Raw genomic sequence first — 101,588 nt, forward strand, 5'->3', positions numbered from 1 at the left:
CAGGGCTCTCTGAGCTGTGTGCTCAGAGCGGGCTTCCACGCCGACCCCCGGTTCCTGGCTGCTCGTGGGGGCCGCCTCTCTGCTGCATGTGGCCCACGACACCTGCGGCACTTGCGGCATCGCTCCCTCACTCGCGGTCGCGTGGCCGGGGACCCCGAGACAGGGATGGGGTCTGTGATAAGGCACGCACTCCCAAGGGGTTTGGGCACATCCAGCACGGGCACCTCCGCCGGCACAGCTGCAGTCACGCGCTCCTGGGATGGCGGCCGCGCAGTCTCAGCCACAGGATTACGGCCATCCTCTGCTCTAGGGGTAATGGGACCATATAAATGCTCCTCAAGAGCTTCGCTGATTACAAGGGATGCACAGAGAGGTTCTATCACTAGTGCATGTTTTGTTTGATCCCTTATCTCATCCCAGATCTTGTACCAAAAACACCCGTGATTAATTCCAGTAATTCCAGGAGGATTAATATCAAAAAGTAATCTCGAGAAATAGAAATTTTTGAAAAGCCAGTTAAAAAAATGTTCTAGATCTCCCAGAACAAATATTTTCTTGTTTTGTCGTTCAAGGATTCCTTTAACTTCTAGATACATTTATTTCTGTGACTCAGAGCCACATTTCCCATGATTCTTCCATAGTCCAGAGAGAATATCCAAACCAAGGTGAGGAGAGAGAGCTAGAGTGGTTTTTACTCACGAATTTTCTGTCCTTAGGGATTGGGGATTGTTCTGTTCGCAATTCTCCACCATTTGTTACAGTATGGATACTGCAACACGCGTATCAAACAACGAGGCCCGTGGAAAAGAAATATCTATGGTCAGATTCTTGATAGATGTTTCAGAGATGTTTATTTCTCCAGCCACATGGCCGAGATCTGCCAAGGAACTGAGGCAGTCACGGGACCTGAGGGTCCTTCCCCGCACAGGGGAACACAAAACAACCAACGGGGAACGAGGCTGAGCAGGGGCAGGGAAATCCCGTGCCTCCCCCAGGGTCCCTCTCCCAGGACCCCACAGAAGGGGGAGAAGGGCCCCAAGAGTCTGAGACCAAGGGACACAGGTTGGGATCCGAGGGCTTTGCCTTATGCCTCGTGTATTAGTGACACAGAGCTCTGTTTCATGACTCAGCTGCTTGGGGGGCTTAAGATGTTGTGGAGAGAATGTTAGAACGTTGTGTGTGTTATTTTCCTTGTGGCTGCCAATTGCTTCAGTAGGCTTATGTATCACAATTCACACCTGGAGAATTCTACCCTGGGGAAGATGGAACATGTTGATCATGAGGTATCCTGTTCAGACACACTGCAATGGATAGTGAGGTGGGATATTTCACATCAACTTCTAAGAAGTTCCAGTCCTACAAAGGGAACAGAGGATTTGTTTGCTGTCTAGGTAGCTCATGGCCTTGAGGCCTGCAGCAGAAACAAGACTTTCTCACTTAAACCTTTTTGCAGAAAATGACCTTTTCCACCAGAGGGAGCTGAGACTCTTATTTTCGGGGAGTGTTGGCGCTCTGGTGTTTTTACAGCTTCCAATAGTTTCCAACAATTATACCAACTCTAGAATGAGTTTTCATTAGAATGAAAATCTGTATGGTTTTTAACAAGTTACACCCTTGCTGTTGGGTGTATTTAAAATATTTAAGTGTCACTCAAACATTTAAAACAGTATTCTAAAGCTCATTTAAAACAATCAGAAAGCTGCCTCAGGCTGAAGCTCAGCATGGTGTGTTGTGGGCTTGCTGTTACAGCACAAGCAGAATTTCATGAGTTCAGTATTTTCCACTAACTCTGCTGAATCGTGTTTAAGCATGTGGCTGACAGCCATGGAGCTAAATCCCTGAGCAGGCTCTTTGGAGAGTGAGTTTATCAGGCCTCTAGCTTAAAAAAATAGCAACTGGATTTGGAAAGACAAATGTGATCTAATATCCAGTCACTTTTAGAGAGTACATGCAACTCACTTTCTTTACAAAGCAAGTTCTGAGGAACAGATCAATTGGGAAACTTCATTTCACAGTCCTTCTTTGTGCACTCCAGAAAGAGCTGTGTTCTGGCACTTTGAGTGACACCAGTTCAGCAAACATTTCAATTAGTAAAACAAAAACGTGTTACCTCCTATACACATTCTTCTGTCAGAATGACTATACTAAACAAGTGTGTGCACTTCCTTTGAGGCACCTGAAAGTGATTAAAAATCCATTTCAAATTAAGAACAAATGTTCATTTCCTTGCTTGCCCCTGCTGCTCACAGTCATCGCACAGTCCCTGCTGTTGGTCCCAACTGTTCCTAACATGGGAACTAGGTCACAATTTACAAAACTCATTTGCATCATAATATATGAATCTGAAACTCTTGCAGTTCATTCTGTGATCTGATTGAGCCTGTGGTAGAGGCCTAAGGCTATATTTAAATTTCTGGGTTTAATATTATCTGGCAAGTAGGCCTTTATATGAAATTGCGATCCTTACCCACTCTGGAGTATGGTTTATAACAGAATGAAAGGAAATCGCTCTTTTTATAGTGAAATAAGACTACAACCAAGTGTTGCCAGTGCTTGCAGCAGAAAGCTGCATGACTTGCTGCTATTTCTGAGCAGCAATTCCTGAGGACTGTGTGAGACCAGCACAAGCTGGAGCCACTAAGGAATTGTTACGTAGCTTTTGATATTTGTGTGTAAAGTTCACTCTGTGTCTTGGAGGCTGTGGGTTTCTGTGTCTAGAGAACCCAGGAGTGCTATGTCAAGAGAACCCAGCCAGGGCACTTAAATCAGTGTAACTGCGTAAGTACAGTGCTTTACTCAGACTTAAAATTCTTGCAAAATCTTGATAAACCCAGTGCTGAATTAAAACCAGCCAAGTTAAAACTTTTGTCCTTAAAAGTATTATTTGTATGCCACTGTATCAACATTGCTTTATTATTGGTTAACTGACAGGTCATATTATAGTTTCCATAGCCTAGTCTATGAAAATTTATTTGAAACTTAATCCCAGAAAAATAACTGAATCACTTCCCTTTAAGTTTATGTGGAAAGCTTGTTGCTGTGGATTTTTTTAGTAAGAGACACAAACATTGCATTTAGGGAATAGCACCAAAGGAATGTGAAACACCCAGAGGAAGTTTGTTTTCAGATCTGACTTTCAGAGGTCACAGTCTCAGGGAATGGTCAGTTTTGGAAGGCTTGTGATTGGGCTGTGGCCTAGACACTCTGGATGATTTGTTTGTTTGCAATCATGCTGGTGGTTCTTGGTCAGTCTGTACCACAGTGACAAGTACAGCTTTGAATGCTGCAGAAAATTAAAACTCAGCCTGGTGCCTGCTCCAGCTTCAGGTTTTCCTCCAACTCCTTTGGCAGGCATTTGCAGAATGGGAGAGGTGACCCTGCCTGTGTGTCTGGGTTGGCTCTGTCCTTAGTCTTGCTTTTCTGTTCCTGCATGACCCATGTGCCCCTCTGAGCATTTTCTCATAAGCTGGTGTGAGCCACAGACCGGCTGTGAAAGTGCAGGGTTGTAGGTGGACACTGGCCAGGACAAAGGACAGGAGGAAGCCTGAGCAAGGCTGTGACTGTGCATAAGGGGGTGGTGTGTGATAGGCTGTGTAATACTGAAATACAGACTTGATGTTAGTATTGATTGCAGCTGCTGTGGAAAGCCATGTTTGCTTTCTGGTAGTAATTTGTAGTAACTTGTAGAGTAGACAACTCTAGAGTTTGCCAACTCTAACTATACTTGCCTGGATAGTAGTAAACTGTAATGAATAAGAGAAAATAGGTAATAAATCCTCTGTGCCTTTGTGCACGACAGAGTCAGGCATACTGCTAACAGTCGCAATCTTTGCATGCTCACAAGCCAAGTAATCCTTCTGGGTTGTGGCATTAATTGATGTCAGAATTGTGGATCTGTGATAAACAGGTCATGGATACTTGGGAGAAGGCAGTAGAAAAGCAGCGAAAATGGTAAGACACTTGTGGAAAACCCCTCTGTGGAACAGGGATAAGGTGTCTGAGAATTGGTTGAATTTGGAAAGGCTGCAAGCTGAGTTTCAGAGGTGACAGGACACTCAAATCCAAAGCAGAGAATGGCAAGGCCCCCTTCGTCGGGCTTCTCACAGAGGTGTCAGCTGTGGGTGCTTTGTTCAGCATTGCTAGGCCGGAACTGGAAGCTTTGCAGCAAGCTAAGGATGCAGATGTGTGAAGCCTTTGAATCCCATTGTTTTGTTGCAAACCAATTAGTTAAAAACTAACCTCAGGCGTCTGGATGTATGGCAGCTGCAGCAAAAGCCTACATGCCTGGTCTCAGAGCAGGATCATTGAAAATACACATACTGAAAATGGAAAAGGAGGAAGGGGCTTTGATTCTGGCAATGAGTCTTCCTCCCCCTCTTTGTTGCCCAAGCTTTATCCAGATAACATAGCCTCCTTGTACCCTGACATTAAAACTTCCTGGGGGCTCCTCCTGGAGAGGAAGGCTCCCCCCTGCCACCCAGGGTCACAATTACTTCTAGGAATTTTCATGGCAAGCAGCTAAGGGAGTTGTCCATGCAGGACAGCAAAAAAGCCCCATGAGGACTGGGTGGGATGGTTGGTACCTGCTGGGGGCTGGAACAGTGATCCTTTGTCAGGCTGAGGCCAGACAGATATTCCTGAGAGGAAGAATATTTCTCCTAAACACTGATGCAGAGGCCGGGGTGAAAACCTTCTCCCTGTTATCATCGATAATAAATGCTGCTAGAAAAATGCTGGGACTGTGGGGCTGTCTCCCTCCCCCTCCCTCTAGCGCTCTTGATGGATTTTCTGGCTGGACAATGAGACTGACTGCTCAGGATGTCCTTAAGGGACAGAGACAACATCCTGGGACATGATGGCTGTGCCAGCAACAGCAGCAGGGGAACTAAAATTCTTGCAAAATGCAGCATCCAGAGGGACCAAAAAAAGCCTGCCCTTAATGTTATGGCATGAAAGCTGGCACTGAAACACCATGGTGGCCCAAGGGCTGGAAAACTGACAATCCTTGTGGGGAGGCAGCAAGGACAGGGAAGCACTCCCAAAGGGAAGGTCAGGTCAGGGTCATCCAGAGGCTTAAGGGAGCTCAGAGCAATAAGAATAAGGGACAAAATGCTTGAAATGCTGAAATTAATTGATCTGACACAAAATGGCCCCCTGCAAACAGGAGCGACATCTGGAATGGAGACACTTATGGGATCTCCTGCAAGGAACAGGACTCACAGCAGGCTGACTAAAGGAGATGCCCATGTTTATCTTGCAAAGACTGTGGGGTAGGCAAGATGGGGTGGCACTAGCAGATTGCAGGCAGGGAAGGAGCCACCTTCCCTCCTCAGGAAGCTGCAGAGCACAATGAGGTCTTGCCTCAGCCTCCTTTTCTCTAAACTAGATAAACCTAGAGTCTTCTGGGTGCATTCAAGGACCTTAACATCCTTCTTAAATTGTGGGGCCCAGCACTTCACACAGTACTGATTCAATTGTATTTAATCCTCATTACTGAAATCCCTTCTTACTAATGCTTGCAACTCAAACTACATAGTTAAACCACCTTTATAACGAACACAGAGATTTCTGCATTCTCATTAACTACTGTCCCCTGTTCTTTAACAGATAGATATTCCTCTCAGCATCCATGGGCTTCCTCCACTCCTCCAGATGTTGTACTGATTTGGCAAGTTGGCATGAAGTGAAACAATATCATGAGCATTTGTCTTTTTTGTAACTGTTACATTATGCACACCATATCTTTTAATTACATTATTGCTTGTTCCTTATTTCAAGGATGGAATAGTGATCACTTCAATTTATGAATTTAATTTCTCAAGCAGGCAACAAATTGGATTGTTGGCATTGTTTACACCACCCCTGATCATTAGAAGCCAAATTTTGAGGCCCAGGACAACCTGTCTCTGAAACATCTTGGGGTCAACCTAATTTGGCATACTTTCTCCCCAGTACACCAAATTATCAACAACAACCTTTAAAGTGCATTCATTCATATGTTGAGGCCCCATGGTGCATTATGATGGCCCAGGACATAGATTCAATCTGGGTGAGGAAGACAAGCAACTGTAATTACACAATGTTACAATCACACCCAAGCATGGTTTCAGTGTAAATGGGACAGAGCACAAGCTTGTATTGATTCTGGAAACCTCATGGACCTGAAATAATGAATCAGCAATTACAGACAAAGGAGGTTTTAATGGACTCTGGCATCTCACATGGAATGTTAATAACATGAATTGTCAAAGATACTGTAATCTCACCGGTCCTAATTCTACATGCTCCTGTCTGTAGAGTTGGCTTAATACTAATGATAATTGGGACATATAAGACCCAAGCAACACAATTGGCTGTATAGATCATAACCTCTCTTGGGCACTCTGATTATAACAAAATTGATTTTTGTTTTTAATCCATGTTTTTCTAATTCATTCTACAAACATGACAGACTCTGGGTGAAGCTGGTGGCCAACTTTTTAACCCATGCTTTTGTGGCACTAAGAGTACCACCACAGAAGATAGACACTCGTAACACAGCACATCTTGCTTCTTAGGCATTTCCATCTCAAGTTCTGACTTTCAACTTTCAACACAACCATTACCGTGTAGGTGATCAGGGCAGAGTGTTTAACCCTGTACTAACAGGTCCATGAGGTTTCCAGAATCAATACAAGCTTGTGTTCTGTCCCATTTACATAATCATTTATTGACTGTGCCAGATGAAAACAGAAGTCAGCAGCACCTATTGGCTGCTCCAAGTGCTGGTATCCTATGCCTGGTTATATCTCTGTGGTATAAAAAGGACTTACTTTTTACCCCAAATAGAGCCTCTTTCTCTGATGCATCCCAGTGTGCACAAATCTTTGCTCCCCATCATATTTCCTTGGTGGAGCAGACCCTCACTGGGAATGCCAGGTTGACTCCAGGCTCCGTGATGTGGAGTGAGTTGACCTTGGCTGGGTGCCAGGTGTCCACTGAGCGGCTCTATTGCTCCTCTTCCCAGTGGAACACAGGAGAGAATAAGATGGAAAACAACTCGTAGGTCGAGATAAGGCAGTTTACTAAAGCAAAAGAAGACAAGTGGAAGTTTGTGTGTGATAAGCAAAGGGAAAAGTTAATCTCTACTTCCCATCTGCAAGCGATGTTCAGACACTTCACGGGAAGCAGGGAAGTGTAGTGGTTGCTCCAGAAGGCAAACATTGTAGAGTAACAAATGCACCCCATTCCTCTTCCCCCCCTTAGCTTTTATATCTGAGCTGATGCCATACGGTATGGAATATCACACTGGTGAATTTGGGTCAGCTGGCCTGGTTGTGTGCCCTCCCAGGATCTTGCCTGTTCCCAGCCCCTTGATGGGGACACAAATGTCACAGGAACAGGTTGGTTCAGCAGTAGCCAAAACACTGGTGTGTTACCAGCACCTTTCCAGCTCCCACTGCAAAGCACAGCACTGTGAGAGCTGCTAAGGGAAAATGAACTCTATCTCAGTCAGACCCAATGCATTGTCCACCCCTTATTCCATACCATTTGCATCATACTCAGATCCCACACAATTTATATATCTCCCAACTGTTCCATTGTATTTATTTCTCATTACTGGAATGCCTTCTTGCCCACACATTCAACTTGAGCTACATCCTTTAACCATCTCTATACCAAATATACATTTGCATTAACCACTATCCCTCGTTCTTTCAAAGATAGATATTATTTTCCCATTTCATGGGCTTCCTCCATCCCTCCATATCCTTGACTTGGGCTCCATTCCATCAGGATGAGTAGTCAGGACAGGAGAAGTAGCACACTTGATCGTTGGGCACCGACACCAGCCTGGCTCGGGTTGTCATTGCATTCTCCTTGCTCCTCGTAAAATTCACTCTTCATCAGTTCATGTCACTCCTGCTACTTTATTTCCTGCAACATATAACTCACACCACAGATTATTTTTCCCCCACGCTTAAATCTCCTTGAGGCACACACCATGTCTCCCCATCCTTCTGCATTCTCCACCAAGTACACCCAGGTCCTTGGGCAAAGACAATCCCACAAATGGGCTTGCCTTTTCCCATGGAAGGAGAAATCCACACCGACTTCCCCAGCCACTTCCTTATGTGTAGTGCAGGGACCTTATCTCCTCCCACAGTGTGTAGGGGTTTAGCTTGGGCAGGACCAGGGCGGTTACCAGATCCCTAGCTGACCAGCCAAGTGGCTTCTGCCAAATTTGCTTCCCAGTGCTTCCATGGCCCCATTACCTTACACTCTTTACATAGTTTTCAGCAGTCTGTGTCACCTTTCAATCTTCCCAGAGGCATGTGAGTAATAAAGCAATGTGATATATCCACTCAATGCCATGTTTCTTTGCCCAAGAGTTTATGAGGTTATTTTAAAAGTGAGCCCCATTGTCTGATTCAATTCTCTCTGTAGTATTGTGTTGCTACAAAATCTGTCCCTCAAGGTTTGGGATCTCAAGGTGTCCCAAGCAGTGGCAATGGTTTACAGGGGATGTTTCTAGCCAGCCAGTTGTTGCCTTTGCCATGATGAGGTTGTAGCTGTTGCCTTGGTATGTTCATGGCAATGGCTCAATATAGTCAATTTGCCAGGCCTCACCATACTGGAACCCAGCCACCACCCTCTCTTCCAAGGAGACTCCACTTGTGTGGCTTGTTTGATTGCAGCACATGCTTCACATTCATGTATAATCTGTGTGGCACCACTTGGCTGCCTTTGACTCCAGCTCATATTGGAGTTCCAACATGTCTGGTACAGCAGCACTCACAAGTGGTGTGACTTCATTCAGGCCCAGGCAGTCCACTGTCAGCCTCCATTCCCCATGAGACTTTCACACTGGCTATATGGGGATGTTAAAGGGTGAGCAGGTCCTGCTGATCACTCTTTGGCTCTCCAAGGACTAATTAGTTCATGGATGGGGGTTACAGAGTCTCAGCTGGTGCAATACTGCTGCCGGTGCACAGTCCTGGTAGCAATTGGTACTTGCTGGTCTTCAATCTGCAGCAATCCTACGATGAAGGGATCTTCTGAGAGGCCAGGCAGGGTGGATAACTGTTTGATCTTCTCTGTGTTCACTGTAGCTACACTAAAAGCCCACTGATATCCTTTTGGATCCTTGAAGTACCTACTTGATGCCAAGGATACAAGGGGCCTCTGAGCCAGTCACAGTGGGGTGCTTTTCCCACTTGTCCACTGTTAAGCTCATACACAGAAAACTCCTGGCATCCCCCTGTCACTCCAAAGATCCAGATGGATTCTGCACTCTTGTGCCTTGATGGCATCAGTGTACACTGTGCACCGGTATCTACTAAAGCCTTACACTTCTGTGGATCTGATGTGCCAGGCCATTGAATCCACACAGTCCAGTATACCCGGTCATTCCTTTCCTCCTCCTGGCTGGAGGCAGGGACCTTCTATTCCTGTTCCTGGTCAGAGTATTCACTGTCTGACCTTTGTGATGCCAGATCAGAAGTCCCCTCACCAGGGTGAAAGGAAGTGATTTTAGTTCTTTTATGTCTGGGAAATCGCTGATTGCCGTCTTGTCTCTCTGTAGCAACTACACTGGCAGTCTTTTTGGGTGACCCTTTAACAGCTTTCTTCCCTCTCAGTTCACGGACACGGGCTTCCAGCTTAAAGGTGGGTTCGCCGACCCATTCCCTCATGTCCTCCCCCTGGTCACGCAGAAAGAACCAGAGTTCACCACGGGGCCTGCGCTTGGGGCTTCCCTTCCCTCTGACGGGGGAAGGAGAGGACCGATCTCTTGGGCTGCCCCTAAAAGCTGGGCTGCTGGCTTGTAGGGATGAGGAAGTGCCCAGAGTTTCTTCTACATTTCGGAGCCAGGAGGATGCCATCTCTACGGTTGGTGTATCCATTTGTGGGTGGTACCATGATACTAAGCTGCTGGAATATGATGCAGGGGCACTTTGAACCACCTTCCTCCACATGGCCATGGTGCAAGAGGCATCCTCTGGATCTTCAGGGACCCTGTCACTTTTTAGATCCCTATAGACCATTTCCAGCACTGCTAATTCTCTCAAGTACTGGATACCTTCGTCTGCAGTGGTCCACTTCCCTGGGGAGTTCACAAGATCTTCCTTAAATGGGTATCTTGCCCTCACACTTGAAAGGAGCCGTCTCCAGAGGCTGCAAATTGCTCCTTCTTTTCCAATTCCTCTTTCAATTTCCCGATCTTTAGCAAGGGATCCCAGCTGTTGGGCTTCATGACCTTCTAACTGCTGTCTGCCAGCCCCATTGTCCCAGCATCGCAGCAGCCAGGCAGAAATCGGCTCACCTGGCTGGCGGCTGTAATCTTTTCGCAAGTCTCGAAGTTCTGATGAGGTCAGGGACCGAGTAACTTCAGTTTCCTGTTTGATTTGCCTCCTTCCTTTTGATTTCTTTGTTGAAGGATCTGCTTCTTGATCTAACCCCTCCTTTCCTACTGTTACTTCCCTTTCTTCTTCTTCTTCCTCTTCTTCTTCCTCCCATACTAATCGATGGTAAGGGTGTGTAACTTGCCTTGTCCATTTTTTTGCTTTCACTTCTGGGGCAATTACTGCAGCTGCTGTGGTTTGAGTCCCTGACTCGGCCATAGTGTCCTCAAGTGCAGTTTGTGTTCCTGCCTCAACTACAGTCCTCTGAGAGTACTGAACAGTGGCTCGGTAGGCACAGGCCAAGCCCCAGTAGAGGGCGAGAAGCTGCTGGTTTTCAGTGGGGTGGGCAAGGCACCCTTCTATCAGTTGATGGGTCAGTTTGTCAGGGTTGATTACCTGTTCAGGTGTAAAGTCCCAGGCAATGGGAGGTGATAACCGCCCTAGGAACCTGCCCAAATCCTTCCATGCACCCTGCCACCCAGGAACTGGATGCCTCGGGGCATCTTTCAATATCTCCTCACCTAAAGTTTGTTTTCTCCTACCCTGGGATGATGACAGATTCCATGAACTCCATAGCATGCCAACAGTATTAGCTAATACTATTAACAGTGTTAAACGGCTTACATAAGGATGGGCAAAGACCATGGGAGCCTGCATTATAAAAGCATTCACATCCATCACCAGCCCCAGAAGATAGCTCCCCCCACACAACAAGGCCATCAGTGTAAGAGCAAAGCACAGAGCCCTTGTTTTTGTTAACATGTTCCCAAACTCAGCAAAATAGAGATAAGCAGTGCAGCTGACAAACTCCGTGTCCTGCACAAGAGCTTGCTACTCTATAACTATGATTTACTTTTTACTACAGCATGCAATATAGATATAGATATACATATATATAACTGCCTTTATCTCACCCCACGTTTGGGTACCAAAAAGGATGTGTGTTGACCTTAGCTGGGCACCCAGTGCCCACCAAGCCACTCTATCGCTCCCCTTCCCAGCAGGACACAGGAGAGAATAAGCTGGAAAACAACTCGTAGGTTGAGATAAGGCACTTTACTAAAGCGACAATAAAGACAAGCAAAAGTTTGCACACACATAAGCAAAGGGAAAAATTAATCTTTACTTCCCATCAGTGAGCGATGTTCAGGCACTTCCCGGGAAGCAGGGCTTCAGCACACATAGTGGTTGCTCCAGAAGGCAAACATTGTAGAGTAATGAATGCCTCCCTCTTCCTCCTCCCTCCCTTAGCTTTCACATCTGAGCTGATGTCACACAGTATGGAATACCTCTTTGGTTAATTTGGATCAGCTGGCCTGGTTGTGTGCCCTCCCAGGATCTTGCCCATTCCCAGCCCCTTGATGGGAGGGGAATGTAAGAGGAACAGGTTGGCTCAGCAGTAGCCAAAACAGTGGTGTGTTATCTACACCTTTCCAGCTCCCAATGCAAAGCACAGCGCTGTGAGGGCTGCTAAGGGAAAATGAACTCTATCTCAGTCAGACCCAATGCATTGTTCGAGTGAGATTTCACCCACTGTCAGCTGGCCCCACTTCTGGAATGGGTTTGATGAGCACTTGGTACTGGTAACATTTTATATAACATTTTATATAACATTTTATATATGTATGTGCACATATAGACACACACACATATATACACAGTGACATATATATATACACACACATATATATAAGCATGCATATGATCATTTAGGTTGAAAAACACCTTCAGAATCATAGAGTATATATTTTTAGTCTGTGCTGCCATCCAATAACCCTTGGAACTGAATGCACAAGAGAAGGGTTGCTGCCTTTCTGAGCACATTGTCTGTTGTTCAAATACCTCTAAAGTTAACCATGACCTCGTCACTCCAAGAAAGAAAGGTTTAGATTAGAATAATAAAAACATAGAATCATTTAGGGTGGAGAAAATCCTTATGGCTATTGAATCCCAGCATTACGCCAGCACTGACAAGTCCCCCACTAAACCACATCCCAAAGTGCTACACCTACTTGCCTTTTAAACACCTCCAGGTTTGTTGACTCCACCACTTCCCTGGGCACCCTGTTCCAATGCTTGACAACCCTTTCAGTGCAGAATTTTTTCCTGATATCTAAGCTAAACCTCCCCTGGTGCAACTTGAAGCCATTTCCTCTTGTCCTAAATAATAATAACTGGTAAGTATTTTTGCTGCTTTACTAGTGGTAATTTTATAGTGACTTGTAAAATTGAAATATAGACTTGCTACTAATATTCAGTACTGCTAATAGTGATTTCTGCTGCTGTTGAAATATGTACTTGCTTGAGCTGCTTTTGGCTGGGATAGAGTTAATTTTTTTCACAGCAGCTAGCACAATTGGGATTTTTGCTGGAAACTGTGTTGATAATACAGAGATGTTTTACTTGCAGCTGAGCAGAGCTTACACAGATTCAAGGCCTTTTCTGCTCCTCCCCCCACCCCACCAGCGAGGATGCTGGGGGTGCACAAGGAGTTGGGAGGGGACATAGCCAGGACAGCTGACCCCAACTGACCTCAGGGATATCCCAGAGCAGATGGCATCATGCTCAGCACAGAGAACCAGGGGAAGAAGAAGGAAGGGGGGGTATGGTCGGAGTCATGGCGTTTGTCTTCCCAAGTCACCGTTAGGCATGAAGGAGCCCAGTTTTCCTGGGACTGGCTGAACACCTGCCAGCCAGGCTCTGAAAGAATGAACTCCTTGTTTTGCTTTGCTTACGTGCAGCTGTGGCTTTACTAATGGAACTGTGTTTATCTCGACCCACGTTTTCTCAGTTTTTTACTCTTCCAATTCTCTCCCCTATCCCACCGTGGCAGAGTGAGAGAGTGGCTGTGTGGGGCTGAGTTGTCAGCTGGTGTTAAACCATGACAGCCTTAGAGTAGTTATTTGTAGCAGAGATATACTTGTTTTGCTAATCATCAGTATGTTTGCCTTGATAGTGGTGACTTGTAGTAAAATGCAATAAAGTAATTTAGGCAATAAAGCCTCCATGTCCTTGTGCATGACAGGGTCCTGCAAACCCGTGGTTGCAGGCTTTGCCCATACACAGACTGGGTGATCCCAGGTCGTTTGGACAAGTTTCTGACAGGCTGCATCCAGTGGACACCATCATAAGCTAGCAGGCATGCATAAAGAGACAGGATGAAATAAACTCCTGTGTCTCTGCTGTACTGTTTTGACTTTTGCAGGCTGGCAGTGGAGAGGAGAACAGCATTCAATTCCAGTTCGTGTGTTCAGATATGGAGATGGTGCTGGCCTACAGCAGCCAGGAGATGCTGCTGGGCTGCACATGCAGTGAGTTACCTCCCTGTGGTATTTCCTGCAGGCAGCTTAGTGATCCTTTTCTCAACACTGTAGCTCCTTGACTTTCCACTTGGCTGGAGAAACACAAGGTTAAATAAGTTCAAGAGTGTGGAGCATTCATCTTCCAGAGCCTGGGCTTTGCCTTCAGCTGTTGAGCACCTTCTTAGTGCACCATAAAGGGCAGTGAGGATGCAGGAGAGCATGCCTCACTCAGGCTTTGTAACAGGGAAGGGTTTCACTGCATCTCCACAATTAACAAAACAAATAATGCTGCCATTGGCCTTGACTTTTCCCAAGGAATGATGTGCTCTCCTCCCCCAGACCAGCAGCACAGGGAAAAGGCACTGGCAAGCGCCAGCAGCCCTGCAGCAGCAGCAGCCATCAGCTGTGGCTGGGGAAACAGGAGGAGATGATGTTGCAAGGGCATCCGGATTCCAGCTTGGCTAGACGAGCACTGACGTTTTTCCATCACATTTGACCCGTTGATGCCTTCTGCTGGAGTTTTCATTCAGGAATGCTAGCTGTGGTCAGGCTGCATGTATTTACAGACACAAATAAACTGCTGCTGACTGAAATACACCACTCCCATGACTGTGCTTGGCACTACCCTTGCAAGGGTAAGGGCAGATCTGCTTACACAGCAACACAAAGCCTTAGCAGCGCTTCCTTACTTTTTTTAAAGATGTATCCTTGGGGAGAAGCTAAATTTGGGGGGCTGCTCTGCACTGCCTGGCACAGCACCACAGGCAGCATCAACCCTATTCCCTTCTTTTTGTATACTGGCTTAGCCTGGCCTGTGGCACCCTTCCCTTGCTTACTTGGTCCCACATTGCTCCCTGCCTACTCTGCAGACCAGTCTGCTTTACAGCTGAGTCTCCCAGTGCAGGGGAAGGAGGGCACTTGCAGTCCCATCCCCAAGCCTTTTCTCTGCTTTTTCCACTCTCTCTGCCCAAACCACCCCTTAGCAATGAGTCAAATCTTGGCTCCCTACAACTGCCTGGATTGCCCAGTCTCTCAGCCCTAACCCAGTGTTGTGGGAAATGCCACAGCACAAAGGTAATCTGCAAGAGTGCAAGGGAAAGGGTGGCAGGGGGGCACTGCCTGTGCCTCTCCTTTCAGAGTGCAGAGGGGTGGATTTGTTTTTAAACTGCTTGGTCCCTCACAAATTAACTGAAGCAGAACTGTATTCACAGCATTTGCTGCTTTGGGTGGCAAAGCTGGTTTAAAGCATTCCTGCCCTTCCTTTCCCTCCACTTTCCTTCCTGCTCCCCCTTTCCGTGCCTGGGGCAGTATGACTTGCGTGAGGCAGCCACGTGAACCAAGCTAAAAGTTGCTCTGTCTCCTTGTGATGATTATTTTCTGCTTTCTACTTTTTCTTTTGTGACAGTGATGAAATCTGTCTTGCCATCTTGGCATGAGGCAGTGGGTTGGTCACAAACCCCAAATTTGCCCCATGGATGCTCCTTCCCAGGTGGCAGGGTTAGTCCCAGGTATTCAAAATGCAATTTTCTCAGCCTGCAAACTTTAGCCTGGATTTCACTATTGTGTAGGAGACGTGGAGCTCTGAAGAGCTGCCCCTGTGCAGTACTCAGGCCTGTCCTGCTGCTTGTGGTGCTGCAGGGAAGAGGTGGCACAGCCTCCAGCCCACCCACGGTGGGTTACATGAAGGCAGCATTTAACCAGAGCCTACCCCTGCACTTGTTTTCAGGATGGATGTATGCACCCTCCTCCCCTGCTAGGGCAGATTTAGTGGAATCAAGTGGGAAGACAGGGTATAGATTTCATTTGCTTGAGGTTTTGAGGCTTTTACCCCACCTCATCAGCACCGATGCTGCCAATGCGCCACTTGCTGCCCCCCTAAAAATCCCAGTTCCGAGATATTTTTAGTATGGTCTGCTGCATTTCTTCAGTGCTGCTTTTAGGAGAAGGGGGGGCCATAAAATTCTTAAAGGAGAGCTGTTTATACTGAACAAATAAGAGCTTCTGTTTATAGAGGCAAAAACACATTAAAAAAAAAAATCCGGAAGGATGGGCCCATGGCCCTTTTCCAATGAGAAGAGCAAGTCCAAACAATGAACACCATTTGTTTTTGCTTTTCCCTGGCAAGCTTCCTTCAACTGACTATTGCATGATCTGTTCGGGGCGAAGAGACAAGAAAAAAAGAAATTTGAAAAAAAGAAGGAAAAAAAAAATCCAGGCAGTAGCAATTGCTCCAGCTTCTCTCTCCTGTGGCGGCTGCAGCCCTGTCTGTGTGGGTTTAAAGCTGCAGCTGTCAGCAGGGTAACCCAAACCCCAGCTCCAGAGGAAAACAGACAGGGCTGTGGGAATAGTTTGGGGGGGAAAAAGAAAAAAATCAAAAAAACCAAAGCAAAATGTATGTTCTGAAGCAACAACACTGGGTTCGATCCAGCTCCCTTTCCAGCCAAAGCTCAGGGCTCCCCTGCTTTTCTGGCTGGGCTCCACTGGACCCCACAGCAACAGTCCTCTGGTAAAAAGTCTGAGGTCTGGAGGAGCTGCTGTGTGCTCCCAGCTGCCTTCCTGCAGGCACGCGGGCCAGACACCTACATGCACACCCTAAGGAATGGGTGTTTAATTTCGTTTCCTCAGCCTAAACTCCCCTTTCCTTGTGTTCCCACCAGTTTCCCATCTGTTTAACACCCCTGTCTCAGAGCAGGAGCTCCTCGAGGCACTCCCTGCCCTGGGTCAACACCAGTACATTAAATCAACACAACGTCTGTGGCAGTCCCTGCAGCTCCAGCTCCTAGTTTTATAGCCATGCATTGACTGATAAGGCTCTATTAATAAATCCATCAGGCAGCACCACTCCTGCTTGCAGGAGGAGCAAGCCCCAGTTTTGATAGGGGGCTCAGCAAAGAAACAATGAACTCACAGCATCATATATGCACAACTGTTTTATTTTGGGGTTTATATAAAAAAAATTCCTAAAGACTGCAGAACTTTTTAATCCTAATTTCTTACACATATGGTTCCAAGACCCTGTTTTTAAGCTAATTCCCCCCTAACAACTTGTGATGGCGTGGGTTCCCCTGATTTTTTACCTAGTCACCTTTTCTAATGGGATATGTCTAAAGCTGCAATATGGCACTTGGTTGACTTAGTTGGCAGGTTTAATACAACTGGAAAGCTGGGGTATGGAGATGCACACGGCTCAGAGTCCATCAACACAGGCAGGGACCCTGCCCTCATGTCTGTGCCTCCAGAATGAACCAGACCTTTCTCCTTACTGTGCAAATAACAGGCTTTGGTCATCGACCAGTCCTGTCGTAAGGGATTCTCGCCCCTGAAGAGAATCCCATCTTCAAGTGGGGAAGCAGCCCGGCCAGTCAAGCAATTGTCCACGGCAGTGCCAGGCACTGAGACCCCTTCAGTCAACTGTACCGTTGTAAGACTTGTTGAGCTTGTTGAACGTGAACTCTACGTTATGCGTGGAAATAGGCTTTCGGTAGAGAGGATTGGATGCCTTTGGAGAAAGGAGCAGACAAAAAGAACAAAAATGAGGAACAAAGTCTGTGTCATGGTAAAAACGTGCCAATTAGTTTGGTGACAGCACTGTGTTTGGCTTTGAGTGAACTGAGCATTCAGTCCAAAAGCAGTGTTGTTTATCCAGGGTTGTTTATCCATCAGACCCACCTTCCATCCTGCCTGCAGGCAGAGGCACTGCCCTCAAACACTGAGGACCCCCACTCAAAGCCTCCCAGAAGGGCTACCTCACAGACCTGACCAATTTGGCTGCCACAGTCTCCCCTACCTCCTTCAGCCTCCAGCTCTGCTGGAAATAGATGATGGAGCCAAAGGCTGGGTATAGTTTTGCAGAGCATTTATAACTTGCCAAGGAGAAGGCAGTGCGACATGCCGGACCCTGAAGGCACCACAGGGCATGGACACCTGCATCCCTCGTGCCTGCCACCCTTCTCCCTCACTGCAGAGCTGTTGGCATCGCAACAGCCCCCCCATACACCAGCAGCACCCCTGCCCCAGGCTCACCATTTCATATCTGGCCCGGGAACGTTCGCTCTGGAATCGGTCGAACTCCCGCCTGTCGTGGATGGTGACGAGCAGCTTCCAGAGAGCCAGCAGGATGATCCCGATCAGCACCACGCTGCCAATCACTGCCAGCACGATCGTCACGGCGCTGGGGGCTGAGCTGCAGGCTGGCAATGAGGGAGAAAAGGTAATTAGCTGTGGTGTGAGTGTATCCTGGATCGGGATACAGGGATGTAAAGAACTGGACTGCAGCCACTGAGCAATTGACCCCAGGGCAGGGCTAGCAGCAGTGGCTAAATTTAAAAAAGCAACAGTCCCCTCTGAAATCAAACTGATATTTTTTTTTTTTTTTTTAATTAAATACATTCCTGGCTAGAGGCAGGTCAAAGGGACACTTCTCATGGATGTCACCAGAGCTGGGATGTCACGTAGTGCTTCAGGAGAAGAGTAGGGCTGCAGTGCCCCTGTCCAACAGTGACGCAGGGTTTTAATGCCAGGTGACCCACGTGGGACACAGAGCGTTAAGGTGCCTCTGGCAAAAGCCAGCTCAGCTTCTCCCACACGGAGACAGGTGATCACTAAGGACTTTAAATAAGGACATTAACTGTTAGCTAGTCAACTGGTCTTTCAATTAAGTGCAAGCTGCAGCACAAATGAAATAAAACATTATTCTCAGTCTTTCCCATATTGCCCTGTGACTCAGACAACCAGAGCAGATCACAAGAAGCTACTGCTGGATGCTCGCCAGCTTGTCCTGCAACACCACAAGAGGTTTTCTTTGAGCAAGTGCACTGCATGTGATTAAAATAATGCTGGGAAGCACAGCTGTCTGCACAGCCTGGGGAGGGGAGCAAAGACACCCAGCCCTTACACTGCCTGGGTCAGAGCTCTTTGGCAACATGGAAATCCTTAGGTGGTGAAGGTCTTTCCCAACATCCTGACTTAACCAGCAGCCACACCAGGTGTCCCCTTCCGATGTTTTTGCTCCCAGGGGCTGTATCTCCAAATCAAGCATGCTTTTTGCTACTTAAATAGGCTCCATTTAATTCAGCCCCCTAAAGGCTCTTCAGCCACTTGCTGGCAATGCTGATGGCTCAGGTGCAAGTTTCAATCTCAGAGCTCTTTTTTAGTAAGTTGGGAGCATTTGGAGCTGGGTTTCATCACTGTAAACCACTTCAGTTTAAATCACCCTGGATCTGCTCACACATGCAACCAGCCTTTCTGCAACCCACCAGGCTCCCCAGCAGCCCATCACCTCTCCTGAGGCAGCCAGTGCTGTCAAAAAAGAAACCCAAGGGAGGGCCAACCTGGCTCTTTGAGGACGGTGAGGTTGGATTTCCCACTGGGAAGCTCCAAGTAAGTGAACTTCATGACACAGTTGTTCACCGGGTAGGCGCAGAGGATCGCGTTCGGGTCATCTGTTTCTGGAACCAGATGTAAGAGTCACAGGATTTTGTATAAGTTTTTATACATTAAAAAAAAAAAATCCTAAATATTGCAGAACTTTTGTATCCTATTTTTTCAAAGAAATGCTTCCAACACCCTCTATTTTTTAACATAATTCCCCCCAACAACTTGCAATGGTGTGGGTTCCCTGATTTTGAACTAGTCACCCTGTCTAACAGGCCATGTCTAAAGCTGCAATACAGCACTTGGTTGATTTAGTTGGCAGGTTTCATACTAGGAATTAGCACAGCTCTCCCCTGCAAGATAAGCAGAGCTTTCCAGGGATGCCTGGGAGCAGAGGAATGGGGAGTAAGTCTGGAAAGCAGCACAGTTTGATCCCAACTCATACAAATTGTAGCTGAGCAGTGTCCAGATTTACTGCTTGAGAAAATGTGGCACTTGGCAAACATCCCATAGCAAACGGACTCAACCTCACACACACACACACACACACACACACATTCTTCCTTCATGTAAGTCTTCTTTGGCAATAAATGCTGTTTTCTTCTTAATCTGCTAAATTTCTTGAAGAGTGGAAGGTGAAGGGAAAGCAAGGGGCACCGACTCAGACGGGGCCAGCAGCAGCAGCAGCTCATGGCCAGCTCGTGCTCCAGCTGTACTGAATAGATCCAGCTCCGGAAACGGCTGAGAAGTTTGTTTTTAAAGAGTGAGATAGAAAAGAAAAATGGGAAAAGGAGGAGGGAGGGAGGGAGGAAGAAGGGAGGAGTTGGTTGCAAGGATGATGTGTAGATGTGGGAGTTGCAAAAAATGAGAGGGCTTTATTCCCAGGGCCATGTGGGCGCTGTGTGTTTGTGTCTGACACACCACAGCACCAGACAGGACCTGGTCACTGTAAGGTGCTGCCTGAGGAAGGCTGCTTCATAGAAGCAACTTAAGATTGAGCAAAGCCATCACCTGAAGTTTGCAGATCTAGCTTCAGGGGTGATTTCAGCAGAGCCACTGCCCGGCACAGCCACAGCTCGTCGGATGCCCCTGTTGCAGGGACAGTGACAGGAGGCAGATGGGGAAGCATCTCTGGCTGTGACAGTAGCACAGCTCTGCAGTCCTGCAAGGGCTGAGAGCTTCATGGGAGAGGAATTTGGGGACCCAGTGCTATTGGCTGGCAAAGACATGCATGACCTTGTCTTAGGCACCTGGAAAGAGCTTTCCACAGCTCTCGTATCCATGCCTGTCTGTCATGCTGAAAAATGATCGCATTAATGAGCAAGGCTACACCAGCCCCTTAGCTCTCTCCTGTCTGTTTATTTTTCCTTTCCATGCCTTTGACCTGCATCCAGTTAAAAGATTAATACCCTCCATTTCAACAGCTGAGCTCAGATGCAGCTGCCCCTCTGGTGAGTCCTGACGTGTTCCTGGGGTGGACAAACCTCAGCTGTTCCTACCCCGGGACAGGAAAACTTGCTCTATGCACACAGTGGTAGCAAAGCATGGGCTGGGAATGTGCTGATTGTTACAAAGCAAAGTACTAATTAGATTAGTATAGATAACACTTCCATGTTTCTTGACTAATGCTCTTTCAAGTTGAGCAGCAAATCTTAGTTCCCATAGGTCTAGCTGCTTTCACTCCCATCCTTGCACCATTATTTCGGTAAAAGACACAGTGATGAAAGTCTGAATAGTTATGGTTTCTGTGATCTTCATGGTTTCAGAGATCACATGTCTACAGAGAGAGGTGCGAGGGCCCCACTGAGCTTTCAGGTCCACTGATGTGTGCTGCTGCCAGGTGCAGCTCGGAGTGGGACCTGTCATGCTCCCTCTGGAACTGTCAGGAATGCAAATGTAATACTTCAGAACCCAAGGAGATCCTGCAGAGTCCAAAGCAAGTCATACAAGCCTCCCATGAGGCAGCATTCTGGCTCGTGGGTCCAGTGATAGATGCCTTGCTCTACAAAGCTTTGAAACACTGGCTGCTTCATATCCAGGGTCAAAAGGCAGTTGGGATATTCAAGACTGTGTTCATTGCAATTCAGTGTTTAAGAAGGTCCCATCCTCCTCTGCCAGGACAATACAGACCTGTGTATTCTGTGACAAGTATCAGCATTCTGCCTTTCAGCAGGGACTGTAATATGAGCTAAATTATACAAAAGCACTTGAAAACAAGGATTTGGCCAAGTCCACCTGTGAAGAAGTCCATAGTCCACAAGAACTTTCTTTAGGAATATTTTGCTTTACTTCTTTCTCCAGCAGCCCAGATCTCCAAGTCACAGAGTGCCTTGAGCTCAGCACTATGTGCAATCTGACTGCAATAGTTCAACAGAAGCATAAGCATAATTCCCAAAAATGTCTTAAAGCAGAAATCTGGCTGTTTTTTTCTCTAAAAGCCATGCAAGGGGCTGACAAACCACAGCCCAGCCTCATCTTCCAGGGAGCTGACAGAACAAAATCTGGCTTTGGCATAGTGCATTAAGGAGGCAGGAGGGATGAGTTTTGATTCCCAGTATTTGCTGACCAGCCAGGCATTAGAAAGGAACTTTGCGCGATTTGAACTTCCAAACCTCTCGGTGTGGGCTGGTGCAGGTGCACTCCCTGCTAAACTGCAGGGTGAATGGAGAGAACAAGAGCAAGTGTCCCAAAGGGAAAGGTAGGAAACTCCACTGGTCATAATTAAAAGCTGGACACTGGATGTGAGAGGAGTCAATGGGAAAAACATCACCTGCAGGCAGCTTAGGAGGAAGGGAGTGAAAGGCTGAGCAAGGTGCAGCACTCCCACCTCTATAAACTACAAGAAGAGAAGGAAATGCCAGAGGCAGACAGTAATTGATCTCTGTTTGATCTCCATGCCTCCCTCCAAGGGGTATTGCTAAGGCCAAGCTCAGGATTGTGATTAAATCTGTCACAAGTCTGGATCCCTTCTACTCCCCTAAATAGCAACCAGGGACTCCCAGGACATATCATGAAAAGAGCAGGGAGAAAGTCATCTGCTGAGAGATGCACATGTGGGGTGACCTCTAGAAGAGAGCACAAAGGGCAGGAGATTGCCAGGGGGACTTGTAGCAGTCAGTTCCACCAAAGCAGAACTCGTTGTTTTCAAAACAGCTTTGCTTTCTCTTACAAGCTCACTTCTTCCAAGGTGAAACCTCAGAAGATTAGAAAATGCCTTTTTTGGGGTGCTACTTTGTCCTTTTGCACTCTCTCACAATTCATCTCATCTGTCTCATGTGACCTCATCCCACTTTCTTTGTTCCCTGCACTGGCAGCAGTGGTTAGATGTGGTAAGATGTTACTTAAAATCAAAGAGATTTTTACTTCAGTATGGATGATAGCCCGGAGAGAGCGTCACACATACCATACATACACATATACCCACTACCTACCCACATACATTTCTAAATACCAGGTGTTCCCTGAAGCTTTCTTTACAGGTATGTCTTAGTCTGGTTAAGAAGAGTTCAATGCCACAGTCACTGGCTCCCACCACCTGCAGTCCTGCTGCTGCCAACTTACCAAGAACATCCACAGTGGTGATGATCTCATCCTTGCAGTGCTTTTGGCAGGTTTGGTTATCAGCCAGTCTTCCTGAGTTAAACAGCTTGCATTCAATACAATCCCTGCAGGAACACACACAGAGAGGAAGATTAAGCACGCGTCAGAAACTGCATGAATATAGGGGTTCAGCCCTTGGAAAGGGACTCCCTGGGTGCTGGTCTGGGGGCAGCACATCTGCACCACACAGAAAGAGCAGCTTCAGGCCAAGCATCTCCATCACAAGGATGGATTTATTCTAGGATTCAATGAAGGTGCAAAGCAGCTGGTAGGTTTGGGGTGTATTTGTCCCTTGGATGTCAGGAGCTGCACATCAGCTACTGCAAAATCCATCCTGCCTGAAATCAAGGCAGGCAGTCCTGCTGCTCTGTGCTAGTCTGAGGCTGATGCCTGGGGCACCTCCATCGCTGTGAGGCAGACAGTGATTCCAGTCCTCCCCTCCTCTGCAGCTCAAAGCTCTCTCCACCCAGACATCTGCAGCTCAGAGTGCAGCAAAACTGGGGTCACCAGCCTTTCCTGCAGAGTGAGACAGCACTGGAAATGAACAGGGACATGAATCTCTGTGAGCACTTGGGCAGCAACACTTGTTGCTGCTCTACCTGGGATACTGTCAGGTTGCTTAGCATGGGCTCCTAGCAGCAATAGGCTTGCCTGGGGCTGACCACACATTTAACAAAGCAAGAGTAATTCCTTAGCTGAAAAGTCTCCCAGGAACCAAAGAGCTGCTGTTCCCACCAGCAAGAAACCCCTCCTGAACTGCCTGAGTACCTTTTAGTGCTACAGACACCTGGGCAGGTGGGACACTTCTCACAGGTCTCTCCGAAAGCCCCTGGCTCGGTGCACTGGCACTTCCCGCAGACACAGGCGCCCCGGCCGCTGCACATCTGCCCATCACTGGAAACACAGCTGTCCATCTCGGTGGAGCAGTTGCAGTTGTCCCCGATGTACCCGGCGTGGCACTTGCACTCCCCGCAGTGACACTCCCCATGACCTGAAAGCGAGAGCAGGGGAGAGGTGTCAGCAGAATTTGGGGCCACCGATGGGTGCTGTGGCTGGGAGGGACCAGCAGCCCAGCAGGAAGAGCTGCCAGAGAGACCTCACTTGGCAGAGCAACAAAGAGATGCTGATGGGAAACACCTAAATATCAAATTAATATCTACATTTAGCAGCAAAAAATACCTACTCACTGATCTTCCAGCTTCCCTCTGTAGTCGCTCAAGACAAATGGGCACCTCCCCTTTCCTAGTTTTGTATGAAATAATCTCTTCTTTCTCTGTCTACATCAAGAGATATTAAGAAGGGAATGAAGTAGTGCTTCCTTGCTGGTTTCGAGCCCAGAGTTTAACAGCAAAAAGCCTAGCAGGTCACCCACTTCATAAAGTATTTCCTTCCCTTTCTTCTTAACAGTTTTACTTAAGAAGTTCTCTTAAAACCTCTTAAAAAGTATGTCAACAAGCACCATTTCCTGTGTCCAAACAGGACCTCTGTGTCCCAGCCAGAGCCATGAAGGTTGCTGGGACCAGCTGAGCACCCCCAGGGAGTAGCTCAGGGCAGCTCACAGCAGAGATGGATGAAGAAACCAATCCAGTAAGGGCTCTCCTCCACTGAAGCATCCCCTTGGAGCTATGGGGTTTAGTGAAGGGCTGAGAAAATCAACAGGCTCCAAGGCTGTCAGTGACAGTAAGTGGAGTGGCTGTCCACTGAGCAGCTGGTTTCAGAGAGGCATCCATCTGCTGGAGACTGCTCGAATTCTTCCTTGGTCAGTCCCTAGGAGAAGGGATGCCTTTGCAGGCATAGTTTATAGAGCTGAAGGGTTTGTATACAAGGCTCATCAGCAACCTAATTACAGCTCAGCTTTTCCACTGGAAAGAGCCTCGAGTGCCCCAGACATGATAAATTATATACACACTCCTTTCATCGACACAAACCCGCTGATCTCCCTGCCTCTCCCACCGTGCCAAGATAACCAGAGGCTGTGGACTGCCAAGCTATATCCCTTGCCAAAAGTCATGGGAGCACCTTCTCTTTCACTAGGCATCTCGTATGTCCCAGCACATCACAAGCTGTCCTTCTACAGCCTCTTCTGCACTCCCATCATTTGCTTTGGATCCAGCCTGCATATTCAAACATTACCAGACAAAGGAGATTATGTTTACAAGATCTCTAGAGGTTACCTCCTTCTGTGCCTACATCTGATGGAGATTAAAACCCCTTGCTCTGCTCACCTTCACAATGACAGCCTTGCCCTTTCCCCAGACAGAAAGCTCTGGGTTTGAGCCCATGGACTCAGCTACGTCCACAACTGCTGCTGCTTGGGGGTCTCCCAGGACCACCACTTCCCAAGCAAACTAAATGGGGTGTCTGGCTTTTATTCACAATTAGTTCAGGTGATTGGGCTCTCACACACAGCAGGTTTGGTGCCTCCATGGCAATGCATGTGTCCACATTAGCTATGAACTATGATTTTCCTAAATGGCACTGTTTCAAGGAATCCAAAGCAGCTAGCAATTCGTAAATGTTCTCAGGCTTGAATTTGAACTGTGAGGGCCAAAAGAAGCAAGCTGATGGCATTCATATCACCTCTCAGTTCTCCTAAGACACCACAGAATGCAGCACAAGATGTGACTCCAGAGGAAATCTGTCTCTGGACCATAAAATGGTTCCGTTTTTAAAGGCATCAGAACTAGGTCCTAGGATGCTAGAAAGACTGCACATCCCTCCCAGCCCCTGGCAGGCTGGACATGGAGCCTGGAATTACTGTCCTGGGGAAGGGAAATGGCCATTTTCAAATAATGCATCCTATTAAACCACTGTGATTGGAAACTTAAGAAACAGTATCTTAAAGAATGTGGTTTTGTTTATTGAAGGGGATGAAGAAAAAGCCGTTCTGTATGAGGCTGACTAAGTGTGGGGTGTGAGCTTAAAATGTCAAAACATGTTATCATGTGTTTCCTGCCTCGGCCACACTGGCTCAGTGTGCAAGAAGTCACTGGCTGAAGCTCACTATGGCCAATGTGCAAAGAGCAGGAATTTCCATCTTGACCTTTAACGGCAAAGATGTCACAATCTTCACTGCTTCCATCAGCCTGAAAGAGTGGCCACTCCTGCAAGCACCATGAGCTACCCTTCTGGTGCCCTCCATCTCCCACACAGCCTGAAGACTGGAGAAACTCAGTGAATGGGGAACATTTAGTTTCCATATGGGCACGACAAGAGTCGTTCCACTTCTCAGTGTCCACCTGGAGCACTGGAGATGGGAATCCACTCCATCCTCTTGCTTGGGAGACAAACTGAGAAGAGCCCCAAGACAATGTGGTAACGAGGCTTTTGGTAACAGTGACCCAGAGCTGTGGTTTGCAGAGTGTTACCCAGCACTCACATTTTACAGAAAACTGTGCTGCCTCTTCCCAGTGCCAACTCTCCCATGGTCACACACAGTGCTCATGTGGCTAAGCAGTCTCTGTGCCATCGTGCCTGCAGGACGCCTTCCACCCCTGCACCCAGGATGAGCCTAGTTTCACTTCCCAGTTTCATTTCCAGGGCAATGCGTCCTCAAGGAGGGTGTGTTTCAAGACACCTCTGCAGCAGCAGCAGTCTCGTGGTGGAGGATATCACCCTGGACTTTAACCCGCTTGGACCCTTTGAGTTTGCACATCCTCTGTTAAAGCTGGTTTGTGAAGCCAAAATACATTAATTATGCTCTCCAAACATAATAAGAGATGTTTTCTTCTGTTTCCATCCTTGAAATGAGACAAGCTTAGAAGTTTAAAAGATCAAGATCTAACTAGGAAATGAAATGCTCCCTCTAAATTTGATAACATACTTTCCAGCCAGCTCTTGACCTTAGGAGGGGCTAACACAAAACACATGTCAGGGAGGCTGCAGGAACCCGCTGGGAGGGTGTGCAGCGGAAAGCAATGCTTTTGTGGGAGGAGAGCAGTCCCCAGACTGAGCTTGACTAGTCTGGGATCCACCAGGGCAGGATGCTCTGCTGCTTGGAGACACCTTCTTCCCAAGGAGGTCACCACAGTGGCCAGAGACTCACAGCTGGTACTTCCATGTCTCTCCCCATCCCAAAACACATCCCCATCCCACGCTGTGCCCCAGCTGTGCTGCACATCTCACTGTCACTCAGACAGCTTTTGGCAAGACATCCAACCATCCTCATTTCACCCCAGCTGCCTCTGCCTCTCCCCGCCAGCTGCCCCCCAGGATGGCAGCCACAGGCCAAATCCTCCCTGCCCTCAGCCTGGCACCACACAAACCCAGCTTGGCAGCCCTGTACCAGCGCTCTTCTCCTTATTCCCAAGCAGGGTCATTCCCGAATCGGGATAGCAGCTTCTGGCAGAAGCTTCCAGCCTCTGACCCTGATTTCACCCGAGTCTTCCTGACAGCAGGCTGTGACCCTGCTCAGCAGGACAGCCCCTCCACAGTAACTGTGTGCCTTTTAGGAACTGCACCAAGAGGTCTGAAACTCAGTGCACTAAAAGCTCTGTCACTAGGGCTTTTCATAGAAGGTGGTTTTCCTAAAGACTCCTACTTCTGGGCACCACAGAGTTATGCAAAAAATACCAGCTTTCTTTTGAAAGAAAAAACATGATCCCAGCTTTTATGGAGAGGTAGAAAATTTTGAAAACAAGCCTTCTGCAACACTCCTTTTTCCCCCATCGTCTAGAACATTAAACTGATGTGCCTAACATACAAGAAAAACAAATCCTGATTTTTAAGCCAGTTTAGTGGTTTCTGAGCACTCAGAAGGAGAAAGATCATACCGTATTTTGCTCCCATTAAATCAAGCCACTTATTTTTGTGCCTCTGTGCTCACATCCAGACTTTGGGTCAGGACCTCCAAAAGGCTGTGCTTTTGTCATTTTTGGTTATTTGAACAACTAGTCTGAAACAGAAAAAAACCCATAGGAAAAACAACTAAGAGAAATAAGTTATGGCAAGCAATTTCCAGATTCTCCAGTGCTGTCCCTTTAACAAGCCCTGGCTGCTGTGCCCATCACCCAGAGAGCCCCAGCGCAGAAGCCACACTTTGTTTGTACTCCCAAGGGGTGGAAGCATCAAAAACATCTGCTTATGGGAGAAGTCAAACCCTACTGACAGAGGGCACTGCTTGAGCATCAGTTTTGTACCAGGCCAGCCAATCTCTCAGAAGAAGCACTCAACCTCTGGGGTAGAGGCTCTGTGAACAGCACATTTTGAGTGGGAGGAAGAAGGGCAGCAGAAAAGGCTTTGAACACCTGGAAAACATAGGGCTTTTCGTTTGGGAAAGGGCTCAGGTAGACACAGTGCCTGCTTAGGCAAATAAATCATCACCTTCTCTACTGACTTCTTTCCATGGCTCAAAGCAGCCAGCATTGCACATCAAGAGGCCAGGCAAGGCCAGGCCAAGCCAGGCAGCCTGCCCATGGCACAGCTCAGGCCCATGGCCAGCACCCAGATGGTCAGCACCCGCAGGGATTCGGGGAGAGCTCAGGAAATTTTAAACAGCAGGGATGGGTTTAGGATTCAGCCCCTGGGTCATGTCAGTCCAGCAGGGAAAAGAAGGCTGGAAGGTTGGCAGCAGCACCCCCAACCCCTGGAGCCCCCTGACAACAACCTCCTTGTGCTAAGGAGGCTACTACATAAACACAGACAGACAAATGTCAAGGGTCCAAGGTTTCTGTGAAACCTGGAATTCATCCAGCTGCCTCCACTCACACCAGGAGAGAGCTTCCCACACTCATTTATCCACAATGCAATACTGAAACAGCAAAACAAACACTAAGAGGTTAGTAAGAAGTAAATAGTGTTTTTCTGAATGTTGTTTACGCCACACACCATGGATCTGTGCATCTTCCCATTGCAGTGGATATTTATATCCTGAAGCACATGGTTTTAACCAAGATTTCAGTCCCAGCACTGGCTGAGCTCACCAATCATCAAAAATAGCACTGGAGATGCAGACTAATGAAACCAAAGGTGAAGGAATAAATGCAGGCTCAAGCTGCTAATTCAGCCATGGATACCACAAGCCCCATCACCAGCTGGACATGACTGCCAGCATTCCCCACAGTGCAGCACTGCCATTACAAAAACCCCCCTCAGCACCCCAGCTTCTCACTCACTTGGGAATTTCTGGGTTCAGTGAGAACTGGGCAAGGAAGACATGGTTTTGGAAACTGCTGTCTCATGAAGGCAGCCGAAAGCTATCCGGGGCAGGCGTATTTCCTGTGGTAGCCCTGGCCAGCCTTTCCTCATTTTCCTTCTCTCTGCTAAAGAAATGGAGCTGAAATGCAACCACGAGATACAGCTGATGATCCATCAGAAAGCCAAAATAGGCAGTGAGAAGTCATTTCCTGAAAGAGATCTAAAGCTGCCTTTCTTAAAATAAAGTCTTCCTTTTTTTTCCTTTTTTTTTTCCAAGTAAGCTCAGCACTCCACAAATCCTTGACTTCTACTTACATTAGCTCCTCAGCCAAGCCTGCCACATGTGGCCTTTTGGATGGAGATCCAGAGCTGGGAACTGGAGCTTTCAGGTCCCTCTGCCAACTCTGTTACTGATGCAGGGAGAGCTATGGGGCAAGGGCTGGTGCCAGATCCTCCCAGAGGTACAGGGTTTCATCCTGAGTGGGGGCTGCTGGGATGGATGTGCTGGTTTCCTTTGAGCCATGGGCCCAAATACCATCCCACCACTCTGGGCATGTGCTCATCCTTGGCTTTGTGCCCCCCTAAGCACCTGACATGGAAGGCACTGCAGGAACTGCCAACAATTCATACTATTCCTTAAGCCAGATCAGAAGGGGGGTGTGTGTGAATCCTCTGGGGGTTTTGCCCCTACTGTGTCTCCCTCCAAATCTCTAACTCCAAAAGGGCCACTTTTCCTATTGACCTCCATCTCTTCACATGCAGATGTTCATTGGGTCTCCCACAGGACACAGCAACACCTCTCTCACAGCAGTGCTCCTCTCTTCAGCCAGCTCTCCAGCCCCTCACAGACTTGCTCACAGATGAAACCCCCTTAAATGCAGACCTCTCCATTTGTTTCTTTTCTCCCCAAAAAACCCGACAAATAAAACCGCTTGGAAAAAAAAAAAATCATTCTCCACTTGGCTCTCCTAGTCCTGCCCAGATACCACCAACACCCATGGGTGCAGAGCCAGGAGCTTCTCCCCCACTTACACACTTCTTGGCCCGTCTCTGCCCAGATCTGTTTATACAACTCTGCACTTCAGCTTTAGTCACTGTGAAGGCTCTGGAAGATTTGGAAACACGAGGGGACATATGGCAACCACACAGCTGCTGAAAGGCAGAGAAAGGGCTTGAGAAAAGCTATAGGGCTGCAACCCTTCCACCAACATACGGTGCCTCCAGGAAGGAGAAGCTTCATCCTCCTGCTCTGACGCCTGAGCAGACTCCTACCAGCTCCTACCATTCCAAAAAAACTCCAGATATGTTCTTAAAATAAAACTCGGCTCCAGAAACAAAGCTGCATGATCCCAAATCCCTAAACTCCAGGGACAAATTCTATGGTTCAGGTCCATCCTTCAAAAAAAAACCCAGTTTAATTCCCATCCTGCTGAAGCCCAAATGGCTTGAATGTCCTTTCTGCTGGACCTTGTTGAGAGGAGTGGGCTCTGGAGTAGAGACATTCTTTCTCTGCAAAATGCAGTGCCGTGGGAGCCTTGCCCAGTTCTGTGTTTGGATGCAAACACATCATTTGGTGCAAGTTTGCCAAAGGTCCATGGTCTTGGAACAGACTTCTCCCTTCACAAAGTACCTGGAAAAAGTCAGAATATCACTCAAAATAAGACCAAAAAAAAAAAAAAAAAAGGAGAAAGAATGAACACACAGGCTGTGCTGCACTTCCCTTTCAGGTCAATTGCTTAAGCTCAATTTTTTAAACAAAACTGAGCAAAGTTCACAGGTTGTCAGTGCATGTCAACAAGAAACACAGAGACCCAGAATTCCACTCACCTGATGAACTGAGGCTTTCATCTGCCTTTAAACCCCAAATACAACATTCATTTCCAAATGTGCATTTCTGTCAATGACTATCACCAGACAGACGAAATTCAGACACCAAACTCACCGAGATGCTGGCCAGTAGAGCATTTAAAGTAAGTTTGTTCTAAGACAATCTAAGCTTTATTTTCTGAGTTTATCTTGGCAGGGTTTTTTTTGGAGCTTTCTATGGGGTTCCTGGCCTTGGGAGGGGGCAGCTGCACAGGACAGGGGCTTTGGGTACGTGCATGAATCTTCAGATGACACCTCTGGTTGCAACCCACACGCTGTGCCTCTTTAAGAGCAGAGCCCCAAGAACAGAGCTGTGGCTCCCATAAAGACGTCAAAGACATCACTTCTGTATTCTTTATTTCTGCCCAGGCATTTAATGCCTCATTAGCATGCATTAACACTTGCTAAAGGTCCGCTCAGGGACAAGGAGAAACCGCAGTGAAAAGAGGCAGGAACAGCAGCGCTCTGTGCGGGTTGGTCCTCAAGGAGCTGCTGCCAGATTTGGGGAGAGCTGCAAGGCTTGGACAGCAATGAGAGCCTGGGCAGGGAGAAAGGAGGGGTAACAAAGGGCAGCTTTGCCTTTTCGTGCCAGGAATAGAGACTCTGGGAGAGCAGTACTCGATACACTGGGGAGAGAATGTCCAACTCAGTTGCTGTTTCAGTGAAAAGCCAACACAATCCCTTGGTGTGAGCAAGGTGGGGCAGGCAGGGTATGCCTACTGCCAGGGAACGCTGAGGAACATGAGGAACAAACACACCACTGAGCACAAACACAAATGGAATCATCATTTGTGTTCCTGTGTGAAATCCATGCAAAGATCATCGAGTATCTCGAGTTGGAAGGGACCTGTAAGGACCACGGAGTCCAACTCTGCAATAACCAATAATATTTAACAGGCAACAATGTAATGCTAATGCCTGTTGGTGGAATACCAAATACTGCATTTAATTGCTGTGAAAGAAATCTAGAGGAGCATATCCATGGCACACAGAGCATTCCAGCTAACAACCATCCACTTGCACTGACCTGCAGCCACCTCTGACCTGAAGCACAGCACGGGGGTCGTTAGCAGTGCAATTAGAGGGGGAACCAGGCATTTTTACATTGCAGCTACAAGCACTGGCCATGCTTTCACAGGTCACAGCCAGCAGACAAGAGATCACCCCATGCTGTTTGTCCCAGCCCAGAGGCCATTTGAACTCTGGGATCTTAGGCTTTTTGAACAGGCACGGAGCAGGATGGGGAGGCACACACTCTCGGAGGACAGTGGCACATGACTCAGTATTAAATTGAAAAGAGAAGAGAAACCAGGGGAAAAAATAAATTTGGAGAGGAAGAAGAAGAAGAAGAGATTGGGGAAGGATGGAAATGATGCCCCAGGAGGAAGTGGTCTCAGGAGCCACCCAAGGACTGGAAATGTGAGTAAACACATGCACTGAGTCAGCCCCATGCTTCTCCAAAAGGCCACTGACGATCTGTGTGCCAGACTTCATGAAGATGAAATTTGGAATGCAAACACCTCCCACAAGGGTCTCAGACCCTCTCTGCATTGGGACTATGAGCCACAGCTCCTGGAGATGGGCACACCCAGAACACCATGGGAAACCCTGCTGAATTTGGTCCTGGATGATGCTCAGGAACGCTTTGCCTACAAGGAAAAATCAAACACTTCTACAGAGGAATGCTACTGCCAGCCAGCCACTCACACAACTCAGGGGTGGAACCCCTCTCCAGCCTTTCAAATCATCTGGGAGCTCAGGGCGGGGTGTCCCTGCTCCCCATCACAGAAGGTGCCACGCTGGTGCAGGGTTCGATGCAAGCACAGAGGACTGCAGGCTGCCCACAGCACGTAAGCACGTCCCACACACGTCCCTGTAGTTTCTGCTCCTCTTCATGCTGTGTCAAGAGCAGACTTTCTCAATGACACTCCACACTAAAGGCTGAGAGGTTTCAAGTGTTGCTCTCAGAGCTCACTGCTGTCTGGCAAAGCACGGCCAGACCCAAGGCACCACGGAAAGCAGCCTGGGATGACCCCAGGGCTCAGACACCAGCTCTTGTTGCCAGAATGAGGCCTAAAAGCCAACATCCCACGTGTCAGCAGCAGCAGGCGCCTCTGCAGTTCTTTCCTCACCTGTGGAAATATTTTCTAAATCACTGCTTGAGCAGTCACGTTCTGCTGCTCCAAAACATTGAAACAGCATGGCAGCCCCATGCTCTACAGGAGGGCAAGCAGGAATGCAGGCATGCCAACAGTTGGCCTCAGAATAGATCCAGTTTATGGAAACACACATTAAAAAAAAAAAAAAAAAGGCGTTTTTCCTGGTTTGGGACTTAGACATCATGCAGCCAAATTACACTGGACACACAGCCAAACAGCATCTGCAGGGAGCTTTTAAGCAGGGCAAGAGTGGCATCAGTCCAAGCTGGATGAAGGTGGATTCAGTTGACTGCTCTTCCCCACCACAGTCCTCAGCCCTGCCTGCTCCAGCTGACCTGGTCCTTCCATTCTTTTTAGGCTGACCCACTGGATGGGAATAAATGGAGCTGACCTAAACCTTCCACTTCTTTACACCAATCCACATGATGAGAGTTAGTAGAACAGTTTAACCCCAGAAAAGGTAGAGGACAGCAGAGGTGCCCTATTTGATTTGTTTCTTATTAAATGTTTGTAGTCTATTCTTACTGGAGCCAAACTGTTTCACAGGTGGAGGGGGGATGTAAGCTGGAGAGGGGATGCCCACCCAGTAGTGATGCCAGGCACAGGTGCTCTGGCCTCAGTTCCTCACTGCTATGGGACACAGCAAGTCAGAGGTTTATTTTTCCTTCTTATTCAGGGGGATTATTTTGTTTTATCCATTTATTCTCTGGCACGCAGACATCTCAGGACAGGACCTTTGGCTGAGCAGTTCCTGCAGGTGATAAAAGCAAAGGCCAAATGGGAATGCAGCAAGCAGAAAGGTTTTTAGGAAGCTTGAGGATAAACATGCAGTCTGACTGAGTCTTGACCACATCGTAAAAGAGAGATGCTACAGCAGTGCCATCTCTTTGTTGTTTGTTCTGGCCCATGGCTATTCAGTGGCACTGTAGGCAAGAGACCTCAAGGTGTCTGAAACCAAGTTTGTGGGCTGCCAAGGAGCCATGGGCACCCCCTGCCCCACACAGTGTGACAACATACACATACTGCTTTGTCTTCTAGCCCAGACTCAGCTTGTCCCTAGCTCCCTGTCCCCTACCCTGCTCTTTGGTGGGAAAAGGGGGATTCGCAGTGCTACAACGCCCTGGTGATATAGGGTTTGTGTCAGAGGACTTTACTTGGTTTTGCTCACCCCAAACCACCCTCCCATGCCCTGCACCCTGACAGCACCCGCAGCCACTGACCCCCGAGCCCCCAACCTGCTGCTAATGACTGGGACTACTCACAAAGCAACTGGTACTGTGAGGTTACAGCACAGTGACCCGAGCTGACACTTCATCCTCTGTCACCAAAATAAGCCTCAAATATGCTGGTAGATGTGTGCTCTCCATCCTCCTCCCATGTGGGAAGCAGAGAGGGATTGACCTGCGGGGCAGCCGCCCCAGAGACGGAGCTGCATCTCCCTGCAGCTGCCGGGCTCACAGCTGCACTAGCACTTAGCAACAGCCAAAGGATTATTTTTAACTTCCATATTTATATGGTCCTTTTGTCTCTCCCCTTCAGGTTCTCTTTTACTAGGCAGTGCTCAGAAAAACCTACAGATAACAAGATTTGACGTGACTTAAAAGAAAACATTGCAAATGTGGTTTAGGCTCTGTTCCCTCTCCTCTTTCTGCCACAGGCCACCCTCTTCCCTTCTGGCAGGGGTACATTTGTCACAAGCCACCCCACCCACAGCACAGCCACAGGCAATGGGCACAAAAGAAGCTCTCCTTCCTCCCCAAACCACACTCAGAGGTTGATAAATCAAATACTATCAATTTCTTTCTTAACAGCAGCTTCTGGTAAAAGTTTAGGCATTAGGAATGAAGAGAATTAAGACCAAAAAAAATGTTGATGTGTGTCTGAAAGAGGTGGATCACCTTTATTCTCACATCTGAGCTTTCAGATGCGCACCAGCTATTACGACCCAGGACAGTAGTTTTATTCACCACTGGGCAGGTGAATAGTAACTACAAAAGTATGTGAGGAAGAAAGCCTATTTCCATAAAATGTGTCCATGGGCACAGTGATTTGTACAGTAACAAACCCCATCTAAAACCCCAGGGTGGAGATACCAGCTGGGGAATCAAACCCAAGTGCTACTCTCAAAGCATGGGGCTCTAATGCAGGACAAGAAACTGGGGCACTGGCCCTGAGCCATCATCCCACTGGCTCCCCTCAACCACAGCGCTGTTAAATGTGCTACAGACAGGGGACAGCAAAAACAAATTGCAAAAGCACAAGTGAGATTTCTAACATGAGGCTGTGTTAAAACAAAAAACCAAACCAACCAAATAAAAAAGCCTTATCTTCTTGGACCTTCATACAGGCTAAAGCCTCCCTGAGCTTCCCCATTTACTGAAACCAAGAGAGGAAGCATTCAGAAGTAAATACTGAGGACTTGTATGAACTCAGCAGTTTTTGAAGTGGTTTCTGCAGGGCAGCTGGAGTTGCATCACACGTCAGCTTGGCTATTCTCTGCAAAATAAACCCTCGATTTTCAATGAGCTGTCTCTTCCCACATCCCATCTCAGAAGTGATTCTGGCACTTGCATGTACTTGCAGGTTTGACACCCGATGCTTTATTGCTGACCCGAGTTTTCTGTGTCACTGGAAGCCCTGTGCTGGCAAGGGAGGCCAGACCAGCTCCTGTGCTCTGAGGCACCATCGCCGTGCTCTGCTTTAGCCAGCCACGACCTTTAGTCACCTTAACCAGCTCAGATGCTCACAGCTGCTTACAAGCTAGAGAGACGTTGAAGGGCTTCATTTACAGATGCAAAGCTGTTTATAAATCTGATTTATTGTCTAATTCTAGAAAAAATTAAGATGAGACACCACAAAAGACCCGATCCCCCAAAGCTGGACCATCATCAGTAGCTGCCATGTTGCTCAGGCAGTATGGATTTTTGGGATGAGATCTTTTGTGTTTTAGGGGGAGGAATGCCTGCAGCATGACGAATGCTCTTCCATAATTAGAGATGTGCCTGTGCATAACCAGAACCCTGGGCTGAAGAGCATACAAGTGACACCCACACAGGGAGCTGGGGAACAATGGTGGTGGGTAAGGGGAAATTTCTTTAGAGACCCATATGATGCCGTATTACTCTGCGTCTCCCCATCCAAGAAAATATAGGTCTGGAGCAACTGAAGCTAATGAAGCTTGGCCTCCAACGAGCCAGTCTCTCTTCATTAGAGGCAAATGTGTGATGCCCTTACTGGGGCCTCTCCTCCCTCCTGCCACCTAGTTTTATGGGACCTTCAGGAATGCAATTAGGGCAGAGATGTTTCCTCCTTTGTCAAACTGCTTGGCAGGCAGCCAAGGAGTTCAAAGGCCTGTGGGCTGTGCAGCCAGCTGCCCCTTCCCCAGCCCAGCTGCAGGCAGGAGGGCTTTCAGCCCCTCTCTCACAGCCACCCACATTTCAGAGTAGAGGAAACAGAGTGATGTGCCGAAGATCTCCGTGCAAAAAGGCACCCTCTCCACTCAAAATAAAACTGGGAGTAAAGCATTTGAGGGTTTGGGAAGCAACTGCCTGCTTTGTCAGAGCACAGTGCTGAAGATAACCCAGCTGCATTTCTTTCAGAAGAACAGAATGCCCGTGCAACCCATCCCCTATGGCCCTTCCAGAAGCTGGATTAATGGTTTGAAACAGCTACTCTGGAGCTCTTAACTGGACTTGGGGAGCAGCAGAACAAATGCCACTTATTAGTGACATTGACTAGGAGTTGGATGCAACTTGAATCAGCATTTACTCCATGTTATAAATTACTCCCTTTTCCCACCTGCCTCACAGATGCAAGCGCATTAAACCTCCCACTAACAGGAATTAAATTCTTGCTGCTTCTTTACATTCTCTCTCACCCAAAATCTGCTTCTCCACTTCATAGGGGGGACTACAAAAGGACTGGAGCCATGGGCAGCACTGTCTGCAGGCATCTCTCCTCTCAAATGCTGAAAAAATGAGGCTCCAATATTTATAAACGGATCCAGGAATGAAAATGCTTTTTCCTAGCCAAAGGACCAAATGCCAAGAGACAAGAAACCAGTCCATTTCAGAGTATTCCACCATGACTTTTGCTGGGAATACAGGATGCCTGAGCATAATATGCCACCCATCCCTGTGCCATGGCAGTGACTCAATGGGGACAGCTTTGCTACAGATCATAAAAGGAAGAAATGTCTGAGCTGGTGACGGGCTCATGGGGCCTCTGAGCTGAGGCATGCCATAAACCACAGCCACATAGGTCCAAAGCAGTTTGCCTGAGTGGATTTTTACTTCTCAGCTCAGAAAACTGTGCTTTCCTCCTGGTGCTCCCCAAAACCTCAGCTCAGGCTAGACTGGCTGTTTTCTCCCTGGCTCTGTCTGGGATGGGCACTCCGAGGTTCATGGTATCATCTTGTTCAACAGCTGGGGCAGGTGCAAATGCATTTGCTGGGGGACACCACAGCCTGTGTGCTAAATCTGAGGTGGGGTTCCACTGCTCAAAGTAGAGTCAGTCATAAGAAATGCACTGAGAGGCAGTAACTGCCTTCTACACAACGGGAGGATTCAAGAGTAAATAAAACCCTTGACAGCAGTGATGAGATTCCCTCATGGATCCAAGCCAAGAAACTCCCAAGCAAGGACAGACAGTAATCTGCAGCGAAATGACAGCTCCCTACATGCCACTTTTTTGGTTTGTGCTTTAGCTAAAACTGTTGGTCTCCCCCTACACTGGGATTCAGCCTGTGAGAGTGCTGGGCACAGAGATGTCAGAGCCTTTTAGGGACAGACATTGCGCCCAGGAAAAGACAGAGTGAGGGCAGGGTGTCATTTCATCCCCTAGCAAGAACAAAACCGGCAACCAGCCACTGTAGCAACTGCCCTGGCAATCAACCTGCTCCCAAGGCATCAGCCAAACTCTTCTGGATGCCAAATCTACATGTGCTGGTGGACAGATGGTTAATGCTGAGCTAAACACCTAAGAAGGCCCCACTTGTAGGGGGCAGAGAGCTTGGTCTGCTGGAAGCCCCAGGGATGTTTGTGTGGCAGAGGGCTGTTTGTTAGGGGCAGCTTTGGGCATAGCCCTGCCAAGCAAGCTTGTGGTGGGCTGGTACCAAGCCTCTTGGCCTGACAAAACCACCTCAAAATGTTGTGTCACTGGCATAGTGCTTGCTACAATTCAGATTCAGCACCATAACTGCTGGAATTTAAGAAAAAAAAGTAAAAGCCAAAAAACCACCCCACACAGCCATGCCAGACTCCACCCCATCCCTCGAGCAAAGAGCCTGCTCGGCCTCAGCCTATCCTTTGTTTTCTTTCATAGCTATGGACTATGAAAGAAATTATTATCATGGTCCTAAAAAAGGACTTTTAAATTAATTTTAGAAACTTCAGCAAATCCCAAACCAGCTATGCTGCTCCCCCCAGCACCAGACACCCTCCACAGGGACAGAAGCAAGCAGGTGCTACAGAAGATAGACAACTTGCTTTCCAGTGGAGCAGCAGAGCTCTGACCCTCCTGCTGAACGGGAAATTTGAGCAGAGGTGTGTCCTTCTCTTGCAGCAACTGCTACACCAGGAACTTACAACCTCTCTTTATAGCATTCTGCCCTGCTTGCTTTTAAATATACTGCTTTTGGGTGGGATGATGCTATCAAAGCAGTGTGGTCTTCTGGAGAAACCCCAGGCAGTACTGCTCCTAATTACTTCACAGTTGAGTTTCATTTTCCCCCCCATCTACTTTCAAACACCTTTTTCTTGCTTGCTCACCCATCTTTCCACTCTTGCATCAGCAGGGAGAGCCCCACAGACCCCCCAGTCTGGGCAGTCACTGTCAGGGTGGGACTGGCCTTTCCCATTGCTCTGCAGCAGGAAGCTCCAGGGCAATTCCAAACCTCGAGTATTGCCTGCCTCATCTTCAGCAGTGACAAAATCACTAGCCAGGCTACAGGAAAATTAACACAAACATCCTCTATCCGCCTAAAAACACAATCTGCCTCCAACAGCCAGAAACTTGCAACCAAAGCTTACTGCCCAGCTCCGAAACATGCAGGGCAAGATAAACAGCAGCAGAAAAAAACCATCACTTCCCTGGAGAAAACATAAAAAGTAACTATTTTTTCCAAGCTTACACTTGTTTGGAATTTTTGTCCAAGGTTTTCAGCTACGGAAATATTTTACTTGCTTGAAAGCAGGCAAATTTTAAAGAATAACCCTTTGCCCTGATCCAACTGAGGGAATTATGTCTGAGGGCTAATCCAGGCAATTATGTTCAAGGTAAATTATTTGACCTTGGACTGATGAGGTTTTAAAACCATTTTAGCAAACACAGCTAAATAACTCTTCTACCTTTGTTTAAGCAAAGCTGACTGGCTACAACTTTCCCAGTGAATGACTTGCTTTCCCAGTGGGAAGAACAATCCATACATAAAACAGCTTTAGGAATCTTTAAAACAGCTTTTCTCTAATAAGTAACAGCCTGAAACACAACCCTTCCTTTCACCTGTGACATGCCAGGGGATTACACCAAATACTTCATCTTTAAAAGAAGATTGTTTCTGCCTAGGCAGGGAAGGACGGCACACATAGCAAAAATCCAACCTATGAACACATCAAAAAGTCTTAGAGGATTCAAGCCTGCACTGGTTTAATCTTTCCTAAGGAAACACATCAATGTGCAAGAGATGTGCATAGTTACATCAAAATAACACCACCAAAGCCAAGACTCTGCTCATCTTCGTGGGACCCAGGCAGCAGACAAGCCTGCAGGGAGAGAGCCTTTCACTCCAATGCCGGAAACCCAGTTCTGACGAGGACAGTGCAATTTTTGCTCTTTACTGTAGATGTCTTTAACTCTCTCCCTCCTTTTTCCCACAAGGAAAAGAAAGGGAGCACAAACTCCTCCAGAAAGAGGGCAGATCCCCTGCACACTCCAGCCCAGCAACCTTCCCCATCTCGGGGCGCTTTCCCCACTGCCACGACGCGGAGGGCACAAGGGAGGCAAGGCTCCTACCTGAGCAGAGGACTCCCTTGTACCTGGCGCAGGAGAAGTCGTCGCACTCGCAGAAGGGCCCGTAGATGTTGCCGAACTCGCTCTCGTAGCAGAGGCACTGGTTGCAGCTGCACTCCCCTCGCCCGCTGCACAGGGGCTTGCCCTCGGCCTCGCGGCACAGCGCGTGGTGCAAGACCCCGCTGGCCCCCTCCTCGCACTCGCAGCGGGCCCCCAGGTAGCCGGGGTCGCACTCGCAGAGCCCGCAGGCGTAGGTCCCGTTGCCGCTGCATTTGCCGCTGGCCGGCGCGGCGTGGCCGGTGCAGCCACACAGGCAGCTGTAGGTCACAGCCACCTCCAGAGTGTCCCGAAAGCCGGCCGGCTTGATGGTGAAGGTGTGGGATGTGTCCTCGGCGGGGCAGCTCCGCGCCTCCACGGCCACCTCGAAGGACACCTGGAGGGCAGGTGGAGATGTAAGGTAACAGGTGTGGCCCCAGAGCAGCTCTCAAGGGTGCTCCCCAGAAGGGAAGAGCAAATGTCCTGGGGAGAGTCCATGGAGCAATTCTACGGAACAGGGCCCAGCTCAGAGCATCAGAGCTTCATTCCCAGGGGTGCAAAAAACCCCCAAACAATTGCACGTCCAGCAAGGGCAGCTGCAGCTCAATGCACCAACATCTGCCAGTCCCATGAGGGGTTGGGCATCCTTAGCATTTTAAAACTCTCTGTTGTCAGCCATTCACAGCAATTTTCCCCATCAGGAAAATATAATATTGGTTTCTGTGAAGTGGGAAGGAACCTGCCTATTCCCATGAAATAAACAGGGCAAAACTCTAGCAAGCAGCCCAGTTTTCATGTTATTAAAACCAGAAAACTCTCTCAAAACAAGCACTATCAAAGACCTAACCAGCACAGCAAAGGGCCTGAGGTGCCTAAAAGATCATGGATTTAGGAGGTTTTATGGGACTCCTGATTTGCATGTGGAAATGTGTATCAGCTCCACAGTCCCAAGCTTTTGGCATGCTGCTCACAGGCCATTTTTAATGTACGCTTCTATCAAGCCTGGCTCAGAAGGGTTACACACATCATTAAATGGTTATACATCACACCCCTGCTTGTTTTATGTTGCTAAAATCCAGTGTCAGGGATTTTCTCCTTGAGAAAACTAAGACCATACTTTGGTTGCTTGCTTGGCCCCTGATTTAATTCTACTCTTTGTTAGGGCTGGCCAGCACTGCCCAGAGCTGCCAGTTAGCAAGGAGGATTAACCTTATTCCAAGGAAATGAGACCCTTTCCTAGGCCTCAGGAAGGAATGCTTTCTCACTGGGGACATTTGGGGGTCACCTCAAGCTCTCACTGCCTTCACTGTCCCACATGTTAAGAGGTGATGTGCAGACGAAGGCACAGCAGCCACCCCCAGTGGCAGAGCTGCACCCCCAGGAAACCTCCCTTGACCCCCTCCCATTCCCAAGGCCTGAAGCAATTAGGATAGAAGCTCAAATTACAGAGGAGAAGGAGATCAGAAAGCAAGCTATGGGGATCAGGGTAATCCTGCTCCCTTTCACCCGCTGACACCCACAGCCCCAGGACTAAACCCTGCCAGATTAGGGTCCAGTGCCAGCATTATCCTCTTTGTGGAAACTTTCTTAGCAGGAGTCAAATCTCAAGACACGTGGAAGCAATGGGGCAGAAAGGAGCTGAAAAGAGGGGGTGGAGGGACATGACTCCCAGGACCCTGTGGCAGCTCTGCCTGTGCAGGCACCTCAACACTCAGGGTGCCCCTAAAACAGAGCGGTGCCAGTGCCGCCTCCCTGCTGCACTCGCTGCCAGATCCTTTATGGCACAAGCTGCAGCAGCTGGAGCAATCCCCCTGCTCCTGCCGAAGTTGGGAGTCCAGGATCAACCACCAGATTGACTCTGCTTCCTTGGGGGTTCAGGTTTTGCTGTAGGAACAAGGAGCTACAGGGATTGCTTATACCCACCTATCCAAGACCCAGTAAATGCAGTTAAAAAAGCACGGCCACCTCCCTTTTTAACACCTCACATGATCCTTATTTGGCAGGGTAAAACTCCAGCTACTGTTGACTCTTTCAAACTATTTTTATATGCCACAGCACTGAGAGCTCTGGTATGTTTGCAGAGTCACTCTTCTCAAATAAGGCAGTCAGGCTGCTAATGGAACCCACACCCATTGCCTCAGACAGCAAAAGTCGGAATAAAGGGAGGAGGTTCCCTGCTGGCCTGAGCCCTGCAGCCCAGCAACCTATTTATCTGCACCAATACTCAATCTCAACAAGCAAAGCTTAGCTTCTCTGCTTTTTAAAAAGCACAGGATGGATTATGCCATGTTAACATTTATTTCAGTCTGCACTGCCATCCAATAACCCTAGGAACTGAACACAGGAGAGTTGCTGCCCACGGAATTTCACAGGTGAGAGTGTGATGTGAATATCTGGGATTAAAGGAAAAAAGCCCATTTTTGACTATTGCATCCTGCTGCCTGATCAGGACCTTTAGCTCAGTGCAGTAGACAAGATGCCTGTATTCCCTTTCCTCACAGTTCAGCTTGGACTGACCTGCACCACGCAGAATTACTTCTAGCAGAGCCATTCTCTGTGGGTTTCTATATTATCATAAGGAAAGCAGAGGAAAGTGAGCAAAACTGTGTTTTATTGCCCAGGAACAGATTGAAAGGCAGACTCACCGTATCTCCAATTTTGAGATCCCCACACTTCCTGAGCCCAGGATAGGACAGCCCGTCCTGGCACGTGGCAGTGAAGGTCAAGCCAATGTCCTCAGGGCTGTCCCAGACTGTGAGCTCCACCTTGGACCGAATACTCTGGAAACACAATGGGAAAGCAAACCATCAAGCTCCCAAAGACAGATGGGTTTCTTCTGCTTTACTCTCTTCTCCTGGTGTTTCCAGAGGGTGGGTAGGACATCTCTGCACCTACATGAAAAATAATCAACCCTGCACACACATTGACATTTGAGTTTGATTTAACCAGCCCAGAAGACTTCTGATGATCACAACTAGATTCACAGGGAGCTGCCTACCACCCCTGCAGGTGGCTTATGCCCTCTAGGATGGGTGTGATGGACACAGCAGCCAGTACTGGAAACCTATGGATGCACAAGAAAAAGAAGAGAACATTCTCAAGTGCAAACGGAAAATCTCTGAATTGAAGGTCAGAGCTTTGTGTGCACATTTGCACCTCCTCCTCCCCATAAACCTGAGCAAAGTGCACAGCCTGATTCTCCACTGGCAGCTGTCCTACAATGTCTGTTGTGCAGCACAGAGAAGATGTGAAACTGCACTAACTCTGTCCTGCTTTCTTCATTTTACCCAACTGGTCAGAAAAATGTATTCTGCCTCTTAGAAGAAAAAGCTGAACAAAAAGCACCCTTTCATAAGTGTCAGCTGGAAACAGCACCACAGGAAAAAATAAATGAGAAATCCCTTTCTTTGAAAACACTTTTCAAAGTGAAGAGCATTTTCCATCTGTGAGGTTTTGGTGTGCTTCAACCCCCTTTCTTCTGCTTCTCATCTCCCTGCCCTGCTGCATACACAGACTTTTAAAGTCACAACAAAATGAAGTTTATAAATATTAATTCAGAATGACATTGTTTTGTTTAATTCTTCCAATGGCTGGAACAGATTTTTATACCAGCGGTGTCCAAAAACGACAAAGTTTTTCAAAATGGAGCTTTTTGTACAAATATGCTTATTATCCAAAGCCAACTTCCAGCTCCATCCCTCTTCCCCTTGTCCCCAGCCCTCACCAAAGAGGCCAGATTAAGGAAAAGTCCTAAATCAGACCTCTTGCCGGTACATGTGATGACAAAAGCAGGGTTCACATGCCAGCAAAGAGCCAACACTTTTAGAAATGGACAGGAAATAAACGAGTTTTGGCTGGGTGAATCGAAACAGTCCTTGAGGAAAGAAAGGAACAATTTCCCATCTCTCTACTGTAACAGAGAAGCCGTTCATGGGGTAGCAACTGGGACCATCCATCACCTGTGAGCTGAACACTGCGTGTGCCCATAAGTCTATGGATACTGCTCTGCCCCAAATCATCCCGTAGAAATTAGCTGCCACACCGATAAGCTCTCCTGTCTTCTTTCCCAGAGTATCCCATCTGGGGCATGGCAGAAAACAGGACACCAGGCCAGGCCTCAGTATGACCTTGCACAGGCTCATCCTGTGTTCCTGCACAGACACCAAATCCCCTTATTAGCTCTCTATAGTCATGCTGTTACCCTAAATGCAGTGCCATTATTGTTAGCCTCTTTGCAGTGTTACACACCAGTGTCTTCTGACAGCACCACAGCCACCACGGAAGGCAACTGCTGCTGGCAACAAGAAACACTCCCAAGACCTGCCTGGATTTGGTTTAGGAATGTGCTTCTTAAACCAACATCCCATTTGCTCTCTTCAGTCCAAACCCAGCCCAGTGTCTGGACATGGCCTCCTATGAGCTTTTCCGTCTCCCAGGTATGTTGAGATTTGGGGGAAGGGCAGGGAGAAAGTAGTCCCTAATCTCTTTTGCTTCACACCTGGTGGGATGAGGGCAAGGGGACAGCATGCTGGGCAGAAGAAAAGGGAGATGGAAGATGAAGAGATGGGGAAAAGCAATCTTGAGCAAGTCTGGTGTGTGCATCGGTAGAGGGAAGCAGATGAGAGAGGACCAGAGATGGACAAAACACTGAAGGGGAAAGACTGAGGCCATGCCCACAACACCAGCCACTGCCACCCTGCAGGAGAGGACAGTCCCTGTTGCAGATGAAGGATTTCTCCATGCTCAGACTTTCCTTTACACAGGGACTAAAAAAAGGTTCACTCCCACTTGGGAAACAGAATTTTAGCTGTCTCCCTCAGTGAGAATTTCCTCCGTCACTTCAGGAAAAAAACAAAGCTACCAAGAGGAGACGGGCTGGGCGGGTGCCAGGTTTCCGGTGGCCCCAGGCTGACCGTGGCACAGGCGGGAGCTGTCAGCTCCTGGCAGCACTCCCAGGGGTCCCAGCCCATACCCACCACCCAGCTGAACAGGCAAGAAACTAACCCCAGTCTCAGCAGTCGGTCATCCCACAGAGCTCATTCCATGGGGCACCTTGGTCTAAGCACCCAAGTGGTTTCCAGCCAGCTGTGCTGGAAAGCTCACAAGCAAAGAGAAGGAGGGAGCAGTGGGGCAGCTACAGGATTCCTAGTGGTTTTTATCAGCTTGTATTGATCTGCAAAGGCTTGAGGGGTGGTGAAATGGAGGCAGGGATGCATATTACAGCTGCAAAAACAAGGCAAAGGAGGTTTCCACGTGATGGCACATGCAAACTCAACATGGAATAAACATTCACTTCTTTCTCCCCAGCCAAGCATCTCGGCCACAAGAACCTCCTTCCGCAAGGGGACAAACTGGGACAACTGGGCTTTTGATTAGCAGTATCTCCTGGGCCTCATTAGCAGCATTAGCTGTTCATTGCCTTCCTGAGAGGGTGAAGCTTCGGGAAGCACTCTTCCCAAGGGCATAACTAAATGCTGCTTTAACTGCAGGGAGCTGGGGGAAGGAAAGAAGAACTTTACAGGTCATGCAAAGCACAGCACAATCCTGCATGGACTCTGGATGTGTAAACTCCTCCAAAGCAGTCCTTATTGACTCCCTGCACTAATGAACATAGTACCAAGAAGAGCTTGCAGCCATTGAAAGCTGTGTCCACAGGTCTCATGCATGAACAACCCTACATGACCTGTTAAGGGGTCAGATCTCCACCAACACTCAACAATACCCTTGCAGGATCATGAAGACCTGACCCATAAGAATTTGGGGAGAAGTCAACACAAATGTTGACCCTAACTATCCTATGATCTTGCAATTTAGCTGCTTCTAATTGATCTGCTCCCTTGATCTCCGTGGAGCTGGATGACATCAGGTCAGCAGTACCACCCCAGGTCCCTTGCTGTCCTCCTCACTGTGGCAGGGCAGGCTGCACTGGCAATGCCACACAGGCAGCTCCTTTGGGAGCGTGGTGATGCTCATAGGATGCTGAAAACCACCGTAGGCTGCTCAGAGAGCAACACAAGGATGTGACCTTATCTGGACCTGGTCCCATCCTTGGGAGGCCTCTGAACATCAGATAACAAAGAAATAATCTATTTTACCTACTGGTAGGGTGCTCTGAGAGAGACCTGTTTTAGATGGGGGCTGTGTTTTGCGGGTAATTCTGCACACGAGAGACATGAGGTGAAATTCCTGCTCTTAGGTATCCATGCTTCTTCTCCTCCTCACACACCTTGTTTCCCTCCCCAGGGTGGACATCCCAGCTCCAGCAGAGTGGAGAGGAGTGGGGAGGGAAGCGGCCAAGCCAGGTGGAGCTCGCCGGGGGGGGAGCTGAGCTGGCCAAGCTCTTAGCACTCCTCACTTCAGCAGCTGTGGTATTAAAATGCACTTACATTGTAGGCTTTGACGATCAGCTCAATGATATTCTTGGAATCTTTGTGCAAAATCTCCACTGTTGTTCCAGGAATCAAAGTGGTAAAGTTCTTAAAAAAAAAAAAAAGAAGAAAAATTAAAATGTTGAGGTGCAGAGAGGAAAGCAGAAGATGAGGAGGGATTGACCCCATGCCAGGGACACAGGGCACACACACTGCCCCCTCACCCAGTGGTGTACATGGTATGGTTTGGCTCCCATTGATGTGGAGCTTTCAAAAGTAAAGCATTGCTAATGAGGCATGTCAAATATTAAACAAAGCTCGTGGCCACGGGACAGGGACAAACAGACCTGGTTCTGCTGCTGAAGGGGGCAAGACCCAGCTGCTGTGCACTGCAGGGAGGGAGGAGTAGCTGTCCCGACTTCCCTCACAACCCTGAGCATCCCCAGGAGAGGGGGTGGAGAATAAGCTCAGCCCTCCCACTCCCCATGGGTGAACAGCAGCATCCAGACCACAGCAAGATGGCTGCTTGTTGTTCCTGCTTGAGCCTCGAGGGCCTTGGCAGAGGTTCCTGAAAGCAACCCCGCCTGAACCACCACCCCTGCATCCGCAGAGCAGCAAAAACCCCGCAGCTCTAGACACAGGTTGGTCATTGTGCCTTGGGTCAGCTTTCCTTTTGGAGGGGTGAGCAGGAATGGCAGGACAGTTCAAATGGTGTGTGGCACATCAGGGCCCTGGACTCGGTGATGGAAAAACACAGCTGGGCAGGAACGCTGTGCATGATTAGGTAATGGGATTAAGTCACTGCAGAATGGGCTGAGCAGGTTTCTGCTCTCTGGCACGCTGCACGCGCTGGCAGCCATCCGAACCTCCAGATTGACATGGAGTCTATTTTAGGTCTTCACATGCTCACTAACACATATATATCTGTTTGCTCTAAGAAGCTTTAGTGCTTTCTGCTGAAAGGACTAGCAGGGCTGAGCCTTGCCTGCCTGCACTGGGCAGCCTGTGGCCGCATGCATGCACCCTTATCACTGCACACACATGTTTACCACTGCATACACACGTTTGCAGCTGCCTCCACTCCCCAGGGCCTTAAGAGGTGTTTCAATCTCCCCCCAGCCCAGGCAACTCAGCAGCACTTACCTTGTACAGGATGTAATGACTTTTTGTAACAGCGAAAATCAGGTGGATGTTGTTTTCAGCAAGTTTCTCCCCAAGAAGTGCCAGGGAAGGATAATCCTAGGGGGGGGGAAAAGGGCAGAAAGACTGGTGGGTAACATGGAAACAAAGACTAATTTCATTGCTCTTCTCTTCCCAACAGCAAAATTCATTCCAGATGCATGGCGTGTTTTGTTGTGGGATGAAGTCCCTGATGTACCAGCACAATCCCAACTGAAATAGTAGAAATCTGTTAAATATTTCTAGTGCACTCTTCACTAGAATACATGACTGACAACACCACTAGCCACAGCAACACCCAAAACACTGGGTTTATTTCTTCCCCCTTCTACTTTGCCATCAGCAGATGCATATGTGCTAAATGGCTGCTACCTCGAGGGGTGCAAGGCAGGGAGATCTAGAACTGCAGAAGTGGAAATATATCATTTTTTTTCTCCCAAAGCAGAAACATCCATTGCCTGTTCTTTCTGCATACTGGGACCATAAAGAGATTACAATAAGCTCTTAATTCTGCAGATTTCCCAGGCAGAGAGGATGGCAGGGAGACACTGCTCTAGCAACAAAACAACGAACCATTGCTCAGTTTCAAGAGACCTGCTTGAGTTTAAAACTCCTGCCTGCTTCTGAAGTGCTGTCCTTGGAAAAAAACTTCTCATTTACTTGCAGACTGGAGGGCTGATTGAGAGCCTCTAAGATTCAAACATAGAAACACCAAGGCAGTATCCCCCCATGCCAGCTCCCCAGCATAAACTCCACATAACGGAGCCAGTTCAGGGACTGTGCTCCCTTACATATACGTCCACTTGCAAGGATTGCACAGGGGGTTCCACTGCAGAGCCCAGCTTCTGACCTTAACACAGCCACCCAGATTCCCCTTCCCTTACAGGGTGACATTCAGGAACAAAAATCATAACTAGTGTATGTGATCTGCTGAATAAAGCACCATTCTGCAGAAGGATGTGACAATGAGGTGGCAGGCAAGTGCTCATTCATCCCAGAAGTTTCCTCCCCTGAATTAAATTTTTTTAAAGGGCTAGTTTGCCTGTTTATTACTAAGACTCATGTTAGTGTTGTGCTCAAAGGCTGTGAATAAGAGGAGCATCCTGTTGTACTTGCTAGTGTAGCCACATCAAGGTAGATACAGCCTCCTCAGGAAGAGGAAATTGGAGAAGCTGGATTAAACCAGGCACTGCATTTGCCAAAAGCTGCTGGAGTGGGGGTTGGCTGGTCTCCAGAGAGGTCCACCAGCCCCCAAGGTCTCCAAGGGCTGGGCCCCGTGCCCCGCTCACCAGCTGGCTGGACGCGCTGTACTCGTTGGCTTCATTCAGGTGGCACTGGCCATCGTGGGGCTGCACCAGCCCCCCCAGCTTCCCATCCAGGGCTATGTGGGGCACGTCGTCAGTGGTGAAGACCAGCAGATGAGACGCCTCCTTCCGCCAGCCGATCTTCTCCTGGGAGAAAGCAAACCCTGTGAGACAGCGGCCTGCCCCTGCCAAGCCCACGCTTCACCCCTCACCCTGCACATGGTCCCAGCCACGTGCCTGGCCAGCAGCAGACCCATTAGCATTAATTAGGAGAGTACCATGCTCCTGTCTACCCATCCCTGGTAAGCAAACAAAATGTCAGGAGCCCATCCAGCATTTCCCAGCATCTCCTTCCAACACGCTTACTTTAAAAGGCACGAGGAGGTATGCGGACTGTCCACCAGACCTTCTCTACTCAGATCCAAGAGTAAGAATTTCAGCTGCTTTTACAGCCAAAGGAGATCTGCCAACTTCCTCCACACACATTTAATCTAACCTTGTTTCCTCAGCTCTGTGGAGCAGCCAAGGCAACAGCAAGAGCTGCAACATCCTCACTCAGCATTTTTATTACACTGTTTCTGAGCTGTGATGGACAAAGCAAGGTCCCTGCCTGAGGGGACTGGCTTTGGTGCACCCACATTCATGCCCAGGCAGTCTGCCCTGATCCCCTTCTGCACACATCTCCTGGAAGCCATGGTGCCTCTGTTATTTCATTGTACACCTCTACACATGCCCCGAACAGCTCCAGCCCCCTGCACCACAACCCAGGAGGGCAGGGGTGCACACAGCCAGAGCAGAACAGGGACCTTTGGCACTGGGCACTAATCCCACACAACTCCTATGCACAGTGCTGCTCTAAGAAACTTCTGCCTATTTAAAAACAGGGTAGTGTCAAGACATGCTGTAGAGGTCCCTATGAAAGCACTGAGGTATCAAGCACAGCACATGAAGTGTCCTCTGCACCCTCCTTGGTCCCTCTGTGCAAGGACCAGACATTATGGACTGTCTTTGCATGAAGAGAGACACAGGAACAGATTTTTTTCAACTAAAGGGGTAAGATCTAGATTATAAACATTTCCCTCCCATGGAGCTTCCCCAAGTTATCATCAGCCAGAGAAGCAGGTCTGTAACAGTGCCTGTAACAGCGTATTGAAGCACTTTGTTGCAATGGAAGTGGAAGGAAACAGAGGTGCCCAAAGGAAAGTTTTGCAAACCACAGTGCTGCAGCAAACCTGCTCTGCTCAGTGACTGCTCCTGCTGCCAGGTCACTGCCAAACTGAGTGGGCTGGAGTCTTGCTGCTGACCATGGCAGGGAGATCCTGCCGTGGCACGGACTGGAGCCAGAAAGCTCCATTGCCTGGAGCTTCCCCTTGGGCTGGTCACGCTGCCCGTCTGCCGGCAAAGACACGGCCCCATGCCTTCCCTGCCCACACACTTCCAGCATCCCTCTCCCTCCAGACCCTGGCTCAGAGCACCACCACACAAATCCTTAGGGAAAGCACAAGGGAAAAGCTAGTAGAAGGTCACTGATGGGAACATGGTGCAGATGGAGATACACAACTCCTCCAGAGCTCCTGCTCAGCTTATTTAGCAAAACCCAAACTCTGCCCTGTTTACAGGAAGGTGCTGGCCCTGCCTATGAAAAGCACTGGCGTGGGCAGGGCAGAGCAGGGCAGAGCAGGCAGAAGGGTGCAGAATCATGTCTGCCAGCGCAATTTTCACCTCCAAATGTGAGTCATAGCCCAAAGCCTGCTGATTTTTCCGATAAATATAATTCTTGCCTCAGGGACACTATTCCAGAGTAGATTCCTTTTTCCTCCTTATTCCAGAAGGTTTCTTTAATGACGTTTTAAAGACCCCATGATGCATATAAGGCCATAGGAAGAAATCTTTGGCAACACACATCCTTTACCATGCACCGGCACGTTACAGTCCAGCTCAGGAAGCAATGAGGATTTTTTGCTCTGGGAAGCACGATTCATTCCACTGAAGTTACCCCACTGGACAACAGGCTAAAACTTCATGCCAAAATGTAACTTCTTAAGATCTTAACTCAAAAGTGATTACAGCTCTAATAATGCAAGAGGCAGTTTTCAGTCTACTTGGCCACCGGACAGAAGCCCATCCAGTTCACTTTTCTTTGAGTGTCCAAAGCTGATTTCTTTTTAAATTATTAAGGCCAAGAAACTCCCAAAGAGATCAGAAGGATTAATCTGAGTTTCATTTCCTTAGAAATGTGCTGCAGACAAAGAAAAGGAGCTGCATTCAAGCAGCAGTTACGCAGTCACTTCAGGGGTGCTGGTGCTGGTCACCTGCCTGCTAAGCCCACCTTTAAATCACAGGTTAAGCATTCCTCTGCAGACAAACTCTCCATGCCTCCGACACAATTTCCCACATCAACAACATCAAAACTGCTGTGGCTGCTCAGTTCAGGAACTCACTCCCACAAAGCAATGAGCACCCACAGTTTCAGTGCCAATATCCAGGCACCAAAAGCATGTGACGCCTCAGAGCATGGAACCAGGTGCCTTGGATGGGCTGGCTGAGCCAATGCTGATCCCACACTAAAAAAGCTGTAGACCTACAAAAAAAGCCCCCCAAGGAGGCTGGCATGCCAAGGAGCATCTCACACTGCCTCTGCCAGCAGCTTCCAGGCACTGGAAAATACAGCTCTTCAGCATGCAGTTTCCACTGAGAAACCCAGAGCAGCACTCTGCTCCACTTAAAGCAAATAACCAAAGAGAAATTCATTTATTTTTATTGGACTGGGATTGTTGAACAAAAAACCCTGCACTGATGCCTACCCCCTCATCTGGTTTTTGATCCGTATGGGTAAGAAGGATTTTTAAAGCAGAGGTGGGACTGGACCCAAAGCAGAGTAACATGTTTCCACAGGGAAACTGGGGATGCAACGGATCCTGCCCCTACTCCCACAACCAGCTGCAGTTGCCTTCTGTATCCCGAAAAAACAGCTTCTCACTCCATACACCCAGCAGTGGCTGGCAAAACTGCCACAGCTGCCTCAGCACAGCTCTCCAAATACTATTGAAAAGGCTGCAAAGCCTGTATTTCCATGCCTGAATAAATATCTACATTTATACTTCGGGCACTGAATAAAATCCATTCAATTGCCAACACTCAGTTGCCAGGAGCCCCCCCTGGATTCATCAATTTGTCAAAAGCCTCACCAGTTTCTCACGTGCAGACCTTTTTGGAAGCAAGAAACAGATACAGGTGCAAGGCAAGTATGCCTTAGGGATCAAAAGTCAAAACCTCCTTCACTTGGTACTGCTCTGAAAGGCACCCCAGTGTCTCCCAGATGCCTTGGCTATCTCCATATACCAGTGTCTAGCAAGCACGAATCAAAACCATTCCAAAAGATGCTTTATTTTCCAATCTAGCATTATCTCCTCACTGCATCTTAGCGTGTAAGATCTGAAACTTACACATGCCACCAAGCCATATGAGGCTTGCACTTAGAGAATGGCAAAAAACCAAAACACTGCAAATGGAAAATGTAATTATGGAAGGCTGATTAATATTCCTGGGTTACTATTTTAGCATCAGAATAAAGGCTTGTTGTCTCTGGCTCTTTCATTGCCTCCAGAATAACATTTACCATATCTTTATCTTTCAGAAAGGAGCCAAACTCTGGGCCTGCTCCTTAGTCTGTATTAGCTGTACAAAGTTTCTCCACTCCTTGGGTTGAAAAGCAGGCCAAAAAATGACTCGAGTGCTACAGAGCCCGTAGGCAGCTCATGCAGCAGAAATGCTTGCTATGCATTACAGTGTAAAAACACCTAGTCAATGCACAAGGTATTGTTTCTGACACTTCAGAAGGGGAGAAGAAGACCTTGTTTAGACACCATGGCTTGGAGACAGTGAGGCTCTGCTATGCCATGACCAGCTCTCCCAGGGACAACACCCTTGATGCTCAGCACAAAGTACTTCATGGGCAACACACTACATGTCCCCAAGGCAGGGGACTTTCAAAGGTGATAACTATCCTGGAAAAAGCTGGAGCATGCCAGTGAGATGCAACAGGGTACCACAGCAGTGATGAGGAAACCCACCTCAGAGGTCATCAAGGTACCCATATGCTGCTCTCCTTGCATGGGGGGGAATAGTTCCTGAGTTAACAGAAACTACTCTCTGTTTCTGGGGGTTTCATCCCCATGATACTCCATTAGACACTGCAGGATGCAAAACTCCATGCAAAGAACATCCTCATCAGCAAGCTGCACTTCACTGCCACCCCAGATGTCTGCATCCCTCATCCATCTCAGTGGCCTTGAGCCTCACCACAACCCACGGCCGCCAACCAGTCTGGGCCATCACTTGGGGACCACAAGGGAAATTAAGCAATAAGTTCCCATTTTGACTATGGGACCAAACATCCTAATGTCAATCAGCTGACCTGAAATTCTGGCTTTTTTAACTCAGTCTTTGCTGCTCATGGCTATGATCAGAGGCAGCTGCTCTGGGACTGCCAAGGCAGCACAGGTCACGGTACAGCCGGTTCTCCTGCTTTGCACACGAGTCCCATGGACTTCCTTTCCCCCACCCAAGCTCCAGTAATTAATTAACTGCTGTGGCTGCAGAAACTCGCTGTCATGACCTGCCACATCATGCCAACAGTCATGCATGTGCACATGGTCACCTTTGCTCACCCTTCCTAGAGGGTGCCCATTCCTGAATTTAGATGGTACCAGCATCTAAATTAATCTTCTAAATTTAGAAGGGACCAGGTTGTGCATTCAAGAAGGACAGTTAAAGATTTTGGTCCTTACAACAGTCTGAGACTGGCACAAATATACAGGAAATATCTTGCAGGTCTCCTGCCTTCCACCAACACTTCAGAAACGAGCCCTTGTGATACACACTGAAGTACTGCTGCACCATAGGGGAATATTGTCCTGTTTTTGCAATAACATGGTGGAAGGGACTGCAAAAACCCACATGGTGAATGGCACAACTGAGTCACCATCCTGAGCCATCCCTGCTCCAACCATGGGAGCCACCTCTCCAAAACTGAGAAGCACTTTATACCCAGACAATTACTGGGAGCAGCACTGTAGTTGTGCCAACAACAATATCCGTGGGAAGATGACTGTTGGGTGGCATCAGATCCAATGGGGCAGGTTCAGCCCTGCCAAGACCATGAAAGCACAGCGAAGGCACCCAGGCAAGGAAAGATCTGGTTTCCCACATGCCTGCATCCCATCACTCCCACAGACCATGCCTATCTCCTGGCTCCCATAATTCAGACCCAGAAGAAAACATGCCCAACCAAAAGGATTTTCAGCAAGGCTGAAGCAAAGCCAACTGCAGCAACAGGGGAAACAGCAAACGGAGCCTTTCCTGGTGAGCAGGGAAGCTCAGACTCATGTCAGAGTGGAGCAAACACTTTAATTCATGACAAACTGGTGCAACCCAGCTACTTGCTCCAGAAAGATCTTCAGGCAAGCATCTCCAACAACCCTAAGGACATGGTTAACATGGCACCAAGCTAATGAACTCTGCTCCAGTTCTGCTGACAAAGAGGGAGAGCAGGCTATCAGCACCTAGAGGTGAGATCATTCCCCCACACACAAAGAAGGAAAGTATGAGCAGTAGGAACCAGCTCCAAGCCTCAACATGGGTCAACAGGCTGCAGGATGTGTTTGACACAGCCTTGAGAAACACAGTGAGCTGACATGCAGTGCTGCTGCACATAAGTGGATGTGAATCTTAAAGGATTCTGTCCCAGGTGCTCAGCACCAAAAGTCTAGCTGTGTAATGAAATCTCAGCCCTAAATTTGCATTTGCAAAAGCTCCAATTTTATCCCTTTAAACTAGATAAAGCATTAACCTTCTTTCCTTTGCCTGTTTATCTACAAAAGCACATGAAAACAAAACCCTCTACTTTTCAAAGCATTTTTCAGTTTCTCCAAGAAAAATTTAGTAGTTACTTCCAAGAAATGGCAAACTGAAGCTTTGCCTTGGTTCAAGAACAGAGCAGAAGAAACCCCCTCCTCCTCCTCTTTCACTCTGCTTTAAACCCCCAGAAATCAGAGCAGCTCACCTTGCACACAGCAGCCTGCAAAATGGCATCGAAGCCACCCTCTGGAGCATCTCGGTTGCGGGAAACTTTCTGTTTCCGGACTTCTTCATTGAAACGGTCAACTTTATCCGTCAGGGACAGGAGGTGGCGGAAGCCAAAGGATGGGACACAGCTGGGGAACAGCTTGTAGCTGCAGGAAGAACAGAGGAGTGGTCAGCTGGGAGGAACCACACCCACAGCCAAGAGCTGCAGAAGCTCACGGCTCTACCCGGTTGGTCTTCAAAATTCTGTTCAGAGGGTTGAAATATTTTCACAATGCTTCGTATTTTGGACACTTCAATTTCTGGCTATTTCTCTGCAGAACCCTACAGCAGAGCCTGTGGTTTTTTGTTTCCCCTCAGGGGCTTTCAGAAGCCGAAGTTTCCAGAGATCCCACCAGGACTGGACACCTCTTTCCAAACACGGTGTGAGTGGAGACACCGAGCACCAGCACACCCTGGGCCATGCAGCTCTGCAGTTTCAGCACTCAAAGTGGTTTTCACACCGGGAATCTGCAGCCAATGATGTGATCCACTGATAGAGAGGCTGCGCTTTGGCAGATCCACCCTTCCCAGCAGCCCAGGAGGGCCATGGGAGCCATGTCCCACACCTGCAGAACCAGTGGGCTGGTGTCAAAGGGCAGGAGCATCCCTGCCAAGACCTACCTTTCCCCTCTTCTGCAGTATGGATTTTCACTGTGTCATCCCATTTTCTTGCCAGTACGAGCCACCCTACACCCACTGCACATCACCAGGCACCTGGCAACTGCCCAGTACGAGACGCAGTAATAATCAACACCAGCTCATGCTTCCTCCCACTCTCCCTGCAAGCTGGTGAGCAAATACCATCTCTGCTTCCCAGGATGCCACCAGAGCAGAAGGGTAGGAGGGGCACCCTAAGGCAGAGAAATGTTTTGGCAGGCTACCAGGAAACCTTTTTTTTTCCATACAAAACCATGAGAAGGCAGTTTTGGTGCTCACCTGGAGAGCTCAGCAGAGCAGCTCCTGTGGCGTGGGAAATCAGTGAGTGTGTGCAGGGGAGAGGGACAGGAAGGGTTAAGAAGAACTGTGTTTATAAAGGAGTTGGCCTGGCACTAATTCACTCTTATCTTCAAACATATAACCCAGAGTACAATTAAAAGCCTCTGCTGACACAGCCCACTATGAGTAAGTTGCAAGAGGCTTTTTACACAAAAGAGTATTCAGGATTCACCATCACTGAGAACGCAAACCCCTCACAAGGAACCCCAGACCAGGGATTTCCATCCATGCAGCCACACACACACCTAACCATGGGGCAGGTCTCACTGCCCTGGGCTTGGCTGGCAATTAGAGCCATCCCTTTTGATCCGTGATCCATGTCCAGACTTGCAGCCCGCTCGCACCCAGGGAAAGGCAAGGAGTTTGATGTGCCTGAAACCCCTGCACTGCAGGGTCTCAGCAAGCTGCTCTTAGCCCATCAGGATGCCCAGTCAGGAGCAGGGGTGATGGAGGAGACACAAGGGAAACAGGGCTGCACCCCACCCAGACCTGCAAGTCAGTCACTGCCACGAGGAAGAGAAGGGGAGAGTCTGGACCAGGGGCAAAAAGCATCCACTGCAGCTTGTGTTTACTTCCAGCTTTTCTTAGATGGTTTGTTTTGACACCAGAAATAGCTGCCAACAAAACCAGGCCTGACAACCCACCTCCCTGCACCAGTGAGCCACATGGCAGCAGCCAGAGCCCCCTCTCAGAGCAGGCTGGGGAAGGAGATTCCATCAGAGAGCAGGGAGCTAGCATCCCTGGTTTGGATGAAGAGGAGACCCATGGCAACTGGAAGGGAACACCTACCAAATGAGCTGCCATGGGCAATCCTTCCTAAATGTTTTCCCAAGACCAGGCTGGCTTAAGGTAACCCATAGAAAGAAAGCAACCACCTGGGTAAAGCCAAAAGAACATGCAGATAGCCTGATCATGGTGGGAAAACTGAGGTGACAGCTCTGGATGTTCTTGATAAAAGGTCATCACAAGTTTCAGATATGCCTTGTTGCTGAGTTGTCCAGTTCCATCCTCTCCTCCTTTTGCATCCATCTCCTCCTGCATGTTTCACTCTGTTTCACTTGGCCAAAGCCATGTCACTCCAATCAAATCACATCCCAGCCGAACAAATTTTCCAAGATTTCTCCAGCTGGAGCCTGTTCCCAGCCTAAGGGTAACATGAGCAGGTGTCACGAGACTGAGGATGACAGAGATGAGTGAGAGGACCCTTCAGAGGCTATGCCAAATTTCTGGGAGAAGCACTATGAAGAGTGTGGTGTGCAACACCATTGTGGCAGAGCCACTTTCCTGGCTCAGTGTGGTCACCTTCACCTCATGATTAAAGCAAGAGTTTTCAGTGTTAAAATTTATGTGACTTTCCACTCTGGACAGAACTGGTGAAAAGAGAATTCAGATAATTTTTGTCTGGTCAGCATGCAATGTGCAGTGAGATGCCAGTGCTTGGTCAGTGCCAAAAGCTGGCCTAGAAACTCACAGCTGATGCAAGCTCTCTTTATCTGCCTCTCATACTTAGAGCATGAACAGAGCTTGGCATCCATGCATGAGGTGATGTTACACTGTAAGTATCCACAAATGGCTCAAATAAAAGGGTTATCCTCACTGCCCTTACATGACTAGGAAGCATCCACTGATGGATGAGGTGAAGATGGCGACAACAAAGGTGTCAGTGGTGACACTCTCCCAGGGGGGCACTTGCTGCTGTATCCATCCTTTAATTCCAACACCCAAACCTGTCTGAGCCTGGATACTCTTCCCTACATCCAATTTCACTCTGGCAAAATCCTCAATTCAATGCACTTGATCCCAACTCTGGTGTTTAAAAGGCAAACAAAAAGATGCTTGCAAAGACGAGCAAAAAAAAAGGAAATAAAGGGACGAAGGCTCTGATATCACCACAAAGTAAACCACATCATTTGTGTCTTTTGTAACTGTCAGTTTGCCTTCCTTCCACAGCAATAAAGATGAAAAAACCTGCCTGCCACCTTCAAAACACTCTACAAGAACTGATTAATCAGCACAATAGGCCATCACAAATCTCAGTTCCTCCAAATACTTTTGTTGAGAAGGATTTACATTGCCTTGGTCTCCTTATCTGTAAAATGCAGACAAAAAGCTTAATTGATTTACTCAACGCCAAACTGTGACTCAGAGCTAGGATCAGAAAAAAGGAATTTCTGGCTCTGGCTCCTTTTCCTCAAAGACTGTAAAAAAGTCTGCTATGTCTGCATCCTTTTCAGGTACTTCAAAATAGCTTCAGGCTCCCTGGTACAACAGTTTCTCATGTCTAGATGCACAGATCTCCCAACAGCCAAAGCAAAATTAGAAGCTGTCCTATTCTGAATTGCTCAAGTATCACAGCGACAGCCATGGCATCATCATTCCCAAAAGCCAGGGCCGAGGTGTGGTTCATTATTAAAAGCAAAAGGGCACTTGAAGACTGCAGCCAGCCTCTGTGCACACACAGGGCTTGCCCCTTCAGGGTGCACGCACCACTTACCCAATGCAGGGATTGTTTTGGTATCTTGGTGCTGTGTAGGAGAAAGGAGAAATGTTCTTGTCCACGAAAGAGCCAAACCCCAGGCGGAAATTGCTCGTGAGCTTTCGCATCTCTTCGGCCAGCTTGGTCCCCAGATTGCGGATATTGTCCAGGTCGTCGTTCATAGACAGCGAGAGATCCATCAGGTAGTAGAGGTCCACGGGATAGTCCTCCACCTGCCGCACCTGGACTCGGAACGAGGTCTGGTCACCTGCACACACACAAGGGTTGAGCACGGTGAAAAGGAAACTCCCAGCACACATACAAATCCAGACCACACGCTTTTTTTTTTCCCCCCCTGCAGAGCAGACAGGTCACTTTTCAAAAGAAGAGGGTGAGGGGAATAAGCTTTTCCAAATACACCCCTTAGGAGACAAACAGGAAAACAGGTATTGACTTTGGGTCCTCTAAGCTATGTAGTGTACTGGCTGGCACAAAAAAGACATGGAGTGCGTGTCTCTGTTTCAGCTCTTTGGAGGTGTGGGAAAGGGTCTCTCCATCTCATCTTAGAGAACATCTAAGGGAGGGACACATGAGAAACACTGTTGCCCTGGGCTGTGTGCAGTCCAGGGATGTTTTCCTAGAAAATGGGAAAGAAAAGCAGAGTGAACCTTAAATGGCTACTTCATGGACTACTGAAAACACTGCCCACACTTACTTGGGTACATTCTCAAAGGAAACCAGGAGCAGTCCAAGAAGTCCTGCATAGAAGAGAGGAGGTGGAGTAGGAGAAGGAAGAGGATCAAGAGAAAAGAGCCAACACAAGGTGAATGCAAGATGTCCTCTGAGCTGTGCAGGGAAGTCAAGGTGAAGCAGACACAGAAGAAACATCTTTGAAAAGGAGCTCCCCCCAAAAAAAGAGCTGGAGAAATCAGGGCAAAAGGGAAGTGAACTGGGAAAAAAAAGTTATTAGGGTCACCCAGGGAAGCACTGAGGCAGAGGTAAAACTTCCTGAAGTGAAGAACACAAGGGAAGGAGCTGACAGGGCTGAGTCACAGGCTGTGCAGATGTGAAGAGAAGCAGAGGAAAGTCTGTCTCTGACCTTCCCCTTTGCCAGACTGATTTCACTAGAAATCTGGAAGGGGTGCCAGGGAAGGCCACCACAGGCAATGCCTATGCCTCAAAAAAGCTGAAGTGGCTTCAAAGTGAACTTACCAACTTCATACCATATGGCCCGCAGTGGAGCCAGACAGCAGGTAGCAAAAGTTTGCCTTTCACTTTGCTAAGAGGGGGTCTAAATAAAACCCCAAACCCCAACCTCAAAAGCCAGGCTGGTTTGGAGATCTCATGTTCCCAGCTGCCACCTTGGCCCCTTTTCCCGTTCAGTGGGGTCTCAGCCCCAGGGAATTGGATCCTTTCAAAACCAAGATCCCACTGCTGCCCTCTCCAAGCCCTTCATGGCCAAGGCTGAACTTGGGGCAGTGGCAGGTTCTGCAAAACACTTGTGGCTGCCCCTCTTCTTCCCCAGAAATGAAACTCACATTTTTTACTGTTGTGAAAACATTTCCCTAACCACTTTGTTGTTCTCCGCCTTGTGCACAGCAGCACAGCTGCTCCCACTTACTTCCAGCCCAGCAGCAACAGCATCCCAAAACTGCCATGCTGGCATTGCACAGCACCATGCCTGGCACCTGGGGTAGGCTGCAGGGAGCTAGGGCTCAAACAACACCCTCCTTCTCTTTAAGCATTTCCCTGCAGCCTGCTACAACCCCACCTGGAAAAGGCAGGGCTGCAGGAGGCACCCTGGGCAAACACACACATGTAGATACTGCCCAGCTGTAGGAAGCAGGAAGCTCATGCCATAAATATTCCTCCTTATTCTCCCCAGCTTTCTTGCCCAGCAGGAGTTGGACTTTACCAGCACAGGACTGGGATGTGGAGTGCAGCAGGTGCTCCAGGTGGGCCTCACATTGTACCTGGCATGAATTTTAGGGGGAAACAAAGAACATAACTCGTGTAGCACAAAACCTGTTAGCACTGATTGAGGGTAAAAGACTGTGATTGCAAGCTTGACTTAAATTTGGTGCTGCAAAAATGTGTTTAAATCTGGGAAAATTCATTCCCATGCCCCTGTTTTTCATTCCTACCTATTTTTCCCACTGGAAAAGGGAATGTGTCCTCTGTATTTTGCAATATTTTCATGTCCAAAACACCGTTCTTCCTGCCAGAGAAGGTATTTGGAATGCTGTGATCAAACGTGCTTCTCTTAATAATTATGAATTTATTAGTCCCTGAGAAGCACCAAAACCAACAGGATCCTGTGGCTGGTTCTTCTTTCATTCCTAACTGCACAAACCAATTATGTCAGAGAAAATATCACTAATGTATGTAGATGTAAGTGCAAAAGAATTTATTATTCTCTGTGGACAGCATTACTCTCACACTTCTAGGGATAATCCAGCCCCCTCCTTCCTCATGTACTGTCGCCACCATCCTCTCCTTAGAGCTTTTACTGAAAAGTCTTAAACTCAGGGCTTAGTTCAGAAATTTTTCTTGGATACTATCACGCAGAGGCAGTGCAGAAACTGGAAAAATTGATTTTGGTCAATTTAAGAACATAAACTCGACAATCATGCTTATCCAGCTTATTCCTGCTTGGTAAGGCTTATGGCTTGATGGGCAACACAGCCTGCATCTATTCATTTTTTAAGTCCTTTTACACTATTTCTATTTCATTTAACTAGGCCACTGCTTTATAGCTGGACTCAAGATTAAAAAGCAATATTATAAAAACTAAATGCTCAATCCAAAAGCTACCCTGTAAGGACATCAGTTTAAGGCCTTTGGAGTTTAGCTGAGGACACAGATTTGGGGATGTGACTTCTGCCACAGGATGATGAGATCAAACTGCCTGGGTGGCAACAGCAAACAATTGACAATCCACTCCCTTCTGCTTCTGCTTAGCGGTCTAAGAATAAAAGATCACCATTGCCACAGAGCGCTGCATGAATCCATCTTTGAAATAGTACACCCCTCAAGCCCAAAATTAAATCAACATTGTCTCCTTTTTGTCTTGGGTTCACAGGGTGAAACCCATTCTCCCAAGCTCAAGGATTAATAGATAATTTAAACTGGGGCTGCTAATACAAGGGTTTAGGAAGTCATCAGCCCAGAGGTGAAGTGCTGCCCAACAACAGAAAGAGAGCAAAAACGGGAGATATTATTACAAACATCTAGGTTTGTCCCTCCTCCTGCAATGACTCTGATGCTCTGCAAGAGGAGCACAGGGAGGGGAGTTCACTGGCTCAGCATGGGAATTGCTGCAGGGGTCCTCAGGGTGATTCCTGCAGCTCACCCCAGACCTGGAAGGCTTCTCCATCACAAAGAACTGAGGATGGCCGTGAGCGTGGTCCCCGCAGGGGTGGGCAGAAGCAGCACACCAGTCCTGTGCAGCCCAAGGTATCCAAGAGCACAGACCCCAGGAAGTCACAGGGAGATGGATCCCCACACCCTGCCACCAGTTGGAGTGGTGAACACTGGATGGGTAAAACTGCCGGGGATTAGGAAAGCGGAATTCACTGAGCACCGGGCACTGCGTGTGGAGGTGGAGGTACAGGAGGTGAGAGGTGGAAGCTGAGCCAGCCCTTTCTGTCAGTTAATTGCCTCAAGAAACAGCAGTAATAACAACTCCCCTTTGCTCCCTTTTCAACACAACATTCAGTGGCAGAATCCATGCATCCAGACACACATACAGTGGTGACTGCTTTCAGATATCTGATTTTAAGGCTTTGAAGCAAATTTTCTTTGGATTTGAGGGTCTGACCGATGACAGCTAAGGAAGTTAGTTGAGAAACATGACAACTTCTAACTTACACAGCTAAAACAAAAACTCCTGCAGCAACTGGTAGGCTCTGGGATAGCACTGGTAGCATGAACACCAGCTCAAACCCCTGTTTTTCTTGGGCAAAACATCAATATTTCACTTTTCTGTATGCTCATGAGAGCTGTCACAAAACTGTAAGCCTTAGAAACCCACACCAATAGTTTATAATGAATCAAGCTTTTATATTTGCTTCTTATCTTTGCAATAAAGAGCTTTTTTTCCCCTCTTCAGAAATGTCAGCTGCCAAATTTTTGCAAGAATTCTAAACCCACATTAAAGCCTCCCCCCACCATGCAAAAACTTTTGATAACAAGCATGCTCGCATGGCTCAGATGAGCCGTTCCCTTCTAACTTTTAATTAAAAGGAAGAGATTGAAGAAAAGTGATGGCTCAGGAGAATGAAAGAGGGGCCTGGCTACAGTCCAAGGCCTGAGTCACAAGTTCAAATCTCCATCTTCTGCCTTGATCCCATAGCTCTCTTGCATACCGACAGAAAACAGATATGTGGGTTTGTTTCCAATTTATAGAAGGAACTGTCTCAGTTTAGAGTCATGCCCTGGCCGCTTAGTGGAGGAACCAAAGTTATTTTAACTCCTTCCACACAGTGATTCCATTTTTAAGCTGAGCAGGTTCCTTTTAAACACATGCAACTGTTAAGACCATTATTGGTAGCAGTTGTGGGTGGGCTTTGACTGACTTTGCTCAACAGCAGTGTCCTCTCACAGAGGACATGTGCCCCAGCCCCAAACCTGTTTGTGATGCACCACCAAAGGTGACAGGTATGGAAGGGGCCAGCAGTCACCTGCTTTAGTGGGCTACAAGGCTCTTGGTATGTGCTGGCCACCTTTTCTCCCTCCCCCCACACCTCATGGAGCCCTGGGGACTCACCAGGGCGAAGATTCAAGGCGACCTTCTGAGGCGTGATCTGCGTGACATCCAGGTGGCTCTGGCCAGAGCCCTTGCTGCTCAGAGGGACGTTCTTCACCACGCTGATGCTGCTGCTGGGGTTCTCGATGGCTCCGGCACAGCCGTTTGCAATCAGGTTCTGCAGGAAGTCGCACCGGGATGTGATGGACTTTGTGCTGCCAAAATCCTGGGGGGTGAAGAACAGACAAAAAGGAAGTGGAGGGGAATACATCAATCCCACAGCAGGGGCTTTGCTTTGACATGCTGGTACCTAACAACTAGGAGATGACAAGGAGAAGCTGGTGTCCTTTGGGATGACTGTACTTGGAAGGAGCCTGCACTGAGCCTTGAGCCTTTCAAAGGGATTGACCAAAAAAGGAAATTCTACGAGGATCTGAACACTGAATTTGCTCGCAGAGCACTGAAACAGAAAGCTAAGCCCATGTTTTCAGCCCAGCCCCAGCAGCAGCACCTGTTCCCAGCCCTGGCCACAAGAGAGCAAGGCAAAGCACTTGGTTTGCTGCAGGAACAGTCCACTGCCTTTCCTATTATTTTATGCACATACATTGCCTCAAAGGAGCTTTGCAAAAGACAGAAGAAAGGATAAGGAGGTGGCACTGAGGGAAGCAGGACAAACCCACTAACCCAGAGAGGGCCAAGTAAAGATGTGAAGCTGAAGATAGGCTGGGTGGCTTCAGGGACCTGCACCCTCTTCCCTGGGTGAGACACCGCACGTCCCCACACAAGCACTGCATGGAGAATAAGGGAGGTGGGAGAGACTTCCCGGGAGCTGGTTAAAGTGCAGTCTGTGCCCACTACAGGCAGTTAGGCACAGGCAGCAAGGTGCAGGCAGTGGCCCACTCCCAAAGGATGGCCAGGAGTCACCCAGCACCCATCCCAGAGCTCCAGCCCTTGGTGAGAGCCCTGTGCATGGTGCACAAAGCAGCCTTGTGCAGGGCAGCACTCAGGAACAGCCGGGAACACAATGCACCCTTTTGCAAAGAGCCTGCTTGTTAGAATGCCTTTTTTTTTTCTCCCCAAAAGTGCCAAAGGGAACAAGTCACATGCCCAAAACTTACTGGATTTTCAACAGTCAATTCCTACTTATTTCTGCACTACAACAATAGAGACAACCCTCTTCAGCTCCAGGGCTGGGGGACTAGTACAACATGAAATAATGCAGAGAAGATGCTTGCAGCCATGCCAGCCCCTCCTTCAGCTGTGCAGCCAAAACCAGTGTGGGGCTGAATAAACCTCACTGGTTGCTGAAGCTCCAGCATGGCAGAGGACAGGAGAGACATCAAGGAGGGAGAGGCTCCTGACAGAACCTCATGGGGTGATCTCCAGGGGTCCCTCAAGGACAGGCTTGAATACAGGGCCCTGGGAGACAGACAGAGGCTTCCAGCTGCATTTTTCTCACTACAAGGTCCCAACGGTATTTGAAAAATGCGAGATTTGCATTCCAGCATCCAGCAGCGGGGTCCAGCCAAGAAACCGACGACGGCACGTCAGATGGATACGAACACAAATTTCTTGGAACACGTCGTGTAAACAGATGAACTTCCAAAAAAAAGGAGGACTGGGACTATTTAAAACATCTCCAGCATGACAAAATAAAAATCAGAATCCCTCACAAAACTGAAAACAACGCCCAGCCTTTCAGAGCCACACACTTCAGGCAGCCTTGGAGAAAAGTTTCTCTCGGATGTGGTTTTACCTGAAATTGGCAAAAAGCTGGTGGGGTCCAGGTGTTCTCCTGGGCCTATCTACCCAGCAGCAGGGCACCCGGGGGAGATGCTCTCCTGCTCTCCCAGTACCCAGACCACAGCTCCAGGTGAACACCTCTGCCAGCTCATTTCTGCTGCCATCTATTAGAAAGGACACTCCGACTGTGCAAAAAGCAACACAAACAGCCCAGGGGCGCAGCTGGAACTTCTAGTTACTCTCAAGTAATTAACATTGGAGAGAAGCATCCAAATAGGACAATATTTAGGGCTGCTCACATAGCTGCAGCTTCTATCAAGTGTTTCCAAGCCTTCCCAGGGTCTGCTCCAAAGACTCCAAAGGAAGTCCAGGAGGGCAGGGAAAAGCCCCTACACAACTCATAGGTTGGCAGCACCTTTGCACTCCTCCAGTCCCCAGGTCCCCCTTGCTTGACCCAGCTATTTTCTCTAAACTTTCTTCTAAAATGGGTCCAGAGGACTTGCCAAAGGGCAGCAACTGCTAAGCTGCAGATTCAATCAAACCCAGCTATTTTCTTGCTCACTGAAAAGCCGTATTACCTGACACCCACCCCTCAGGGGTGCAAATGCCTGAGGGGTGGGTGGTGCACCTCAGCACCTAGGGGTGCAGGACTGACCCCTACTTCTGCTTGATTTCTTACCCAGGCAGAGTAACACTGAGCAGGGGGATGATGGTGGCCTTGGGAAAGTCCCAGCAATCACCACTACACTCTGCAAACACACACCCAACCTGCAGTCATAGGTCAGAACCCAAAGCCAAAACTGGGACTACCAGGTACCACCCAATTCTAGTGCAAGGTTTTCTGTGACAGAGAAAATCAAAGCTCATGGAGGTTCAGTTAAAGGGAAAAAGGATGAGCAGATCTGGGGAGTAAAGGGCATTGCACAGGCCCAGACAGCTCATGAGGAACCACACCAAAAGGCACCCCCACAGCAGCTCAGACGCAGCACGCTGGTTCAAGCCCCAGTTTTCCCCAAGCAGGGAACACCCTGCGGTTAGTTAAGCAATTCAGTGTGCCCACATACCTGCCAGCCGCCTGCCCGCAGGCCTGCTTGGGCAAGAACTGCCCCTCACCAGCAGGAACCACCCCAAACACTGCTCCATGCCACAGAGGAGCGCTGGCTGGGAAGGTCCCCCAGCCCCTGTCAGCAGCTCTGGCTGCTCCAGCCCCCCGGGCAGTCGCTAAGGAGCTCACAAAGGCGAATGCATCCGAGCAGGCAGAATGAATGGAGACAACAGCGTGACAATTACATGCTCATCAGTTCGACAGTTTTAAGACAAATTGCTTGGTTCATGCGATAAAAGTGGAGAATAGCACTCACAGTATCTAACATCTAATTCCTGACTAGGCATGTCCCTACCATTTCTTGGTTTAATCAATCCAGCTCTGCATTAATTCAGTCTGAAATATGCCTGCTTTCTCCATTTAAAAAAAAACCAACCTTGACATGTTCCCTTTTAGGAACATCCTTGATTTTCCTTCCTCGTTCTCGAGGCATACCTTTCTGAGATGGGAGAGGATGCGGTAAAAGCACCTGCTGGAAAACAGAGGGTGCCATTGGGGAAATTTCGGTTCACTTACTCAAAAAGGACATTTCAGTTTAATTAATGTGTATCTCTAGTTTGTGTGTACACACACAAATGTATCCACATAAATAATGGATAGGTGAACACAGTTCATCCACCTAACAAACACATCTAACAATCAAGAGGAGCCTCTGCACACTGGTACACTGCTCCCCAAAGCAGCAAAAAAGAAAACGTCATGTTGAAATTTCCCCTCCCATACTGGTACTCCCAAATGCTCTTTTGAAGAGCTTCTCCCCCTGCAATGACCCCAGGTAGCTTTATCATGAACACAACCCCCATCTGTCTATCACACCTGCCCTGGCAGCTCAGAGGACAACACTGAAGCCACTTCCAGAGCTCCCTGTTCTCCCCAGAAAACCCAACAAGTCCTGCTCAGCCTGGGCAACCAGGTGCCACTGCAAAAAATTCATCAAGCATCCTCCTCTCCCCACACATGGAAACCAGGCTGCCACAGAGATCACAGCAACCCCACAGGCCAGTGTGCAGTTTCCAGTCATTTTACCAGCACCATGTCAGCAGTTTCTTGTCATTTCCAGCTTCTCCTGGACCTTGCAGATTCCTCAGATTCCAGCATGGATGGAAAGGCTGCAGCAGTCTCCACCACCCAAGAGTCATTCTCAGAGAGCCCTGTTTCAAGGCATGCTCAGGTGATGGTTAAGGCCACATATTCACACCTCCTCTTCTAAGAGCCACTGAAATCACCTCCTTTAAGGCCTGGCTTTCAAGGTATTCTTCCATGAGCCAACAGAATCGATGTCTGCTGCCAGATTTCCAAGAGCCCAAAGGCTTGTGGTTATCTGAGCAGCCCCTGGAGGCTCTAGGGCTGCTGCACACCAGAAGCTGCTATCATCAGCTCATCCATCATCACCCCTTTGGATGGGAACAGAGATGCTGAACACAAGCAGAAGTGAAAAGAAGCCCAATCAAGCCAGGGGATGTGATGCACCTGGTACCAACAGGTTAGGAGGTGGCAGTCATACAGTGAGAGCACCTTGACTGCTCTGCTGTAAGATCTGTCTGTACACAGCCCCTTACCCTCAATTCAAGGCAATGTAAATTCCAGGAACCTTATCCCTCCTGGGAAACTATTGGGATAGGGCTCCCAAACAAACTGGTGTGATGGTACTACCAAGTGATATTATTCCCCAAATATTTCCCCAAAGGAAATTCAAGAAGGTATACATATACAGGAAAATCAATAATATACATAACTATACTTTGTATAGCTATATATACCTACATATATATTTAAAAAACATAAAACAGACATCTCTACATTTACTGTATACATAATACACAGAATTATACATGTACTGATAGACTTCTACTATATATATATATTTCCCAACAAAATTATTAATTGTTGCCTACAAAGTTGATAAAAGCTGGCCCAGTTTGCTCCCAAACCTGTAAAGTAAATGCAAAGGGAGCACAAAGTACACACAGATCAGCTGATTGAGGTTCTACCACAACATAACTGCCATCTGTGGAACCCACTCCAGTATGTTACCCCTGATATATAAACAGCAGAAGAGCTGTAAAATCTGACTGGCATATGTGCACCCAGGCAACATAGATAGCGGATGGCAGCTAATGGAAAAAGCGAAGGAAAACATATTAAGAGCTATTTAATAAATTTAATAACCTGACTAGGCTGCAGCAGAGGGAAGGGGAGTAAGGTGGTGAAACAACTATGAAAAGAAAGCAGATGTTATAGAGTTTATAATATTACTTTAAAACTTTTTAAAGTTGAAAAACTCCAGGTATTTTTTGAAATCCCATTACCTCACCTGATGATCTCACCCAGAGAAATGATTAGTTTCAAACAGTACATGCTAAAAATAAATAAATAAATAAATACAGAATTAGAATAAGAACTTGCTAGGTTTTAGCATGTAGCATGTAATGGGAACAGCAGCTTTTAAGCACATAGCTCTTGGCACAGAACACCTTAAACTGCGTATTTTTAAATAGCTGATGGCAGGCTAAAGGTCAGGAAGTATTACAGGACTTCCCTGTAAACACCCATCTTCCTCCTTGGCCCCTCCATTCCAGTTAGGAATTTTCTTGTTTTTTTGGTAACTATCCTGTTTGCATGACAAGAGTTGGGCTGCCAGTCCCATTAGTACAATTAGTGGTCACAGTGACCACGAGATAAACATTTCCACTAGCAGCATTTTGCAGAAAGTTGTCTCTTGATGCCAAGTAAGAAAAAAACAACAATAAAAAGCACAAGCTATTGGGTTCCCATAGCTTAATAGCTGGCATTCCTGGATCCAGTCTCACCACCACAGGTTAGCTGGCTGGAAGAGGAGCTCTTACAGCTGTTTACAAGATGTGTCAGAAGCAAGATCTATTGCTTCACCCTTTCCCTTCTGCACACCAATTGCCTTGCTGGAAAAAAACACCCCATGAAAGCTATGATGCTGTCAGGCAGTGCGGTGTTTGCAGCATTACAAGGTTTTCCTTGGAGAGCTGCAACTGTGCTTAGGAGTGAAAAATCCACTGAAATAGACCTGGAGAGCCAGTGGCTGGCCTACCCCCCAAGACCCAGCCAAACCAGGGGGACTGGAAGCCGCCTCTGCCCCACATCCATCTCCATCCCCAACCCCATCCTCTGCCCTGGAGCTGCAGCTGCCCCAAGCAGCCCTGGCAGGAGGAGGGATGGGAACAGCAAATGGGGGCTGGGCCTGCATCCTCAGCTCAGCAACACCAGCTGCAACTGGAAGGTGAAGTGAGTGCTCAAAAGGGGACAGGGATGGCCACAATAGAGGAATAAGCAGGGAACAGAACAGCATCACCACTGGCCATGCCCATTGAGAGGTTCAAGATCATCCCCTGCTCTGGAATTCTCACATCCCAAACCTGGTTCCTGACACAGCAGCTGTGCCTGCAAGGCATGGTTTTTCCATGCATCTGAAAGCATCCAAAAGTCTCTCTTGAACACTTTAGGATAGGAACTAAGCAGGCAATTGCTTTGTATGCATCAGACATTATTAGGTCTTTCATACACCGTGTTCTCTAGAAATTGTAAGTCTACTTGATAAGACATATATTGGATTATATATATAAATCTAAACTCATGAGCAGCCCCTAGGGAGCAGGGGGAGGTATTTGCAATTCCTCACAAAGAAGGAGGTGCACTTGAATAAGGATAAGCAGCTTCAGCATCAACACAAGGATCTATTTTCCCTCTGAAGTGCTTGGTTACTCTATGCAACTCATGGCACCAATGCCAGAAGCATGGGTCACACCCCCAAAATGACACAATAGATTCAGAAAGGAGAATTATCTTTGTTACAGACAAAGAGCCCATGCCAGGCCAGGCCATGCGACAAGGGACACGTAGCAGGACACCAGCCAGAGGCTTGGGGCTTTTTAGGGAGAGAGCTTAGGAGCAAGGCTCCCTGCAACACAGAGTCCATGCAGGGATCCAGCATCCACTGAAAACAAGAAGGTGGTTGAAGGGACAGAGGGACTGAAGGAACAGTGCTGCTCTGTTGAGGGCATATGGGGGCCAGTGGGGTCAAACACTTATTTCCTATGATGTCAAAGAGCTGAGGAGTCACATACACCCAAAACATGCACGGCATGGAGCACCCGCTGCCCTCGCCCCCTCCTTCTATCATGGGACTGAGTCAGGAACAGGCAAGGTGAGAAAAGAACTCTCTTCCAGCCTTACAGAAAGCACGCAAGACAAACAAGGTATGCCCACCTACCTCCTTGGAGCACCAGGCACACTTGGGGTGGATGAGGAGACACTCTTCACAGGACGTGGCGCTTCCACTGGTGCACAGATTGAGACCTTCAGCAAGAGAGAACAGGATGGGCTGAATGGTTACTCCAAAACAGTGTTTAGGGGTGCTCTGAGACTTTCTTAATGCTAAACATACTGTAAGTTCAAACAAGAGCAAATAATCTCCTAGGAGCCTAAAAGGCAGGAGAAGCTGTAAATCTTTCTTCACCTGTAAGGAGGTCTTGTTTCCTTTTCCTTCCCAAAGGTAAATGAAAAGGACAGAAACTTGCTTTGGGGTGCTGAGAACCTCTAAAATATTACTGAATCTGGTGATTTTTCTTCACTTTTTTTCAATGGTTTCTGGTTAATCAAAGAGTCCAGCTACTCATCATCCTAATGAAGTATTTCCATTGCTGTGGACAGAATGCAATAACTGTTTGATCAGCCTGAAACATGGAGCTGGCTGTCCAAAAGCCCCTGAGACGCTTTTAAAGTCACATCTTTAGGCATATCTTCTCATTTTTTCTAGCTGAATATAGGGGGGAGCCTCTCCCCAGAATTTTCATATTAAAGCACTCTTGAAACACATCCATCTCCCCTTTCCACACAGGTGATTTTCACAGTGGACTCATGTTACATTAAATTACTTTTATTTTACTACGAGAGACATTTCCACAGGATATCCAGGTTAAGCCTTGCAGTGTGTTTGCACTGGGACATGTCCAAGGCAGCAGGGGTGAAAGACAACGAGGGCTATCCCTGCCCATGATCCTAGCAGGAGCATCAGGATTGCTGGTGTCCAGCAGCACAAGGGGTCTCGAGCAAGTTTCACTTACAAAATCCACAATTTGGGCTTTAAAAATGAAGCGGAACCACACAGGTAAAGCCAAAGTAGACATCAGTGGTATGGGCTTTGAATGCAGCAGCTTGTTCAAGCCTGCCTGTGGCTGTGAATGTGCCCTTCCATACCACTGATGGCCCAGCTCCCCCGGGTGCAGCTATTAACTTCCACTGTCAATAAATGATTAAAGAAATCTTCAACTGAGGTTTCAGCACAGAGGCTGCACACTCCAAATGAAATGCCTCAGGCTTGAACTCCCAGTCTGCTATTTTTTCCAACCCAAATGTCAATAAAAGCATTGTCAGGCCACTATTTTCAGCCAGTTGCATCTGCAGATACCAGCGCACCACGCTGCTACGGGGTGCAATCTGCAGATTCCACAGACTTGCCAATAGCTGCTGAAGAGCCACACGGAGTTTCCTCCTGTCCCAAGAACTTTCTGCCATGAGAGCTTTGGAAGAAGGATTTTTGCTGTATCCCACGTGAATATTGCACCGAGAAATGAAAAGCTGCCTGGGTCGCTCCCATAAGGGGCTGGGCTGTGAGCACAGGAAGCAGTGAATCAAGCTGGACAGCTGGAGGAAAACCTAGCATGCCCTGGACTAGAAACAAAAGGAGGATAAGTAGGTCCTGTCAGTCATTCTCAGACACTGCAGAGGCCTGACTGTGCCAGAGCCCTGCACTGACGGGTCTCTGCTGCCCGCAAGGTGGTTAACTCTGACCCCAGAGAGCCAAGCCCTGCACTCTCTCTATGGCTCTCATTCAAACAGGCTCCTTGGGCTCATTCATACCAAACAAGAGCCTTCTTAAGAGTGTGGGGTTTTTTTCCTTCTGGCTGTTACCACATACCCAGGCGTTTCATTCCTTGTTCCCATTCAGAAGTTATATTCCAGCTCCTGGACGTTGCAAGAGCTCAAAACAGAAATAGTATAAAGCAAAATGTAACTTGTTCAACTGAGTTAAAATTTAGACAGCAATTAACACTTGCATTTGCAAACCCTAAAACATGGCCCAAAGCCTCTCCTTGAGAGCTGCTGCTCTGGAAGCCGTGCACAGGGTAACCCAGCAAAAATAATGGACTTTATACAGCAAATACTTGCATTCATACCCTGGCTACCCAGGCCTGGCTCCCCCACAGCTTCACTTGCCCGTCCACATGGAAATATTTACCTCCATTCCCGACTGCTGGATTTTTGAGAGTTTACTTAGTCACAGTAATAGCTGGCTGAAAAGCAACGTCTCCTCCTTCCACTGCGTGCCATGACCAAAGCAGCCCACGCTCCTGTGGCCAGCCATGGGGTGACATTCTTCCTGGTGGCAGCTTTTGAACTTTCCAAGTATGCTTTTCTTTCCACTCCGTAGCAACACTAAACCATTTCCAGCATTGTTGTGAAAACAGAGCTTTGTGAAGCCCTCCAATTTTAGACTGAAACCTGAGCTTTTTGAGTTGGAGTAGAAACATGCAGGATTTTCCAGATGCAAGTCTTTGCTGTGCTTGATTCAGTGCAGTCTTTCCTGAATCAGGCAGAGGAAGGACCTGATGATGCTCATGCCAGTCCAGATCCTTGCAGATACTGGGGCAAGTCACCCAGTGAGACTGGAAGGAACTCAGTCTGCTCTTTGACTGTGATACATTTAATGAAACCACTCCTGAAAAATCAACTAAACTTCTTATAATGGGGAAAATTCTATCCAGGATTTAGCTGGGATTACTCTGGAGGCAAATAATCCACCCCCTCTGGATTGCTGAGTTGCACAGCTCACATACAGTCCTTCATACTGATGCCACTTAGTCCTACACCCTGCACCCTATTTATTTTGCACAGTAGTGTCCAGCAAGCACAAAGAACATCTCCAAATGACATCCTTCCCTTGGACTGAGCTGCAGAAGAGCCCAAAAAAGCAGAGGAAGATAGTGTACCCACCAGACTGTGGAGATTTTAATACATCAAACTACAGATGCAGAGCAAGATAGGAAACTCTCATGAAAGGTACTCAGCAAATTTACTCATAAAGATGCTCCAGGCAATCAGACCTCATTTTAAACCTGTTCTGCAAGAAATCCTAGTTTGGGCAGCTCCTCAAACGGAGGTGAATGTACTAGCTTGCTTAGGGAAGACAGAGAAGAGGAAAAAAATAAAGAGATGCACTTTATACAGCTAAGCATGAAAAAAGAGCATTTTACCTGTGCTTGCAAAAAGCATTCTAAGAGACTTGTCCCCAAGATGGTCTGCTGCAGTACTGAACCATCAATTTCATGGACCAGACACACACCAAAAAAAAGTTAAGAAAACCTCTTCTGAGCTTTTGCAGTCATGTGCCACAGCACTCTGCAAGATAAGCCTCTTCTTAAGAGCATTCATTAAAGTATCAAGCACTGACAGTAAGTACTGGAATGGTGGACTTAGGCATTTTGTGGGCACCCTTCTCATTCAAAAGCTTCCCCAAGCACTCAGAGAGGAGAGAAACCCCATCTCCAGAACTGCTGGAGCGGAGTTACACACTGCACTGCAGTTCATCTATGTGCGTGGAAACCGTGGGAGCATCCCCACGGGGGACAAGGACCTCTCCCACTTGGTGTCACGCAGACGGGGCTGGATGATACAAGGTGCGAGCGTGGAGACCGGTCACCGGCAGGGCGACAGCCCGTGTGTGGCTTTCTGCTGCTGCTCTTCATCCCATCGATTTACACACAGCGCTCAGGCAAACATCTCGGGGAAGTGCTTATCCCTGAACAGAAGTGGCTGCAGCCGCTTCCATTAGGAACATATAGAGAGCGAGGCGTATCAATAACAGTTCGGTGCTTTTTAAGACGAAGGTGTAACACCCCGCGGACGCGGTCCGTGCCCCGCAGCGCTGCCGGAGCGCGGGTCCCGCACGGCGGGAGGGGGCCGGGGCGCAGCGCCGTGCAGGGGCCGGCGGGGATGCACGGAGAGCCCCGGCAGCGGCCACCCCCGGGCACGGGGACAGCGGGGACAGCGGGGACAGCGGGGACAGCGGGGACAGCGGGGACCCGCGTCCCGCCGGCTGCGGGCGCACGGCAAAGAGGGCGCCGGGGGAGGCGCCGGGAAGGGGGGCGAGAGGAGGAGGGAACACAGACGGTAACAGAGTGCACCGAGGCGGGTCTGGGGGACAAGCCGCCTTCCGGAGCGGCGTTCGCAGGGCCCGGGGCGGCGGTGGCGGAGCGGCCCTTACCTCTGCCGGGCTGCAGCGGGGCGGCCAGGAGGAGGAGGCGGAGGAGGAGGAGCGGGGGGGGCCGGCGGGCGGCGGCGGGGGCCGGCAGCCCCCCTCGGCGGGGCATGGTGCGGCGGCCGGGGCGGCCGGGCTGCCCTTCCCGGCCGGGCCCTCCCCGCCGCCTTTTGTGCGGCCGCGGCGGCGGCGGCGGGAGGAGGAGGCGGGGGCGGCGCCGCGGAGCTGCCCGGGGGCGGCGGGACGGGACGGGGCGGGTGTGCGGGTCCCCGCGTCCGTGTGCCTGTGTGCCTCTCCGTGTGTCCGTGGGTCTGTGCGCGTGTCTGTCCCGCTCCCGAGGGTGCGCTGCCGCCTCCCCGCCCCGCCGCCCCGCGCAGGGAGGCGTAGCCCCGTCCGCAGCGGGCTCGGAGCGGGACTCGCGGGCACGGCCGGGCCCACGCACACGGGACACGCACCCACGGACACGCACAGGCTGCCGCTGCAGATGCACATGCACCCGGACAGACAGCTGGCCACAGCCAGACACGCGCGGCGTGCGCGGACACACGGGAACACGCACAGATGCACCCACAGATCGTGCACACGAAGAATGCGCGCCCGCCTCTCCCGCTCACAGCGGGGCTTGCACTCATTCCCCGCGGGTCAGTGCTTGCTCTTACGTGGCATTTTCCTGCTTCAGGGATTTTCTCTGTGCAAACAGGCTGTGTCCATTTACTGAAGGGCTCCTTGAGCCAGGGCACCCGGGCAGCGCTGCACTCACTGCCTGACAGCTTTTTGGCACAGTCCACGCCCCCACGGCTTGGGACATCAACACTTCAGATCGAAAGGAAGCATCGGGTTTATGATCGTGTTTGCGTTGCTGGAGAGCTTTCTGTATTCTTCTGCTTTTAAAATAAATCACAAATCATCCCTAGAGCTGATCATTGATTTTAAAAGCAATTTGTAGTAACAGGTAACCCTATCCCTGACCTGCAGACCTTCATGGCACCCTCGTGTCTACTAGATTTCACCATCAGATTTTGCTTAAAACACATATGTTGTGTTGCTGTTGTCAGACAGAAGTGATTAACTGTAATGCCACCTGCCAAAATTTCCCCTGGCTTTCACTGATTTCCTACACTGCTTTCACAAACCTCGCTGATTTCTTCAACCTCTTCATACCCCCCGGGATAAGCCAGGTTTGGGTTTAAAGTGACGATTTGTTGTTTTAGGAAATACACAACTACAAAAGTTGTAACATTTTAACTGTCCTGCTGCTGCTAAATCAAACCAAGTCCTGGTGTGGCTGTAGGAGCATCACAGCCATACTGCTTGCAACCAGTGCAAAAATATCACTAAATGCCTCATCAAAACCGCTGCCATGGTAGGAGCGTGGTATGTGGGACAGGCAGTAACCTAAAAGCTGCCCTCGAGCTGTCGGCTGTGCGTGGGAAAGGGACAGTATCAGCCCTCCCTGTTATCCCAAACACATAATAAGGTGTATGCTGTCACCCTTTATTAATAATAAAATTAATACTGACCATGTTGGGCTGACCTAGAAATGCAAGATGTGGTATGAAGAGACTTTGAAGCAGGTTGTTCCTCTGTGGTATACTTTTAATATTCCTGTGGCAAAAAAAAATTAAATGCAGATCCTGCACTTGCAAAAGATAAAGTACCCAATATGAGCCTTACTGCCCAGAGGAGCCTTGTGTAGACCTAGAAGTTGCTTTTTGGATCTTCTGGACGTGCCCAAGTACCCCAAGACACAACCACAACTACAAATATCCATGGAGAGACTCATGTTTGAGAGCTTTAAACTATTCCTGGTTGTAGGAGCAGGGAGACCCTCATCCCTTATCCCTGAGTCTTGTCATGCTGCTCTGGGAGCACTGGGTGAAGGAGCAGATGCACAGGGGCAAGTGTGAATGAGCAAGGGGGAAAAAGGAAAAGCAGGGGCATGGGGTGAAGAAACTACTCAGAGGGAAGGAAACCACCTTCTGAGACTCAGCTGTGGCATCTCAAGGAGCAGGGAAGAGGGCTTGAGGAAGCAGGCAGTACTTTCAGAAGGAATGTATTGCAGCAGGACCAGAGCCAGTCACTGGTTATATTTAGCTGGGCTCAGCTGAGGCCGAGCTCTTGCTTTCTGCAGGCACTGGGCACTGGCACAAGCACCTGGTGCCCACCTTGCCCAGGCTGTCCTCATCCCACAGCCCCCATGAAAAACCCCCATGAGAAGGGGGAAGGTCAGGAGCTGCTACTATGCAATTTTTGAGCATTAAGATGTTGTCAGTGCTCAGCATCTGCTATCAGTCATCATGTTTTCCAAGCCAAATCCTTTGAAGGTCCCACAGAGTCACAGGCTGTTTATCTTACTCCAGTGTAACACCACTGACCAACAGACCACAGTGTGGTGTGTACAGGGAAAGACCCCTGGAGCCACAGGGGAGGACGTGCTGTGGCTTCCCTGATGAGAAGAGTGTTAATATCCTTCTCTGAAGCTGGTGCTGTTCTCTTGCCCCACACACAGCAGCAAAAGGATGTAGTTGCACAAATGGCCAAACAAGCAGCTGTAACACCAAGAGGGGGAATTTGTGGTGATTGAACATGAGGTGGGCAGCTCGGCCCCAGAGCAAGCAAGCAGCCTTGTGCTCCCTGAGGCTGGCCACAGACCAAGAAATGAGGCATGAGCAGTGGTAATATGTGGCCTGAAATTAGGTGCATAAAGAAGGTGTTGGTATGAATCCTTCCTGCTTGCTGGTGACAAGGGTGCTGGACCAATGTGTCCTGGCTGTTTTTCTGGAGTCAGGGATGGGGTAGCAGTAGAAGCCCCCAAAAAAGTTTGCCTCCATGTATGAAACCAGATAACTCCTTGATCTTCCTCCTGGATTCCCTTATTTTCTTAATAAGGGATTGAGAAAAAAGGTTTTTAGTGCCCACGTCTTAACAAGATTATTATATACTCAGTAGAAGATGAGTTTGAGGCAGCACCAAGATTTTGGGATGAGAACTGAAAGAAGGGCTCTGTGTCCTCAGGATCATGACAGGATGACCTACAACAAAGTCTCCCTTGATCTCCAGGAACAGCCATCACCACTGCCTGGGTCTTTTCTCTCTTGACCATCATGTCTGCTGTCCACAAAATGCCGTTCTTGAGGATCACATAGCCCATGAGACTGAGATCCCTCAGGCTTCTCCAAGTACTTAGATGCCACAGAGGCCCTTGGACTTGGGTTTTCAGTATCGCTGCACAGTTCTGCTGTAACAGAGAGAGGAAAATCCCTGTCTGGAAAGGGCTGATCTTTATGTTCACTTTCTTATAACTTACATTTTAACCTGTGGTTAAAGTATGACATAAACCCAGGGTATCTGACCTGGGCATGGATTTGAAAGTGATGTAATTATAAGTTGGTTCTTTGGCTCTTTTATCATCAGTTAAAACTAATAAATCATTTATCTGAGATACTCCGAGTGTTCTACAGATAGGTTTTCATTATCATATCTTCCTTGGGGCAGAAAGGGTGGATAAAAGCATCTGAGTCACATCTAGATGTCTGACATGGCACTGAAGAGGATCTGGATTTTCAGTTGTGACTCTTTCCTCTCTCTGCACCAGTCTGAGCCACTCCCAGGTCCTTGCACAAAGCCACAGCCTGTTTCAGGGTGAAGCTCCACCTCTGCATTAGTGTTTCACAAAGTACTGCCACTCTCCAGCAGCAAAATCCTGGGACATCTCTGACTTTCTCCCATTTCTAGACTCTGTGGCATAAGTTTAGGTTTGTTACTTCCTAGCAGCTCCAGCTGGAAGAAACATCATCTGTCTGGATGTCACTCATTACAGCCACATTATTGGGTATAACTCATTCAGCCACCATATTTGCAGTAAGTTCAGGATCCCAGGCACAGCTCTGTAGTGTGCAAGAAAGACCAGCTAAGACATCTAAGATTACCTGTTTCCAGGAGTCAGATGGCTGGAGGAGTAATCCAGGTGTAGCCCGGTCTCAGGTACCACTGGTGCACAGCAAGTCCTGAACATCCCTCAGTCCTTTGGTCCAAGCAACTCTCCATGCAACAAAGGATGGCCAAACTGGAATTCAGATGGTGAAAAAGCTGGGCTGATTTATGGTTTTAATAAAAAGGAGTTTTAGGAGAACTGGGGTCAAACTGGGGTGTAAGATCGGGGATGTGAAATAAAAGGCAAACTCCTTTGAACCTTGCAAACCTGCACCGTGTTACAAACAGTTCTTGTTTTAGGAAAATATTTCATTTTCCTTTCCAGGTCCTCACTGTGCTGATTGCCTGTTCCTCCTGGCTGTGCCATGATGAGAAATAGGGTGGGACAGAGGCACAAGCTGTGGGCACCGTGCAGCTTTGCCATCCCACGCCGCCTCCTCACACAAGTGAGCCCACAGACCAGGCTGCTGGGGTTTCCACTGCCATGGAAAAAGTTTGTCTCCAGCTTTTTCCAAGGAAGCTATAAAAAAAATACAATTCAAACAAAATCCTTGTTAGTAATAGGTAACTACCACATGCCAAAAATTACAATAATAAATTTAATCCTATTTCTATTCTCTGGCTAAAGATGCACCGCATATTGCTGCTGCCTGCCATAAAAATAAATATTTTTACCATCTAAGGACCAACCTCTGTTCTCAGATACTCAAGAGCAACACTACTCCCAAACAACTCCTGACCTGCTGAAGAGCAGCACTGCAACATTTCTGGGAAGCAAAGAACGGCACCTAAAGTCATTTTGCCAAGTTTTGACCCTCTAATAGATGAAAAAAAGGCAGAGTTCAGAATAAGTGTCTGAGCTAGTCCATGCCTGAAGCTGCTGGGCTGGAAAGTGAGGGAGGTACAAGGGGGAGACTTTCCTCATGCCTCTGTGGTAAAAGAAGTTGAGACAGAGATGATGAAGCCAGACCAAACCTGGCCAAGTTTTGGTATCCCTACAGTCCCTGGAGCAGGCTGGGAGGCACTTGGCTGCCTGAGAGGCTATTTACAGGAGGGGCTTACTGATGTGCTGGACTGAAAGGTGATGGATATCTCCAGCCATGACCCATCCCAAAAAATATGCCCCAACCCCCAGAGTTAAGTAATGTGCCCTCAGAGAGGTGGGCGTGGGGATGCACAAGGCTGGGACACAGGAGAGGGTTAAAAATTAGCAGCTCCGTGGAAACCTGCCTGTGTGTCTGTTAATGGTTAGCCCCAAGAAAAGCGTGCTCGTTAAAAGGTTTTGCCTTTGGGGGTGCCTTATCCGGCAACTGCAAAGAGCCAGCTCCATCTTGTGGCCAGGGACTCTGCCCAGTGGCACAGAGGAGGGAGCGGGAGGAGGGTTTGACAGCCCGAGGGTCCGTCCCCAGCACCCTGCGAGGCGTGTTGAGAAATACGCTGTCTTCCGGCACAGCTTGCCTCACATAAACTGGTCCCACTTTGGTTAGCGCTCCGGGAGAGCCGCAAAAGCCGGGAGTAAATGCTAGATGCATCTAGCAGAGAGTTTCTTATAACCAGAGAGCCCAGAGATTGCCTTTGTATGCCTGCATGTAGGGGAAGCATCATTAAATATGATTTTAAATGTCAGCAGGTAGAGCCAGCTAGGTTTGGCTCCACTCGGATCTCTGGCAAAATTCCCACTGAATGGAGTAAAATCTCCAGTCCTAAGCACCTGGGTGAGCAGAGTGCTCTGGAGGTACAAACGGGTTTCCAAGGAATTCACCTGGATCTGTGCAGTTTGGACCTCAAAATGCTCCGTGCTGCTTTTTCAAATCACAGCTGACACCTGGCTATTTAATCACTATCTGAAATAAATCACTGGACTCTGGGTTTTCTGTTAACTTTTCTGGCAAGTGGGTTTTGCCCAGCATGAGCTTGCTGCAGAATCTGTTCACACCAATCTTGGAAGGACAAAACAGTTGAGAAATGCTAAAAAGCCTACAAGGAAAGACCTTGCTTTGAAAAGAATAATAATGTACTGTTACACATGTGCAACACAAGCCCTGTTTCATTTATAGGAATGATATACAGGCCCAGGTCCACAACTCCTCCCCAGAGACCCCTATTCCCATTAATGTCAGTACAAGTTAGGCACTGAAATACTTGCCTGGACTTGACCCCTGTTTCTCACCAATTTAAACATTCCTCTGCTTGAGAGGGGATTAGGAACCTTAGCACTATAATGACCTCTTGAATTCATTGACTGTTCCAGATATGAAACATTTCTTCTTTTAACTTTTGGCTGATTTACCCTATAAAGATCTCTATGGTTAAAAAAACTTGAGAGAAAGCCCCTTTTTTTCCCCAGAAGTCTCATTTATAGAGTAGACTTTCTTTCCCCAGCTACATCCAGACATCTATGACTAAAGGAGAGGCAGAGATTCCATAATGTTTAACCAGGCTCATGTCTGTGAGCATGGGACAGGCAGCAATGCCACCAGGGTGGGTCAAGGGGAGCTCTCTCAGGAGGGCTGGGGGCTTTCCTTGCCCTCCCACCCACCAAGATGTGATAGATGTTATTCTGGGAAGACGTTAGTATCACCTTTGAAAATTGGCTGCCAAACAATGACCAAACTGGGAAAACAGCTGGGACAAACGGCCCTCAGAGTGCTACCAGTGGTATTAGAGTTTCAGAACAGGCAGAATAAAAAAGGAAGAAAATTCTTGGTTGCCATAGATGCCCACCAAAAGCAATGTTGCTTCCCTCCACAGCCCTCTCTGGAGTTCTGAGCAACATTTTTTATTCTTCTCAGTGCTCTGTTTTCCTTTTTTCACTTTACCTGACCCTGCAAGTCTCCCAGTTCCCTGAGGAAGTTTGGGCCACCAGCTGGGCAGATGTTTTCTCTCTGCTCCCCCTGATGTCACCCATCTTAGTGGGTGCTCTGGGGGACATTGCCTGGGGCTTGGAGACACTGTCCAGGGAATTGGGAACAGTGAGAAGCAGGTGAGGCATAGCTCCTTTACAAGATGTTTTGCTTCCACCAGGAGAGGGAGAAGGGGAGCTGTTGATATCGGTTTGCTTCTCCTGGAGAGGGGAGGAATCGACTTTGCTCTCCAGAGGTTGCTCTTTGGAGCCTGTCTGTGAAAGGCAGCACCTTCCAGACTCAAAAGCAAGAAGCATTTTGCATTTTTTCAGTTATCTGCTTGTGACATTTCCCCTTTGTTTCTTTTATGAAGCTGTTTTTACAGAAACAGCAGAGCCTCGTGTACACCTTACCCTGCCTCTGTTCTATAAACAGCCTGGGCGTAACTAGGGCATACGAGACCCACTATGTACATGTGCCACAGCCATCACCTTCCAGCCCGTGCTGCTGTTGAATAAAGCAGGTCAATGCATTCAGAAGCTGAGAAATGTCCCTCTGGTCCAGGATCTCCATCCAGCCCCAGGCTCTGCTCCAGAGAGTGCAACTGGACAGACTGTCTTGGAGCCCCAGCTTCTTCTACAGCCCCTTCCTCCAGCACCCCCACTTCCTCCTCCTTTTGTTTGGTGGTCCATCTCTCAAGGATGCATTTGCACCCTTGATTTTGCCTAATCTCTTTTTGTACCTGCAGATACAGCATCCACAGCATCCTGTGACAGCATGTTCACCAACTGTGCCTATAGGGGTTTTTCTGTCTGCTTTACACTGACCTTCTTTAGCACTGTGTACCCCCAGATCGTGGTGGGTTTTTGGCTGCCACCCTGAGTCAAAGGCTTTGGAAACCCATCAGCGATGGCTCAGTGCACCTCAGTGAGTCTGCAGGGGGTGTGTGATGTGCTGACTGTGCCTGGGAACACAGCTGGGCACCACAGCCCCCCACACCTGCACCATTGGGATGTGCTGCTCCTTTGGGTCCCCAGGATCAGTGCCTAGGCCCAGTCCCTTGTTAACAACCACTTTTTCTATTTGACTTCACCCCTCCTTTTACTTCAGTGAAAGTTATTTCACTTACTTTTTCTTTACTCCTGTTAGCTCTTTACTGTGTTGCCTTTCTCCTTCCAATTTCTCCAACTCTTCCAGCTGATCCACTGCAGACTGGCAGACAGGGGAAGCTCCCCAACAGCTTCAGCTGAAAAAGCAGCCAAAAAGTTATCACTGACTTTCTCTCTGCTACATCATCCTCCCCATCTGCCACTTTTGTACCCTTGTTGTCAGCATTCCCACTGATTTCCTAGCTGCCTTTGTGGCTTTGGTATATTTAAAGAGCCTTTTATCAGCAGCTAGAGCATCCTTGGCAAAGCAATTTACGGATTCTTATTTTTAGCCCTGTTTCTTTCCTGTTTAATTGTGACCTGACATGTTTTATGGGTTTCTTTGTTCTTAGACCACTTTGGGCTTTTAGTGTTGGGTTTGGGGATTTTTTTGACAAGTTGCTATAAAAATCAGTGTTTTCAGCTCACACCCCAAAATGTGGGAGAGGTCAATTTAGTCCTGCTGGGAACCCTTAGTAAGCAAAGCTACTCCATCCCTCCCACAACACCAGACACGCCTTTGAAACAGAGAACATTACTGGGCTAAAAGGCTGAAGGATGGGAAATTTGGATAAAATAGCAACTGATGACTTTGCAGTTGCCAAACTTGACAAATGTCAGTCCTCCTCTCACAGGAGTGACAGATGAGGCAGCGCTATGCTTGCCTTGCTGTAGATTGTGGGTTATTGAACCACAAATTACCTGCAGGATCCTCTGTCTCTGGGTTGTACCAAGGTCCAGTCACCCTCCTGAGCCTGGGATGAAGCTGAGGTGGTCTCCCCAAACCCAGCTAGGAACAGCCATGTTCACCAGGACACCTGCCTGAATCCCTTCAACCCTCACCTGCGTTTCCCTAAATGTTCTCCATACCAGGGGTTTCTGCTGGGAAGCCATTCCTACTGAGGCGTTGAGCACTTCTTGCTAGAGGAGAGGCTCCTTTTCCCTTACCCCTGTCCCTCCTGTTGGAAGGAGTGCTGTCATTCCCCTTGAAAACAGCCAGCCATCAAACTCAAGGTACACAAGACGTGAAAAGCCAAGCCCCTTGGTCTGCAGTGGTGTCTTACCTTCATTGTTCACTTTTTCTTGTTTAGCTTCCAGCTTGGCACATCACATGCAGGACCTATGAAAAAACAGTCTCCTAAAGGAAACAAGGGGTGGCTTCCTCCAACAGGCAATCGGAAAAAATGCCAAGTGCTTCCTGCTTTCAGGCCTGAAAGGTGCTGCTTTCATGTGCAAGTTGGGATGCTGGGCTTTGCTGGGGAATGTGTGGATGCAGAGGTTCAGGGCGCAGTTTTGAGGCTGGTTTCAGGTGTAAGCAGTGCTAACAGCAGCAGGCCTGATCACCCCACCCATTCTTACCCTGCCATCCCATTACACTCCTGAGGTGCAGCTCCTCTCAGGCAGCTGCCCAGACCCAGGTTCTTATCCCACTGCCATCCCCAGCACCTACCGTGCCCCTCCCCCCCTCCCCTCTCACCCCACATTGCTTGAATGTGTTTGGGTATATCCTAATAAATGGAGAATGGCACGTGACTGAAGCTATCCCAGTATTCCCAAGCAAGTATGTGTTATAACCAGGCAAACCTCTGTCCCAGTTCCTTTAGCACTCTTTAGCACAGCCTGTGCAGACAGGCCAAGCAATTACACTCTCCAGAGTGACTTTTGGTCCAGGATAAAAGTAGCTGGCAAACTTGAGTGGCAGCATCTTCCCACCTCCTCCACAGGTCATGTGCCAGCAGGATACTCTGCTTCTCAAGGACACACTGCACCTCAAGGGAGAAGATGGATGGGAGAGCCCAGGGTGCAAAATGAGTTGTGGCACATCCCTGGAGCCTCTCAGCCTGCCTGCAGGCATGTCCACACTCACACTGACAGTGAGGGTCCAACTCAGCTGCCTTTCCTATGCCTACTTGGATTTTGAAAGATAGGCAGCTGAAACAAAGCATGAGTCAAGAGGGAGCAGTCATAAAACACGACAAAAAGCTATTTTCCATGATCACATTTCCCAGAAGAGTTACACGTTGCTAATAGACAAACAGAAGTGAAATATCTGGGAGTTTGCCCTTTCGGTACAGAATTCCAGTCCAGATAAAAGCACTGTAGTAGCCTTTGAAATGCTAAAAAGGAGCAGGCTCACATGGTATCTGATAGCCGCTCCCCAGCACGGGCTAAATGAGAACTGGCTGCAGTTGCAGAAATTAGCTTTGAATTAGAGCAATGAAAATTCCTCTGCAGTTAAATGATGCAAACACCTGACTATTTTTGCTGCTTTTATTACCAGTGATAGCACATGTTGGGATATCACACCCTCAATAAAGTTTTACTGCATTAAAGTTTCATTTCTCATTCAGCCTTCAGCTGCATTTCCAAACTCTATTGCTTTGTAAAAGAACAGGAGATAACACTTAAAAGCCTTTCCACATGCCTCTGTAGCAGGTTACTATTTACATCTATTTTATGCATGGATCCAGACAATTTACCTCAGTGAAAGACCACGATGACCATTCCAGTGGGCTGTTACTGTTGATACAGAAAAACCCTTTTATTCAGCTCCATGTAAGCCCAAGTTTCAGTCTGCCATACAAAGATAGGGGGGAGGAGGTACCCAAACAAAAGTAGCCAGCTGAATGAAGCTGAGCTTCATGACTTTTGGCCAGTTTCTGCCTTTATCCCATCCATTTTCCAGTGTCTCACCCCACGCAAACTTCCCCAGATGTTTAACCCCAGATGGGTTAAACAGAGTGCTGCAGACAGCGGAACCTTTTCCTGTGCTGAAAACTCAGAGAAAAGGGGGAAAGGAAAGGACTGAGCAGAAGGATTAGAAGCTGTGAGCATCTCCTTCACCCAAGTTGTTGTGGAGACACACAGGGCTCAAAGAAAAACAAGGGAGCAGCAGGCATGGGAGGTCACACATTAAATGGGGGGGCGGAGCTCATCCAGTTTGCAGGGCTTTTCTAACTGGAGGGAGAATGGGTCTCTCTGCCTCTTGTTATAAGTGTAGCCACCGTGCCTTGCTTTGCTCCTCACAGGTGAGTACTCTCAGAGGAAAAGTCAAGAAAATAAGACCAAATCCCTTCCCATCCTTTGAACAAGGTATCAGGACTAGTTAAATCCAGCTAGCCCTGCTCCCATGGAGCCATGCTGAGCATGCTGAGATGCACACAGATGGTGGGGTTGGCTGAGGCCACCAGAACCTGGGCTCTTACAGACCCTGCCAATGGCAGATGCTGTGCAGCCAGGTGACAGCAGCAAAGGGGACAGGAGTGAACTGGGAGGAAGAAACAGTGAAACCTCAGAAAAACAACAGGGAGAAAATAGCACCTTTTCTCACCAGGCTACTTCTGAGAAAGCAGGACCTACCTTCTTTTGCTACAGAAGCCACATGAGAAAGATCAGGACTGTTTAGTTCTCAGCTTTCAATCACTTAACTGGCAAGTGTGAGCTGGCTTTGGTCACAGAGAGCACTGGAAACAAGCATCTGCATGGACATCCTGGTCACCTCTGCAGCCACATACAGTGTTCTCTACCACTGACCCCCAAACTTGTCACTTAAACTGAAAGACACTTTGTTTTTCATCTGGGCCATTAACAGCTGCCATCAGACAGAGCAGCTTGTCCAGCATTTTCAAAGGAAACCCAGCTGCACTCACTACCCAGTTCCCACCAAAAGCAACCACTGAATATTGGTGCCAGTCTCACAACAATAAACATTTTAGCTTCTGTAGTACTAAATAACATTTCTGAACTTCCGAGTGAAAGCTGGGTGCTGATGTGCTGATATAACTAGTCTGTGCATGCTTGTGTCTAAACTCTGCACAAATTTTAACATAAAATAGTCTCTGGAGTTTAAAAAAAACCAAAACACTTAAATCACTGGGAGGAACATAAGAAAGCCTTGGTACTGAGAAAAAATAATGTTTAATAGGAAAACTTAATCTGTTTATGTAAAAACCAAACCACAAAATAGAACAGAATTAAACGATGCTTTAAATGATTGTAATCTATAAATATATGTACATATATGTGAATATAAGTATGCCAGTCAACAGATGATGCACACTCAGTAAAATACACTAAAATATAAATTTTTTTACAGACAGATTTATGTAAGAAATTTAAAAAACCCCAAACACCAAGCTTATGATCATTCAAACATTAAGACTGCAAAAGAAAAAAAAATGCTAACACTTTCCACAGGAGCTAAAAATGTAAAATCAATGCAGTTTTGCAAGATGAAGAAGAACAGTGTTTGTTAGAAGATATTTTATCTTGTCATTGTATTGGGAAGGAAGGCTGTGGAAAAGGTCAGACAAGTCCCATTGTCTCACACAACACAGGTCAGCAGAGATCTGAACAGAATGCTTTCAGATGGGAAATATTTGGGGGTTGAGAAGGGTGAAGAAACCTGTATCTGATACAGTAAAGTGAAACAGGCCAGGTTCTCATGAAAAACAGTTTCCATCTTCCCATAGTTCAAACTGAGTGAGCACAAATCCAAGCGAAGTTCTGGGTACTGACATTTTTTCAGCATCACACATATTGCCTGGACCATCTTCCAGAAGAACTGAAAACCAGCAGGGTTAAAATCCTTTATCTTGTCTGCACTCACTCTCTTGCCAATGTACTGTCCTCACTGAAGAAGTCTAATGTTTATTGGAACACATTAGTTCTTTTAAAAGAAGTTCTCTTCTTCTCCCTACTCTCTCATATTTTTCCCTTATTTCAAAGTTGTCCATGATCTCTTTCAAGCAGGAGTTTTTCTCTAGGAAATCTTGAGAGAATCTGGGGTTAAGGACGTTGTTGTCTCTTCTGCTGAAGTAACTGCATTGGTGAGAGGCTGTGAAACTCTTTGCTCTTGAGCCAGTGTTGTGGTGGTCATCCATCCTTCTACTGCTCTGGTTGCTCAATATCTGCTCTGCATCCTAAAGCTCCTAGGCTCCCGTGATATTTCGTACTACAGAGAATTTTCAGACAAGAAAAGAAGAGAAATAAGGAGTCACAAGGATCATCAAGTCCAGCACTTGCATAAATGGCCCATACAGAGATCAACCCCATAACCTCGGTGTTATTAACCCAAACTGAGCTAATATCAGGCCTCTGCTTCCTCCAGGGCTCCCTTGCAGAATTCAAGGATAAAACAGGCTTTTTTTTTTTTAGAACATTCCTTCCAGGTAATGACACACCTCTGCTGACCAGGCTCCCCTGGGCTACAGCAGTGCAAAAGCTGTTCTAGATTATTCATGGCACTTCACACCTTTCCCCGCTGCAATGCTGCAGCAGCTGCAGAGGCTTTTGCTGTGAACAAGGCAGCAGCAGCCGGGTGGGAGAACACAACTCCCTGGGCATCTGTCCCAGCTTAAACTGACTGTGAATCTTGCAGGAGCCCGCAGCTGGGAGGTGCCACTGCAGCACCTGTTGACTCTACAATAGCCTAAAAGAAGCTCAGGTGGTAGCAGCCTGTGATACTTGCAGGCACACCTGTGCTGAGGGCTGAGTTTGGTCAGTGCAGGCAAATATCCTATGACACAGCAGACCACCGGGCACCCAAGCTCTTGCTTGGACCCTTGCTTTTCACATATCCCTCCTGTGGCTCAAGGATGACTACTGGGGCCTAGAAAGGTCTTTATGAGGGCTGATCTCTGTACTAAGGCAAATTTCCATATTAAGACAATTTTTTTCAGCTGCAGCTACAGTTGTTTGCATGCCTTTATAGCACTTTGGCCTTCTAGACCAAGGGAGGATGTAAAAGGGGAGCTGAGGTTCCAACAGTGTCTGCAGCCCACAATGCCACCATTCAGGAATTCCGTTCCCACAGGACTATGTGAAACACTTACCAAATCATCATAATCCCTCTCTGGAAAATGACCCCTACTTGTGGAATGCATCTCATAGGGGTTGTTTGACTGATATCCTGGGTTTGCATGTCCAGAACTGGTCTGGACCCTGGGGAACATGCCTGGTCTGTTATCAGATCTATTTGTGTTGGAATACTCTGGCTGTATCAGGGTCCTCTTCTCTGGAGTTCGTTTTCCTTTTGCTCTTCAGAGGAAATGAAAGAACAAAGGAGATTTTAAAAGACTATTTAGTGTGCCTTACTTATTAAGTCCAACTTATTGGTTGCCCACTCCCACCTTATTTTGAATGCTCAGTTCCGTCCTGAAGCATGCAACAGATTTTTATAGCATACCTAGTGCAAAACCCTTTTTATGAACACACAGCAATGTTCCTATTCAACTGTAAGAAATATTCTTACCTGACTGAAATAATACAGACTGCTATCAGTAAACTCAGGATTATGGCTCCACTCACTGCGCCCACAATTATAAGGATGAATTCACTATCTGGGGGGAAAAAACACAGCAAACAAGAAATGTGTCAGTTGATCAATTGAAAACTCACAGTGAATATTGAAAAACAAGGGGAAGGAAGGGAGGAGGGGAGGAGGGGAGGAATTTATTCCCAGGCTCCTGGTGCTTACAATATTTTGTGGACACAGAAAGATGCAAATTAAGGATCTGCATTGAAGACCATCTCTTCTGGACAGCTATTTTGACCCCAGCTCTAGTTCCTAATGCTATGCACTGAATGGTTTTATACATAGGTGAGGTGTAGGAACAACTGGGAGGGTGCAGGGGTTGTCTAAGCTAGTATTGATGCTAAATTATGTAGTTAGGTGTCACTTAGACTCTTCTCATGCCCTAAGCACATAAGGCAACAGAGAAATTTCACTTTTTTTTTTCTAACATTTTCCTTCAATAAATGCGGAATGGTGGCACCCCTAAAGGCTACTACTTTTTTGTTCTCTCAGACAGATTAAGCATAACTAGGTATTTTTCAACACCATAATTAAAAATCAGAAATTCTTATACTTACTGTCACTGCATTCCTCCCCAGAGTAGCCCACTGGACAACTAAAAAAGAGAAAAAAAGGAAAAGAGGAAAGAAAGAAAATAATGATCTTTAGGGTCCCTTTTAATCCAAACCATTCTATGATTCTATGATCACAAAACAATAGCATATTTCCCCTTTTTATCAACAATTTCTCCACAAAGTGTGTTCATTACAGGTTTCCTCTTTAATCCTATCTTAATATTGAATTATTTACTCCCATTAGAGTGAAACAATCTGAGCTTTTCGGAGTGATTGGTGATCTTAGCACTCAAAGTTTCAGGTTCTCAGTCTGAAAAATGTTAAAAGGACCTAATTTTTCTAAAGAACTAAGCTCTGCACCTCTGAGCCACTTGGAACTGCCATGCAATGTCTTTAACAAAAACCTCAGTATAAGGTCTATAACGACTGGCAACTCTTTACCTTCCTCCCACAGTAGTTCCATATATTTAAAATATATCAACTTTATGGTAAGAAATTTTCAATTTGCAGCAGTAATCACCACAAAAAGAGCTGAATTAATGGATATGGGGAGTGAGTCTCTCTGCTTATCCACCAGAGTGGAGCACAACCAGTCACTCACTCGGCTTCACCAGCAAACACCACTGTTCTGTCCTGATCCTGAGCTGACAGAAATACCCTCAGGAGAAAACCAGGAGGGAATAACATAGGTCTGAAAGTTACCGGGAAACAGTCCCCACTGATACAAGTGGAAACATTCCAGGGATTGGAGGCACGTCTTGCTCTGATGCCTATTGCTTACTAAACACTTCAGCACAGCAGTTCCCATGGCTCAGCCACTCTGCAGGAGTAGTTTGTGTTTATGTGGTGGTGAAGTACTTCATCCTCTTCACTGCCTCACGGGTGACCTTGGCTCTCTTTGACTTTCCTCTGAGGTGTTATGAGTGCACACAAAAGACGAATGCCAAGGAATGAAAATGCCACAACTTGTGGCACCACAGGAGTTTGTCCACCTGCTCTCCCCCTTGGGCACCTCTCTGATTCTCGTAGCTGCAGCCCATTCTTCTGGACTGCAGCTGACCCTGTAATAGATGTTCTTCTCCCCTGCCTTTGCCTACAACACAGGAATGCAATAAAAACCTGAGTACTCACGCCACACAGTTTCCATCCTGCTGTTTAAAGTTAGTCATACATTTGCATGCTGGACCCGTTTTTTCTCGTACACAGTACTTGTGTGCCGCTGCAGAACAGTTTTTACTGCAAGCTGTATTTTCAGGGAGAAAAACATGAGTGAATTGCAGATAAAAGATTATTTTATTGCTCTGGAAACACATACACCCCTTTCTTGTGCTTTAAATCATCAGAATAGCTTTTTTTAGGACTGTACCTATGCAAAAAAACCCTGAAATATAAAATCACAAAATTAGAAGTAAACAGGCTGTGTTTAAAACCATCCAACTTCACCAAAAAAGAAATCTGGCTAGGCTGCATCTTACATAGGCAAGAAATGGCCTGCAGTTTGATCTCACAGCAGATGATTTGTATGGCAAACTGTATCAGTTTTAGACAGGCATGGGGGTCACAAAGGCCTACACCAGATCACATCTCACTGGGATTTATTGTAGCCAGCTTTCGTAGCTTTATCATTGATTTTTGAGGGTTTTTTTGTTTTTCTTAAAATCTTATATCTTTTTTTTTTCCTTCTGTAGTGTGAAAATTTTAGTTTCCATAAGAAAAAAATAAGGTATTTAGAAAAAAATTATGTAAATCAAAGGGCTTTGGAGGGTAGCTAAAAATATAAACAGAGCACTCACTAAAAGAACTCAAAACAAGAAAATAAATAAAACCCCAACAACTAACAGGTCCCAAAAATGACAGAAATCATTCTTCTCACAAAAACCTGTCTAAATCCAGGTAATGCAAACCTAGAATTATAAGCAAGGAACAGAGCCTTAACAGGTCATTGTAGTGCATCATGAGACTTCCAGTTCTGTCAGCTGCCTTCAAGTAACATGTAGAATTTATTCCCAAAATATGTCCTAGCAGAGAAAGCTGTGAGTATAGGATTCAATCTGTTCCATCCTTTACCTGTTTATGTTTCAGTTCTTACCAGGAGTCTAACAATGCTTTCAAAGACTTGCCTACTCACTGGTTTCAGTGATGATTTTATCAAGTTTTAGTAATTTATTCTACTGGAATAAAATTATAGATTTGTTCAAAGTGAAACATGAGGATGTATTTCTATGGCTGTCTTCACAGGATGCACATTCCCTGATTTTTAGAGGTCAGCACATTTGCCCAGCACCCTTCTCAAAAAGGAACTGAGACAGGGAAAAAGCAGGTCAGCCTTTCAGGGATAGAAAAAGCAGCAAGGTTCTTACCTGAACAAGAACGATCATCCCATTCTGTCTTTTCGAAATCAGGTTTGCATCTGCATTCTGGAAACATGTCCTTGTCCTCTTGACACTCCGTGGTTTGATTATCACATTGATAAATAGCACAATGTTTTGTCTCTTTAAAAGAGAAACAGGGAGCAAACCTGAATACCTTTTCATAGAAAGCAGTGCACTTGCCCAGTAAATCATAAATAAATTATTTAGTAATTCTAAAGAGAAAAAATTATAAGTCCTTTTCCTGGGACATCAATATTGCAGACTTTTGGACCAGCCCATTGTTTCCCGTTGCTCTTTACCAATTAAGGTCCTGTTTCCATCACATCTTCTGACCTTCTGTTTCTCAGCCTCCTACAACTGCTTCCAAACCTTCCTGGCTCCAGTCTATGAAAAGGGACATTCTGCCTGTAAGTTCATATTCTGAACACTGACTTTCTGACTCACCTTAAAAAAAAAAAACCCTACAGAGAAAACTATTGAGAAAGAGAAAACTATTCTCTTAGGTTTTTTTCTACAACTGAACTGTTAGACCTAGATCCCATATAGTTGGAGAGAGATATAAACATCTATGGGCATGCAGCTCATTTCATGAGTAGCATTAGTATTCTGTCTGCCCAATGTGTTGCTCTTTAGATCCATGTCCTTGTGGTGGGAATGGTTTAAAGACCTCAGTGCATGGCATGCTGTAGAGGAATGTGACTGCACTGGTGCCTTGGGAGCTCTCAGAGGTTTTCTATTTCCTCCTCATGCTTAGGATCAGCACATAGGAAACGTCATGACTGAGGCAGATACAGTCACCTTCAGAGACCATACTCAGGCTTTAAGCCATGAAATGGACTCTTAATTATTATCCATGCCTTTTGAGAAAGCTGATTTCAAAATAGGAACTCATATTTAAAAAAAAAAAAATGAGAGCGAGAAAAAAAATCTTATTTTAATTAGAAAATCTTTCTCCCAGTATTACACTCTTAGTAATGCAAGACTTTACTGGTTTAGATCAACGAATCACTTAGCAGCTAATCAGTGAGGCCTTGTTTCAATTACCATGGCTTATTATGGGAGAAGTCTAAAGAGACTTTCATCCTATTTTCCCAGTAAAATACTGGCTTATTCTCAGAAGCACGATCTATCTCTGTATATATTTTATCCTGAATTTTCCCACTACCTAACAATCAGCAAGTTAAAACTGCCATGTCATTGCTTAGCACAGAATAAATATTCTCCTTTTCCTCTTTACACAGGAAGTAGAAAGCCTTGATAAGACAAAAGACCCTAGCACTGAATGGTTGAATCTTCAAAATTATCAAGATTGAACATTCAGGTCCTTAAAATCAGCAAGGCTTATGATTTGATGAGCTTCTATGCCCACAGAAATCTTCCAACCAGGTTTTAAGAACCTCTGTTTCTGCTGATTAGTTACTTTCCTAGTAAGGAGTTACATACCTTCATAAGAATAGACATATGACTGATTCCCTCCTTCACTGATTATTACAAGTTGTACTGTAGAATTAATTAAGGTCTCATTTACAGTTGAGTTCCACGTGAACAGGTTTGACACTGTTACATTCAGTGTACCAGAATTTCCGCTTTCTTTTGCAGGTCTGAAAAGGACAGATAGCACCATGTTAAAGTTTCACATAGTCCATATGGATAGCAAGCTAGATGCAAAGACAAGAGAAAATTTCTGCCAAATCTCCCTCTCTCCCCTAGCTTCTTTCTTCCCATAACATAGGTAGTTGCCAAGAGACCTGAAAATGGGTGTAAATCTTGCTCAGGAATACATTACCAGCCATCTTCCCAGTGGGTCCAGCTGTAAATAGGTAGCTGCTGGATTTAATGCTAACAACATTGCTCCTTTGTGTGCTGTTGACACACAACTAACATTTTCTAACTGGGTTAACTTCAAGCCAGCTGTAGTGTGGAGAACCTCATCCGTTAGACCCCAACTTTCACGTGCTTCCATCAGCCTGTGGTGTCAACCAGGCACGATGTGGAGAACATACCCTGAAGTGTGGTGAGGATAATTCAGGGTATGACCACAATGAATGCAGAAGGGTCTCTGCAGTGTAGAGGTATCTGTGCCAACTGTCCACCAGCTGGGTTGGGTTCAGCTCACAGCAACCTCCCTGGCGTGAGGTGGAGAACAGCAGTGACTTCCCTGTTCTTCAGCTAAACCTCATGCTGCCAGGATATGCACACAAATATCCTTAAGTGGCAGATTGCTGTAGTTCCTTGAGGTGTTACAGTGCCCCATGTCACAACTGCTCAGCTGGAAGTTACTGCCCCCACAACCATGTTAAAACAACACTACTTAGCTGCTGAATCCCTGGGGTGCACTGAAAGGGTTGACACTGCTGTGTGTGCTAGCATGCCAGGTTTTGCTTGATGTGGGTTAGGGAATACGGAGAAGCTGGCAGAGCTCTGGGGACAGTAACCTGTTACAGATGGGGATGGAAAGAGAGGGACATCTGACAGGGTCTACCTAGACCAGCAAGGGACCTATGCCCACAGCTACAGTCACCACAACCCATTCAGTAACATCTTTGCTCAACCTGCCATCAGGAGACACCAACAAATCCACAATAAAATGCATTTTCTATGCCTCCTGTAACAAGGGTGTTTTTCAAATTAAACTGGGATTCCAAGCTGGGTAGCACTCCCAGTGGTCATAGGAACCTCAAAGTTAACTTAGAATTTCAGACATGTCAGATAACACAGGGACTGCTAGTTACAGCACAGTGCTGTATCCTACATGGTAGTAAAAGCAGGACATCCAGTGTGGAGCTGCCTTAGCCAGCCCATTTCACAGACATATTGGGGTAAAAATAGGGCCAGCATCCCTCCTTTAAGGGGAAGCATTCTGAGCTGAACTCATCCCATATCTTTTATTGAACTGAGTACTTCATGGGAAACAGATTAAAATGAGGTATGTGGGAAGCATGTACTGAGCAAAAAACAAACTGGCAAACTTACTGAATTTTCACGATGACAGTTTGTCTGTAGTCTGTTAGATTGCGGAAGGCCTTCTCAAACTATTAAAGAGAAAGAAATTGGAGTTCAAGGCAAGCAGAAACATAGACTAAAATCACATTAACCATTGAGGCTTCTGCTGTAAAGCTTTAATACAGAATATGCTATTATAGGCATAAATAAAGTAAGGTAATGTGTTAAATCCACCAGGAAAGATATTGCAGAAGAGTAACAGTGGGGTGGTGCTGTAGATTATGGAAGAACAGGGAGCATGGGAGGGCAGTGGAGGGAATGTCAGGCAGTGTATTAGGGTTAACTGGCTGATAGTTACAGATACTCCCTTGCAAACTCATTGCTTAGGAGAGCATCTCCACAGCACCAATCTGTACAAGTAGAGGGAAGAGGAAGAAGTCGACCTCCCCACAAATGGCACATGTTCCTGAGAGGCAGTGAAGGGGGATCGTCAGGGGTTGGCTGATCTTGTGGGAAGAAGCACTGATGAAAGCATTGGGAGCTGAACAGGATCAGAAGAAAAGTCACTGCTCTCCCTCTTCCCATGTGAAGCAGGGAACAACCAGTGGAGGCAGCTGCCTTCAGCTGCCACACAAGCTGGAGGCATCATGAGAAGAGGATAAGATTTCTAATTCAACTGAAATGAAAGATATACTATCCATATTTCTTTGTAATAAAATTCTAATTATTTTCTATGCTATTTTCACTTTTGCATTCTATTATGTATCTATTTTAATCCTACATATGATGCTCTCCTGTAGCCATATCATGAAAAAATGCTGGACAAAAAAATTGAGGAAATTATTTTTTAACATTCTGGAGGAACAACTTTTGGTACTTTCTGATACAACATTCATAGGAAGCAATATAATAACATGCAGAAATTGATAACCATTTTTGATGATTCCTGATTAATATCTGGTGAATATTTTTTGATCAGATGTCTGGTAGAGCTTTGTATCTCTTCTTCCTTACTGCCAGAAAGAGAAAAAACCAAATCCACTGTTTCAACATGGCAGTATAAATCAAACTGTTCATCTTATTTCTCCAGGGAATCTATTACCAGATTTTATGTATAATCATAGAATTATAAAAAATGTGCAGTATCCATTTCACTAATAACATTAAAATACTAATACTGGTAGATTTATGAAAGAGGCTTATTATTCAGTATTTAGAAACAGCTGGACAGTCATTCTGAAAAGTTCGTGCTGTGTGGAACTGATAATTTTCTTTTAAAAAGTTAAAATTTTTCATTTTTACTCATACCACTGAGTATTATTGAGCCTTCAGCAAATAGCAGAGATCAGAAACTCAGTGGCTGGAAAACTTCACTCAGCCCCATTGTTTCTGGAGAGGAAATGGTGAAAGATGCAGAAGCAATTTATGTGAGAGCTCCCCAGAATTGAAGTGGTACTAAAAATGCAGATATTACTTCAGGGATTCCCTTCCCTTCAGCAAGAGCCATGCATGTGCTCATGTGAGGGCAGAGTTCAAGTCTTATAAATAGGTCCAAACTAATGTGAAGCACTCTTTGAAAGAAGTAGATCTCTAGTAGAGTGGAACTTTTCTAGGCCTCACATCAAAGAGAGTGTGTGTCCTCTCTGTCTGCATGACATCCAGTGTAGCATCAAATATATGGGGGGGGAAAAACCATCATCACTCACAAATTCTGTTATGTTGTTGAACACCTTTTCATACTCCGTGGAATTTACTGTTTGAAGACTATCACTGTAAGATGCTCCCACTCCAATGGTCGCTGGGTATATTTTCCCTGGAAAGAACAGAGAGTGTAAATTAGAGAGCATTCAAGAAAGTCAAGTTTCACCTCAGAGGCCGCCAGCCTTCAGGGATGGGGAAATACAATGCAGAAAAAAAAATCACTGCTATTTTTCATGTATGGGAGGGAAGAGTAGAGGAGAAATCAATGCAGTCACAATGGGGGATGTACTTTGGCTACCAGGGAAGAAGGCAGGATCCTGGGACCAACCAAACTGTCCTGATTATGAAACTGAATAACATTAAACTATCAGCATGGCCTGAAGCTGCAAGACTCTCTGAGAGGTGTTACAGAAATTAGTGAGAAAATATGTATATTAAGGACTCCAAATTTGCAGCTATTAAGCAGCTAATGTGGTTCACTGTGGTTTATAGGGAAAGTAATTCAGAATTGACCTGATTCTTAAGCCTCAGAAGTAAATTTGAGAACACTGCTTGCTGACACTTAAATAAACAGCCCCATTTGCTCACATGCTTGGCCTTAGAAGCATTTCAGAAATGCATTTCAACAGGACTCTGATAAGTGTTTAGCAATGGGGAAAATCAATCTGGTTGTTCAGAGGTCTTCATGAGTTTGGACCTTTTTAAATCATGGCCATTAATATTGATGTTAGGTTTACACTTGCATTTTTTCCTGCTTTTCACTCTTTTTAATCTCCAGCACCCCTGACAGATAATTCTCCTTCTCATCCTAGAACACTAACCTCTTTGGGTGTCACTGTTTTGTGAGATAGCAATCTAGGTCATTGTAGGAGTGGCTGTCTGCAAAGCAAGGAATCGATCAGCAGTCACTTTCCCAGACTGATTGTGTTTTCAATTATAACACGAAAACAAGAGATATGGGAAGCAAAATCCACCTGAGCAGGTAACTAAAAGCATTGATGTCCTTCTGCAACTCACCTCTGTAACAATTCTCATTGCTGTAGTAGAATCCATATTGGCACTCACAGGTATAGTTGCTTTGTAAGGAAATACATGTAGCCAAATTTCTTCCACAAGGATATTCACGGCAGAAGTCCACTAAGATGAAAGACATTGATGTTAGGGTTTCTGTGAATTTCTAAAATAGCCAGTTCATATATAAAGCAATTCATATATTGAATAGTTCACATATGATTCTGCTAAAGGAATCTACCAGGAATGTTTTAGAGAGTATGGATGCAATTGCAGAGCACACAGCTATATCTTGCTTGTTTAATGTACAGTAACTGTTTCCCCTACACAATCCAGCAGGACACAGAATATGGCTGAAATTCATTATCTGTCATATGGAGCACTCACAGTTCAGCTCTACTTAATACAGCTAAAACCAAATCAAAGAAAGAAAGTATACCAAGGGTTGCCAAAAACAGTGACTGTTAGAAAAAGGCAGACTACAATAGTGTGTCTTTAATACTGCACTGGCACATATTTGCTTTATGACAGTGTCATGGCGGGGTTCTTTACTGCAGACACATTAATAAAATGAAGGCTTCAAAGTTAATCATCATAGCATATTTTCTCAGATAATTATATATATTCTGTAAAGGCTTTAGAGCATGTATTTTATTCCTATACATAATTTAAGTGGTTAATAAGTAATTAAAAGTTATATTTCAATACATGTTATATATAGGATGGTAATTTCAGTTCTGCTCTAAGACATGAAATTCTGGTTTTCACCCTGCCTGTTTTTTACAATTCACTCCATGAGTACATTCTCATAGATGAGGCATTTTCTGTGAAATGGGGAAAAAATGGGAATTCTCATTCATAACCCAAAAAATAAAAACATTTAATGAATTCTCATTCCCTATAAGGTTCATCTCCAAATATTTTTCCAGAGAACCTAGTGAAGCAAAGTTTTTTTCCTGATGAGAAAGATCCCAAGCAGAAAGCAACAACAACTGTGAACTCTTCCAAACACATTCCACTTGCAGCAAGGGCCAGCAGGGAGGAGTGGCAGGGAGATACAGCATTAAATGGGGAAACTTTACCTACTCTGGAAGGCCCTACTGGGATGGAGGATGGTGGGGTATGGAGAGCTCCTGGGACAGACACACGCACGGTCCCCTAGGCACGGTCCCTAGGCCCAGCCCCACACCGGGGTGTGCCCCAGCTCCAACAGCCTCAGGCACAACTCCCTGCAGGGTCAGGGCAGGGCTGACCTGGGCCCCTCTTTGCAGGGATGCTCTTGTATCCCTGTCTGGTGAAGGAGGAAACGGCACCGAGCACAAAAGGAGCAGCCTCCTCCCATCTTCCTCAATACATTCTCCTTGCAGGAAAGGCCAGCAGGGAAAGAGGGAAGACTGGAGGGGTATTCATGGCAGCGATCTGGGCAGCTTAGTCTCCTCTGGAAGAAGAACTTGCAGCAAGGCAGGGGAACTCCTCCATATCTGAGGGGGCTACAGAGCTCCCTGGGACTTGGTTACTCCAAGCTGTCCCTAGAAAATGCTGCCTGAGCATTTTTTGCTCCTTGCTTGAAGCTTCTGAGGTTGGTGTCACTGTTGTGCCAGGAGCCATTGCATTTACAGATGAAGGGAAAAGAAGAGACATGACAGCACTGCTTACCACGGTGTTGGAAAAGCCTTGGGGAACTCTGTGAGCGCAAAACAACCTCTGAGCAGGTAAGTGTGGTGGATCCTTGTGGGGCTGAGCAGTCAAAGCTCTGAGCACCCCCGCCCAGCCTCTTGGCTCTCCCTGGCTGAGATGCCTGTGTCATCTGACGTGTCCATGACCCCTCGTCCCCAGTGCCCAGTACTTGAGCACACATCCACAGAGGCAGCATATTGCCCCCAGCTCAGCTGTGCTCTTGGCTACAGCTGTCTCAGCCACAGGCACATGTGTGTCTCTGTGCAGCAAAGATCCTGTCACATGCCCAAGGCAGCACACGGCCGGGGTCAGCAGCCAGAGCAAATCAGGGGTGCCATCAGACTGTGGACAGCCTGCACATCTCCACTCCCCCACAGTGGTCTTCTGCCCAGGATCATTTGGGTGAAAGTCAGAGGCACACGGCCTTTCACAGTGCTGGGCAATCGTGATGGGAAGTGGGTGCTGGCAGGAGGGATGTGCTCGTGCAAGCCCACCATGGAGGAAGAGCTGAGGGACTGGGTAGGCTGCCCCTCCTCAGGGTGATGCCAGCAGGAGCTTTGACCCTCCTGGGTGGGGCTCTGAGCATCAAGCCGGAACTGGAGGACAACAAGGAGGGTCTGCTCTGTGGTCCCTGGCCCCTCCATGCTGAGTTGTGCCCCAGATCCCTCCCTGCCCATAGTCCAAAAGCAACCTCAGGCAAAACTCCCTGCAAGGCCTCTGTTACAGGATTGCCCTGGGCTTCCCTTTGCTTGGATCCTCTTGTATCCAGGCCTGGCACAGAGGCAAAGTCACCAAGCATAAAAAGAGCAGCCTCCTCAACTCTTCCCCAATGCTTCCTCCTTGCAGCAAAGACCAGCAGGGGAAGAGGGACTTGTGGAGGGGATTCACAGCCTTGATCTGGTCACTTTTGTCTCTCCTGGGAGACGAACTTGGGGAAACCTCTGCGGGGACTGCAGAACTGCTGGGGACAGTCCCCAGAATGGGAAACTGGAGGGCTCTGCCCCTTACCTGGAGGTTTTGTCGTCGTCGACACAGTAGTGTTAGCAGATGTTGTATCATTGGGTTCTGATGAAGGGAAAAGAAGAGAGATGGCAGCACTGGAGAACCCTTTGCATGCAGGACAATTTATGAGCAGATAAGTGTGGGGGGACCTGTGTGTGGCTGAGCAGCCGCACCTCTGGGCAGCCTTACCCTGCCTTGTGTCTGTCCCCAGGCCTCGTGTGCCATTGGTGTTATTTTTTCTTTCATAATCCTTCTCTCACACCCTGCTCTTGCACTCCTCCTCACCAGCAGCAGGGTTGTGCCCTCCCTGCCTTTCTCCTCCCAGTGACTTACTCTGAGTTGTAGGCACACACATTTCTCCCTGCTGCACTGGCTGCCAGGGCAGGCTCTGAGGCATCCCATCCACGAGCACACAGCCCCTGGGCTCAGCACTACTGGAGCATCATTTAAAACTCCCTCTCTACTCTTCCAGAGCAGCGGAAGAATGACTGCCTTTGCTAACACACGCTGCTGTGCTGCAACAAATTCATGTGGACATTGACAGCAGACTATTTCTGTTCCAGGAATGCTTCTGCTGCTACATTATCGTCAGCAGTACCCAGGCCCATCAGACTGTGGACAGCCTGCACATCTCCACTCCCCCACAGTGGTCTTCTGCCCAGGATCATTTGGGTGAAAGTCAGAGGCACACGGTCTTTCACAGTGCTGGGCAATCGTGATGGGAAGTGGGTGCTGGCAGGAGGGATGTGCTCGTGCAAGCCCACCATGGAGGAAGAGCTGAGGGACTGGGTAGGCTGCCCCTCCTCAGAGGGATGCCAGCAGGAGCTTTGACCCTCCTGGGTGGGGCTCTGAGCATCAAGCCGGAACTGGAGGACAACAAGGAGGGTCTGCTCTGTGGTCCCTGGCCCCTCCATGCTGAGTTGTGCCCCAGATCCCTCCCTGCCCATAGTCCAAAAGCAACCTCAGGCAAAACTCCCTGCAAGGCCTCTGTTACAGGATTGCCCTGGGTTTCCCTTTGCTTGGATCCTCTTGTATCCAGGCCTGGCACAGAGGCAAAGTCACCAAGCATAAAAAGAGCAGCCTCCTCAACTCTTCCCCAATGCTTCCTCCTTGCAGCAAAGACCAGCAGGGGAAGAGGGACTTGTGGAGGGGATTCACAGCCTTGATCTGGTCACTTTTGTCTCTCCTGGGAGACGAACTTGGGGAAACCTCTGCGGGGACTGCAGAACTGCTGGGGACTGTCCCCAGAATGGGAAACCGGAGGGCTCTGCCCCTTACCTGGAGGTTTTGTCGTCGTCGACACAGTAGTGTTAGCAGATGATGTATCATTGGGTTCTGATGAAGGGAAAAGAAGAGAGATGGCAGCACTGGAGAACCCTTTGCATGCAGGACAATTTATGAGCAGATAAGTGTGGGGGGACCTGTGTGTGGCTGAGCAGCCCACCATGGAGGAAGAGCTGAGGGACTGGGTAGGCTGCCCCTCCTCAGAGGGATGCCAGCAGGAGCTTTGACCCTCCTGGATGGGGCTCCCCAGTCTCAAGCTGGGACTGGAGGACAACAAGGAGGATCTGCTCTGTGGCCCCCAGCCATGGCCCCTGGGTCCTCCATGCTGAGTTGTGCCTCAGATCCCTCCCTGCCCATGCTCCAAGAACCTTAGGAACAACTCCCTGTGGGGCCTAGTAATGTGCTTGCCTTGGGCACCTCTTTGCATGGATCTTCCTGTATCCCAAACTGGTTCAGGTGTCAAAGACACCAAGCAAAACAGAGCAACCTCAAATCTTCCCCAACACATCCTCTTTCCAACAAACACCAGCAGGGGAATAGGGAAGAGTAGAAGTTATTCACAGCCATGACCTGGCCACCTTTGCCTCCCATGGGAGAAGAATTCAAGGA

The 101,588-nt window shown here is 47.6% G+C and overlaps 2 protein-coding genes and 2 long non-coding RNA genes across 4 annotated transcripts; all 4 read right to left on the reverse strand.

Annotated features, from left to right (window-relative positions):
• Nucleotides 1-16,596: 16,596 nt before the first annotated feature.
• Nucleotides 16,597-74,351, reverse strand: ITGB5 (integrin subunit beta 5). Its single transcript, XM_069021130.1, has 15 exons — nt 74,202-74,351; nt 70,149-70,234; nt 63,079-63,283; nt 58,329-58,578; nt 54,777-54,945; nt 48,698-48,859; nt 47,373-47,468; nt 46,248-46,337; nt 42,507-42,641; nt 39,829-40,258; nt 23,426-23,648; nt 22,619-22,722; nt 19,015-19,131; nt 17,708-17,874; nt 16,597-17,183 (listed from the first exon to the last, which is right to left on the reverse strand). Exons 1-15 carry the CDS (start codon nt 74,305-74,307, stop codon nt 17,088-17,090), a joined length of 2,436 nt encoding a protein of 811 aa, XP_068877231.1. The 5' UTR covers nt 74,308-74,351; the 3' UTR covers nt 16,597-17,087.
• An 891-nt stretch (nt 74,352-75,242) lies between these two features.
• LOC138113394 (uncharacterized) lies at nt 75,243-78,501 on the reverse strand. The gene is made up of 3 exons (XR_011152135.1): nt 78,388-78,501; nt 78,125-78,261; nt 75,243-77,433 (listed from the first exon to the last, which is right to left on the reverse strand). It is a non-coding gene; the product is annotated as an uncharacterized lncRNA (long non-coding RNA).
• Nucleotides 78,502-82,121: 3,620 nt separating this feature from the next.
• LOC138113225 (uncharacterized) lies at nt 82,122-84,909 on the reverse strand. Its single transcript, XR_011152050.1, has 3 exons — nt 84,600-84,909; nt 83,184-83,239; nt 82,122-82,217 (listed from the first exon to the last, which is right to left on the reverse strand). It is a non-coding gene; the product is annotated as an uncharacterized lncRNA (long non-coding RNA).
• Nucleotides 84,910-86,147: 1,238 nt separating this feature from the next.
• MUC13 (mucin 13, cell surface associated) lies at nt 86,148-100,609 on the reverse strand. The gene is made up of 12 exons (XM_069021748.1): nt 100,294-100,609; nt 99,702-99,758; nt 97,023-97,142; nt 96,011-96,117; nt 94,335-94,393; nt 92,805-92,962; nt 91,350-91,481; nt 90,121-90,232; nt 88,993-89,030; nt 88,373-88,460; nt 87,954-88,158; nt 86,148-87,073 (listed from the first exon to the last, which is right to left on the reverse strand). The coding sequence occupies exons 1-12, from the start codon at nt 100,607-100,609 to the stop codon at nt 87,023-87,025; spliced, it is 1,443 nt and encodes a 480-aa protein (XP_068877849.1). The 3' UTR covers nt 86,148-87,022.
• Between the last annotated feature and the right edge of the window lie 979 nt (nt 100,610-101,588).

This window comes from Aphelocoma coerulescens, chromosome 7 (assembly GCF_041296385.1).
Source record: "Aphelocoma coerulescens isolate FSJ_1873_10779 chromosome 7, UR_Acoe_1.0, whole genome shotgun sequence".
Taxonomy (NCBI): domain Eukaryota; kingdom Metazoa; phylum Chordata; class Aves; order Passeriformes; family Corvidae; genus Aphelocoma; species Aphelocoma coerulescens.

What these genes read in the sequence shown, in the direction of transcription:
- ITGB5 (XM_069021130.1), bottom strand. Translation starts at nt 74,307, where the DNA reads ATGCCCCGCCGAGGGGGGCTGCCGGCCCCCGCCGCCGCCCGCCGGCCC. An exon ending in ATCTCAAAATTGGAGATACG is followed by an intron (nt 40,259 to 42,506) that starts GTGAGTCTGCCT and finishes CCTGCCCTCCAG; the next exon opens with GTGTCCTTCGAGGTGGCCGT. An exon ending in CCCGGGCCAGATATGAAATG is followed by an intron (nt 17,184 to 17,707) that starts GTGAGCCTGGGG and finishes CTTTCTCCAAAG; the next exon opens with GCATCCAATCCTCTCTACCG.
- MUC13 (XM_069021748.1), bottom strand. Translation starts at nt 100,609, where the DNA reads ATGGAGGGGCCAGGGACCACAGAGCAGACCCTCCTTGTTGTCCTCCAG. An exon ending in ACTGTCATCGTGAAAATTCA is followed by an intron (nt 92,963 to 94,334) that starts GTAAGTTTGCCA and finishes TGTCCTTTTCAG; the next exon opens with ACCTGCAAAAGAAAGCGGAA. An exon ending in AGAGGGATTATGATGATTTG is followed by an intron (nt 87,074 to 87,953) that starts GTAAGTGTTTCA and finishes AATTCTCTGTAG; the next exon opens with TACGAAATATCACGGGAGCC.